The sequence below is a fragment of the Embiotoca jacksoni genome, unplaced genomic scaffold, assembly GCF_022577435.1.
Source record: "Embiotoca jacksoni isolate LCO1_2020_lvr unplaced genomic scaffold, fEmbJac1.0.p SCAF_15, whole genome shotgun sequence".
NCBI lineage: Eukaryota > Metazoa > Chordata > Actinopteri > Embiotocidae > Embiotoca > Embiotoca jacksoni.
In genome coordinates this window covers 4,066,096-4,203,886 of record NW_027185285.1, presented here as the reverse complement: position 1 = coordinate 4,203,886, position 137,791 = coordinate 4,066,096, and the positions used below count along the sequence as shown (strand labels likewise).

The 137,791-nt window shown below is 42.1% G+C and overlaps 15 protein-coding genes across 25 annotated transcripts in view; 9 read left to right on the top strand and 6 right to left on the bottom strand.

The window, feature by feature from the left end:
- Positions 1 to 6,345, bottom strand: part of metrnla (meteorin like, glial cell differentiation regulator a) — a 6,999-nt gene extending 654 nt beyond the window's left edge. Inside the window, exons 1-4 of the mRNA XM_069148985.1 lie at positions 5,913 to 6,345; positions 3,760 to 4,148; positions 404 to 463; positions 1 to 247 (exon numbers count right to left, since the gene is read on the bottom strand). The exon at positions 1 to 247 is cut by the window's left edge and continues 654 nt beyond it. Of these exons, the coding sequence (XP_069005086.1) occupies positions 1 to 247; positions 404 to 463; positions 3,760 to 4,148; positions 5,913 to 6,010 (794 nt within the window). The 5' untranslated portion in view covers positions 6,011 to 6,345. The remainder of the gene's footprint in view (positions 248 to 403; positions 464 to 3,759; positions 4,149 to 5,912) is intronic.
- Positions 6,346 to 33,922: 27,577 nt separating this feature from the next.
- On the bottom strand, positions 33,923 to 59,627 carry tbcd (tubulin folding cofactor D). The gene is made up of 39 exons (XM_069148983.1): positions 59,142 to 59,627; positions 58,987 to 59,037; positions 58,760 to 58,857; positions 58,496 to 58,597; positions 58,246 to 58,392; positions 57,810 to 57,865; positions 57,356 to 57,488; positions 56,570 to 56,615; positions 55,961 to 56,093; positions 55,467 to 55,609; positions 55,319 to 55,379; positions 55,093 to 55,167; positions 54,811 to 54,905; positions 49,735 to 49,891; positions 46,372 to 46,429; positions 46,252 to 46,281; positions 45,823 to 45,908; positions 44,902 to 44,982; positions 44,712 to 44,785; positions 44,439 to 44,556; positions 44,075 to 44,135; positions 43,944 to 43,966; positions 43,823 to 43,854; positions 43,613 to 43,675; positions 43,454 to 43,530; positions 43,060 to 43,141; positions 42,825 to 42,943; positions 42,646 to 42,737; positions 42,167 to 42,307; positions 41,525 to 41,608; positions 40,907 to 41,065; positions 40,671 to 40,809; positions 38,828 to 38,949; positions 38,376 to 38,453; positions 38,214 to 38,300; positions 38,033 to 38,120; positions 37,224 to 37,333; positions 37,043 to 37,127; positions 33,923 to 36,472 (listed from the first exon to the last, which is right to left on the bottom strand). Exons 1-39 carry the CDS (start codon positions 59,323 to 59,325, stop codon positions 36,449 to 36,451), a joined length of 3,594 nt encoding a protein of 1,197 aa, XP_069005084.1. The 5' UTR covers positions 59,326 to 59,627; the 3' UTR covers positions 33,923 to 36,448.
- Positions 50,888 to 54,764, top strand: znf750 (zinc finger protein 750). The gene is made up of 3 exons (XM_069148984.1): positions 50,888 to 51,025; positions 52,513 to 53,777; positions 53,882 to 54,764. Exons 2-3 carry the CDS (start codon positions 52,534 to 52,536, stop codon positions 54,468 to 54,470), a joined length of 1,833 nt encoding a protein of 610 aa, XP_069005085.1. The 5' UTR covers positions 50,888 to 51,025; positions 52,513 to 52,533; the 3' UTR covers positions 54,471 to 54,764.
- Positions 59,628 to 59,738: 111 nt separating the features above from the next.
- Positions 59,739 to 62,079, bottom strand: fn3krp (fructosamine 3 kinase related protein). Its single transcript, XM_069148982.1, has 6 exons — positions 61,845 to 62,079; positions 61,432 to 61,583; positions 61,238 to 61,329; positions 61,004 to 61,086; positions 60,717 to 60,839; positions 59,739 to 60,605 (listed from the first exon to the last, which is right to left on the bottom strand). The coding sequence occupies exons 1-6, from the start codon at positions 61,983 to 61,985 to the stop codon at positions 60,267 to 60,269; spliced, it is 930 nt and encodes a 309-aa protein (XP_069005083.1). The 5' UTR covers positions 61,986 to 62,079; the 3' UTR covers positions 59,739 to 60,266.
- A 145-nt stretch (positions 62,080 to 62,224) lies between these two features.
- Positions 62,225 to 64,408, top strand: arl16 (ADP-ribosylation factor-like 16). The gene is made up of 5 exons (XM_069148981.1): positions 62,225 to 62,363; positions 62,893 to 62,947; positions 63,047 to 63,163; positions 63,264 to 63,379; positions 63,484 to 64,408. Exons 1-5 carry the CDS (start codon positions 62,266 to 62,268, stop codon positions 63,647 to 63,649), a joined length of 552 nt encoding a protein of 183 aa, XP_069005082.1. The 5' UTR covers positions 62,225 to 62,265; the 3' UTR covers positions 63,650 to 64,408.
- A 241-nt stretch (positions 64,409 to 64,649) lies between these two features.
- Positions 64,650 to 78,807, bottom strand: epn3a (epsin 3a). Of its 6 annotated transcripts, none has more exons than XM_069148975.1 (12): positions 78,576 to 78,807; positions 73,806 to 73,894; positions 71,376 to 72,123; positions 69,193 to 69,311; positions 68,423 to 68,500; positions 67,870 to 67,962; positions 67,031 to 67,114; positions 66,667 to 66,796; positions 66,382 to 66,549; positions 66,175 to 66,270; positions 65,844 to 66,080; positions 64,650 to 65,312 (listed from the first exon to the last, which is right to left on the bottom strand). In XM_069148975.1, the coding sequence occupies exons 3-12, from the start codon at positions 71,965 to 71,967 to the stop codon at positions 65,017 to 65,019; spliced, it is 1,893 nt and encodes a 630-aa protein (XP_069005076.1). In that variant the 5' UTR covers positions 71,968 to 72,123; positions 73,806 to 73,894; positions 78,576 to 78,807; the 3' UTR covers positions 64,650 to 65,016. The 6 variants fall into 6 exon arrangements, with proteins under 6 accessions (XP_069005076.1, XP_069005077.1, XP_069005079.1 ...); XM_069148976.1 differs by having other exon boundaries at positions 78,617 to 78,807; XM_069148978.1 differs by lacking the exon at positions 78,576 to 78,807 and having other exon boundaries at positions 66,175 to 66,234; positions 73,806 to 74,269.
- On the top strand, positions 78,476 to 79,898 carry rasd2a (RASD family member 2a). Its single transcript, XM_069148980.1, has 2 exons — positions 78,476 to 79,062; positions 79,211 to 79,898. The coding sequence occupies exons 1-2, from the start codon at positions 78,552 to 78,554 to the stop codon at positions 79,726 to 79,728; spliced, it is 1,029 nt and encodes a 342-aa protein (XP_069005081.1). The 5' UTR covers positions 78,476 to 78,551; the 3' UTR covers positions 79,729 to 79,898.
- A 1,064-nt stretch (positions 79,899 to 80,962) lies between these two features.
- On the bottom strand, positions 80,963 to 85,328 carry rsad1 (radical S-adenosyl methionine domain containing 1). 2 transcript variants are annotated; one of them, XM_069148971.1, is made up of 9 exons: positions 85,004 to 85,328; positions 84,742 to 84,875; positions 84,420 to 84,624; positions 83,973 to 84,338; positions 83,301 to 83,364; positions 83,079 to 83,226; positions 82,739 to 82,793; positions 82,533 to 82,636; positions 80,963 to 82,123 (listed from the first exon to the last, which is right to left on the bottom strand). In XM_069148971.1, exons 1-9 carry the CDS (start codon positions 85,157 to 85,159, stop codon positions 81,979 to 81,981), a joined length of 1,377 nt encoding a protein of 458 aa, XP_069005072.1. In that variant the 5' UTR covers positions 85,160 to 85,328; the 3' UTR covers positions 80,963 to 81,978. The 2 variants fall into 2 exon arrangements, with proteins under 2 accessions (XP_069005072.1, XP_069005073.1); XM_069148972.1 differs by having other exon boundaries at positions 80,964 to 82,123; positions 84,742 to 84,815; positions 84,930 to 85,093.
- A 1,482-nt stretch (positions 85,329 to 86,810) lies between these two features.
- Positions 86,811 to 88,694, top strand: LOC138197711 (GTPase IMAP family member 9). The gene is made up of 2 exons (XM_069148570.1): positions 86,811 to 86,832; positions 87,664 to 88,694. The coding sequence occupies exons 1-2, from the start codon at positions 86,811 to 86,813 to the stop codon at positions 88,692 to 88,694; spliced, it is 1,053 nt and encodes a 350-aa protein (XP_069004671.1).
- A 1,963-nt stretch (positions 88,695 to 90,657) lies between these two features.
- Positions 90,658 to 92,830, top strand: btr02 (bloodthirsty-related gene family, member 2). Its single transcript, XM_069148969.1, has 6 exons — positions 90,658 to 90,927; positions 91,034 to 91,111; positions 91,206 to 91,445; positions 91,531 to 91,660; positions 91,756 to 91,782; positions 92,004 to 92,830. The coding sequence occupies exons 1-6, from the start codon at positions 90,658 to 90,660 to the stop codon at positions 92,546 to 92,548; spliced, it is 1,290 nt and encodes a 429-aa protein (XP_069005070.1). The 3' UTR covers positions 92,549 to 92,830.
- Positions 92,831 to 94,393: 1,563 nt separating this feature from the next.
- On the top strand, positions 94,394 to 95,302 carry cldnk (claudin k). Its single transcript, XM_069148970.1, has one exon. The coding sequence runs from the start codon at positions 94,394 to 94,396 to the stop codon at positions 95,039 to 95,041; it is 648 nt and encodes a 215-aa protein (XP_069005071.1). The 3' UTR covers positions 95,042 to 95,302.
- Positions 95,303 to 97,391: 2,089 nt separating this feature from the next.
- On the top strand, positions 97,392 to 107,768 carry hgs (hepatocyte growth factor-regulated tyrosine kinase substrate). 5 transcript variants are annotated; one of them, XM_069148964.1, is made up of 20 exons: positions 97,392 to 97,564; positions 99,358 to 99,442; positions 99,548 to 99,623; positions 99,837 to 99,929; positions 100,814 to 100,931; positions 101,193 to 101,245; positions 101,423 to 101,491; positions 101,640 to 101,764; positions 102,953 to 103,082; positions 103,205 to 103,303; positions 103,411 to 103,506; positions 103,644 to 103,682; positions 103,763 to 103,927; positions 104,055 to 104,268; positions 104,384 to 104,556; positions 104,644 to 104,784; positions 105,281 to 105,464; positions 105,637 to 105,773; positions 105,870 to 106,052; positions 106,233 to 107,768. In XM_069148964.1, exons 1-20 carry the CDS (start codon positions 97,528 to 97,530, stop codon positions 106,353 to 106,355), a joined length of 2,340 nt encoding a protein of 779 aa, XP_069005065.1. In that variant the 5' UTR covers positions 97,392 to 97,527; the 3' UTR covers positions 106,356 to 107,768. The 5 variants fall into 5 exon arrangements, with proteins under 5 accessions (XP_069005065.1, XP_069005068.1, XP_069005067.1 ...); XM_069148966.1 differs by having other exon boundaries at positions 97,394 to 97,564; positions 102,953 to 103,064; XM_069148963.1 differs by having other exon boundaries at positions 97,394 to 97,564; positions 102,950 to 103,082.
- Positions 107,769 to 107,831: 63 nt separating this feature from the next.
- Positions 107,832 to 109,651, bottom strand: LOC138197924 (methyltransferase-like 26 B). Its single transcript, XM_069148968.1, has 7 exons — positions 109,459 to 109,651; positions 109,163 to 109,365; positions 108,866 to 109,028; positions 108,682 to 108,741; positions 108,482 to 108,549; positions 108,141 to 108,219; positions 107,832 to 108,053 (listed from the first exon to the last, which is right to left on the bottom strand). Exons 2-7 carry the CDS (start codon positions 109,360 to 109,362, stop codon positions 108,006 to 108,008), a joined length of 618 nt encoding a protein of 205 aa, XP_069005069.1. The 5' UTR covers positions 109,363 to 109,365; positions 109,459 to 109,651; the 3' UTR covers positions 107,832 to 108,005.
- Positions 109,652 to 110,591: 940 nt separating this feature from the next.
- mrpl12 (mitochondrial ribosomal protein L12) lies at positions 110,592 to 114,481 on the top strand. Its single transcript, XM_069148962.1, has 5 exons — positions 110,592 to 110,788; positions 112,440 to 112,638; positions 112,750 to 112,821; positions 113,091 to 113,228; positions 113,820 to 114,481. The coding sequence occupies exons 1-5, from the start codon at positions 110,730 to 110,732 to the stop codon at positions 113,934 to 113,936; spliced, it is 585 nt and encodes a 194-aa protein (XP_069005063.1). The 5' UTR covers positions 110,592 to 110,729; the 3' UTR covers positions 113,937 to 114,481.
- Positions 114,482 to 118,302: 3,821 nt separating this feature from the next.
- slc25a10a (solute carrier family 25 member 10a) lies at positions 118,303 to 122,762 on the top strand. Its single transcript, XM_069148509.1, has 11 exons — positions 118,303 to 118,431; positions 118,990 to 119,109; positions 119,195 to 119,309; positions 119,399 to 119,447; positions 119,899 to 119,940; positions 120,048 to 120,091; positions 120,282 to 120,352; positions 121,362 to 121,454; positions 121,543 to 121,620; positions 121,792 to 121,848; positions 122,005 to 122,762. Exons 1-11 carry the CDS (start codon positions 118,342 to 118,344, stop codon positions 122,104 to 122,106), a joined length of 861 nt encoding a protein of 286 aa, XP_069004610.1. The 5' UTR covers positions 118,303 to 118,341; the 3' UTR covers positions 122,107 to 122,762.
- The last annotated feature ends 15,029 nt before the right edge of the window (positions 122,763 to 137,791 follow it).

Sequence of the window (137,791 nt, the reverse complement as noted above, 5' to 3'; positions counted from 1 at the left end):
TCCTTGTAGCGCGGGGCGCAGCCCATCCAGGCCTCCCCGAACCTCACCGCCCCAGTGAATAGGAACTCTCCCTCACCGAACCTCACCCCACACTGGAGAGGCATCTTGATGTGGCCAGTCCACCTCCGTACCCTCACACCCCCAGATGCAAAGACCTGGGTCTTCTGCCTGTAGAGACGACTGATCTCCACAGTGACAGACGAGTGCTCCTCTTCCTGCTCCACCTTTGTGATGCTACCTCGTGCCACTGGAAAGAAAAGAAAGAAAGAAAAAAAAAAAAAGCAGAAAATGAGATTCAGAGACGGGTAGCAGCTATTTTTCATGCAACACAGACGGGTGTTTCCATTGGACGTTTCTGCCCACCACACAGCAGGAGGAAGCCTATAATTCTTCTGTAACTTACCAAAGTCGTTGGTGCAGACTGCTAGAAGCATCTCGGCATCACTGCAGGGCTGACAGGGCGCTAAGAGGAAATAAAGAAAGAGGTCCAACGAGTTTAGAGAAGGAAATTGACAGAGAACTACAAACAGAAACAGATTTATTTGGCAGTCCTGATCATATAGCACGATACAAATCTTGTTGACAGGTCCACAACTTTCCAGCTAAGTACCTCTTTACACAAATACACAACTGAGGCAGGGCCAGCAATGTTTGAGTGTGTGTGTTCTTTACACATAAACACAGACAATTAGGCTGACAGTAATTTCCATCCCAATAAATGATGATTTATTTACAAACAGCAGAGCGGGACTCGGCAGCCATGAGCTGGGATTTTCAGCAGAGGTGAGCAGGCATGCTGCTGATAGTAAAAAGTAGTCAATCTTTATGGCATTAAATGAATGTGCATGCCTGGGTGTGTGCTTAATTCTCGCGGGGGCTGTTAGGTCAGCTTCACCGCCACAACGGGAACCCTTTTGACGCTCCATGACAAACAGGCACCAGATGAAAAGGATGAAGGAGAGCAGCGAGACGAGGAGAGGCTACGTCTCTGACCTGAGCCCTGCTCGCACTCCAGCAGCCTTGCTGCGACTCAAACTCAAACTATTACATCGAGTAAAGTTCTTAAAAGCCTTAAAAGTGAAGTCATTTTAGAGAGAAGGCAAATAAAGTTCAATATTTCATGCACATCCCACAGTGCGCTCTAATAACTAGAGAGGAAATCATTAAGGGTAAAAAAAAAAAAAGAAAAAAAAGTGATGTAAATGAAACGGCCTGGACAAAGTGCCCGAGGCAACGTTTCAACTCTGACTGCAGAGCAGCTACTCAGCCTGCCCACCTCCAGACAGCTTTATAGCAGGAGAAAGGGCCCCAAATGAGAGCAGTCAAGTCAATAATTAGTTGACTCAGGTGGTCCTATGCCTGGCCTGACCAGAAAGCCTTTATTAGCCCTCGACCTGCTGCGGTTTTTACTCAGCGGCAGAGTGGCACTCAGGAGCAGGTGGGGAGAGGAGGAAGAGGAAGAAGAGGAGGAGGAGGAGGAGTGGGGGCAGAGGGAGGAGGAGTGTCCAGTCAGCAGTGGGTTGAGGGTGGAGGAGGATTGGTTGTCTGTCCAGAGGAGGAATGGTTAAAAGTGTTAACTCAGGTGCATCGGCTGCACCGGAAACCACCCTGCTTTACATGACTTGTCATAAATCTTAAGCATGATAATTGTTCCTGTAAAGAAATGATGCATTTCCAGGGGGAAAATGTGCCGACTGTCAGCCCGAATTAAATCGAACAACACTTGTTGCTTAAAAAAAAAAAAAAAAAAAAAAAAAAAAAAAAAGGAGCTATGTGCCTTCCATCATCTTTAGGATCACAGCTTCTTTTTTTTTTAGCCGGCTTGTCTAAAGTTAAAGGTACAGGGGTAAGGGCTGTTTAAGGTCAGCTCGTGTAGCAACACCAGTCGCAGCTACATCGCTAAAGAGAGATCAGGGGTCAAACAGCCACAAGCTCGGATGGCTTCGGAACAGCTGGAGCGCCAGGAGACTTCAGAGAGGCCGACCTCGCCCGGAGCCCGGAGCAGAGTGCAAGCTCACTTTGAAGTGAGCCCGCGTGCTGCCACAGCATCAGGCGGCGCAGCGAGCCGAGGCCTAAACCCGGGAGGCTTTTCTTTTTCTTTTTTCCCCCCCCCGTACTTTCTTCCAAAGCAAAGCCGAGCAGAAGGCTCACATGTAAGACATGAAACAGAACCACAGGAATGGGCCGAGAGCCGAGTCAGCATCTCTCCGGCCCCGTGCACATGCAGCGCCACTCTGATCAGAACCACTTCACAGGAGCAGCGAGGGATGAGGGATGGGAGGAGCGATGAAGGAGTCTTCCCTGCAACATCTGGGCCCAGATGCATTCCACGGTAATGGAGCACAACTTTGCTAATGCCGCTCAGCGCAGACGAAAACCACTTCAAACAACCAGGAAGAGAGAGGGAAAATATATGAAGGGGAGAGGAAGGAAAAAGGATAAATACTCAAATGATAAATAGACAAGAAAGAAATTAAGAGGTAGGAAATAGTTAAGACTGAGGTCTAGGAGAGGGGGAAATAATTTAAGTGAGCTGAAAGGGAGGCCGAGGGAGTGACAGCAAGAAACGAAGGAGTGGAGGAAGGAGGGGGGTGGGGGGAGAAGAGGGGGGGGGGGGGGGGGGGGGAGAATAAGCCTATATGCTCCTAGAAGTTCCTCCCAACATCTGGTTGGAGATACATTCCAGCTTGATGGTGAGCAACTCAATCCCAGCACAGCGGGTCAGAGAGAAGAGGAAGGGAGAGGAAAGAAGCAAGACAGAAAAAATAAAAAAAATAAAAGAAGATGAAAAGAAGCAAAAGGAGCAATCAATCCACCATTGCAGCCTTCAGATGACACGAGACCAATGTCTTTGTGAATCATCCCAGTGCTATCTCAGGCCACATTACAGCACCAGATTATACTGCAGGGCTGAGCCGAGCACACTCATGTGGTCAAAACAGCTTCACCCCTCTACGTTTAACCCTCTCTCTCTCTCTCCCCCTCTCTCTCTCTGCTGTGCCAGATAGTGACGCAGGATGTGGATATGCGAGCCCAGAGAGCCATAAAAACAGACCTGGGCCTGATACTGCTCATATTTTGCTTTCGGTGGAAAAAAAACACAACAAAAAAACCCCACAGTCGCTTGCACAGTTGCACAGCTTGAAAATGTTTCAGGTTTGGCAGGTACGCAGTGTGAAAATAGATGGCTGTTTTTCAGTGGAGGCCCTCTGCTTGGCGGTGCCCCTCCACACACAAGCCATCCAAAAAAAGAAAAACAATTAAAGCCTGCAGCTCAGTATTCTCTGGTCCAGTTAAGCGTGAACGGTTGTGAAATGAGCTGAGAGGCGATATCAACATTTCATCCTAAAAAACACACCGTTTCACAAAGGCTTCACATTTTGATGTTTTAATACTCGGAGTGAGAATTTGACGAGGAATATATTTTTCCAAAACCGTAATGTAGAGACAATGCTGCTAGAAAAATAGACTTTGGCTTTAGTATTTGCAGTGTGCTGGAGCAAATGCTGACTTTCCTACTATTAAAGTCCAACTTAATAAAAGTTTCCACCAGTAGATGGCTGCATTTAGTGTGCAGCACACACCACAGAGACAAAGCACAAAGGAACTCAGTTCTGGGGGGAATCAATCAAAGGCAAGTCTGCAGACCTTCACCAGGGACACCAAGATAAAAAAAAAAAAAAAAAATACAAGACAACTATCTGCAGGTTTATCGCTAATATTGTGACACAGATTCACAGAAGCAGAGATGCACCTTACCGCTAAGAGAGCGTGCCTCTGCTACGAGCCTGTCGCTGACCAGCTCGTACTGGAACGCCGTAATCCGCCGGCTGATGTCCAAGTGCGGGATGGCCTCGATGAAGAGCGCCCCCTCCTGAATGCTGAAGCAGTGCACCTTGCCCTGAGCCTGGTCCTGCTCGCGCAGCAATAACCGCAGCTTGCCATTGCGGTCCAGGTAGATGTTCGTGCCACTGGAGTCAGTGGAGGTTTTGATGCAAACCGAGAGCCGAGCGGCAGCGGGGGAGACCGTGTTGGGTCGGAGGTTGACGATGATGGCCCCCGTGGGATAGAGCCACTCCAGAGAGCCTTGTGAGCAACGTAGGTACACCTGCTCCACATCCCTGGCGTGGCCTTCGTGGGTCAGACCACTAGAAGAAAAGAGAAGGTGAGAAGTCAGAAAACATGAACCATGATACAATAAAAGTGGTAAAAGTGTACAACTACAGAGGCTAATAATGTGAACGCTTTTATATGGAAGAGGTGTTTTTTCAAAACTCATGATGAACCTTTTTTTTTTGTCCCGATACAGCATTAAGATTATTAGTTTCTGGTCATTTATAGACTGAATTAACTGACCAAGGTGAGGACCTCTGGCAGACTTGCGAGAACATTGGACCACATTCCTCCTAAAGCATTAAGGCCGTGCGCAAGACTGGCTGCATGACCAGTCACGAGCCGGAGCAGCCAAACTGACCTCAGCTCCAACACACACTCCCCATACCACATTGTTCCACCCAGAGCTTTGGCAAAACGCACCGCTGGCAGCCTGCCTTTGGGAAGAGTTTGGAGGCAGAAATGGATGAATGGAGGGACACAGGGGCTTCTGGGCAGACAACAGCGGCAACAGTAGCCGGGCCTGCTGCATGCAAGTGCAAATGCAGGTCACGCACCGAACCTCCCCTTGCTTTCAAGCCACCAAAGAGACTGGAAGAGACTTGTCCGGGCAGCACTTCGGACTCTGGCGCCAGCGTGACCAAACGACTCCCTCCAAAACTTAATGCCTGGTCAGGGTTTGAAAACTCCAGTATGTCAGTCATTCTGTGGCAAAGCCAGAGGCAGGAAGCCATCAGCAGTCTACCAGCGTGCGCATGCCAAGCTAGTGGTTTGACTCTGAAGGAGGAGGAGGAACGCCCAGTTTCCTGAAAATGAGATGCTGAAATTCAAATTTGCCGTAGATCTAAAGTAAGCCGTGGCACATGCTGAGCATATGCAGCAGAAGCCCCATAACCAGACTCCCCTCAACACGCCTCTAATTAAGTCCTTTCTAACTTCATCACTTCTGCATGCAATTAAAGGAGATTAGTAAAGAGTCTCACTAATGAACAACAGATTACTTGGTGGAAAGCTCAAAGTATTGCCTCCTGAGTGGAGGATGAAAATCAAAACCACACTATTGGGAGGCACAGATCTCAAGTGCAAAACAGAATTTCAGCAGATGTTTGATGGGAGGTGAAACCTCCCAGTATAGAAAATATTTCAAAAAAACATAAACCTGAGGGTCAAAAATGTAAGGCTGTGAGATCTGCACACACAGTGAGGATTATTTTTTTTATTTTATGTATAACGTTAATTTTGAGACGAAAGCAAGAACTAATGTCAAGTTTACAACATCTGAAAAATAAAAGATTGGATGTAATCAGTAATGATTCAATGTCGGTTATAACGTTATACTTAAAAGTTCATACTTTTTTTTTTTTTTTTAAAACAATAGGCAAGACTTTTATGTTTTTCTCCTTAGCAGCCGAAGTCACATCTCAAAATTATTTAACCAGTCATTCATAAATCCAACACAACCCCAATCACACGTGTCTCCGAAACAACTTAAACTCGTCACGAATTTAACGCAGCTTAAAATTTACGTCGGACAGTTTTTGTTGTTGTTGTTGTTGTTGTTTAATTGCGGCCAAAACTTTGTGATAATTTGCGTCTTTTTGCCGTTTGACTGCGCTAACTTGGCACACATCAGCGCGGCGGCGTCTTGAGTTTCGGTCCCAGTCATTCCAGGTCGCCGCCAGGCTGCAGCTCAATTTACGTTCACATTTACTCGCATTACGGTGGATTTCTTTTTTTTCTTTTTTTTTTTGCATTTTAAATCTGGCATTTAATAAAAAAAACAAATCCGTGAGTCTTACCTGCCCTTCCAGCTGCACTGGTCGCTTGAGTACTGGCAGAAAGAAATCCGGCAGAGAAGGAGAAGAGGCAGCAGGGAGGCCAGCATCGGGGTGAGCATGTTTATCTCGCCTCACTTTGCCTCCTTTCGAGCGAAACTGTGATCGAGTCCACCGCCGTCTCTCCAGCTACATGGCGTTTCCATGTGCCCCGGGTCCGCTCCGTGTGCTTCCCCCCCGGGGTTTCTGCTTTTATTTTGTCGGGAGGTTCAGATGAATATGGGCGCTTTTTTTTTCTTCTTCTTCTTCTTCTTCTTCTTTTTTCCCACCTCTCAGAATTGGTCCAAGCGCTCGGAGCTTGACAAGCCCTGCGTAAAATGTGGAGCGAGTTCAGCTCCGACTCCGCTTCAACAGCCCTGATTGCTCTCCACGTCACACCCGATACGCAGCAGTTCAACGCGTATGCTGCGTTCAGGTACTCTGCTGCGGCTCCGATCCGACAGCTTCGCAGTATAACGTTCTCCTCGTGTAGCGTCACAGTGCTTTTGGAGTACAGAAAATTGATTGGAGTACTTTGTTGTACGCGAGTAAAGTGGCACAACTTAAAAGAATACCAAATAACAGCAATGTTGTAGTTGCGTGATAGCAAACGGAATGCATATCAGCTAATTAATAGAGTATTAATAAATACATCAAACATCGATTTACATAGTGACAAGGGATGAAAATTACCAGTTGACCCATGATACGCAAATATAGCAATACCTAAGTCACAATAAATAAATTATTGCTATTTTAAACATTTTGCAATATGCTGTGTAATGTTATAACTTATATTACGATATGTTGTAATGTATTGTGCTTTTTAAAAGCCAATTATTGTCCCCAATGGAGACTTTGTCCACATCTGTTTTAGCTAATATAATAAAGTTTTTAAGTTTGTTGATCTCACTTCAGTCATTTTTGATCAAGCAGACAGACTAACCAACGCTGTCATAAATAAATGACAAATATAAATGATAAATATTGCATGCACCTGACAAATTTGTTTATTTATGTATGTAATACAATTTGGTGTCCATTGATTTATACAGTGTTACCATGAATAATAAGAACTTTTCTGTGTTGATTTTCCCCACCCCTTTCTAATCATAGAAAGTGAGAATATTAGGCCACTATGCATTTTAAATCATCATCACGTAGCTGAGTTAAGTAAGTTGAGTTTTTACATTTGAGTAATTTGATCATGTCAGGAAATCCCCATCTTCCACATCATTGTTTTTGAAATGTTTTGAGATTGGTAGCTCAACTCATCTGACATTAGGCAGAAAAGTTCTGACAGCACTTGAAGGCAGCATGAAAGTTTTCTGGAAAGGACAACAACAACCATTCATGCTCAGCTTGTGTATCTTTCAGGAAAATATGTACTTTTAGTAATAATGCTTTAATTAATATTTGCCACATAGTTTAACAGGATAACCTTTTTTATTCTAAAGCCTGTCAAAGAATATAATGTTATACAATAATCAATACAGTAATCATGTTAATTGATTATGATTTGAAAACTGCCACCACAATGATTTGGAGATCAAAGGAGCTTGAACATAATGAATCAGCCCTTCCTCTGAAGTAACATTAAGTTTAACTGCGACTTAACAACATTCCAGCAGTATTCAGCAGAGCTGGAAAGGGCTAAGCATCGGCGGCATCTGGTCAGAGCCTTTCAGACATCTGCAAATATTGGTCACATGAAGGTATAAACGAATCAAAGTCACAAGTATTGGCCAAGTAAATATAAATGCACATGCTGTTTTGTGAAATAGTAATGTTATTTTGTTTAGTGTCACAGGGGCTCTGTGATTCAAATGTATTCTGCATTAGTTTATCTGCTGATGAATCTAGAAAACCACATGCCAGAAAACCAAACACTGTGTTCCTGACACCTCTCTGGTCAAACAATCATTTTGAAATATCCAGTGAAAATAAATCAGGATTCATTGATTTACAACTTGATGAGACACAAGTCCCATCCAAAGTTTCAAGATAACCCACGTGACGCTCCGTCTTTATTGTTTCCGAGAGCTGCAGGGACTTGTAGAGCGGCAGGGTCCGTTACTACAGGGTGCATCTGTAAACATAAACTACTCATCACTCAAGGGAAGGATCCTGGGCAATGACAGCTTATGAACAAGATGTTTTTGTGCGCGGATGGCATGGGAAAGAAACCCGTCTGACGAGGAAAACCAGAGCAGTTTGTAACTGCTACTTCTCCTCTCTGGTTTCTTGGAACCTGAAGGTGGTTGTGGCTGCTTAATGATCGTCGTGTCAGTGTTACTGACCCGACATGCAGGGTACATGTCCGGACTTGGGCCACATGCCACCAAAGGGCCCCACAAACCCCAGATGCATGTGGTGAGAGGTTTTTAATTTGACCATAGAGTTGACTGTAAAGTTCACTCTGTAATAACGTTGCATAAAACCCTCAGCCATCTCCCAAACATTGAGCAACTCTTTAGTATTGTTTGTGTAATCTGTATGAGCAGTTTGGCTGGTGAGCGTGGTTTCTGTGTTGAAGTATTGCAGGTTGTCTGGGACAAGTTATACATCTTGATGAGGTAACAGAAACACAAGTCGTGTTCAGGCAAGCTATCTGAGCCTCTATCACAATGACACCTGCGCTGCAACACCGGCGCTACACATGTCAGAGGTTCCCTGTTCATTACTATGTTCAAATTTTACAAGATCAAAGTCCAATGAAAATCAAATATCGGGAGGTATGGAGTTAGAGGGGAGGTCACCAGACAACTAGTCCTTAAGCTCGAGCTCAAGCGACATACTGCTTCTAGCATGACGTCAAAATATCCAACTGAACATGTTCGCAGGCACGTTGCATTGTGGGTACACCAGGTGTAGTATGCATTACAATTGAGTAAGCTTACAGCATACTTAAAACTTGAGAGGTCAACAGCAGAATAATAAATAATCAGCAACATTCAATTGTGAACATTCAGTGCTTTTCTCTACTGAATAACATCTAAAAAAGGGAGCATTTGGAGTTTTAGACTGTCGGCCAGACAAAACAAGCCTTTTTAAAACGTCACCCTCGGCCCTGGAGAACTGTGCTGAACATTTTCACATTCTTGGACATTTGACAGGCAAAACAACTGACCAAAAAAATGTGATTAACAAATCAATCTGTTGTGAAAATAATATGGAGTTGCAGCAAAAGTGGCCTGGTTAGAATGACAACTGGGATGTCCTTTCTCTTCCTAAAAAATATTGCACTGCCCTTGTCTTGTTATTGCAGTTGCTTGATTACTTGCTGCCAGTGTTTTTGTTATTTTCGCTCTCATTACAGCTTCAAGGAAGTAGGTTGAGCTCTCACTCTCCACCTGTCAGAAGTCTTGCTGGTGGTTGGGGTCTGTGGGGGACAAATCAACGACATATTCCAGGAGGCTGAAAAACAGGCGGTTAATCATATGGTGCGCTCATAATGTTGGTTTGTAGATTGGCACAGGAGCCCTGGTGTTCGACGGAGAGGCGGTGAGGTGCAGCTTAAATTAGAGGATTAAGTGCGTTTGGTAAATATGTGTTATATAGCCTGGCATAGTGAGGTGGAGAAGCGGGGGAGTTTGAGTAGTTGAGGCGCGCGGGGTGGGGGGTGGGGGTGGGGGGTGCTTGCGTTTTTGGGGGATGGTAGGATTGTTTTTTTTGTAAGGCCTGTTGTCCCGAAGTCCTGCTGAGTGTGACTCATTTTTTCGCCTGGAGCTTGCCTCCAGGTGAAAAAGCAGTCATAAAGTAGATTGGGCTGCTGACAGGATGTGATTTTTATGTGTTTGCATGTGTGTTTTTGCGTGTGTACCACTGGTAGTCCTCACTTCGCCCTTTGTCTTCTACTGCTGTTTTTTCCTTAATTGTTTCACAATGGTAAAGCAAGAAACCAGGCTTGTCGATGATTAAACAAATTCAAACTGTTCCTGGAGTACTACAAAAACAGATCTGAACAAACCTATTGTTCACTGTGGCATTTTCTCCTCTGGGTTTATTTATCCATTTGGCTGCAGTTAATTTTCAACAACCTTCCCCTCAAGTTTAAACCTCCTGCTTAGAAAACCAGTTTGATGACCAAACTGCTGCTCTCTCTCAGCCAGTCTCAGCCTGTTTTATTAAGCCTACTATCTTGGGCAGATAAACAGTAAACTGCAGTCACACAAGCATGTCCGATATCTTGTGGTATGTTGGAGCAGATTGAAAGGCGCTGATACCATCGAGAGGCCGTCTGCCTGTCATCATCCCTCTCTGGCTCCTTTCCAGACTGTCAGAAATGCAGCTGAGCTCAAACCTGCATCACATTCCTCTCAGTAAACAGGAACCCTGTCATTTTGAAGTGCTAACTGAAGACAGACGTGGTGTTTGTATCTCCGCTGACACCTTGCATGGCTTTGTGGGTAATTTTCTCTTTGCTCAAACAACAAGGTGATGAACATGGTGTTCATCCCAGCCATGCAGCCTCTGTTTCTCAATCATCAGCGCCGGTCACTGGCTGTGCTGCTGGTAGTAAAGTCCATACTTCCAGCAAGTGTGAAAGTATGTGGGAGGAAAGTGACATATTTGAAGTATGCAGCAACTGGAGCATCTCACTCAAAATTCCCTGAAGTTTTTGCAAGCCAGCGAAGACAAAGCCTGTCTTTTGTTTCTGCCCCGGTGATGATGTATAGCTCATGTGCTTGTGGGAGAGTAAAAAAAACAACATACGGAAATACTGAGAGAAGAGAAGCCAAAGTGGGGAAAGATGGAAAATGTCACGTTGTGTTCCTTGTGGTATATCTATAGAAGGACAAGTGAAGGGTGGCAGAGGAGATTAGAAGTTGCCAAGGCATTAGCACAGTCACGTTGTCAAGTCCTTGCCGACTTAGCCACTGATGCCGCCGAGCTGTTCTCATCACTATGCTATCAGCACTTTCACGTCCCGCTCTTAACAGCACACACAAACCTAAGGAACTACGGCACCGTGGGCTCATCAAAGGAATTTGGGTCACAGGTCGGTCTGATGGGGCACTCCTCCTGGCAGGTGTGCAATGCTCATCAAAGCAGCAAAGCGCAATAAAAGTGAATTTAACTCTGCTCTGCCTTCAGATTTCACAGAGATCAGATATGGGTTAGGCCCGCCTGCGGGTCCAGGTGGTTCTGAGGATTCAGGATTAGTCAATCAGCAGCCAAACTGGCAACTGGCAATAAAAACCCAGCGACCAGTACTGTAGGCAAAAATCTGACTCGCTCTGAGGAAAGCAGCTCCGTGTGTTTAAAGTGCTCTTTCTCCGAGGTAGACAGGACGACTTCCGCTCCCCAGATTAGCCGCGGTGATCTGATTCTCATGGCTTCCTCTGGCCCACATCCCTCCTTCTCCTTCATGGCCCTGCGACATGAGAGTTTCCTTGATGGGTACGCTCATTCTTCGATTTGCTCGATCAGTCCAGGATGCTGCACACAAAAAGCTTCAGCCATTAGGCCGGCTGATGCTAGGTGACAGCCATGATAGACTCAGAGACTGTGGGGGTGGGAGGGGAGAGGCAGGAGCGCTTTCCTTTGTTAATACCCAAGTTCTTTGGCTCACACAAGTAGATCGGCTCGTTCTATCGGCCCAGAGACCCTGGCATCTTTCCTGTGCATTACTTAAGCTTTAGGTCTCTACATCAATTTCAGCAGGACACTTAAACATTTGATTACGCAAATACAATGTATTTCATACGGGCTGGTTGTGCTTTTCATTAGCTAAGTTTCAAATTCTTGTTACAAAAAAAAATGAAAACAGATTCTTATAGAATATTAACATTGCGGGGGATGTCATCTGTGTTCAGTCAGAGATGTAGTGATCTGACGGTGCAGATGAGGCTTCATCAGACTCCCGGGACATTTTCGGTTGATGGTTGGGGTTATGTTTCTGGTTTTGGCTTCTTTATACTTCGAGGAAGAGATCTTTGAGGAGATACCTCCCGGCTTTCCCCATGTGGTTTGGGGTGAAAACTAAACAGAGAAAACTTAACCATAGACACACTTGTTGAAGCCATCTACAAACAAAAGAAAAACAGCTGCAGTGGTGGAAACAACTGAGTACATTTAATCAAGTACTGTAAACTACTTCATAACTTTTCAGAGAAATAATATATATTTTTTTTTATGCAATACATTTACCTATCAACTGGAGTTACTTTGAAAATACTGCACCAACTGTAAACGTTTTCTTTTTTTTATTTCTTAAAAGAAATATTTCTTTTTTTTTTATTAACTACTGATCTTGTTAAAGTCTTATTTTGTATAACTACGTGGAAAATGTCAACCAGTCTTTACAAGAGTCAGCTGTAAGAAGGGAAGATGTGCCTTGATTCTGGAGCAGTTGTTATTTTCATTTTCTTTCAGGATTTTTACTCTAATTTCTAAAATGTCATAGACGTCATAGGTGGAGGGAGGACATTTGGGGTGCTTATATGGACCAAAATCACGGGACTTAAACCTGAACAAGTCTGTGAAAAGCAAGAGTCGAAGTGGATTTCTTTTAAGTAACGCAGGTAACTTGCGTCCATAACATATGTAAGGTTACTTACGGAAATTGACATATTTTAACACAATCCATGGTCATTTTTTTAACCTTTACTAAGTCGTTTTTGTGACGTGTCACATTTAACCCAGACTATGATCTTTTTCGACACCTAACCACATGGTTTTTTGTGTCCAAACCAAAGGCAACTTACTTTCACAAAACATGACACTGACATGGTATCCTCTAGCAGATGAGGGCCATTACTCGTTTCAGCACGATACCTCGTTGAAAAGTTACTTAGTAACATGGGGATTTTTTTTGGTAACAGACATGATCATCATAATACAACATAAATGGTTCAAATTAAAAGAACCTTTACAAGGATTAATATTGAAATGTATAGGGTATCATGCTCTAACATTAAACACGCTGAAAGGAATGATTCTATCTCATTAACAGTTGTAAATAGTTTAATGTGCTTTCTTTTATATAAATGTTATTTTCCACCATACACTTTGGATAGATTTTTGATGTAGTCCCAGCTACAGTCATCTGTCTTAAAAAAAACAAAAACATTTCTTCTCAAAAAAAAAGTTACTTATTTGAGTCAGAGAGCGTATTTGAACTTCTATAACTCCGTGTCAGTAGCACCTACAGTGATTGTGACTGTTGGGGATAAAATGCAATAATCAGGTTGTTCCTTTTTAAAAGAGACCAAACTCATGCATGCTTTCACTTTACTTTGGGTATGTCTTGATCGGGCATTTTCCAGGAATGTTAAGATTTTAATTTGATCTAATTTAACATTTATTCTATCTGATGCAACCATCCAACTGGCAGCACTCGTTCAGTACAATTCTGTTCACAATAACAAGCTTACACAAGGAGAGAGAACCAGGAGAGGAAATGCAGGAGAGGAGAACAGTTGCTCTATTGTGTTTATCCACATGCAAAGGTTTGCATTAGTACAAGGTTTGCAGGGAGAAACAGACATCAAACCATTGAGAACAAAACAATGAGTCAAATCCTGGTGTAAACCAAGGATGATGGCTTTTTATGGAAATTCTGACCCAGTAGGTCAGATTCTTGGATCAGTGATACAGAGGGGTCTTTAAGATACTCTGGCACCCTCCTGAATGGATTCATTTTGCACGTAACGAGAGCTGGATTTCGGAAACCCAGAGTTCTGACATTGGCGTGGTCTGTTCCGAAGGTGATACTCGCCTCATTTGCTGATTCACACACTGACGACAGCTGTGTTCACTGGTGGGGAGAGGTAAGAGTCAGGGAATACAGAGATAAGAACCACTTGAAGGTCAGAAAGAAGACAAAGAGTTCTTCTTGAGGCTTTCAGATTCCAGAGCAGACATATAACCAGCAATTGCATGTCATCCTACCCTTCAGCACTAAACATGGAGAAGCAGCATTCAGTTTTTATGCTCCACATATCTCGAACAAACTCCTAGAAACCTGCAGGTCTGCTGCAACTCTCAGCTCCTTTAAATCAAGGCTGAAAACGTTTCAGTTTGTCTGTTGAAATGTGCTGTACAAATAAACTTGCCTTGCCTTTATAGTACGAGTTACAATGAGTGGTTCCTCTTTTTAACACATTCTTCCTGTAGTGCAATTATGAAGTCTTAAGTATATCATAGCATAGATCCTTTTGCTGCTTGTGTTGCACCACTGTCTCCGAGATAAGACTGTTGCAAATATCGTTTATCTACTTTATCTGTGATGGTTGATGAGAAACTCTGAATCTGATTAATCCCAAATTTTTAATGCATTTTACTCCACGGACCTCCCTAAAACACAAACCTTTTTAGTTAACCCTCGTGTTGTCCTTGGGTCAAAATGACCCGCAGCTGTGTTCAACCAAGTTCTATTTTATTTCTATATTTTCAAATTTTTTTTGGGATCATTGGTGACAAGGATGCTGTGAGGGTTTCTTTAAACCAAAAAATAAAATCCCCAAAAATATAGAAATAAAACAGAACTTGGTTGAACACAGCTGCGGGTCATTTTGACCCAAGGACAACACAAGGGTTAAGCTATTGGCATATTAGGTTTTATACTTTTGTACCTCTTGTGAGCAATAAGAAAGTATACATCTCAAAATATGAGGAAATTCTTTCAGAGCTGCAGCAGGAAGTCCACTGATCTTTTCATATTACTGTTCACCCTTGTTACATGGCATTGATACATTTTAATCTAGACTTTCTTGCCCAAAACTAACAACAACACAGGCTGTCAGAGCTGTTTCCTTACAAGGTCATATAAAGTCTATCCTCTATCACCTAAAATGGTCGTTTCTCAGCTTTGAGCAGACCATTATGCAGAATATAATATTATGCCTTAGTTCTTCTTTTTCTTTTTAGGGCCTCTTGAATTGTACGTTTCATCACTACCCCACGCCTGCAAAACTGAAACTGTTTTAAAGGAAATGCCACTTACTAAAATCAAGAATGTGAAAAGGTTACACAAACTCAGCAAACATGCTGGGAAATATTTTTGTCAGACTACTTTACATTTTAAGTAGCGAGCATGCTGCTTTTACCAGTAAAATGACCACATTTCATAATCATGTTCCTTGGTGTGCTCTTACAAGATCCGTTTTCTGAAGAACTTGGAAGAAACTAAAACATGCCGGTGCTCCAAATCACTGCTAAATACTCTATTCTCTCATTTGTTTCATTGCGTCACATTAAAAAAACAACACAGACATGCCAAGGCACGAGGCAATTAATAAAGAGTTTAACACACAAATAACCTGTTAGGTGTGTATCCTGCATTCACCCTGAGGTCAGTCTGCCAAAAGGGCATGGAGTGAAATGACGAACCATTTTGAGCTGAACAGGTATCCAGTAAGCACGGATGGAAATGGCCTCATTAATTTCTGACGTGCATTAAGACACCTAGTCACTGTTTAGTTTGATATTCTTTTCTACATGTATATCATAAGCAGCTATATTAAAAGCCTGAAAATAATCATCTGCAAGAATGCAACACAGCAGATAGATGGGCTGTGGATAAAAAAAAAAACACCTGCAAGGGCACCAACTTTATTACACTCACTCTGAGGTAGTCGGAGACAATGTGCTGAAAGGCCACAGCACGATATTATTTTAGGGTTTAAGCAGGTGGCTCTGAATGTAGAGAGAGTATTAATCCCCCTGTCTTTAGTAACCTGGACGAAGTTGAAAGTGGCTGATGTGCTGACTGAGTGGAACAAGGAGGCTGTCGCTGCCAGATCAGCTGCAGGATCAGCTGAGGGATCATGGGAGCTGAGCATGGAGGCTGTGCTGTGTGATCTTATTATTGTGCTTTGTGGTAGTCTGCACTCTACTCCACTCTTTGCCCGCCTGGCTTAGCCGTGCTAAGCAGCTCACCGTTTGACACACACACACACACACACACACACACACACACACACACACACACACACACACACACACACACACACACACACAAACACAAACACTCCTTAGCACTGCAGGGCTGAATCAGCAAGTTGTCTGGCCGGTTTGTGCATCTGACCCACACACGTACACACCTAGAGCCGTGCAAGGCTGGCACACTCCACACACACTCCACGGAGTCACATGCTCCGGTACGCAGACACGCTTCAGCAGGTCATGAGTCATGTGGAGCCACATGTGGTAACATATCAGATATGTTCAGAGCAGAGGACAGGGGGTCCACAATGTGAGAACAAATATATGATAGAAACTACATCAGTAGCAAACATACTGTGGTATCAGACAAAATATCAAGCATAGTATCGTTAAAGGCTTATTGCAGATTTCTGAAAATATCTGCACCTTAAACAGACACATCGCTGTATTTGTAGTCCTCGGCTGAATGTGTCCTTGTGTGAATAAGTCCATGTTATTGTAGCAGCAGACACCTGTTGAAACACAGGAGTCTCCGTCATGATGAGACATGCGTCTACGCAGGTGAATCACAACCAGCTGAAAGAGCAGCAGGTGACCCAGCCACGAGCATGAACACACACACACACACACACACACACACACACACACACGTCACTCTGACGCACACAATCACAAAGGAGCCCTGAGCTGAGTGCAGAGAGTGGACTGTACTGAAGATCACCTGATCAATGTGTCCAATGTAGAGCTGCAAATGATGCCTGGATCTAAACCAATTACCATCCTCGACATCTTTTTGAAATCAAATAACAAACATTTAAATAACATCTGTATTGTAATTAGCACTGCTTTTTAACTACCTTTTGTGTTTCTGAAACTAAATACAGATTGTTTCCCTGAAGTGAGATGAGATCCACATTATTCAAAGCAAGATAAAACATGCTTTCACACATGTCTGACTCCGTGTGCAGCCCAGACTGCAAGCGAAGCTAAGTGGCTTTGAGCCCCTCATCCTTTCCAACCATATGATCAAAATACCAGGATATGTCTGCGAACAAAGCCAGCGATTCAGCAGTGGGCTCGCTCCGCACCTCAACCCCTGTCCCACTCTCATCTTGCCAAGCCTCAGATCCACCAGCAGCCCGGGAAGTTATACTACACACAATGGGCCCATTGGAGGAGCTGCGGTAACACCATAATTGTTACAATCTTTCCATTCAGGTGAAAGGCACACCCCCTCTTTTGACTCGCAGTGACATTTTGAGAGGTTTGTAGGCTTTCAGTGATATTGCTTTAATCAGATAGAATGAAGGAAAACATGGGTGGCTCAGGCTGTGGCTGGAGCCTAACTAAGCTGCTGTTTGTATTTTCATGTGTGTCTGCAGGAGCCGAGGACGGGGCCACAAGCTCAGCTGAGCTGGAGTGACAGATTTAATAACATCCTAGTATTTTCACGAGGTGGTTCAGTGATCTGTGATGAAGGACCAGTCTATCGGAGAAGTTTAATAATTATTTGCTGCCAATCTTTTAGACCTCAAATGAGAAATTATATTTCTACTTGGATGATATTGCTAAAAAGCAGGTCAGTGTAATGATGTATCAATAAACATGCTGAAAATCTTACATCCACAGCTTCTTCTGGGTCTAGTTCACTTACTTTAATCTTTCCCTCCACTTTCTCTTATCATGGGTTTTATTTTTAACGACAGGGATGTCAGCCCCTTCGTCCTCCCCACGAGCCTGACACTTCCTGGGGATATAAATCACAACTACGGGCCCTGGACTGGGAGGGGCCACTGAGAAGGAAACAGTATGGAGACCTGGGTGGTTCCAGCTGGTCGGCTTCCAGCTCTTAGTTGAGTCTAATGCATGGTCTGCGAGGAGCTTCCCTGCCTTTCATCCGTTTAGGAAACATCTGGAATCATCAGCCGGTTGAATGAAAGCATGCACGCGTGTACGTCTTCCTATGTGTGTGTCTTCCAGGAGGTTTGCCAAGAATGTTATCATTGTGTAAAGATTAACCTCACTGTCCAGAAAATAAATCAAGGAAACTCGCTGGTGGATTGCCAATAGATGTTTGGGCTTTGACATCATCTCCAGTGAGCAAATTCCTGCTGAACATCATCGAGTAGTTTACAATCAGTCTCCTCCTCATTACTCATGGGAGGGCGGTCCGCTACATAACTGCCATATCTACTGCACTGAGAAGAAAATGGAATATCTCCTGTCAGAGAATACACATTTTCTATTCAATCATCCTATTTTTAGTGGCTTTTAAGAAAAAGACTAAAGAATACATACAAAGAGCTGGATAGTGAGCAGCAGTTACAAGTGAACGGAGTGAATATTGTATCCACGTGAGCAGGTAAGCAGACAAAGCCCGTGGTGGTGCGACATGTCTCTCCGTGCCCGAGCTGAGACATCAGGCCTGGATGTGTTGACAGACGTAGACACAGAAAGGGTCAAGAGGCACACCTGTCGATAAAACACCTCTTTCTCTGGCGCACAAGGAGCTGTCACCGTAAACACTGAGCACATCCTCACGGCAGCCCCAACCTGACGGGCAATACCTGCCGTCTGCACACAGAAATGTCACATAATTCTTGTCAAAACTGTAAACAACAGCTTAAAAAAAACCGTGTTACAGTGTTTGCTATGTAACCGTGTGGTGAAAACCGCATACGTCTAAGATGTCATTTCAAAGAAAAACAAACAAAAGTAGCCTTTTTTTCAGTTTGGGTTGCCATTTATTTTTGAACACTACTTAAGTATTCTCTCCAATAAACACGAGAATATGCAATCTTTTCTTTTGAAGTTAAACTCGAAAACCATCAAGTGGTTAAGTGGCTTTTAGACTGCCACAACAACAACAGAATATAAAAAAAATAAAAAAAACCTCATGCAAACATCTCTTCCTCCCTTTTCCCCCTAGTTTTCATGTATTCAGCGTGTAAATACCCCCAAAAGAAACAGGCTCATCGACATAACACTCCAAAACATGTTCACAGCTGAATTTTCCATGGCATGTTGTTAGTTACAGACTAGGTGTATGGGGAAGAGAGCTGCTGTGTTTGGAGCGAGGAGAGGATGTTCAGGTCTGGCTGCAACGACACCAGGGGATGTGATTTTTGGGAGCACTGGAGAGGATGTTTTGCCTCCTGTATGGTGACTCCTGACCCCCACCATCCTCTCCCAACCTGCTTCACCTCTGTGCTATTGTAGCTCTTATCAACTAGCTGAATGCTGTGCATACATTCAGTTCAGTGGTTTGTAGAGGAAATAACACCGGCTCTGATCACATCAGAGCAGCTTGGCTCAACTGTTTATTAAGTCCTTTCACCCCCGCATGCACATGATCCATATGTCGTCTATGTATACATATGTAATGTCTTTGCTTCAAAGCTGTCCAGCATCCAAAACTTTCTATCCGTCCCTTTCTCCATGCTAATCCTTACCTATTTGTCCGGCCGGTTTCTTGTCCTGTACACCTTTGTTTTTGACTCATCTCAGCTCCCGTGTATGTATGTTCTGTCAGTGCTGCGTGACTACCCTGCCTGCTAACACAACATGGTGTCGTCCTGAGGGGGCACCGTGGCCCCTACTGATCACACTCTGCTGAGTCGTGCTTGTACCGCTTCTCATCTTTGCTAACACACACTGACATGGCCCTTTGATGTCATGAGGAGCAGCGTGGACCTGGGACGGGCCCAACAAAAGCTATCTGATCCTCGGCTGATGTGTCCGAGCACGCCTGCGGCCCCCCGACAATGAAGCGGGACAACGGGGCCCCGCTTTGCAACTTCTGTGTACCTTTGAATGGACCCGCACGTTGTCCGTGCCGAACTTGACATGTGAAAGATCTGATGAGAGAAGGTGCTCTTTAGTGAATAACAGGCAGCATGACAATTCAGCCTAATTTCTGGTATCAACATATAAATATGATTCCCTTTGAAACATAAAGATCAAATTCTAACTTTGACAGACAACTTTGAGACCCATTTATATCTTTTACCTCACAAAGTGATTCACCTTTTGTTTTTTGGGGGTTTTCAAATTTCTCTTCCAACACCAAACCTTTGTGGCTCTCACTAGCGGAGTCCAGCGGGAGCAAGAATGTAGTGAATAAGTACTCAGAAACAAGATGACTCCCAGTAAAGGACTGAAGAAGAGGGGATAAGGTTTAGGATGCGGAGAGAAATGAAGGTGGGATGCAAAGTGTGATTTGAACCAAACAAAATATGAATCAGTTCATCCTTGAGTCCAAGTGAATGTTTGTGCCACATGTGAAGAAATTCTGTCAAGGCGTTCCTGAAATTAACATTAACAATAAATAACATTAGATGTGCAAATCTCACCTCAAACAGTATTCGCATGCACAGAAGGAAGAACCATAAGACATACGGTTTGTTCACTTGACAATCCAGTTCAGTGTGTTCTGCAATTTTACGTTCACCGATATGTATTCATTAGGCAAGTTGGAACAGCTCAGACCTCGCTGAATGTCTGTTTTCCCTCCTTGAGAAGGTGAGGGAATGAAGCCTTAGCTGCTACTCTCACCAGGTCCTGTGATCTGTGTCTGGGATAATTTGAGTTCAAGGACATGCAAGACCTCATCCATCCAACGAGCGAGGAAACAGGGATTTGCTGATAATCTGACTCATAAAAGACTCTTATAGCTTCTTCTCCGAGAAAATTTCCAAATCAATCACTTGTGCTAAACGTTTGATATAGATCCATATTCCAAAAATGATTGCTGACCACTGGATGGGGAAATTTGGTTATTATAAAGGTGGAAAGAAAAGAAAATTGGCGAAAAACGACCCCTAAAGGACACTATCACAGTCCAGCCTGGGTTTACGCCAAAGTGTGTAATACACCCGTCAGTCCACCAGGGGATACAGTGTCAGGGTCACACGTGTTTCGCCTAAGCGTGAAAAGTACACGCATGTATAACCAGGATCGAAGGAGGAGGTCATAGGACGAAGTACAAAGGGTGTAATAGTACACTTAGGCATAAGGTTGGGGGCGATTGGATGGAACAATCACAGGCATTAATGGTAGTAAGTTACTTACATAACGTAATGCATTTACCTTATATAATAGATTGTTACAGTTCTACAGGAACTGGGACCCGAACACACAACACTGTAACATGAGGATTAGGCAAACAAAAGAAATTTACTGGGGATACAAAGTCAATGTAGTGAAACGGAGCACAACAGCAAATCAAAGTCCAGAGTCTAAACCGGGTTCCAAGAAAATAAAAGAAACACTCAAACAAAGCTCCACAATAAGACACGCAGACTTGACACGAGGTACACACAATAGTACTTGATACATGGGGGAGACTTACAATCCAGCAGCTCCAAGTTTCAGGCCGGCAGTATATACAGTACACTGGCTGTGTGATGGGCAAGTGACTGCAGCTAGGGCTGATTGGGAAACTGGGACCAGGTGAGGTGGGTGTGTCAAGATGGAGACCACGCATGGAAAGAGACACAGGAATAGGGACTGGCATGGTGAGGAGAGGGGTAGCGACGGGCCGAAAGGAAAAACAGGCAGGCAGGCAGGCAAACCATGACGTGTGCATTAAATAACTCACTTGACATACATACCGATACGTACAAAAAATGATTTACCTTGAACTTTTTGTAAACTTAACCATGTGGTTTTCAGTGCCTAAACCTTTAAGTGAACTTACTTTTCATGCTGAAGCGAGGCAAAACGTGAACCTGATATGTATCCCCTAGTGGACTGACGAGTGTATTACACATGACATTGGGTTACAGTCTCATTCTGCAGTAAATCACCACCACCATCCTTTTTGGAATGAGTGACATCACATCCTTCAACATCTTATTACATGTAATTTATAAATAGGCTATTTATATTCCCTTTACATGCAGTAAACCGGTGGTTTTTGATTGGCAGGTTTAGAGAAGGGAAGCCTCTGGCTGGGAGGACTGTACTCAATTCGACCATGAATTATTCTTCCGGATAGGAACCTCATCCTGCTTTTTATATCTCCACCTCAAATGTGCCAGTAACTAAGCCAAAAGACTATATAGGGGAAACACAGATTCCAATACATAAATGTTTTTCTTGTGCTCTTTCTTTGCCATTTTTTTGTTCCTTTGCGATGATTCAAAACACAAAGAGGAAGGGAAACTTCTTCAACGCCTACACAAAACACTTCCTTGTTTGTCGTCAAAGTTTACACCAACGTGACTGTGCAAATCGTATACTATCACAAAACAGAACCAAAGAATTACCTCAGCGCAGAGCAACGCACCATGTCCCATCCAATACATCTGGTTCATTTTAGCTGCAGCATCAACAAGTGCTTCCACTACCACACCGCTGCTGCATGCTTCTCCCTCTCACAGACATATGAATCATGGAGGATGATGAGCTACAAAGCTTTGCAGGTCACTCTGAAACATAGCAACTAATGCATATTTCATGAGGCATTTGTATTATTCATGATGCTCTCTGCTGTTTTTGTTTGGGAGACAGAGAGTTGAACAATAGATTCATGGCATACTAGTGAAAGATTAGAATACAGCGAGTTCACAAAAGCCCACAAGCGCCCTTTAATCCCAAGAGGAGTCCATTCATAATTGTATTAAGTGATTTTCTGTAGAAGAATTCATGTTAATCATTCTGCTGGAATTTCTCCACATAAAAAAAAAAAAAAATGACAGGTTTTAGAAGGAAGGCAGAGCAGAGGGGAGCAGAGAGAATACTGGAAACAGTGGGTGTAGTTGTGCACAATGGAAGATACTGAAGCCTGATAAAACTTTTTTATGGGGTTGCTCCATGTGGTGGAAAGAAATCAAACTTCCTCCAGAGGCCATGATGTGTTGGATAATTATCTTTCAACATCAAAAACTGAGTCTGGAACTCAACACTGACAAATGTTACACAGGCTGTGTATGTTCAGAAGAAACGAACACATTCACTGAACCACCTTAACGTTGACCTAACCCCATCTATAAACCTGCTTTCTACTACGGTCTTCACGTCCTGAACAACGCTCCCTTTGTTCCCCGCGTGAAGAGTGGAAAATGAAGGAGACCGTGGTCCCATGCTGTAAATCATTTGAAACAGACAAGGTCACAGGTTTTAGTTGTAGTTTATAACAGCTACGCCTACTGAGAATCAGCCCCGTGAGCAATCTCTTCTATAGGCGAGCTGCAGCTTTCTGCAGAGCTGAATGCAGATAGGTTGGCTACACGAGCACACGCTCACCCCTGTGACATGTCAAAGGTATTTATTTGAGCGCACAGAATATTTCTCTGTTGAGGATTCAGAGCAAACCATGCTGTCATGCATTATCTGATCCATCCAGGTGGATGTGGGACTGAAGACAAATTGTGCTTGGGGAAGCTATTTTTTTGCCTTCAAATGTATATTCCACCAATCTTTTTTTTAACACTTAACTGTCCTTAAAATCAATATTTTTATATTTACATCATCACTGGACTGTAGTTACACATAGTATTAAAGCATATTTTCTGATTAGTTTACTATTTTTTGGAACACAACTTTACAGTTTTGGTTGAGTATCACCGTTCTCACATTGCTGTTTCTGCCTGCAGTAGGCAGATCTTTCCCTCTGGAAGTAGAGGAGAACAAAAACAGCTCTAAAAGGGGAGTGAATAACTTGCACTTATCAGGTGACCAGATCAATGCCAAATTAAATGAATTCTATCATGTTGGTGTGATGCCAGTTGATTAAATACATTATTTACCTAAATTCATTGCGATGTAAAAAGTTGCAGGTAAAGCACAAACTCTAATCATGAAGCGAAAATTATTGTAAAAGAGTAAATAAAAAGACAAATAAATCAAACGTTTCCTCATGCAGTAAAGACCATAAAACTTTTACCTTTATCGGGAACACGTGTGCTAATGCAAACATTCAAGCCTGTAACAGACATATCCATACACATGTACTTACACATCGACCAGTCTAAATGTATTTATACCTGCACACATTCATTTAATGAATTACCTACATAATTTCACTTCATATAACACAGCCATTCCACATATACAACAGTTTCTTAGATTTAAGTGCTTCTATGCTTTTTAATTTGCGACCCCGGTTCTGTCGACTGTACTAGACTGTGCTTCCCTTCGCCTGCAATTTATGGTAACTAATTTTTAATATAAATACTCATTCTGTTTCATCCAATATGTAAGGAGGCGTTACAAGTATGGAGGATTCACTACAGATACAATGATACAGCCCAGCTCATGAGAGGTAGGTGTAAAGAAAGGCTTTTTTTTGGACCCTCAGAAATAAATACGGTCTTTGTAACTCATGGCAGGTGTTTGCAACCCATCTTTGTGACACCTGAGAGAAATAAACGAGATCCACAGGAGAGCAGAGAGTGAAAAAGTAACATTAAAGCCAGAGACAGAGTGGGAAATAATAAAAGTGAGCGGGGGAGACAAAGTGAGCAAATCCAATTTAGCCATATGTGATCCTATCTCCACAGCAACTCTTTGTGTTTGCAGCGAGCGGTTTGTGAGCTTTGGCAGCGATCGACTCGTCTCCGCATGTTAGCCCCTTTCCTAACGACCATGCCCTGAAAGAGACGAGCAGACAGATCGAGGGACATCAGGAGGGGAGAGAGATAAAATGGGGGGGCGATGTGGGGAGAAGAGGAGAACGGAGAGAAAAATAAAGGGTGAGTGGGGGATAGGGGGGTGATGAAGTGAGTGGAGACTTGAGAGGGGAGTTGGAGGACATTCCTGAGCCAGCTGTGGGTTGGAGGGGGAATTCTCACTGAATGCCTGACAAATAAAACAAGACACAGGCTATTTCAGTATTCCAAAAACCCACTGGCACATCGCAGCGCAATGAAGGGGAAAGAGAGATTTTGGAAGGAAAAAGAGGGAGGCTAATGAGAGAACCAGCAGGCTGCACGGTCCGGTAAGGCAGGCCTGAAACCGCAGCAGTCCAGCGGTTAACCTTTCGCTGCCTCTCCCTCTCCTGTCTCCTCCTCGCTGGCAGCAGCAGTAGTGGTTGCTGGGCCCTGACAACACTCACATTCCTCCTGCACAGACAGGTGGTGGGGTTGTTTAATAAATACAGGATTTGGTGGAGGGGTCAGCAGAGGAGGGGAGGAGTCAAAGGCCATCAGAGACTGTAAACAGCAGAGCTGAGCAGCCATAATGCTGCTACTGCTTTCCAGGGGATACAAAACTTGGGACTCTACTCATAACTCCTTGTTAATGACTCACCCATTCAGCACCAGTGCAGCTGACTTTCTAAACACTATTGTTTCTTTGGAATGACTGACTACAAACGAGTCACTCTATTAAGTGGTGCTCAATGATACCTATAGGTTCTAGGGTTTAGACAGTGAAGTTCAATGACTCCGGCTGAGTGGTTGAAAAGCCCCCCAAAAAAATGTTTCTGAACTCACAGCTGCTGTGCTCCTGCAGCCACAGCAGATGAGCTCAACCCGTCATCAATACACCCTGTTTAAAATGTGTTCATTTCATTTTATTTTAAGGTGGATTTTCAGACTGTTACTGTTCTTTCATACTGTCGATTTTGTCGGTTTGTTCAAATTTCCACTCGTACTTCTAAGATGGACTGTTGTAAGTCAGACATTAACCATTTAGCCATTAGTTTTTGTAATTTTTAATTAAAAGGTTAGCGGTTAGATCCCCAGCTGCTGTAGTGTCCTTGGCCAAGAGTAAACCCCGAATTGCTCCTGATGGCAAGCGAACACCTTGTAGGGCAGCTCAATTGGTGAATGGGTGAATGGAAACATTGTAAAGCACTTTGAGACCGCCAAGGTGCCTTAGAGCAATGTTTTTTTTTTACGCTTCTTGCAAGTTTCACGGACACTGTAGATTCTCCTACACACTTGGAAGGGGAGGATGAGGCACATCATTGTCCTTTATACAGTAGTGTTCCTCCTTTCATGTAACACTTCATATTACCTACACCCCATGTTGACTTTGACACTTATGCCCTTTGAGAATCAGTTGGCGCTGTTTTCCATCCATTAATACGTCACTGTGTAATACTTGACCCGTTGTGATGCCATTTGATGCACCTGTTTTCAGGAACCGAGTGATCTTCAGTTCCTGAATGTAGTTAAAAGTCAAACTCAGCTTGTCAGTTGGCGTACTTGAATGTCAGAGTATCGTCAAGATACTGTAGGTGATAAATAACAAACAAAAAAAGAGCATGAGAAGCGAGAATAAAAGAGAAGGAAGGACAACACGGTAAAACAAATGTTTGTTCATGATTTTTTTTGCCATTGTGATAAACGCTGTAACACGCACATGCAGAGACTTGCCTTTTAAATCCAGCTCACACAGAGTGAGTCAGTGTTTGTGTTGGTAAGAGGCATTGAGCTTACGGACAGTAAGAAGACAAGAAAGCCACAACAACAGGTGATGGGGCTGACTGCACCTGTATGACAACGATGACTTCATTTGCATGAATAAGAGTTTAATTTGCGGTTACAGTAATCCCTGCTTCACCCTGAATCACAACAAAGCATGTAATACACCTGCTAGTCCACTAGAGGACAGCGAGTCAAGTTACAGCTTTGTCTTGTAACTGCGTGGATACTTTGGGGAAAACAAAACTACTTGTTTCGGAAAATATTTCTTTAAAGAAATCAAAGTCGATTTTTTTTTTTTTTTTGTGTGTGTGTTTAACCGTCATACTGACACGCTGTCCACTAGCGGACTGGCTGGTGTATTACACGCTTTGTTACATGCGTTATTTGTGTCTTCTGTCTTTTTGGTTTTGCAGACACCAGCAATAATGACATGTCAATTCTACTGTATCCCCTAAACTTAACGCAAAGAGGTTTAGTCTGTTGCATCACCTCTAGTCTGCTGCTTTGTACTTTGCCAGGGCCCCGCAGGGCAGTCGCAGCTCCTGAGGTGGAGAGAGGACACTACACGGCCACAACAGTCTGCACAACACTTTTCGTGTCATGGAGCAGAAGGTTTGGGTTTTTTCGATGAACTCTGCTCCACTGTTACCACCCAGGGACAGAATGGTGGCCATGTACATCAGAGGGGCCGCCACATCACAGCCACTCTCCCGCCACAGTCTTTGTGATCTTCCCAACATGCGGCCTCTGCTCCTGCACAGCTTTTTCCTTCCTTAGCTCCACCCCCTCCCCCTCCTGCCCCCCGCTTCCCCCCCCCCCCTCTCCTCCCTCCTTTTAACCACATAGATGAGAGGACAAGCAGAAAGAGGGATGATTATTTCTTAAGGGGAATCCCACATCCTGTCATTTTATCAGCTTGTCTTTTTGAGGACCACCGGAAAAATATGACGACATCACTGAAGGGGGTCAAGAAAAAAAGAACTGGGATAAAGAAGACATAAGTCACAACACTGCTTTGACACCAGACACATGCAGTTCAGTGTGGAGACTACAAATTAACAAGCTGATAAACAGTTAATCAGTCCAGAGCAGAGTGTACGCACTTCCTTTGCTCTCGACTGTGTGTCAAAAGTCACTTCCTAGAGTTAAGTCACTCATTTAGGATGACAGCTGCTGGTAGACCGCTGCAACCACATCCACTGTTCTTCCTTTCTGCATCTACTCATCCCAAATCTCTCTCTCTCTCTCTCTCTCTCTCTCTCTCTCTCTTTCTCCTCCTCTGCATTAGAATTAGCCGGAGCAAGCTGCACCCCTCTGAGGCACATCAATGACACATTGAAAGGCTTTTCTACAAATGGTAGCTGTGTAGTGATCTCTGCTAAAACTGTTTGAGAACATTAATGTGGATAAGCGAATGTGGCTCATGGAAAGAGCCCCGGAGCAGCGGAGGAGTTCAGTTCCTGCAGCTCTGAATCCCACATCACTGATGGAAATGATTAAGTATATTGGAGTGTAATTCCACCCCCCTTGGTCTGGCTCTTAAAATAGAGGAATAGAGAGGAAAGGCGGCTGGCCCGGGCGTACGTCTGAATTCCTCTGATTGGAGCAGAGCAGCAATTTCTCATTAAACTGATGTCGGCCTGCGACTACAGTACCAGGCCTGCCATGTGGTGGAGAGGAGCATGGCATCACCGGCTCAAGAGGCCCCTCTCCCCCGGCTAAAACTCTCTTTGCCTCTTTCATTGACAGCCTGTGGTTTTTAACTGCATTATTGATTTCAAAGACATTCCTTGAACTGATATGTAAACACAAACATGCATAAACGTGCTTTCAAACTCACACAGCGTACCCTGATCACATGGCGAATCCAACAACAGAGGAGGTTTTAGGAGTCTATTTCATGGTGCTGGTTTATGTAAAACGTGCTCTATTCACAACTGTAAGTGACTGGCAGCGCTGCAACTACTGTGATATTTATCATGTTAATAACCCGCACACGTCTGGCACCGTGTAACTGCTCTGGTCATTGTGTTGACTGCAGGCTGGGAGGAAATGAGGCATGAACAGCTGAAACATTTCAAAGGAAGCGGAGGTTGTCGCTGAGTACATACACCGAACTCATCGCTTCCAGTCCGGTAATTTGGAGTGCTACAGAAAGAATGATGAAAGGTGATTGCAGCAGAAGCAGCAGAAACGGTTACAAAAAAAATATAAAGAACTAGTGCTCTGGCCTTTTTAGATAGCGGAAGCTTTTAACAAAGAGAGACAGGCAGCATTTCAACACAAGACACTGATCTGCCTCACTGAGGTTAACCAGACAAGACAAAACAGTGGCCACAACCACATTTCAAATATGTTAAAACTCCTGTTTTAGACACAAACAGAAAAGATTTGAACTGAATGAAGGTGGTGAAAATATATATATACATATAAAAAAAAAAATCGAATCAGACCAACAGATGTAGAATCCAGATCTTTACAGAGGTCAGCTGTTGAGTTTTGATGCTCGCTCTAATGGTATGGTGCAGCAGATGCACCAAACCACAGGAGCAATTTGTTTTTGAAGTGGCTTGGATCTGCCCCTTGAAGTCCATGAAGATGAGTAATAATTCTTGCAGCCCTGTTCTTACCAAACATATGTCACTGATTCCGAAATAATCCTCGACTTGACCTCTACTGAACACCCACTACAAACCAATGAAAACAAATACATCAGAGTATACATTCTTACTTAAACAAAGATCACAGGATGCAGCTATAAATGAAAAAAAAAAAAAGGCCCATATTCACAGTGAAAAACGAAAGCCCAACAGAAATAGCCTGGTTCTGCATAGGTTTCTTCCTGTTGCGTCACATGACATAGAATCTGACTGTGAAAAAAGCTGTCAGGAAAACGAAAAAGACTTTATCAACCACCATATCTGATTTGAGAGTCCTGTGATGATCTTCGGGCCCAGCAGCTGTGAAATGTCGGTCTAGTTGCATGTCACAAGTTCAAGACCAGCCGAAGTTAACACACAATACCCCCTGGCGAGACCAACTCTGGTTGCAGTGTCATCAGATACACTCAGCGCTGCAGCCTTATCACATGCTCCAACGGCAAACAAGTGGCTGCCTATGAGCCGGTTCACACTGCTAATTGATAACTCCTCAAATTTGCCTGGAATAAATTGTGCAAACTCTGCATCGCTCCACGCATTCAAAACAGTAATCTGAGACGACATGGTCGAGTCCAGCAGATGTTCACAGATACAGAGGATCTATGATTGGAAAATTACTCATATCACCTGAAACTTGTAAATGACGCAGTTCCTGTGAGCTGATGTTATCGGATATGATTCATTTGTTTTTCAAATAATACAAAAGAAACATCTCTATTTCCCAACTGCATTGTAATACATTGCTCTTGCGTCAGATCAGTTCCTCTCTTTTCCACTTAGTTTGAAATGTTTTATGAATTCATTTCACTGAATAAATGTGTTTGGACAGGAGTTTCATGTTAATGCTGGCTGCCATCAGAGATTTTTATTCTCGTACAAAATGGATAGTGCAATAATGGGTGAAATTTTCATCCACTGTCAAACACAAAATGGAACGCAAATACCCGTTTAAGCCAAGAACTACGGACAAAAAAAAGTCAACACTGTCAAAGACAATTTCAGAGATGTGGGATGAACTCAATCTGACCAGGTGCACTTTTGGTAGGCGTTTTGATGAATCTGTAGCAGCGGGCTACAATCAACAAGTATTTCTGACTTTGCAGCAGATTCAATTTGATCCAGAGCTGGCCCACAAGCCCAGAATAAGATCTCCACTATGTGACAGATGTTTTTGATAGCTTTCCTTTACAAACCACAGCCCTAACCTACTCCAAGTCCCAGATGAACACCTATCCTCCAGCCAGTGCTTTGACAAAATCCCCCTGAAGATCCTCCCTGAATCCCTGACTTAAGACAACACATGGAGTTCGCCCACCGCAGTATAGCAGGCCGCATGCTTCCAACCCTGGAGTCTCCAGAGCACCCATCTCCCTGCTGTGTTTGCCCGCCCACCGGCTGAGCCCAGAGAACAGCCGTTAATCTGCGAGGGAACGTGGAGAACGTCTCCTTTTAATGATCAGAAAACTCTGACTGCAATAGATAATGAATTCCAAATGCCGAGCGCAGGCAGGAGCGGGAGAAGCGTTGGAGGAGGTGGCCATGGATAGAGCACGAGATGGAGGAGGAGGAGGAGGAGGAGGAGGAGAGGAGGGGGAGCGAAGACATATGACTCCTTCTCAGGTTCTGACCTTTGGCTGCCCTCACGCTTGTGTGCCTTGCCACAGATTGGGACCAGATTGACTCTGTTAGCCCCGGAGATGACTGAGTGACAGAGTCCAGCACACAGCCCGGGTGGAGCTAGCTTCCCCCCAGGGGCTATCGCTCTGGGCTGTTGATACCTTATATGCTCCAGAGATCTTTAACTCATGGTGGTATTACTGGTAGTGCAGCACCCCTCCACTCCAAGTGGCGAGGCAGCACGAGCAGCAGCGAGCTGCACTGACGAAGCCTTCCTTCAGGACCCCATCAGCATTTATCTTCACAGAAATAGCTGAATGAGTTCGAACCGTAATCCTCTGTGCGTTGTCCTCCTCTCTATTCCCAGAACACACTGACGGCTCGACAAAGACAGAGAGATCTTACAGCCCCGAATGCTTAACACTGAAGCAAAAATAACAGAATCACACGAAAACAAAACACAAGCTAATCATCCTGGCTCCAAACACATCACACATACATTCGCACGCACGGACCACAGGACCACCCCTGAGAGCTGACCCGGCCGTGCCCCCTACCGCTCAGTGCTGGCGTGTGTCCAGAACAAACTGGGCCTCTCCGTAGGGAACAGCGGAGGCCCGAGGCCGTGCTGCTTAGCAGGCGCCGAGGGGGCGGCGGGCTGCCAGTGGTCAGTCCCTGGCGGAGCTTCTGGGAACAGTGTCACACTCACACTAACTCCCATCCTCACACCAGCCAACCTCACGGACTCGGGGTCGGGGGGAGAGGTCGAGAAAGAACAGCACTCCTACGGCCGAGCAGCTGGACGCACTGTCATGGATTAGCTCATCCTGGCCGACGTCCAAACGAGAGGCGAGCCAGACCCCTGACGTCTGAGCTGTCTCCATGAAGTCACTCCCCGAGCAAAGAGCAGCAGCAGCAGCAGCAGCAGCAGCAACAGCAGCAGCACAACCTCTGTAGACAGACCCATAAACACAGTCTTGAGAATTTCTGAAGTTCATCCAAGGCTGCAGTGATGACAGGAAGAGGACGTGCATTTTAACTGGACTGAGACTAAAGCTGCTCACGCCAAGTCCAAAGGTGTCGAAAGATGGCATTGGTGTGAACGATAGATTGGCAAAAGAAGAAAGAAACAAATTTGATTAAAATAAAGTGCAAGGGCACATAGAAAAAAAAAAAAAAAAAAACATTTTCAATGCTAAATTTGGTCTTATCTCATCCATAACCAGACTACTGGGAAAAAAACAGCAAATGTTATTTGAAAGCAAGACCTTGACTATTCTAAGTGATGCTAAGTAAGCAGCCCTGAACTGCTTTCATCAAACAGACATATGTAAAGGAGGACGTTACCCAGAAGGCAACAAGGAGCTCTCAGCAGGCCTCTCGATATGAATTGAACCCAAACAGCCCAACTGCAAGACAACCTCCAGTCCTGCTCCATTAAAATAGAGGATCATTTGTCCGTCATGACTCGCAGGTCAGACAGCTATTGTACAAATGTTACAAACATCGGGCATGTTATCTGCATACAAATGAATATGGAATCCGGGAGGTGCTGGAGCTGATAACGGCTGTCTGATAACGGCTGTCTGACTCCTCCAGGACAACAGCGATAAGGGAGGAAGGCTAATTGGATGCTGCATGCTCTCTAACAAGGGCGATCGCTCTTCAGAAAGCATAAGCATAAGACAATCAAACTTTTCAACAGGCCCGGGTCACATTTTCTTTTGGTCAGCGGTCAGACATGGGCAGCGATGCCCAATCTATAGTTTTAACAAACAATAAAGGCGTCCAAAGGAGATTAAAAAAAAAAGAAAAAAAAAAAAGACATTTCCATTCAATTAGCCAAATTATCTATAAGCATGTGTGAGGGCTGTTGATATAAAAAAAAAAAACAAAAAAAAAAACACTGCCCATTAACCTGTGGTCTATAAAAGGACACAGGCTCAGCAATTAACCCACATTCCCAAACTTCTCCAGCTGCCTGCATGTCCAAATGACTATAATTCCAAACAACGTGGTAATTTCCTAGGCAGAGAGCGCATGCCTGGTGTGCTGCTGATTATGGCTTTTTGGAAACTTATAAAGACCGTGGTTTCCTGAAGGGAGACCGCATCAGCTGTCATATTCATAATTATAGCATTTCTGCTATTTCTATCAATCATATAATTATCGTATCTCTGCTATTTCTATCAGTCATATAATTATCATTTACAGTCGTTCCTACCTAAACTTTGTTTCGGCAGTTTCCTCAAGTTTTCTTAAAGTTCAAGATCCATGACTTGCAGGACATTTAGTGACAGTATGGTACTTTTCTTTCCCCATCTTATTTTCAGCGTAAAATTTGCTTATGCACAACAGACACGACTGAGCACATAAAGTGTGTGTGTTGCCGTCTTTACTTAAAACATTACTGCCGGAGCAGCTTCTACTGAACACACACACACACACACACACACACACACACAATCACACTCGAGGAAGATGAGCAACGTCGCCTTTCAATTGACGAGGAAATAACAGCTACCGTCACTCAGAATTACACCAGATCAATAAGTGAAAACAGTTTCTAACATGTACACGGTCCATCTTGGAGGGCTGTAAGAAGTCTTGTACTTAAAGCCAGTCTAGTAGTAACAGCTGCTCCACAGCACCTCCACTCCATAAATGTAGGGCAATTAAGGCCCGAACTCCACTAATGAAGCTGGCTAACAAGCAGGAGGAGGGTTGTTGCTCCGACACCAGGTGTCCAGGCCATACACAGGAAGGCCCAGCAGGAGTAACACCTCGGAATAATAAAGTGCATGTACAGACAATAGCTCCATCTCAGGGCGGGGAGACATCGAATTTATAGTGAAAGCCTCATACATAGAACACACAGTGATTAAGACACAACGAGCTCAGTCTGAACACAATTGGGTACAAAAGCGGGAACAACAGGCTCGTAATGATGTATTCGTTCTGTTGTGCATGAATCCCAAAATTATTGCCAACTATTGCGAGACTAATCAGCTGCTGCACCATTGTGGTTATGCAGTTTTTAGACCACTTGAGGCAATGCCACAAATCAATAAGCAGAACTGATTCACGACATTATTGGATTTACTAGGTTTTTGAACAAATGTGTTGGAAGCACCTTGATTCGCCATACATTAAAATTCCACAAATCTGATTTTGTCCACGTTGTCCCCATCTAGATGTTCTTCAGCTTACTAACCCAGAACAGTATTCAGAGGAAAGAGGAAAAAGAATGAATAAACAAAAGTTTAACCTGAGGGCATTTAGTGTAACGTTTGCCTCCGTGTTCGCCACGGTTGAGTCATTGATTGCGAGAGGGGAAGTGATTTTGATTATATACGCTTCTGTGATGTTGATAGTAATCACTGGATCATGAGAGAAAATTAGAAACACACTCTTTTCTCTGAAGAAAAAAAAACAACTGCAAGTCTTCCAACAGCACCTGACTTTATTTACAGTAAAACAGGACAGGCACTCTCACATGTCCTCCTGCAGGCATGACGCACAAAAGGATGAACTGTAATCAAAATCATTTGCACTGCGAGTTCTATAATCTGCCGTATGTTAAGGAAATGATCTGAGAAAGATCCTGTGAACACAGTTTACAACGTGGGTAACAACCTCGTCAGTGTGTGTATTATTTATACATTTCTTAATCAGAGGGAAGACTAAATATGTACACATAAAACAATATTCATTTAATGTGAATACAATCAGGCCTTGTTCTATGTGGACTATTACCTGATCCACTCCGTAATCATTAACTTGGGCAAATTGCTATTGGTACCACTTAATCTCATAATAACCAGAACAGTGGAAAGTGCAAGAAGGTCTTTCCTAATATCACACCAAACCGAGTCAATGAGGGAGCAGCCCCCTCCCCTCTCCACTCCTCTAAGAAGGCCACCATTGTATGTGAAGAATTGCCATGGATACTGCCGGCGAACTGTAAGCCTTTTAGAATTATTAGCATTCCTCTCTGCCCTGAGCACTGTAGCAAAGCTGCTCGCTTTACCATCAATCCGCCTTGAGAGAAACACACCATTTCTTTCATTAGCGACTGCAGGAATTTCCATCTGGCTGGGAATTAATTAAAGTCGAATTATGGGCTGCGGCAATATTGGACTACCCAGACAAATTCAACAACACCCATGGAGGGTACGAGTGAATGTGGCCTTGTTAATGAGCATGGGAAGAGGCTCGGCCGCTTGTCAGAGACACCAGCTCAGCAGTTGTTAGGCAAGATCGTGATAAGACAAATAATGCAGTAATATACATTGCGGTGGCCGGAATTATTGAGTGAACACACTATCCCGAAGACATCGTGAACATTTTTTTTACATCCCTGCGACAGGTTTCTGTCCCATGGACGCGATATCTCAGGAACGCCTCGAGGACATCTCTTCAAATTTGTCACAGATATTCACTCGGATTCGAGGATGAACTAATTTTGTTTGATGGTCATGGGTCAAAGGTCAAGGTCACTCCGACCTCATGTCCAACCCAATCAAGTGAAATCGATGTCTCAGGAAGGCCAGGAGGGAATTTCTCCAAATTTGGCACAAATGTTTACTTGGGACTCCAGGAACATATTGGCTATTAGCCAGGAGGTGATATGCTTACATAATTTCACACAAATGTGTAATAACATCAAAATGTTCTGATGAAAAGGCATTCTAGTTACATTTTAGAGAAAATGTATGCTAATGCGTACATTTATATAAAAGTAATGAAAACCAGTAAAACATGGGAAACTATGGATTTTGTATTAAATAACCTCAAACTTGACGTCACGTTTTCTGATCCTGTTGAGACAATTACAATATCATGTTAAATTTTTAATTCTATCGACCAACACAACAAAAATAAATCACCAGAGTTTGTTGATATACTGCCATGACTGTGTGTCATGGTGCTGCTGTTTGGAATAAAGTTAATGGCTTTATGATTATCAACTGTTAAACAATTACTGGCTACAAATGTATCAACGAATGTTACTAATGATTTGTCAGGACACACAAAAACTCTGCCGAAATACAGAAAGCCATACACATGGAACAAAAACAACACCAACGTTTTTCCCATTTTCATAAGGGTAAGAATGTATTTCAGTTTCCATGCGAGAGGACAAATCTAGTTATATTAATCATATTATACTCTGCAAAAAAAAAAAATGTAATGCAATATAGTGATTACCAGCTTAGGGAGTTTCTGCAATGTACGACTAGCGATCAGAACCACCTAACTCTAAAATAATGCCACAATTGTATCTTTGTCGGGGAAACTGCCTGAGACAATGTGGCCACTATCAGCCTCGAATGAGAAAGGCCGAACCAATGGTGACACAACAAGCTCTGTTCTACAGGCAACCAGGGAGGCTCCGCTATCAGGCCTGAGACTCCTCCGGCCGCTGGCACCTCCACCGATGCAGAAAAAGTAGGTCTGCATGGGACCCGAGGGGAAGCAGGGCCTCAGTGACATTCCACGCTGTGTGCCAAAATGGCTAAATAGCAGCCATTTCCCCGCAGCGTACGCAAACGATAGTTTGAGTTTCACCTATCTGCGTCGTTCAGGTTACAAGCAAACAGCTCTACTGAAACCGCCTCCAAAGTGTCACTAGACTGTGATCCGAATGGGGGCATGTAAGGAACGTCTTCAGCACCAGAAGTCGCGATAAAAGCTTTGTGCAGGTGTGTTTAATGTTGCTTAGTGTTTACAAGTTGTAATCACAAAATTTGTAGTGATAAATAATAACAAAACAAGTGAAGTAACGGATGTTTTCATGCATTTATTTTTCTTTGAACTGACAGATCTGGATGGTTTCCATGTGTTTTTTGGGAGACGGACAGACTACGTGGTGCAGGACAGCTTGAAAAGAGAAGACGTCACAGCTCCATTCTTAATTCGTACAGGACAATATCTACCTTTCTCATTTCCTACGAGTTTCCACAGCCGCCAGTGATCAGGAAACCTGGACAGGGCCCGGCTGATGAGAGAGAGTAGTTAGGGTCAAGTCAACAAGGTGATAAAACACAAACTATTTGCTTTGGATGTCTACCTGCAGAACCCTATGAAGAACTTAAAAAGAACAATTCACCCATTTTGGTGCAGTTTTTCTAATCACATTATGTTGTTTGTGTTTAAAACAGCTGCTAATGCTACAGTATGTGATCAGGACCAGACGCATCGGGATGAAAAACAAACCCCGCAGTCTTTCCAGTATTTTGTTTACTCTGCAGACAATATTGACCGGGTTCCTATCGTTTTTAATGAGTGGGTGCTACAAGGGGAGAAATTTGGCAAAGGGAAAGGAAGGATTTTGGGGTCGGGCACACAATGCATCCTGGTACATGTAGGTACCGACAACACGGATCTGGAAGCAGGAAGATTCAGACAAGCTCTATTTTCTCAGTCGGTACAGCAGCGCTGAGAAATGTTATAGCTTCAGTTGACAACAATAACCATCAACACTGAGAGGACATCCACATTAAAAAAAAAAAAAGAAAAAGCTGTGCATTTGTCTTTAACTCTTAACTAATATCACTTAAACGGTTACCTTCCCAATCAGCTGTGGCTTGGGGAATCCCAACCAATCGCAGAGCTGATTCCTGTGTGTCCGCACTGTGGCGAGGCTGCTCTCCCTGGAACAGACATCAAGCACGGCAACACTTCATGGACTGTGCATGGCCTGAACAATTAGAAAATATTTCATCACCGCAACCGATGTGACCACTAACCAGTTAGTATCACTCAGCAGAGTCATGACATCGTCCAACACCTCAGGATCAATGACATCATCGTAAGTCAGAAGCATCTCGTACATCTGGCTGGCTGTCGTCTTTCTTATCTACAGTTGGAAGAAGGGGACAGTTCATGTCTTTCTGTTGTAGCTGTTGTTTCACAAAGCACCGTAAAAAGACACACAAAATAAAAGAGACAACAGCCATTCGTAAGGCCGTACTTCAGGCAACTACTAACGACAGCATGGTAACATGTTGATATTAAACAAGTTGACCCATCTTAGTAATTAAACAAAAAAAAGACAGCTATGACTGACAGGAAGGCCATTTTGCAGGTAGAAGCACGGGACTGCACAAATTATGACCTGATAACTGCTAAGAGAAAAAAGTCAGGGGATTACCAAAATTCATTTATTCTATCTAGTAGTAGTAAAGCCATTTCACTCTAAACTAACAATGCCAACCTGATGGTGGCGCCAGAGTAAAAGTCAGGGGATCACCAATGACTGGAGGTTTTATCCTCAGGGGACCATGAAAGATTGCAAAAATTTCAGCGCGATCCATCAAACAGTTTTTTCAGATATTACCATCTGGATAAAAATGCTGGTCTGACGAACCATCCTATCATGGCCTAAAACAACTCTAGATTGCAGGACTTATTAGTGGTAAACATAGCAGGCTAAAGACAAATTCCATTGTCATTTAGAGACGGTGAATTTTTGTTGTTGTTGAATAAACCAGTGGTTGTCGATGGGTTTTAGACATCTGTTAAGGACAGGGGGTATTCTCCTGTGTTGTGAACTCACCACAGGGAATGAATGGCAGAGTAGCATCAGCAGCTGGAACAAAACCTTCTGCCTCACCTCACCCTGGAACTGGATCAGCCCACAGAAACTGGGAAACACCAGTCAGCAGTCAACACAGATGTCTTGGTTTGCTTGGGTGCTGTATATCGTGCATACATGTATCGATGAGATGGAGACTTACACAGTTATACAGGCGCACAGCTTGGAAACATCTTTAGACTTCTTGAAGTCTTTGCAAAGAGCCAAAATGTCCACACAGAATGGATGACTTAGAAAACATAGAAAAAGAAAGTTTAGCTCTCAGATATCCACATTGTATAAACAAAGCTTTCACAACACTCACTCCTCTTGTGTGGTGAAGATTTCGAAGCAGCTGTTGGCGAGCATCTGATTGAGCATCTTAAGAAAAGGAACAGACACCCTAAAGAAAGAAACATGTTATGAGTATATGAAAATAAATTCCGTGGTTTTTAAGTGTGTTTGTGAAGAATCAATCACTCGATGCACAAATATCACCACAAATAAATAAATATAGCACCTTCTGTTAAAACATCGAAAAGTAACTAAATATTTCCATAAACAGCACCAGTAAACACAATCATAGGCAAGCACAACATGACAGCAAAATGAAAACATTGCGACACACAAAACCGAAAGCAATGAACAGACAAACAAAAATATAAATAATCAAAAGACACATTTTAAGCAGTGATAATAAACAGACAAAGCTGACACATCGTTCTGTAGTGTCGAATGGAAATAGCCTGAAGTAATACATCTAGCGTGGTCATGTACCTGTCATTGCAGAGATTGTCTCTGAGGATGCTCAGCAACGTATCTCCAAACTGTCCCAGAGCCACGCTGTCGCACTGAATCCCTCTCAGATAGTCAAACAGTGACTGGGAGGAAAAACGCACCTGAGGGGAAGCAGAGGAGAGCAGCAGTTAATGTGGAGCCACAGGTTGAAGCAACGAAACACAAATTCACGCTCACTGCGGGGAGGTTGGGTGCTCGCTACAATTGCTTATTGTAAAAAGGTCGAGAGTTTGAATTCAAATAGCTGACGAAGCGAGAATACGGTAACGACAATATTACTGTGTTGCTTGTTACTGAATGAGTTTGAACCTGATGGGCCTCGGAAAGAGAAGCTGTGAAACTGATAATATCTTCAGACTGCAGCACGGAAAGAGTCCAACCGTGACTTTTGCAACATAACAACACAACATAGTAGAGATAGATCAGTTTACATGGAAACCTTGTGACTCGTTTCCGTTTTCACATTTGAATATAGAATCATGTATATATTTGGGTTTTAATTTATTCAAAGTTACTTCAAAAATCTAGTCAACCGTAAGGCATTTAGGAACTGTGAAACGCTGAAAATACTTGTTAGAAAAGTAGAAAAGTTAATTTTCTCTTTCTTGGAAACCAACAGTTTCTGCTGTTGAGCTTGTGCAGGGTCATGTGGTCTACCTATGATTTCCTAAAAAGTCAGCGGCCATCTCTCTCTGGCCTCTGTGAATGTGTGCCTGTGGTGTGAGAATTGTAATCTTGGCCCGTGAATCGCTGCAGTCTTGGCTCAGCTTCCTACATGCAACATTACGCAAACATGTCAGTACTTTTCATCTCTGAGGATGTATCTGTCGCAATGACATGCTAGAAGACCGGTAGATTAAAAACAAGACGAAAGCTAAGTCGTCTTCAAGGGAATATGTTTAAAGCCTCCATGAGTTAAACTTTACTGGTCTCACTGCTGCTATTACAGGCTTTGAACGTATTTTCTTTATTACATCAACAAACACTAAAAGTTCAAAATGATCTCAGCAGCTCAAGTCTTTGTGGGCAGAACCTCTTCTGAATGACTGGTTTTTTATCAGTTTGGTGATACTGGAGGAGCAGAGAGAACTTGATCATCCCCAGTTTGGGGCCTCAGCCGAGCCTCCTGAGTGATGTTGAGCAAAGAGTCAGAAGAGGAAAAGTAGCAGGCAAACTTCTCATTTTCCAGCACCACAGTGACCCGTGGATCACTTTGGATCAGTGCTTCCTGCTCAGGTGACAGGGTAGAGATGAGTTACACAACCTGATATCTGGGATTTTTAAGAAGTCACTAAAAAGACAGGTGTTCTGCTGAGAGTGAGAGAATATAGTGCAGACTACATCAGACACACGGCTCCCCCTGCTGGTCAACAATCCACTGAAATAACAAACAAGAGCTGACTTTGCTTTACTTTGCTGGCACACAGGGGCCTCCCTCCCCCCCAAAAAATAGTATGACGAAACTGATCAGTTGTGTGTGTACAACCATCACAGCTTGCACCATTAAATATCTCTATTACATGCTGTTTTTTGCAGCTCTGTCTTTTTATTACAGTAACAAAACTTGAAACAACATTCTTAAGGATAATAAAAATCGAGTATATTGCTCACTAAACTCCACACACAATGATCTCATTATTACATTTTATTTTGTTAAAATTTCTAATGTTTCTAAATGTTTGTTTATGTACTTGAGATGCGAATAGAATTATTGCCTGCTAAGTTAATGCTGTAGGTGAACGGTACGTTTTATAAAATTCAAATGGGAGACGAAATAAAGGAAAAACCAGTTGATTTGACAATATCCTGCTCCTCCACCTACTGTGGACTCGGTGATCCCTCCTACAGACACAGTGAGCCCCAGCAGGGTGTGGTACTGATACTCAGGCAATCCCAGCAGCTTGGCGATATACTGGAAAGCTTGGGATGGAGCGTTCCAGTTCAGACTGGTTGTGGTCTCACTGGAAGACACAACAAATGCAACCACAGATCAACACATAAAATCAGTGCAATTATTGGAGCTCCAGATGCTACCGGTTGAGGGCAGGAGTGACTCACACAGGTAAAATGATCAACAGCTCCTCTCTGTGGGGTATGTGAGGCACTGTAGGCTCTGTGCTGTGAAGGAGGCGCAGGAAGATGTTGCCAGCGTGGGCTCGGCACCGGTCAATCTTCTCTGCCGACTGCTGGGCCAAGCAGCACATCATACACTTCACCCTGCGTACAGAGCGGCGGGACATGAAGATGATGAGTGCTGTTGTCTTGTTTTACAAAATCAGAAATCCATTTAGGCTGTCTCGCCACTAAATCCTGCTAAGTTAAATCATCCTATTACTGTTTTCCCAATCAATTTCACTGCTTTGAACAGCTAGGGTTGGGGAGAAAAAGATAAAAGAATGAATCAATCTTATATTATAAAAAGTCCAAAGGCAACACTGGGTATGAATTCTAACATATTTTTCACAGATCAGCTAGTATCCAATCAGGATTTTTAAAAAAAATAGAGCTAGCTGGATTGAAAGGTAAAGGGAAGTCAGATGTATTTATGAAGTACATTTAAACACAACAAAGGGTGACCGAAGTGCTGCACATGATCAAACAGCTAGACTTAAAAATAAAGGGTGAATAAAAGGAAGGAAGAATAGATATAAATCAGAGTTTCAGATTCCTACTTACAGGCCTGGAGAAAGGATCTCTGGAGCATCGCTGGCCACCAGCATAGTCAGTTCCATCAGACTGGTCATTGCTGCTTCTCTCACCCTGGACAAAGTTGACAGCGAGAGTAGATGCTATATGCTCACGATGGCATGGGCTTGAATCAACCTTATACTAAATGACTGGGGTCATCATGCTCAAACAAAAACAAAAACAAAGCCAAAACATGTTTGACGGTAAATGACAAAATGCACACATGCACAAGTTGGTACAAGCATACAATTTGATGACTGTGTTTCCATGTCGGAGGGTTTTGCAGTTTTAGAGTCAAATTAGCTTCATGTCTGCAGGACACAATTTGTTTATGTAAAATACTGATCAGTACATTCATTCAAAAGTCACACGAGAAAAAGATTACTAGACAACGCGAAAGAGACGGCCCATCCCATGTTGCGAGGACAGGTGACAAGCCTGGTGACATTCCTGGCGAGGCGGTAAGCATGGCCTCAAGCTACTAGTGAGACAGGCATGCGTGTCATGTCCCTATGTGGAGGGACAAAAAAACACCAGTGGCCTCGGGCAGGTGAGCATTCCTAAACCCTGAGGCAAATTAAAAGAGCATTTTGTGTAGTTCCATCTGTGTTGATGAGCAAGTTCACTCACCAGGACCCTACGTCGCCTCTGCTGTCTGTCGTGTAGTCATTCATGCTGCGGAGCAGGGCGCCGTACACCTCGGCTACATTCTCCGAGCACAGAGCGGAGTCCGGGGAACCGTTGGCACGAACACCTGCCTTCACACACACTCTGACAAAGAGTGAAAAAGTTCACAAGGTAAAACATTATTCGAGGGGACAACAAGGAAGAAACATGAACTGCTGCATTCAGATCAAATTTGAATTTCGAGAAAAGATACAAAATAGCATCAGACAAATGGACACGCATGCCATCCAGGTCCTGCAGGTAAAGTCAGTCAACTGTTTATTTTAAGCATTACTGCCTACACGGCTACGTGTTTAAACTAGCAGACAGACGGTACAAAGAACAGGAGGTGAGACACAGAGGGACCTTTGCAACATCAGCCTGCACCATTAGACGACGGTAAAATAAGAGTATAGGAAAAAGAAATGTTTCTGAATACTTACTGAGCAATTGATCTGATTGCCTCTTTCCTGGCCTCGGTGAAACTCCCTTCCTTCTGGCTGACAGCGCACATCCGCTGGAGGCCATCAACAATCTAGCACAGACAAACTTCATACCTAAGCACTGAGGAAGTGAGGTGTAAAATAGCTTGGAAATGTACACAACCACTTCAATAACACACCTGCTCCAATTTGCCGTGGACCATAAATCTTGGTAGACAGCCGATGGCCAGAGCAGAACCGCAGCGAGTGAACATCTGTGGACTCTCCAGCCACTCAATGTACTGAGATACCAGGACATCTGAACACAGACGGACATAGACAATAGACATAAACCACACTGGACGGACCTTCAAATTCATTCATGCATACATGGGGCACGCAGAATAACGACGCAGTAGACCATCATCAACCTGCCTTGCATTTGTGAGTCAGCCTGGCCCGCCTCGGCCTGGTAGTACTCCTCACTCAACGCAGACAGCGCTGACACGACAGCGGCCTGCAGACACAGGATGAGGAAGATCGGTGAGTCGTAAACAACAACTGGTCTTTCTAAATGAACATCAATTGTGTAAAAAGAAAATAGTGGCAGTTTTTCAATCCCAGTTTCGAAAAGTATCAAATTATCACACACTTCAACGGTGTATCTGCTAATATGAATTTTGTAAGAGCAGCCACTTTGTATAACTACTGCCACTGGTTCGTATTTCTTTGTGGGTGCATAATACTTAACAAGGATGTATTTGGCATGCAAACAGGAAAATCAGTATTCTCTATTATCTCAGTGTTTTTAGGAAAATATTCCGCTTACCACAATGGCATCCCGCACTCCACTTGAAACAAGATGGAGAGACTTTATGGTGTCGTCGATAACCCACTGCCAGCCAGCTGAAACACAAGAGACACCGTCAGCATTGATGCTGAATGAAAAGAAAAACAGAACAGGTACCGTTTGAAAGAATTTGCTTACTGATAACGGGGCCGTTCTTAAAAGGCATTTTGGACAGGGACAGCTTTTCTATAAGACCGCAAACTGTAAAAAAAAAAATTAATAAATACATTTATTATAATGTTCTGTATAATGAAAAAAAACAAAAACAGCAATGCCTTCTTTACCTTCCATCGTGTTTCTTTCAACAGTATTAAAAACCATAAAGACTGAGTTTGTTTTTCATCTTACCTGCTGGTCTCATTAGCTCTCCACCAAAACCCCTACACAAAATAAGAGGCATTTTAGTATGAATAATATTTTGTTGTTTTATCATACTGCCAACAAAGTTAAACTGATCACTTCTGCCTACCTGTACCGTTTTCTTTCGTGGATCTGAAAATGTGTCAACAAATGCAAATCAGCAAGATGACACTGACCATAGTTTTGTTTTAAATTTGAAGCAATGTTTTTTTTTGTATTAACACCTTAGGGTGCACTTACCGTGTCGTGAATGTTCTTTAACGCATCCACACACTCTGGAGAAATGATGTCCATCACAGTCCTGTGAGACAAATCATGCATGTTCAAAGTAATAATTCATAGAACTTCTTATCACTGAATTGTATTTGTTGTTACAAATTTCTTTCATTTTGTCTATAGTAGCTGCTTCATTCCTAGAAAGGTTCTGCGTTTTTTTACGAGCCATGCAAACAGTTCCCAAAGCTGCTGTTGGCGTTGAAAAATTTGTCGTCGTGCCAAAGTCTTTAAAGTCATCTTCTCAGTATACTACCGCTGTTTGAGTAAAGACAATATGGAACGAGTTTAGACTGGGATTCACTACTTTAACTATGTACTAAGTGTCTACCTGTTGGTCTGGAGGCCCACTTTGTACAGAGCATGCGTGATCTCTCCACAGGCCAGGATGGCTCCATGGCGACCGTGGAGGTCAACACCTACTGCCACGGGCAACAGCTGAGGCAAAACTGAAACGTACAAGAAAGAAAGAAAGAGCACGGTATATCAAATAGTAACCATTAATTATAGGTTTCAGTCTGTTTTAAAAACAGGCATTTCTCACGAGCATTTTAATTTGAGAGCTCAACATCGGCTGGCGAACAGGTCTGGTGACATTGTTTACCTGTTGTGGCCATATAATCAGGCGCTTCAGGCGTCAGGTTGTGGAGTGCTTTAGTAGCAAGCTCACGAATGACACTGCAAAACACATGAAGAAACATATGTATCAGTAGAACTAAAGACTAAAGAACTAAAAACTCTACAATGTTTATTTATTGATGATGAGTGCAATATCAGACAACACAAGGACTTACACATCCCAGTGGTTGATCTTCATGGCTATCAAATGGTCAATCATGGATTTGGTGTACTCTGGAAAACCAGCTATATAGACACTTTGAGGGGAAAAAAAAGGAAATATATTTAGCTAAACAGAGAATAAATACCAGATTTTGACATGTCTCCGTAACCACTCAAATGTAGAAATGAAAATCTATTTCAACCAGCTTTCTACATCTTTATTCTGTTTTCTTTGCTATGTGCAGTTCTGACTTCGGTCATACCCTAAGGCTAACATCTTTCCGCATTTCTGTTGCTTAAATGTTTGCTTCGTTAGTCGTGACACATTTCTGACAAGTGATAATTTCTGAAATGTTTAGCTATTCTTTAAATGTACACATTTCAGATGTGCATGCCCAGAGAGAAATTCTGCAGTAAATTTAATAATAATAATTTAAAAAAAAAAATCAGAAACGTACAAGCTAAACGGCACATACATATAACAGATAATGTCTATGTTTTAGGAGGTAATTTGAAGCTTAAAGCTGCAGAACTGGGTCGAATATCAACACCAGATTTTGACAGCTTTGCTTTAGTGCCGCAATGACTAAATTAACAATATTTACAATATGCAACGTTTAAAAACGTTGCCAATTTTGGGGTATTTTAATAACCAGAAATCCTGACCGCTCAATCAGCCAGAAGTTCAGCCATGAGGTTGAACTTGTTTCTGTTTGTCATTTACTGTGACCAAAAACATTTTTCTACCAGCGGTAACACACATAACCACAGATTACACTAAAACTGAGGCAAAGGCTAAAAATCTGTGCTGTCAGTGAGAAAAGATAGCGCACTATCTGATGCAACCCCAACCTTTATTATTTAAGCTGCAACCGAGTTTTGTGATTTAAGGACAAGCCCTTCAGAACTGACAGTGTAAATAGATTGATTCGTACCTAATGTTCAGATAGCAGTGGCTGAGATTTCCAACAGCATAGTAGTCTGCTGCTGTTACAATGTCAATACCGTGAGGAAACGTCCCCTATTGAGACAAAAGCAAGCAAAAAAACAACAACTGATGAGATGTTTTATGGTCTATATTGGGAAAGACAGAGCAAATTATTGCGAGATAAAAGATATGTGATTTGGATCCAAGTTCAAGCAACGATCTCCGATCTGAAGAGCGTTATGACTCAAGGTCTACTGGCAAGTCAGGTCTTTGCTGGTGCCCTGTGGCCGAACTGGGAGGCTACTTCTTAGCATCAGAAGGCTTCACCAAAAAGGCAAGTTTGAGCACGACCTGGATATTTGGCAACAAATAAGCTTCAAATCACAGTAATTCTGTTAGTCACAGTGCTCAAGTAGGCAATACTTCAGTCACAAACCTGTCTGCCGACATTCTCCTGGAAGGCAGCCTGGGACAAAATGAGACATAAAATTAACTTGTGTCATTAAGCTGTATATTTTTTGTGAAGCAAGCATTAGATGTTGACCATAAAACTTACAGAAGCAGCTCTGCGGCAATTGACATTTCGATCAAACACAACTGTGATCAGCAAAGCACTGCAGGGGGGAACAAAAATATGGATTAGAGAAATTAAATTACCTGACAAAAGACTTGTATCTAGAATTATCGACTGAATGCAATAGAGAGGGCGCTGCTTTAACAAATGTTACGTTTTTAACATTCTTTATTGTGCTGTCACTTTGCTGTTTGACAATTAAGTATTTCAATATTCATTTAAAATTTTAAAAGACATTTAATGTCAAGTATTTACTCACATTATTTCCACAACATTTTCTTTACTGTGATAATAACCCTGTATATGTCTTCCCTGTTATAGTGCACCAACAGTGTATGAACGTCATACATTTTTCAGAAATAATGACTCCGGTAAAAATGATGTCAAAGCTTTCATTACATCATTCCCACAAAAGTAATTTTGGCTGCCACTCACAGGTTCCCAGCACGCAAGGTGAACGCAACCACAATATGATTAACCATTCTTCACCTGCAATATTGGAAGTTGTGACCTCAACATCCCTCCACTCTACGAGTTTCAGGAGGGGTGGATGTGAGAATGCCAGTCGTTTAAGGGGGTGGTGGGCTACGATATCTAGACATCACAGTGACAGCCTGAGACTAAATGCTGCTGGCCTTGTTTGCTCTCCTCCTGTGCACTTTGCCTCCAAACAGCAAGATCCGAAACTATGGAGATTTACCAGCTGCCCCAGTTTGGCTTCACAAACTGCCCTTGCCCTGAGGGCTAGGAAACAAAAACAGTCCTGATTGCAGTCTAGACAAAGGTGTGAAGGAACTGTGAATTATGTCTACGACAATTAATAGGTACACTATTTATTTATATAACTTTGCAAAAGCACAGCTCTATGCATGTGTACGTGCCCCCAAGTCACACAGTCACACTTTTACAAAAGTGAGTTTTTTTTAATATGCAAATGTCATCAAGCTGTGATGAGCAGAGCAGAGCAGGAACCAGCTTGTCTCAGTATTGCTGCCAAATGGCGACCGAAACCTACAACAGCAGGCGAAACCCGGCAATCCTGTAGGCAAGAGAAAGGGAGGGTGTTGTCGCGACTGCCGATGATAATTTGAAGGGGTTCAAACTGACACTGCAGAGCTGGTCTGCACAGTCACAGTCCACAGGTCCGTACATGCAGGCCAGGTGAAAAGAGATCAAGGATGATGCAAACCGTTACTATTGAAAAAGACTGAGCGCACGTCACTGTATGATGTTGCACTTCTTTGCACTAAGTGCTGACTGGACGTGCAGGTTTTAAGATGTTGCTTCTACTTTTAAGGCGATGTCCAGCCTCTGATCCCGGAACAATTCCCTCTCAGTCTTTTTCCATTCTAGCATGAAGACCAAAAGAAACAAATATTTCCAGTCCCTACTCCTTACAGCTTTAAAAACCATCTGAAAAAAGTCAAACTGTTTTGACCCAAAACAACAACAAAAAAAAGGCATTTCAATCACCTAAATCATAAGCACTGGACATGCACCACTTTGAGGTAATATATTGGCAATTCAAAATGTCAGTCTCCTGGCGTAACATTTCCATAACAAATGCAACACTACACAAGTCTAAACTGAACAGTATCAGTTTAACATAAAGGCTGCAGCAACACAAGGGCAAACAGAAAAATTAAAACAGAGAAAAGCATGTCGTTACCAACTTCATTATAAATGTATCTTTTTGATCTACAAAAATAAAGTTGGAAAAACTGTGAAAGAGCTACATTTAGGTTGTTCTTACATCATCGGTCTAAAACCATTTCCCCTTTGATGTGCAACTGGGACATATGAGATTGAAAAGGTCCTGTCATTTAACACTCCTGCACTGTCAAGTATTATAAAACAGGAAGCAAAATTCCCTTTTGAGATACGATAAATGATGAAACTGATGCAAATCTCTCCCTCTCTCCTTCTGCTCTAGAAGCTGTTTCTGTAGATCATTACTGAAAAGCCAAAAGGAGCATGAATATAAAAAGTCTTATGTCTAAATATTAAGAAGCATTGCTTTAACAGAAAAATCAAGCCAGCAATTGTTACATGTGTCTAAAAAAGGACTATACATTTGACCTTATAGTATAAATGATTTTAATAATTATTAATTTACCCACTAATATTGTTTTTCATTTGTTAGTACGCCTATGCCTGTAAATCATGTTTTCATCCTGGCTCTTCTCCCCACTCCACTATCTGTCCCCATGGAAGCACAAGGGTTAAGTGGCTATTTCTAGCTCAAGCCTAAAATTCACTTGTGAGGGTATATACAGTAATTACCTATAAATATCATCAGCTCACTGAAAATTATTTTTCAATTATGCAGTCAATTTGTTACAAGCTTTGCATACATGTATACAACAGAACTAGTTTCCCCATCCAACACCAGAGATGATCAGGTCATCTATTGGAGATCTCGGGTGATGAAAATGTGAAAATGCAGACAATTGCAGGGACCAACAGCCTTTTTTCAATACTGTATGCATGCATGCACAAAAACAGCACACGAGGGTGAGTACAGGTTACAGTACGTGGAGACGTGAAAGACTAATGTGGCACAGAAAAACTGGTTTGAGGCAATAAATTATAGCTCAAAGGAAAACTGTTCAGCTTCGATGCAAATTGTAATGATAACATCATTTACAATGGGCTTCAATCAAAAAAACCTTTCTGATTACCTCGGTTGTGTATTATGTGGTGGCATTATGGTTGAACTGTTGTTGACGCAGCTAAGGAATATGCATTCATCAGCCGGCTTTCAAAGCTACATTTACTACATTTGCAACGGTATTTCATTACACAGAGAGGCGTTTCTGTTGTATCGCCATTAGTTTTATCCAGGTGTTCAAAATTCCAATGCAGGGGCTGATATCATTAGCTGGTAGAGGGCTTCTCACAGATATATCGGAGACCGAATATAATGGAAGAAGACAAGCTGTCGATTTACTCATCTTTGACCTGTAATGGATTAAAAGGGAGCATGACAATACATGCTCGGGGTGGAAATGTTGAGTTTACTTTAACAACCAACAACACCAAGAGTAAATGGGAATTGAAGCAGATCAAAAAAGGTACAGTTACTATTTTGTAGCTAACCAGCATGTTTCCATTTTTCAAACGCAAGACAGGGAAAACATTTGTCTTTTGTGGAAGGGTAATGTATTATTGCATGCATAAGTGAAATTAATCATTTGTGACACAAATGAACACAAGATTCAGATTACGTTTCTGAAAGCAAACTTAACAGAACAATCTACATACATATATACATATATATATATACACACACACATATATCTCTATATAAGTGTTAGTATGGGAAGGGAAGGAAAAAAGGGTTACCTGGCAATCTGAGTGACAAAAGGCTTCAGCTCCTTGGGTTCATAAGCTCTAGCAAAAGACCAGCACACATAGCAGGCAGCATCGCGCACATTAGAACCAACACTGCATGCGCCCCTCTTTTCCTCGTAGGTCAGGGCCTTGATGATGACCGGCACGACTGCAAACAGACAATATGAATCGATGAGAGCTTTTACCTCAAGAACACTAAGATTAAACAATGAAAGCTATGTCATGTATATGTAAAACAAATGTTACATATACTGTATACAATCAATATGAAAAGGTGAATGCAAATATCACTACTTTAGTTACATACTTGATACCCAAAATACTAACTGAATACAAGTTCATTATTAGTATAATAGTATTTCCATAGTATAGTATTTGGGCCTCCAAGTTGTGTTAACCATTTCAGACTGTATTATTGTTATGGTTTAGATCCATTTAAACCAAGTCTTTTTCAGCACATTAAGAAAAAAAAGCAGAAAAGTGCGATATACTGTTTTGTTTTAAAATGTGAAGCTATCATGTACTGGAAAAACTTGAGTGCCTTTGAGTGTGCAGTGCAACAGCTTATTAACAATTTCTAGTATAAGACAATTGCAATTAAACCTCAGTGCAAGCTAGTGCCTGCCTACGAACCGCTTCACCGTGAGAACAACAGTGATACTCTTGTCCCGATACAGTCATTCAGTAAGTGGCATTTGTGTGTAATATCAGTGAATAAAGCACAATATGATGTGTAATGGGTATAATTCTAAAGACAGGTGGATAACAATAAGGTCAGTTCATTTACTAACTTATATTACTAACTATGAAATTGGTGCTGAAACTATTTCAGATTTATAACTTTACTCACAAGTGTGCAAATATTATGCAAAACTTAACTTGAAACTTTGAAGTACATAAACTGTAGAATGAGTCATGTGTGCCCATTTCCACTGAAGAGAGAGATGGAGTCAAAAAAGAGGAAGAAAGTGAGAGGGCCCTCCCCCCCCCCTCATGTAAATCATTGCTTGAGGCTTGACTAATATCAGGTACATCAATGCTGCCTGAGGGCCCTGCTGTTTGGGCTGAAGCCACACCCACTAGTTGAGACAACACCTCAGAGAGGAACTCGCCACACAACTAACATCACACATTCAACCATCACACACTTTCACAAACACACTCTGAACTCTGAGCAGGTACTGAAGCGGGCGCCCTGATCAAGAACTGACGCCGGCTGTGAACGCTGCAGCGGTTCTCTGCAGGCCGATCGGAGAAGACGCTGTTGCTTCAACTTGAACAGGTAATTCTTTTTCTATTTGTGTTGTCTTTTCATGAACGGGACAGTGGCATTAAGTTGTATTAACTTATTTACAGCACTCCATCCAAGGCTTTCTGTGTTTTTAGATGAGACTGCTAGTGATGTGTGCTGTTAAATAGTTTGTAGGGTGTATTTAGGGGAAGGTAGAAGCTAAGCGCGCACCTGTTACCAATGGATCTTAGTTCGCCCTGCTTAGACTGCCATGTGTGATACATTGTTAAATACCTGGCCTGTGCAGAAGACCTTCTAAAAAAAAAAAGTTTAGGATACTTAATTAGATAACATAGCCTTCTTTAAGAATTGTTTTAATCACATAGTGATAAATTTAAAAAAAACAAAAAAAAACATCACCTGAGCTCAAAGTATTCAAGTTGATTTCTTAATTAAATAAATAAGGAACATGTTTAGACTGGATTATATTTTTTTTTTTAAAAAGAAGAGGATTTTCAAATTAATTTTAGTTCTTAAGAAGGGAGTGGCTTCGAAAGCGACTACAGTTGGACAGAAACTTGAGTGACAACTTCTTGCGACAGCACATGACAAGCAGGTTCCTCCATTCACGCCCAGTTCTGCTGAACTTGCTGCTTTAGGTGATGTTTCATTTCAAAAGGTGGGGTGCTCCAGATCCCGCCCACCTCACAGTTTCACTGGAATGGCTGGTTTCAACTATTACGACCAGCTAACATGAGCGTGGTATCAGAAGAAAAAATTATTAAAAATTACTTCCAGTATCCATGTATCGGTATCTGCGGAGCCGGTGAGTTCATCAAATGATGAATGCATCCCACAGGTGTAGTCATGGGAAGCAGGTGGCTGGTGGTTCCCACGCCGACAGCGCAGTTTAGTAAGGTTCAGAGAGAAAGCAAGTCTCTGCATGCCCTCCAGGTCTGCGCTAGTGAGTGTGCAGTCTGCCTGCCGTAGCGGTTCTGTTACTTTTTAGGACAGATGAGTGAAGCGATATCAAAAACGGACAGACGGGTGAACAGGCAGAGCGAGTGAAGGAGTCTGTAGGCAGCTGTCAATCAGCCAAAAACCAAACTAAGACACAACTACACCCACGCAAACATTGTGGGTACATTTTTGCATACAGTCGACAGGTTTTCATATTCAACTATTTCTCTTGTTTGGTATCCGACCAAGTGTGAAGTAACAGTTGCAGAAATACATTAGCCTGAGGGTACAGTGTTTTGTGCAGCTTGGGATTGTTTTTTTGGGGGGGGCGAGCAGGTAAAGAAACAACTAGCAAAAACCTTCCAATGACAACTGCTCTCCACCTAAACCAGTCAAACAACTCTCTTTTAGTCTTGTTATTTGAGTCATTTCGGTGAGAATCTGCTACAATTCCTGCAACGACTCACTAGTTGCTTTTATATCCTTTACCATCACGTTGTCTAACCGCAGCTTCAGCAAAAGGAAAATCTAAACTGTGAGTAATTCCTCAAATGTAATGTGCAACATTCTTCCTTCAGAGAACGTGCATTAAAATCAAGATGGAAACTGCTCAGGAGCGCAAGCCCAAAAGACCCCACTATATTCCCCGACCGCCAGGCAAGCCTTTTAAGTACCAGTGTTTCCAGTGTCCTTTCACCTGCAACGAAAAGTCCCATCTCTTCAACCACATGAAATACAACCTGTGTAAAAACTCAATTTCCCTGATGTCACAGAAAAATGGGCAAACAGCCCGACAGATCAAAGCCGTAGCGAAGGGAGTCCTTGTCAAACCGAAGGATTCTACAAACGTCCTCTCGGCAGTTCAGAACAACAGTTCTGAGAAACAGGGAGCTGAAGAGAACAAAGTTGAGAGCAGAGATGAAGCAGAAGAACTGGATGTTGGCTGTGACAGTCCAGTCACTAAAGACAGTCAGAATGTGACAAAACCAAATACAGTCACAGAGCAAGAGAACGGGGAAAGTAACGAGACCAAGGATCTGCCACGCCCTTCTGCTTTCTCCCCTGTCACACCCAACCGCGACGGAGCAGAAGCCTTCAAGTCATCTGTGCAGCAAACAGAGGATTCACCAGCACCTGTTCCCACTTTCAACAACCCAGGCTTCCCTTGGGACACGATTTCATCATCCATTCCCTTAAAGCCATTCTCTCCTCTCATAGTTCCTGAGTACTCTCCTTATCTGTTGCCAGACCGGCCCTTATATCCACCATACTACCTCCAGGGAAATCACCATGTGAATGAGCCAAACTCTTCTTCTTTCCAGCCAGAGTTTCTGGATTCTCACAGGCCTTTGGTGCAACAACCCATTGCCACTGCTCACACTTCCCCATTTCCCCCTTACCCATACAGATACTGTCACACTCTTCACCCAGGGGCCCCTCTGCACTACACCCTGTACAGACCCCACGAGCTTTCCATGTCAATCACAGGACCCAGATATCTTCCTTTGGATTTGTACAGCCCTACTCTTGGCCCAAAGGATTATGACTTATACATACATTCACGTCCCAGTCACAATAGTCCACACACTTCCACACAAGAGGAGAGCCGCCAGGGGCAGAGTGGAGACAAGGCAACGAGGCTGAGTCCTAAAGAGGGCTCTTCGGCTTTGGGGTCCCCCGACAGACCCAGTCAAGCACACGTCATCCAGAGAGACACAGAGGCCCCGCAGTACACCAACATGGGCGAGCCACAGACAACACCCCAACTAGGACACACAGCTACAGCTGTGCAGCCCATCAAAAATGACTTAAGACAAGAGGAGTGTGCAGAAACCTTGCTGCAGTAAGTAAATCCCCCAATTACTATTTTTTTCATCGACCTAGACTGTTTTGTATTAGCGGTGATGGTTATATTTTTAACTTTCTGTTTTGGCCTGCCTCTTTCAGATCAGTTGAAAGCAGTCGATATTCCTCAATGTCTGTTTCTCAGCCATGTCCCGAAACTACGTCAGAACAAGACGATGAGGACAACACGGAGGATCTGGCTCCCCTCAACCTCTCAACAAGAAACAAGGACAAAGAAAATAGTCAATCTGAACACAGACTGAGCTGCTCAGACACAGTGAAAGAGAAGGAGAACGAGTTGCCTCTGAACCTTAGCCTTCGAGCTTCTCACGGCAGCCCCGTACACAGCTCTGCCCTGAGCACTTCAGATCATCTTCAGCAGCGACCTGAAGAAAAGCTGCATGAAGAACCTTGTGACCAGAGGCAGACTGCAGCCCTGGCACTCTGTCAACTGGCCATTGCGACCTCTGCAGCATCTTCATGTGACTTCAGTGCTGTAGACAGGCCCTCAAAAGATTCAACGGATGGTACAGGTCCTGTCTCTCCAGAGAAAACCAAGCAAACAAGCAGGGCTAAGGCAACAGGTGTGAAAAGAGCAAACAGTGGCCATGTCGAAAGCAAATGCCACAAACCAAACAAGAGAGTAAAAACACCGGGGCAGGCTCTGAGGAGGAGGCCTCGTTGCTGCTAACAACTTACCTGACTGATTAAATATCTATTCTAATCTATCTAATGTACACTGCTACAATGTAAAAAAAACGAATTGTACAGACCCGTTATCACAGTTATGTGCTTATAGAGTATGTCCTATTCACACGGTCGATTGGTCAAGGTGAAACCCGAATTTTATAAGGGTTCTCAATATTTAAAACAGGACATGTTTGTAATGTATAAAGTTGACAATGGAAGATGTGGTAATGTACTGTAAATACATGTATGATATTAAATAAAGAAATAACAAAAAACCGCTCGCTTACAATAGTCCATGTATCTCACAATAACTACTCAAATGTGCACATGAATTCACATACCATCTGTTAATCTGGAAGGCAGCAGCAGTCCTCTCCGACCCAGCTCTGCCAGCGCCAGGCAGCCTCCATGCCAAGCATTGTCTGTTTCCTGGAAGCTTGAAAAAGAACCCACAGACAACAGACAGGTCAAAACACAGAACATACAGGTGGATGGGGCTGCTTGAGAAATTGTCCCTTCCTGAGCAGTATTTTTTTTTTTTTTTTTTTTTTTTAAATAAAGACATGATAAATGGCATGATGTGACTGCTAGAGAGTGCCAATATGCCCCAAGCATGAACCTACCTGAAGCAGTCCAGCACCGATCCAACCACCTCATCTGCCAGCTCCTTGGGAAGCCTCCCAGTCACTCTCCCAATGCTGAAGGGTTGAACAACATGAATTATTGTAACCCGCAAACCCTTTCAGAGGAGTTGTTTTTGACATAAAGAATGCCAAAGACAAGTAATAACAAGGATGCCCTGTTATCAACTGTCAGGTTTTATAGCTGTTATACAAACAAATTAGTTACCCCTTTGCTGTAGACCAGCGCACAATTGTTTCCTTATCTTTCAGTCCCACAAGCAGACTCTCTGTAAAATAACATTTCAATCAGATTTATTTTCAGCAGGACCATCATAATAACAAATGTTTGAAATTGAGTTGAGGCAGAAACTGACCGATAACCGTCTCCACCTCCTCAGGAATGTCATAGTCCTCTTCCTCGTCTTGTGTCTCCATTTCTGGTGTCACAGCATCACTGTCTGCAGTAGATTGGGACATGGAGAGGTTTTCTGCGAGAGAGCGGTTGCCTCTCTGGTATCTGAAAAACATGCACATTAACGTTTCAACACACTTAGTTCTGTCTGATCCAGTCATGTCTCACTCAGGACAATAAAATGTACTGTGACACATATGACATTAGTCACCAAGAAAACCAACCTGGAAATAAACCTGATGCTACACTTTCCACAACTGAACAGTTAGACACAACTAGTTACGGGAATCATTTTGTTTCAGTATTAATACCACTATTCACGTGGAAGATACTAATGTTTTTTCGATGTAACAAGTCAAGTTTTAATGCAAACACACAATAAATCTATTTTTGCATTTGTGCCTATTGTTTTTCTGGTAAGACATGTGGTGTATTTAATTGGTTGTTTTGTCTGACCTCCATGCAGCCAATCGCGGCTTCAGAAAGTTGAGTCCAAGCCTCTGGATGAGTTTGACGTTGAGCTTCCTCAACATGGCCTCGCTGCTCTCTGACAGATGATTCTGCTCCAGACACTGCAGAACTGTAGGAGCTGGGAAAACACCATACAAAACACATAGAGACATAATTATTATTATTAGAACGATTACAATCACGCTGTGATGAACAAGATTTACATGCCAGCTATGACTTGACTGTCTTTTACACAAACTATAAAACATGTATCCCTAATTGTGCATTGGAGAGCATTTCAAAGACATGTGTATCATTTTCATACACGGGAAGGCTCTGTTATTATATGGAAATACAAAAACATCACCCGATATGTGAATTAAGGTATCTTCCTTCTGGCAAAGTACATTTAGATAAAGATTTGTGAACACAAATACCGGTAATTGCATTACCACAGGGAACTGCAACTGAACAAAGACTACAAATGTGACAATCACACGCTCGAGTGACTTTTGTTGATGAAATATTTTGTTTTTATTTGATCTGCAAATAGAGAGGAAAATCTTGATTCATGACTTGAATGCAGATTAACACAACAGGGAAGAGGGAACCTACCATACTGTAGGAGGTCATCTCTTTTTCCATGTTTGAAAAGCTTGGCCTGTAAAATCATTTTGAAAGTGTTATTATTTTTCTCACAAACAAAGGAATCATTACCCTCAAAAACCACATACATAGTGGCAAATTTCTTGCCATTTCTTTTCTTTGAATCTTGATTCTTTACAGAACTTTACCCTCAATTTAGACATGCACGTATGGGTACTGAAGCCTTGGTGACAGAACACACAGAGCCCGTTTTGAATGCCTTAAGCAACACCTGGGCTCCAGTTTTAGCTCCCTGACATGAAGGGCAACGCAACGCTTTCCAAACATGCTGTGCAAGTTTATAAGCCAAGGATACAAATGTAATGTTCTTGCTTGAGGGCTGCATTAGATTACCTTAGGTTACACAAAGGTGATTTGAAAATACAGTCCATCACTAATAAACATTTGCAATAAGGTGTAATTGAGAGCATTATGTAGTAAAAGAGGATTTCATGGAAAAGAAGTACCCTCAGTGCCATTTGCTGAAAAACCGTTTAGTTTAAAGCAGTGGATTAAACTGACAAAAGTCACTTAAAGCAACAGAGCCCACACACGCAGCAGATTCATTATACACCTGCTAAAACCGCATTCGGTGTTGTGTGAAACATACCAGTCATGTCAGCTCTTGTAAATTACCCTCTGCAGGTCTGAATACGAGCACACAGATTAAACTCTCTTCAATCACACACACACACACACAAACAGGTGTTTACGCAACACCGCAGGCTTGTGTCACCAGCAAGTATGTGTGTTTACCAGAGACTGCAGAGCACCATCCAGCACCATAATGCTTCTCATTGACTGGTCATTGGTCTGGGATATAGTGGTGAGATTCCAGTCCAGGAATTCTCCGAGGCACTTCTGTTTCACATCAGGGCGTGTCATAAATCTGTACAGGCATGTACATTCAGACATGAAAACAATAAGTTCAAGTTTTTTGCAGACATTCAAATAGCAATCCCGCCCTCTATTGGCTAAATAACTAGTTGCAGATCAGTAACTGTATTTGTATTTATTTACAAGAAGTTAAATAGATGTTTATAGATTATATTCAATCTTTGACTTTCACAAATGAAAAATAGGTACTTAAAGACATACAGTGCACATTTGGCCTTGAAAATATTTACTAAGGCTAAATACATTAGCGATAATGTTGATTTGTTTGGTTTTCCTTTAAAGAAAAAAACCTGTTTGCCGTTTGTGTACTTACTTTGATACTAGTACCGATGCAGCATCCCTGGGACTGTCACTCACAACTAGATAAGACTGGAAAAAAAATATTATTCATAATGTATAAAAACAAGGCTGAAGGATACCATCACACACCTAAAAGTTGACATCTTTTTCATCTTTCACAAATCCAAAAACATTACAAGGACTAAATAAAACTTTGTTCAGATATTATACTGCTGGATTCTCTTCTTAAAGGTTTCTCCTTGATCATTCAGTTTGGATCGGGAGACAGATTGAGGAGTTGTCCCTTTTTATAGTGTTAAAAGAGGGTACTTTATTTTAGGTTGTTATAGTTTAGTCTGTATCATGAGGCTCCACAAACAGAACAGATTAATGTCATTCAAAATCTCGAAAACAGATCAGTCTCTCTAAAACAAAACCGCATAATACAATTACATCATACATACACTTACCTTTGCAATGGCTAGAATACGCTCCATGATGGTCTCTCTAGCCTTCCCGCTGTCTGTCTCCAGATGCCCATCCAGACGAGAAAGGTCAAAGGGTATGAGGCAGGTCATGGACAGCCACAACAATAACATGTAGCGAGTTTCCCAAGTCTGGAATGAGTAAGACAGCGCCACATACCACCATTATATGTTTGACTAATATAATATAGACCAAACCTGTAGGAGGCGAATGCAAAGAGGCAAAGAAGTAAACCTCAGAGTCCTTCGGATCCTGTCTGGACATCAGATCCAGAACTGGATGGAGGTCGGCCACCTCATGAGGAAAAAGCTGCACAAAGCATTTATAGCCTCTGACCTAGCCAGGAAGACAGAAAAGAAATACAAAATATGTGGCAGGATTAATGAATTAGCTGGATAAGTGTGTAATAAACAGAGTGCAGCGCAGTCAAGTGGGTTTTCACTGACATAGCAGATAAGAAACATGCAAACTTAAACAAGGGTATAGTTTTTGACTGACCTTACAGATGATGTAGAGAAACTTGAAGCCCAAATGAACCAGTGACGGCGGAGACTTTTCACTCCTTACAAAGTCCAATATCATGTTCAGCATCCATTCTAATAGAAATTTGAAATAATAGTGAATATGTGCATCTGTATTATAGAAGGAGCTTCCGTTTGATTCTACATAACGTTAAAGTTTTTATTGTTGTTGTTGTTGTTTTTTTTGACATTTTCTAAGTGTACCTAGATGTGGGTCCAGCAGATGAGGCTGCTCCTGGTATCTGTTCATTATCACTGTGGGAGGAAACGAGCGAGACAGCTGTAAGTCGTGAATCCAAAACAGTAACATAAAACGGTTTATTCAGGGGTTTCGTGCACTCTGTGGATGACCGCCTCACCCAAGAACCTCTGTGTCGCAGATTCGCTTTTCGCCGCGTCGGCATGGACCTCCGGCAGGCTGGAGATGAGAGCTCTGGCCTCGCCGCTCTCGCTGAAGCCGCCCAAGACGCACGTTTTGACAAGAGCGTCCGTCTGTCCTCCTTCACCACCGGAGCACCCATTGTCCGCGTCCGACAAGGCCATTCTGCCAAAACCTTTACCCACGAGGAGTGTTTATTTTTTTTATTTTTTTTTTTGCTGCCGTTAACGTCAGTAATGGACCGGCGAGCTAACTACTATTAGCAGTTGTGCTACCTAGTAAACAAGGCGATTTAAAAAGATCAGCTACGACGCACAGTTGGTTTAGAGAGTATTAACATTAAAAAAAATTAAAAAATACATGACTACGTTTAAAAACAGAGTTACTCCACTTTGCAAAACCGTATTCATCACTATTTACCTCAGGATGTCAAGCGAATGTATGATGTAGTTTTACTCCTGTACGCTCACCCCGCCCAGCTACGGGAAGCGAGACGGTCCAGACTTGTCGCAGGTCACGTAGCACGCCCGGGCTCTTTCTCAAAATACGGAAAATTCATCGAAAGTTAACATTTTTTTAAATGCTGCGTATGTTTATTGACAACTGACGAACAAGTTCAAATCAAGTACATTGAATATTGTGATTCTAAACCTAAAAAAAAACAAAAACGGATGAACATACATCTTGCTTGCTCATGACCAGAGAATAAAGCCTGGTTAAAATCTTGGGGAAAATAATAAAGCATAAAGACAAAAACATTAAAGATTTAAACTCTAAGGGAGCTTTGAATACAATTCTAAGTGGTGTTAAGTTCTAGTAAAATGCAAATCAGTGGGGTATAAAATAAATTACACACATAAACACAACCCAGAGAAATGTAAGATGTTATGACTAAGTTGTATCTGATAAATAAGCATATAATTGGAGCAGGCAGAGCAGAACTGTTTTTGTATTTTTGATTATCTATTTTCTGCGCAATACAGCAGACATTAAAATACTAGAATGTTATTTTAGCCACACTGTTTTGGTCAATTTAACAATATATACAGATTACTTGGCTTAATTTAAGACTGTTAAAAGTTTCTACATGTGACTGGGAGTGCAGTTATTTCAGTAGGTTCTTCATAATCCTTATTGAGGAGCCTCTGTAGCCACAGCCAAAGTGGTTCCAATGATTCAGATAGTGGAAGAGTTGGTAAAGCTGGTTCCTCTTTTCAAATCCTGGTGCTTGGGGAATCTTTTCATGGTATGCAGAGTAAAAAGAGCTGTTGAAACCACCAAACATCCCGGCAATACCCAGCTCGTACTCCGAATGGCCATAGAAGGAAGCAGGGTCAAAGATGACTGGGCCCTGTGCACACTCTGCCACATTGCCTCCCCACAAGTCTCCATGGAGGAGAGCAGGAACGATCTCCACATCTGTGAAAAACTGAGGGAGCTTCAGCTGTAAATAACAGATACAATATGTATCAATGCACCGTCAAATAGCTGATACAATCATAGCGACTTGTGTCAAGTATATTTAATTTCTGATGGGGTCAAAGGGAAGGTGCACCTGTAGATTGGCCCACAGTTCTCTGGCTTCTCTGTCTCCATATGATTTCTCCACCATGTTAAGTTGGTGCTGCAGCCTCTGCTGTGCGTAAAATGTCACCCAGTCTTTCTGCCACTCATTTTCCTGTGCAGGTATACAGTTATATTGCTAAGGGTGACAACATCTCAAAGACTTGGAGACCACAAATATGTGCAACACCTTAGGTACAACAGTACAGTCCAGTTATGCAGAGTGCAGGCTTATACTGTATATATATATATATATGTATATATATATTTTTTTTTTACCTGTGGAAGATATCCACAGCATGTAGGTACGCTGAAGCCAAATTTTTCCACAACAGTCACCTCTGACTGAGCAGCTCCTTTTCCTGTATAAAGTCACATACATTGATGAATTAATCAGCAGTGTCAAAATTTGAGCGGTAACTGTTATAGTGTAGTAATTACAAGATTCATTTGTGTTTGTGTGTGCGCGCGAAAGTATTTGTCGACATTTTATGTGACGTTAAGGTGAATTACCCATTGTCTGCTGCTCTTTATTTCGTTTTTCCAACTGTCTCTTGTTGTGAAGATGCAGATCTGCCAGCTGCTCTCCGAGGTGCTTCGAATATCTGATAATTGATTTGAAAATAAAATATTTTATTAAAAAAAACAAAAAGGCCACAACATATGTTATATTTCACTAAAGTGAAATTGAATGAGAGAGCTCTTACTTGCTGAGACCTTTCATGTCCAGATGTTCCATTACAAATACACATCCTCTTGTGTCAAGCTCAATCACCTTCATGGGCTTTGGGACTTTAACAGTTTCTGTCTTCAGGATGGCTTCCAAACTGGCCTGCTCCCCATCAAACATCAATTTGGCCTGCATAAAACAACAAAAAAAAGAATCGTCATAGCATATGACTATGCAAGTTTCCATGCTCACAGTATGGTAAAATAAATAATAGCAATGTTCTCCATTTCACAATATCTGCACAAAGTCCACTGACATGGCATTTAGAGGGTTTAGCTTCTGGAACAAATCCTACTCACTGATGTCTGACTTTGGCACAGATGGATAAAATGAACCAACCGAGAGTCACTACAGTCAGTTAAAACAAAAAATAAATAAATGCAAAAGTACCTCGCTCTTGTGATTTATCTTCACAAACACTCTGCCAGTGTCAATGTCATAACTCTGGCCCTCGCTAATACATCCACCTCCCGAGTGACCGGTTGATTTCAGCATGGATGTCCCCAACTCTTTCTTTAACTTGTCCTCCATTGTTACTTCTCAAAGACGAGTCCAGTAGAATTATCGTGGGACTAATACCGACATCGCTTTAGAAATGCAGCTCCACACGTTCAGTGGGTGTTTCTGTTAGTTTACGTCTTGTTTTGCTTCCGTTGTGGTTACCTCGAGTGTGAACCAATCAAAAACAAGTCTGAGGCGATTGATTTTTTTACGTTGTCCTATCGCTGCGATGTGTCGTGCATCACGTGAGCGTCGCCATGGTGAAAAGAGAGGCTACATCGGCTACAAAGTGGCTATATGCTCTGCTGCTATGCTCTGCTGGAAAAAAGCAATGAGCCGCAAAGAAATGTGTTTACTTCTCGGAGCGACTAGTGTCGGGAAGACGTTGCTGCTCAAACGTTTACAAAATATCCTTTGTGGTCATCGGAATTTTTTTTTTTTTGAACTACAACCAGAAGAAGTAAACAATGCCAGCTAATTTAGTCCGATGAGCTATTCTCGTGATCGTAGCGAACTAGTCAATTACCGGTTAGCGTTACGTATAATGTAAAGGTTGTTTTTTTTTTGTAAAAGTTGTGTTTGTTGTATATGTTTAGGAACTTTGTATTTGTGTCTATTGAATCCCATTAGAAGCTATATCTCAACGGGCTATTCATTCAATAAATTCAAATGTATAGTCTGACCTTTTTTTTCAACTAATAGCTGTTGACAACTTCATGTAATTTCTCAGAAAATCTGTTAAAAAAAAAAAATGCCTGCAAAACATCAGAGATGATTATTTTTTTTAATATTATTTCACACTGTGTTAGGAATTGCATACCATTAGAAAAAAAAACAGTGAACGCTACAAATACTATATACACATTTGATCTCAAGTTAAACGTCACAGCACTTGCTCCCGTGGATATTTTTTTTCCCCTAACGGATCATATCCACAGCTCAGTTTTCATGGTTTCGGTGAACTGGAGTCACCTCCTTCAACTCTGCCCACAGTAAGTACAAATTAAAGATGGGAATTTTTTTTTTGTGCCCTTGGTTTTGATGGAACACCGGATGCCTGTAAAGTCTCCAATCTCTTCAAATCTACGCAGGTAGGAACCAATCTGACAGACCTGAGACTGAAAAAGAAGAAGATCACAGTGAGAGAGCTGGGAGGCTGTATGGGTCCTATATGGCCCTGTTACTACAAAGACTGCTCATCTGTCATTGTATGCACTCAGCATTTATTTAAAATATTTGATAGAGGTTAATAAATCAGCATTTGGAATTATTTGACTGGATCTTTATTTTCCTTTGTCTCTTTAACAGTTCATGGTGGATTCAGCCAACATAGCGCAGATATCCTCTTCCTGTATCCAGTTGCTCTCAGTTCTCTCTGCTGAGCCCCTGCGCAATGCCTCAGTGCTTATTCTCTTCAACAAGAGGTGACACGCCGGATGTATCCGCTATCATCGTTTTGTGTCTTTGGGAGAAGCTCTTCATGACACTGTATTTTCTGATCTTTGTTTTTAATTCCAATCTTTTCCAGGGACATGCCTTGCATTATGAGCCTTATGGAGATAAAGTCACTGTTCAGGATGGATGACATTGTTGCATCTGCTACTCAGCCAATCACAACACTGGAACTCAGCGCCCGCTCTGGAGAGGGACTTCAAGAGGTGTTGAGCTGGCTGGAGTCCATCATGATCAAGTGATGTTCCCCCACAACACCCTAAAAAAAAAAACACGTTGAAGCCTTTCGGCCGCCGACATCAGTATTCTCAGTTGTCAAAGACATTTTACACACTATCTTTAGAGGATTTGATGATGTGTTTAGTGCTGGACTGTATAAAACTGGTAAGCCATATGTCAGGAAAAAAACCATCTTTGGTAGTGTGTAAATATAGTGACATATATTAAGGAGATGGATGTAATAGCATGGATGGGCATTTTAACATTTGTTAAAATCATACAACTGTAGGTTTTACCTGCAGTTACTAAGTCACTTTTACTTATAAATGCTAGACAGATGAACAGAAAATTAAGTTTCATGACTGACTGTAGCGTGATCACAGGACTTGCATGGCTTCATATACAGCTGGAGGAAACCTCATGCAACTCTATACAAGTGTCTGTCTCATATAAAACATCTCCTGCATTTCAGTTTTAACCACTTATAAAATGTGAGGAATGAATGTGAGAGGAGCTTGGCTTGTCAGCATGATTATTGCAAGTGATGATGGTGATTTATTACCAGCAGGGGGCATAAAATGCCCAACAAATACTGAGACTGGTACTGGGTGTGTTCCTGTGAGTTGAGATGATTTCATATCAAATGTATTAATACAAAGGGAAATGAGAAAATGCAACAGCCCATCTGAATACTGAAACAGTATTATAATTATACCCCTGTATTTGATGAGAGTCAGTGGTTCACAAGCAAGGAATAAAATTCAGATTCATACATTTTCTAATGCTGTCTCGCTTATCATGAATTCTGAAGCACTTACAGTCCTCCCAAACTATAATTTCATCCAGCAATTCATTTCACAATAGTAAAAGGATGTATACACTGATATTTCTCAGCAGTTCTGGTTCAACAGAAGCTCCACTTACTGTAGTTATCTGTGGACATGTGTTGCCACTTATCTGAAATCTGCCTGTTCAGGAGCCAGAGTAAATATCCACAGCAACAGCCAGCTATATTCATCACAGTCTGGTACTTACAGCTAAGTTTATTGACAACAAAATATTATCAAACTGTGCTTTTGTGTAGTTTGTAGTCCGTTAGCAACGGGTTATGGCCTCAAAGAAGTTTAACATGACATTATGAGTTTCTGATAAAAATGTGTTATCTGTTTAAAAGAGGAGTAGGATATACTGTTGCAGTGAGGAGCAGAACCAACTTGAGTCAATCTAAGGGTTATTGTACTATACAACAATATAAAAATAACTAAGGATAGGTTTTTCATACAAGTCCTTGGGCTGCAGTTTAGTCTGCAGTAAGAGTGATGTTTTAACAGCGTAACCGCATGGTATTCCCCTTTTACTAAGATGTTTTTTTTTCCAGCTTAGTTGGTCCTCATAAGAAAGGGTTCTGACTGTTCTGTGCATCCTGTGATCCCTGAGTACTGCCTGAAGAGAAGGGCAGCAAGGGCTCGGGGAGGTTCCCTGGCAGGTCCAGAACGGGCTGGGTGGGGTGCGTGAGTGACGAAGGGAGGCTGGCACCCTGATGGCTCATAGGCAGGGGCAAGGAGGCACTGTATGGGAGAGAAGTGGTGTGGGGAGCCGCAGAGGTGGAGCTGGAGCTCATTTGATTCAGACTTAGCTTTGGCTGCTCACTTTGGAATGGATTGGTGGGTGAAGGAGCACTCAGGCCTAGACCAAAAGAGGCAAAAGAAAAGAGGAGTGTTCGATATCTTTTAACCACTCATTAAAATTTGATTTGATTTGGCATTTCAAAGACTGGGTCCAGAACTGGATGAATGACTTATTTTTGTCTCTTGTTGGAAGCACGGTCAGTTCCTAAAACTCGTTAAAACTCTCAGCTTTCTGAGAAATTCACGTTAACACGCTACATCATCAAAAAGTAACCAAAAGTTTAAAAAGAACGTTGGTTACCAGGAAGAAGAGTTTAATGGTAAAATGGAAAGTCTGTTCTTGCAATTGTATTACCATTCTAGTTTCTCCAAGTAGAGCTTTATGTCTGACACAAATACAGTGTTTACATGGAATCAAGTAAGTAATCTATAGCCTATAGTACACATTTGACATGCCCTGGTTAACAATAATACACACAGCATCTGTGCAATCAGTACCAGGCTGATTTGAATATGGAGTTGCAGCAATCAAAGCACCGTCTATTCTGCAGAATGACTTGCATCTGCAGTCAAAAATTAAAATGAATACCTGATAAAAAGGGGTTCTTGGTCTTGGCCTGGGGGTTCACTGGGATCAGGCTTTCCAAGTTTACCAAGGAAGCTGCTGTGGGCCCCAGGAAGGATTCGGGTGTCCGGCACGTACGAGGGCTGGGGGCGGCTAGGCTTTCTCCGAGACGGGACAGGTCAAAGAGCTCAGGGCTGCCCTCCCCTCGCCCGTTAAGGTTTACCTGACCACCATCCATGGCCTCGTCAAACAGATCCCCATCTAACAGCAGAAAAAGAGAAAGAGAGAGACAACATTGTAAGCATGTGGACAGCACAAAACTAGAGTAATAATAGTAAGGCACCATATTGTTAACCTGAGGGGCTTCCTGTTCTTGGAGAATGTTCCTTGACAGCCCCCATGGTTGCTGTTCTTTCTGATGGGACGGAGAATGGATCAATTCCTGCGGCGGCTATAAATGCAACATAACTTAATTATTGTGAAATATTGTATTACAAATATCTATGTGGCTTCTATTATTTTCAGCTGAGCTGTGTGAGTGCGTGTAAGCACACACACTCACCCGAGTTTGCAGGGAAGGACCATACTCGGCCTGCAGGGATGACATTTGGGACATTATTCTGCGGTGCATCCCAGGGGTTGACTGGGGGCTCCCACGGTGGGGGTGGGCTGCTGGAAGGTGGAGGTGCCATCCAGGGAGAGTCAGCTCTTGAGATGTTGGTGCTGCTTTCTTTAATTACAGAGCGATGAATTAAAGAGAGAACCGTCTGACAGCATGCGAGCAGTTTAAATGACACTGTAGAAATCAGTGCCGAGTATCCGCTAACTCAGCTAACTCGAGGCTCACCGAGGGAGTCCCAGGGGTCTGTGCCCCCAGCACCAGCAGCTGCCTGCTGTGGGGCATTATTCCAGCGTTGGTCACTCGGACGTGAATCTGAGGGCACCGCAAAAACATCTACCAAGTCCATAAAGGCCGTCTGACCACATAAACAAGAAAAAAGTCAGAGTTAGTTCAGCATATTGTTTCAGTTTACTGTAATTATTTATGAGTATTATACTCAAAAAGGTTTGAGAATTTCACAGTATAATTGATGGTTGATAGTTATATAGTAATAGTTGATTTTGGATTTGGTCCATAAATGCATATTTCCACATCTATAATTTTATCTCACTACCCCCATTCAGATATCTCATACCCCAATAGTTCATACCCCGCCTTTAGTCTCCATTTCCCGTTTGCTCTCTTCCAGAGCTTTCTGGAGCAGCGACTCATCTCCTTGGCGACTAAGTTGCTCCTGTCAACAGATACAGACACATGGACCGCTTTGGGCATGACAGCTTCTGGCAAAATTCACATATTGTCACATGATACTATATTTATGACTCAGCGACAGCACAGAGGAACAACAGCAAGCTTGTATTTCTCCTATAGGCGACATATGCATGCAGTTGGCACGGACCAGAAAATTCTCTGGTCAAAGAGGGGAGAGAGCAGAAGCATCACTGTGATCTCTAACAGAGCAGTTCTATTGTGCTACAGTAACGCTGGCATAGAGAGAGGGAAACACAGGGAGGGAAGAGACAAAGACAGAGTGAGACAGGAAGAGGGGGTGAGGGGGGGGGCAAAGGTTGCAGAGATAATACAACAAAGTGAAAGTTATGCAACTTTTAATGAAGGCGAAGCAAAAGAAACAGAAGGTGTTGAAATAAGTTTTATAATGAAAATAATGATCAGGAATAAGTAAAAGGGAAAAAATAAAGAGGATCATACCCACTACAATTAAACATCAGTTAGGTTAAGCAGTCCTAACTCTTGTGTGTCATTTCAGATTAAAAGACGGGTGATTTATTTTCAAGTTGTTTAAATCAAACAAGTAAAATTCTGACCGGACGGCTCAGGCAAGTGATTAAAATTGACCAGTGTGCTTATCTGCAGCTGTGATTTTTATTTGTTAGTCTACATCATTGTAAGTTATGCTTTCAAAACTTGTCTTCCCCACATTACACCGCAGCAGCTCCACGTGAACTGTGACCCCCAGGGGGACTCTACCTGCTGGTGTTCCTCCTTGCTCAGGCTCAGGGCTAGCTGGAGCTGGCTGTCCTCATCCACATCCACGTTGGCAGGCGGCGCAACTTGGACTGGCTGTGAGAGTGTTAACCAGGGAGAGAATTATAATGAGTATTTTTGGCCAATGAAATAATAAAAAGGGAAATAATGCTTGGACATCCTCACAGTACAAGGCATGCAGTTCTACAGGGGTCGGCCCCTTTCCTTCCCTGACACCACATCAGTGGGTCAGAGGGTCTGAATCTCATGCTAGACTAGGAGGAGAAATCTAATGGTTAGTAAAACAGAAGGATGAAGCCACAAGTGGTTATCTGTGGAGAAAAGTTACATGTCCTTCTGCTGTTCAAAAGTGAGTAAGTGATGGAGGCCATGGGTCAATCTAGGGAGGAGAGAAAGTGAATAATGCATGCAATTGTCTCTCAGGAGAAGAAAAAAAACAAAAACGGGTTGTGAGGTTGGTTTTAGTGCACGGGAGATGTGCTATAAGGCAGAAGATGCAAAGGAAGGGTCATCCCTGGTACCAGCATACTTGTACCTTCTGGGCCTCCTCCTTGCTGAGACTCATAGCGATCTGGAGCTGGGTCTGTTCATCAATATCCACAGGTGGAGGAGGCTAAGGTCAAGCAGGAAGTATAAGGAGGAATCAAAAGGAAAAGCACACTTGATTTTGAAATTGATTCATTAGGAAAAAATTCAGAGAATACAACAATTACAGGTGATTCAAAAGAGAAGAGTAACACATGGATCTCAATTTCTCATGAAAATCACAGTTGATTTGTTTGTTTGCAGAGGAGGAAACAGTGATGCACTTCTATAGTATATATATTCCTACAGTGGCTGAGCTGTGTCAGAGGGCGACAGCTGTCCTTGCCGTGGAGGCTGGGGCGTGCTTTGGAAGCTTAGGAGTGGATCAATGCACACATCCTGTCTGGCTTCTCACTCTTTCACTCACAGCTTCCTCACTGTTCAGCATCGCTCACACTGATTGGTCAAAGTGCCGTTATTGATGACACAGAAGATAGGAGTTGATGATATCCCTTTCTGCTAGCAGTTCTGGGAAATGGTGGCCCAGAAGATGCAGACAGTAGCAGCACTTTACCACCATGACAGAGTGTTTGAGTGTGTGTGGGAGCCATTTAAGGTTTTACAACCACGTAACATGTCAGCAGCAGCGCAGCTAAGAAGCCTTTTTCTGTCGGGCGCATGTGCTGGAAGGTTGAGAGGTTTGTGCTCAATGGAAGAGTGTTGTTTGTGTGTGTGTGTGTGTGTGTGTGTGTGTGTGTGTTTTAGCTTCATTAGAGGTACCTTTTCACTTTCTTCTCGGCTCATAGCCAGAGCCAGGGCCAGCTGCAGCTCCTCTTCTCCGCTGGTCGTTGGTCGTGCTTGTTCCATGTCTGGAGCTAGTTGAGGAGAGGAAGAGGAGGCTACAGGGACACAGAGAGAGCAGTGGGGAGTGAGTTTTATGGAGGAATGGGGAATCATGGGACGGTGGGGGGGGACACATTAACAGATGGAGGGAGGGGAAGGAGATGGAAAACAAAGAAAGCAACACTTTAGGCTGATTTTGAAGGTCAGGAAGGAGCTGGCACTGTTTTTGCATGTTAATTTTCCATTGCCTGTTGTTTAGGGCCTTTGCTGGCATGGCTTGCCACAGTCTGCCTAACTCTGCCCGCACTGAGAACAATGGTCCGGCTGTGTGGAGACTTAGGTTGGTGGTGGGGCAGAGGAATGGACGGATTGGAGTGAGGCCCACCTTATTACTCCGAATCCAATGGGTGGGGTGCAGGTCCAGATTTTGCAGAGGGAATGGAATTGGGGGGGGGCTGGCAGTGTACCAGTCTGAATGCCTGGTTCTGGGTCACAGGGCTAAAAGAGGGAAGCAGGCCGCACGTTGGCAGAGTCAGGTCTCAGAAACCAATCATTTCCACTGTGCTGCCCCTCAGTATCCCCTGTCTGAGATGGAATACTTGCCGGCAATTAGCCGCTGCCAATCTCCGAAACCCCACCCACACCATCCATCAGCATTTTTGTCTCAACCATCCACATGCTCCAGTGTCCTGGAATCCCAGAGAGAAACCACTATCCTTTTTATCTTCCAAATCACACAGAAACTGTGCTGCTCCTGTGCACATAATGGAATTACTTCATTTACACATGCCAACACACACACACACACACACACACACACACACACAAACACACACACACACACACACACACACACACACACACACACACACACACACACACACACACACACACACACACATGTTTCAGTTATTTAAACACCTGCTGCACACCTGTAGAGACCTTTGTGGTGCTTTTTAAAGCATTACTGTCCAGATGAAGTTGTGTTTTCTGGAGTGTAATATTGTTAGGGTTATCCAGCATAAAGCAATCCTCTGTCTAATAAAGAATATTCCTGTTGTAGCATTACTGAATCACAGATTTTGGTGTTATGTTTCCACTCGCACTCACTCAGTCCAACAAAAGTATGCAAGTAATGTCTATTAAGTATAAAATGCACAGGATGAAGATGATTCTTGACTGATTAATGGCAATAAAATATGTTTCTGTTCCTGTCTCTGTTAAAAATACAACTGGTGACGGTATGAAATCACAGCTATGCTACTGACTAATACCCTTCATAAACACCACAAAAATGCCTAAGTATGTCGCACACACACTTCTAGAAATGATGCACACATCTATTTGATGCTTTAGCACAACGTATTTTCCATTTTGAGCTGTAGCTGACAAGTCAGTGACATCATTTATCCCATCCCCGCACACTCACAGAGCTCAGTTCACTCTTTTATCATAAAGTCTCCTAACCAGGACAGATATCAACACAAGTAAATGTGGTATCCAGTTGTGGTTTCATATTAGAGTGAGACGAGCACAAACAGGGCCTCCTCTCTTTTGTAAATCCAGTTTGGCTGACGTGACTGTAAAGGAGAAAGAAAGGAATGCAGATGTCCAACTGTCAGTAGCTCGAGAGCAAAAACTGAAGCATTTCCTATTATAACACAACGTGCAAGCAATTCATTTATACCTATCAAGGCTTAAATGTCGGAGTGTGCAGCCGGTATTAAAATAGCATCTGCGTCAGTGAAAAATCACAGGTGAGAAATAAATGATCTACTATTTTCAGAAACTGGGCAGAAAGTCTTGATAAATTGCCACTTTTTCCCGTTTTCTGTCATCAAGTGGAGAAAGTTATTCATGTTTTTATTTGATTACCTTCATCACCTTTACCAGTTCATTTGAATTTATCTGATAAACTTGTAGCCAAATAAACTCATGACCTGCCATGTGAGCAGTCCAGAGGAATGACAGGTCACATGCCCCAGAATTTGTTTTTCAGGTATCACTCAGCTCACTGTGTGCTTTCAGGAATCAAAGTTATTCCGATATCAAGATAACAGTGCTTGTGTTTCGTAAAGGGTTACATCACAGAGTGTAAATTAGAGGTTCCTGCTACTCACAGTGGAATGAGGAAGGTGAGCCTCTGCACCTGCTTAACTCGTCCCCATAGATCCCTGCTGAGCTGGCAGAGTGGCGTCCCGGGTACGGAGGAGGCATGGATCCAGAGCCTAAGCTACTGGTGACCCCCGCCATGCGAATTTTGGTCTTCATTGCCTGGCTCCTCTCCTTCTTCAGCCTCTCCTCGTCCCTCAATAGAGACACCAGTTGCTTAGCCTTCTCTCGGACATTGACGCCCTGGTCCCGTCCGTCTCTGTCTATGTACTGGAAGTCTCTCAGTGTCTGGATGGTGTATATGTTCTCCCGGCACTCCTGGGCCACACGATCCGAGCCTGTTTTGATCAAGTAGTCCAGCAGGGTGAGCGCCTTGTAAACATGCCGCCAGTTTTTACCGTGATCGTTGAGCCTCTTCCAGATCATCCCCATAACCTCGGTGAAAGCCACCACGTTGAAGGTCAGGTCTGCAATTTCAGACATGAGCGAGCTGGAGGGTCCCCAGTGGTCATTGGAGGTGGCCTCTCGGACCTTGATCTCAGCCTCTGTGTAGTTGTTGACCATGTTTTTCATCTGGCGGCGCAGCGATGAGGTCTGCATGATGGCAGTAGTGTTTCACAGGTGGTACAAGAAATTCTAACAGCAGGCCAGCCCACTGTGTGGCCTCAGGCAAAGTGGCTCGATCAGTTCAGTGGAAAAATGCAGTAAAGTGAAGCCGTCTCTGCAACTTCAGTGGCGTCCACAGGTGTGTTCCTGCTAGAGACACATAAAAGAGCATTTGAGCTTGTACAAGGTATAATATTCTCTATTAATAGAGATAACTTTTTTCCCATAAAACAAACACACCACATCCTCACCACTGTTTTTTTGCATTAGAGACGACAGCTCAACTGTCACACATCTTTTCACTTATTGTGTGAAGGAGAGAGTAACAACTCAGCACCTCCAAGTGACGTGAAACAAAACACCTGGGCTCAGTTTTCCCTCAAACAACATGAAGAGATCTGTGTGAGTGTTTACAGTGCTTTGTTCCTAAGTAAGCATAGACCAGCTTGACGCCGATTTCCTAAATGTTATTTCGCAAAATAATTCTTCCCTCACTTAAAAGTTAAATGTTTCTTTCAGCTCCAACTTAACTGCAGGGACGACTACCGAGACTGCTGGTGGAGAAATCTGTTTTTTACCCTTGAGTGTTATCAGAAACGGGAGGGGCTCCTCCACCTCTCCTGTTTTTCTGACCTGATTACATCACCACAGCAAAGGTAGGGCTTCAAAGCATTCGAAGTCTCACGAAACTGTGCCGAAATAGCTACACAAACACACACATGACGCCACCAGAACAGCTACCTGTTTTTAACATTTACTTCTGTAATTACAGAAAATTTTATTGTTACCAAACAGCATTTAATACTTTGGCCTGAACCTTGGACAGCTTTGTCTAAAAACTGATAACTGTCTCCTCTACTTAACTAAACACTGATATGCACGAACACAAAGGACCAATCCCTTCACTTTACAGTAAATAGGCTTTCTCATGAGTAGGGATTTCTAAAATGTTAAAAAGGGGAATAAGATGAGACACGGGCTTTTAAAGGCATCATATCGACCACTCGAGTCAGTGAAACATTGAATCAGACAAATCTGTTTTAAAATGGCTGTAAAAACTTCTGTAACTTTTAACTCTTAAAAAACCCTCAGGTTTACCTGTGGGCATACAGGCTCTTTGATCTGCTCTGTCACTAGCTGTATTACAAAAGCCGTTCTCTACTTTACATATGCAGGAAGTTACAGGAATAAAGGCACATTATGAAACCAGTTTGCAGGTATTCCTCACATGGTGTCCAGCTGAGTAATCTCAGGAAGCAGGGCATAATGTTACTGAACTGTGAGGTGGACCTGCATTGCAAGAAATTCAACCTGTGAATATCTGTATGTTGTAATGTAATACGTCACATATTACATCTTATATTCATCGTAAAACAGCTTTCTCACAGAGTTTAACTTGTGACCTTGACCAGACAGAGATCTCTAAATTCTTAAAATACTCTTATCTCATTGGATGAACCAGCCTTGCTTGGATATACAGATCATCCCCTAACACTCATTATCTATACTTACAGGAAGGAAACCAAATCTGCTCCCAGATCAGGCCTACATGCTCGCCCAGGTATGCTTTTAATGTGTTACACATGTACGCAAAAACCCTGGATGAAAGCACCGGGTGTCGATTCAAGTTCTCTTACATATCCTCTCCGTCCCAAACTAGGACGAGTAGGGCCATTATTGCGTCAAATGGGATGATCGGCTCGGTGAAAGTATGTGACCGTGACTCAGCTGCGTTTCTGAGTTTAAAAGTTAGCAACCTCCACAAAACGATAAAAACAGCACGAAACAAATCGCAAACGAGCCGAATGAGTCCATCCATTTCCCCCTCTTACCTTCATGTCATAGCGCGTCAGTGGGGTCCCAACTTGGGGAGGCTTTGGGTGGAATAAGAAACGCCTTCGCCTGTCGACATATCCTGTAGCTTTCGGACAGAGAAGAACTAGTGTAGAAAGATTATTCAAAGCGCAAAAAAGGAAAGCATCCGCTGAGAAGCGCTCAGAAATAATACAAAAACTAAAGCGCAGCGGGGCTGTTTGGGTATCAAACTAAGTTGTGTGCGCATATCACAAATCCAGGCAGAGCCTGCAGATGGCACAGCCCCCCCTAAAAAGCACACACACACACTCTCTCTCAGTAAAAATGGATGGAGAGGGGAAAAAAAGAGAAGAGGGAGGGAGGGAGGGAGGACTGCACGGTGCATGCAGAGTCAGACTTAACCTTTTCACTGCCTGATGCAGGAAAAAAAAACGCATCTGTGCTGAATGGAGCAGGTGATATACTGAGGAATCACAGGACTATACAGTAAAGGCACGACACATGATAAATACAAACCACGTGGTTGTGAGAGGCGATGCACTGGTAGGACTACAGCTTGCGTCTGTTCAGATAAACCTGCCAATGTCTCGTCTCATCCTAAAGAACAACACTGATCCTATATTCAATTTCAGGACATCTGTGCAGAAATCACTGCAAGTAATACAATATTTAAATATTGCAGAGCATAAGCAGACAACACAATGATATTACAGCTTTTGCACTGTAAGGTAAAATAAATGTGCCACCATAAAATGTAATAAGGTAAGCCTCCTACAGACCTTTTAATTTCCCACCGAGACATAAAAGAATGACTGTGCTGTAACACTGGGTGAGTGAACAAATGTTGTCCCAGGGGGAGGCTACAAAAAAAAACACACACTTCCTTTTTAAGCGGCTTCATCCTTGTATTTTTGCTCTTTACTTATTTATTACCACTAATGGGACGTTGTCTGAAGTCACATCTTCATGCATTATACAGGATGAGGCCTAAATCTTTTGGATTCAATCAGATATGCTAAAGTAATCTCAAATTGTCTGTCAGAAAGTAAAGAAGGATCCTGTAATTTTTTTTATTTTTTTTTTAATTTTTTTTTAATGATTACCTACTGTGACTGAGTGAGAAGCAGCAGGCTACAACCGTGAGTTGTGTGGGTTGACTAAGCAGGATATACAGGAAATACCAGCTCCACCTTGAAACAACAAACATACTCTTGGAGATGACAAAAGGGCAAAGTGCAGATATCAAAAGTTCATCAGGGCAGAATGATATATAGGCTCCTGTGACTTTGGTGAGATGCTTCTAGTCCATAAAAATGGCTGAAATAAGTTTGTAGTGGGAGTGTACATTAACTTGTTGTAGCTCCCTGTTTCATGTTCACGTGACTCTCACTGATCAGGTCAGTTGAGCTCAACTTCATATACCTCCTGCAGCCCTCCTCCTCCTCCTGCTCTCTGTCTTGGCACCTTATGTCTTTATTTCTCCTGAAAACAGATGCCTGAACACTCTTTGTTTCCCAACAAAGGCGATGAGGTCAGTGCAGGGTGGGTGGGGGGGGGGGGGGTGGTGTTAGGGATGGGGGGCGGGAGGGGGGGAGGGGTGTACATGCAGACTGGTCTGGGAAAACTGAGGGGGAGGAGAGAGAGAGAGAGGACAGTGACATCACAGATGAAATCTGACTTCATGGGTGTGTGTACTTGTATTGCTCATGTTGATCTGTTTACACAGTCACGTTGTGGGGACCCGCCTCCCTTTTTTGTCACCACAACATAAATCATTAAATTCAAACGGTAAAAGATGTGACAAGTTTAGGGTTTGGCAAACATTGATTATGGTGTCAGGCTTCTGTGAATTGATTTATAATAAGTAAATATAATGTCCTCTAAAGGGATGGAAAACACTCCTGTGTTTCTAAAATGGAGACAAACAAACAATACGTTCCTTAAAATATTTTAAGTTAATAGTTAATGATGTGAAATCACTGATCAATTTTATTCCACTCAAAGATCCATAACTTCACTGTCTCTGCTTTTCTTTGCTGCCCTCCAGTGGCAGTACCCTGAATGCTGTTTTGCAGCTGTTTCTGTGTTTTTGTAAAATAACCAATTCTCAGACCACACTGGTGTTAATTTCTCCTCTAAAATCAGCATGTAAAAAGATGTCTTAAGATTTCTGTTATATAAAAATGTACAGGACTCTAGGGTGAGGTCTGGAAAGAACATGGGAAGGATAAGACCTCTAATTTCACGATTTAGAAACATAAAAAAAAAACACGTGACAATGAAGTCAAAAGTTTCTGCATTATTTCTGGGAAGTGCAAATTTGCGGGATTGATCCATGTCAACTACTTTGTACAAAAGGTATCTTTAAGTTGTATTTCAGATGACACTATAGACGGTATGACAGCCAGGTGGATTTGATCGACTCATGTTGTTCAAGTGAATCTGCTTGCAGCCATTGTTCACCTGTTATAAATATGAGTTGTGCCAAGTTTCGAGGAGAACATTGCTGACTAAGTCACATTTTGATAGTGGGAAATTTTGGCATCAGAACTAAGTGAAGGTGTCAGTAGTCAGATTGTTATTTAAGCAAAGAGGGGGCTGGACTGGAGGTTTCTAAGGGGGCAGAGCACGGAGCTCTAAAACACTCTGAGCAAACTGAATCAGTTGCAACCAACGCACGACCAGGAAGATCGAAAGTTACCGCACCATCACACCATCAACTTAATCACAGATGCAGATTTTCTAAATAAAGAAAGCAAGACTCCGATCAGAAAAAAGTCCTATCAAAATATGTCTAGTTGTAGTGTCACTGGACGAGTAGTGGCCTCTTAAGCACTTACAAGGAGGGGAAACAAGGCGATAACACTTAAGGGGCAAAGACAAACCAGCATTTCACAGAAAAATGAAGAAGAGTGGATGTAAGGAGACGACCAGGAGGGACAATGATACTGCAGTGTGAATATTCAAGTCTAGGGGTGTTTTTCCTTCTCTTGAGTTGTATAACTATCCCAAAACAACTCCATCCGAGTTCACTCTTCAGAGACTTACTTCACCCTCTGGTGAGCATCTCTAGATCCATACTGCAGCAAAATAATAAGCCCTGACACCTCCGAGCTTTGCAGAACTACTTGAACACCCACTGAACACTTGGGGCACTTGAGGTTTGAGAAAGTCAGACGTTCCTGACATCACAGGTAGCTATTTGCAACATTGGGGATAACGGGTTATCAAGGCTTCTAAAAACCTGTGCGGTCCATGCAGCTCAAGTGCATCTGTCACTAAAGCAAAAGGGAAGCAAGAAATATAATGAAGATATTCTGAAATCCATGTACATACTTCAGATTCAAGTTTAATTTGTCTTCAATTCTAAACAAATCCAAATTAGAAGTATTTTTGTGAACGGTGTCTGGGCACCTACAGTATATTAACAGAGATATTTATCATTTAGAAAGTATGTCAGTGTCCCAATATGTGTGTCTACTGCAATAACAATTTGTTACATAATCCACACACCATCAGTACATCACCAGATATTTCAAGACAAAGAAAACGGAGCTAACTTCTGTTACATTTTCCATCACAACATGGTGTTTCGACTGCAGCACTAAACTGCACTTCTTGAAATGGCAATCAGCCAGACCTTTCTGTACGACTGCATACCCAACCAATTCTTCAGTTTCCAAGAAGCAACCGTTATGTGGGCTGTCTATTCACAGTGCCCTTGGGCTTTTTGAGAAGGATGGTTTGATGGAGAAAAGCCACAATTTTCTAGCATTTTCTTGCTTCGGCAATAAACCGACAAAGTACTGTTCAATAGACGACATGTCCTTCTGCTTTCACTGTGTTCCCTTTCTACACCTTCACTTTAAAATATCTGCATATCTCTTGGTCCAAATGAATGCCTACATGTTATTTTCCATTATGGCCTCAAAGTAATGTTCCCAGCAATTTCAGATGCGTCTTGTGGAAAATAAAACGAAGCTGCTGAAGCCGGTGATGCCACAGAGGACTCATCATTATCATCCGGCTCTTTGAATCATAGAGCAGAGAGGGAGCCGTGTTCTTACACCGCAACACAGCAAGTCGTGATCACTGCAGAAAATATAGGGGCTTGTCTGCAAGCACTGTTCATACGGGCCTCATGAATAATAAAATCCCTAATGCACAGTTGTGTCAGACTGCGCAGAGGTGTGCTTTTAAAGTGGCATTTGTTTTGAAAACTCTGCGTCATTGTTAAAATGAACATAAAACCTAACAACACAGACATTGTCACCATGACAGCATTGCAAGAGAGGAAATGAATAGAGTTAATTGGTGTTTGCACTTCACACCTCCAGTGGCCATGACGACAGGGATTTGGGAAATTATCTGCACTCTCTGTCCATCAGTTCATAATTAATCCATTTATCTATAATAAGACAGGAAACATTGGAATATGAGCTACTAAAAATAGACTAAATGGATTAAACAGATCAGGGTCATTTGTCTTTGTTAAAAGCCTGATTTGGATCATTTGGATTTGGAAAACTGCAGCGTATCAACTTAAAATCTATTTCCAGACTTTCTCAGGTGATGAGTGGAGGGAGGGATTCATGCTTCTATAAAAGGAGATATATTCGAAGGGAGACTAGTGACGCAGAGACGGTGCCGAGTGTGGGTGTATAAGAGAGGAGATTCTGCTGTGCCACTGCGGACACATGGGGAAGCAAGCGGGTTGGTAAGACTTCGACAGACACTCGGGGACGCTTGAAAGGAACATAGAGATGAACACAACAGAGAAGTTTTACCTTCCCGTTGATGGCATCCTAGAAATGTTCACCTCTCTTACCGAGCATCACCAGTCAGGCATTATGCACCCAGTTCTTCAGAGCACCCCGCTGGCGCAGCACCCCAAAGTCTCAGCCATCGTCAAAACCGTCAAAGGGTGCTGGAGACAACAGGATAAGAGAGTGGTTGCGAGTAGATCCTCGAGTTCTGGCATTCGGCAGGTATCAACTGATCGGCTCCCAAAAATGTCCGTGGATCTGCTGGAGTTGGGTCTGACCAAGCCCAGGAACTGTCACAGAGTAGTGGTGCTTGGGGCGCCCAAAGTAGGTAAAACCAACATAGTCCGGCGGTTCTTAGGAAATGAATTCGAAGAGAACTACGAACCCACAACCGAGGACTTCCACAGAAAGCTGTTCCACATAGGAGGGGAGGCGTACCAGGTTGATTTCCTGGACGCAGCGGGTGAGAGGGACTTCCCTGCAAAACGGAGGTTATCCATACTGACAGGTGAGCAATCAGCTTTGATGTACTGAATGTTATGAGGTACAGGATGTTTTAGATGGGATTTGAAACAAGTCCTAAATGTTTAAAGGAACTGTGATTGTGTCCTTAAAATTTGACTCAGTAATCAAAGTGATGCTCTCTTGCTCCGCAGGTGATATTTTTCTGCTCATCTTCAGTTTGGACGACAGAGAATCTTTGAGTGAAGTCTGTGAGCTGCTCAACGAGATCAAGGCTGCGAAGGCAAAGCTAGTTAAATTAAAACACCCACCGAGAGTGCCAGCCGTGATATGCGGCAATAAAGCGGACCTGGACTCGCAGAGAGTCGTCAGACGGTCGGAGGTGGGAAAAATCCTCGGTGAGGACATCCCATTCTTCGAAACCTCTGCCAAAAATGGCACCGGGCTGGAAGGTATGTTCAGAGCCCTCGCCAACCTGGGAGGACTGCCTGACGAGACGAGTCCGTCGCGACACCAGATCATACCCATCCTCACCTACCAGTCGCTGTGCATCGGCCAGCGAGGCAGGAGAGGGAGCCGCGTGCCGGGACTCGGTGCCCCATGTGCCGCCTTGGACCCTCTGGCGTGCCGCCCGAGCTTCACCAGCGACCTGCGGCTGGTGCTTGGATCAAGCACCAAACACAATAAACCCGAGAAATGTCAGATTCAATGAATTGTGAGGCTTCTCGACAAACAAATTGTAGTAGTATGCTGCAATATCACATATGTAAGGAGTTATACTCTGTATAGCACCTGGCTGGACCAGTGCATTCTTATTTCTGTTTTGTATGTAACTGTATCATATCATCCCAGAATAAAAATGGAATATTTGTAATTGTCAAATGTCTCACTTTTTGTCGTCATCTATTCTGTTAATTCCAGATATTTAAAGTAACACTTGAAGGAGAAAGAAAGAGATGTCTTTCGAATACACACACGAACGTAAGCAATCAATTGTTCTCAAGTGATGATGCAAAAAGTGTGTGGGACGGAGGGAGGGTGACTCAAACATTGACCTTACACGTCTTATAAAGTCAGTTGCCAGCAGACGTGAGAGATTGTTCATATTTCACAGTGAATGGCATCAAGGACCGAGGTGTAACAATGCCTCTTGAGCAGCCCTGGCAGTCGTTCGTCACACTGTCGTATCACCATGCCACTTTGAGGAAACAAAGAGTCAGAGCAGACAAAGAGGGGGAGGCAGGCGAGAAGAGAGACGAGCGGAAATCAGCACCATGGAGAGAGCCCACTGATTATTTCTCTCAGCCTTTCCTGTTGCTCTGACACTCAAATGAATGCTCAGCATACAGTGTGTTTTTAGTCTTCTATTTGGATTTGTTTAATGGTACTTCCAGTACATAGACAGAGTTTAATGGAAGATGGGTCAGTAAATCTTTTTGAATTTGAATGCTGCTACATCATACAAGTCTTTCATTATAATACATGATTTGACTCATAGTCAAACAGTTCTGTTTTTTGAGTTTATAAGCAAGGGTTAATTTTCTTCACAGATCTACTCCTTTAAAACCAAATAAATGTTCATTCATTCAAGTGAAACTTTTAATTCATATTATATGTTTAATTTTAGCACACCTGTTTATTGACCACACAACTCAAATATCTCTGTTTTCTCTGGAATAAATAGCGCATTTCATACATCTTTCAAAGAAAGGTCTATTTAAAGAAAGCTCAACATTTTCTTTTGTAAGAATACAGACTGCAGTCAGAGCTGGCCAGGAAATTAATATTCATTCAGCTGGTATCATATAAATCCTATGTGAAAAGTCATCCAGCTACAGTAAATGCAGTCCAATTGATCAAGTCCGAGATTTGAATGAACTTGTCTGCAGTACTTTTCTCAATTAAATGTAATTTCTTTGTCAGTATGCTGACCGTGGAGGACACGTAATGAAATTGATTAAGGTAGGATAGGTAGGTAGGTAGGTAGTTACTTTATTAATCCCCAAGGGGAAATTATTTTGCTACAGCAGCATTTATACATACAGGAAAGCAATAAAATAACAGTAAAAACTATTAAATATAAAAATGCACAGTATATACAGTACTATATATATATATATATATAAATATAGAAAGCTCAACATTTTTTATATATATATATATTATATTTAAACAAGCAAGAAACACAGACAACAGTGTTATTGTTGTGTGATGGATTTTGCCAGAGGTGAGTTATTGTACAGTCTTATTGCAGTGGGCAGGAATGATCTCCTGTATCTGTCCTTGTGACAGCGGAGCTGGAGGAGTCTTAAAGAGACACATTAATTATGTGTGTTTACAAAAGCAGCAGAAATTATCAGTATTCTCAATCGACGTACGGTTTACTTAGAAGGCTCGCATATCTGTTCAAACAATGTCCTGTGTACTGGTGAGTCATAATCCTGTTTAAACGACAATAAAGACTTAATGAAAATAAATTCGGTCTTAGTAATAATTGTATGACAGCACCTTGAAGGTTTTAAAAATATTTGAACATGTAATATTCCAGTTCTCATCCCAACAAGTGTGAAGGACAACACAGGGACATTACAATATAAAGGAGCGTTATTTCATTTCTATTATAACTGCGGTAAGATGACAGACTGTTACTGGCTAAATTGTGGTGGTTTAAGTTGTTATGAAAGATAAACAGCAAGGTAACACTGGATTAGAAAAATCTCATTTAATGGAGGCAGCAAAGAGCGGAAAAAGGCACAGCTTTAAATAAGGAATTTAAATAAAAGTAACTAGTACTGAAATAAGACCTGTGAGACTGATCTGCAGTCAGTATCTGCCTGTTTTTCAGGATAGAGGGAGGAGAATCTACATTAAGTCCTGTTCAAGTGTAGATGCGATTTGTTTTTATCTTATGTCAGCCACAAACAGGCTTTCTATGAAAATATGTGCTCTGTTAACATTACTGTCATCGCGGGTTGGAGGTCGTCTTCGTTTGTCCATCAGCAAACTGAGTGTGTGGCATTTGAAGAGTTTGTCTCTCCAGCTCCACCAGCAGAGCTGGAAGTATGCTGTCCAGTAGAGCCAGTCCATCCCAGGAGCAGCGAAGACCCCTGAGAGGAGATTCAGACACAAGAGTAGAGATCCAACAGTTAGTTTATTAGAAGATATATTGACAAAGAACAAATCTGTAGATTAATCATTATTCAAACAAAAATGGGCCAAACATCCCCTTGTTCCAGCCTGTAAAAGTCAAGGATCTAATGCTTGTTTGCCATTTATTTTAGTTACCTGTATATATTTGGATTTTGGACCACAAACCGCTGTTTTGGCTTTGGGCTGTGAGAAATTTCCCCTTATTTTTTGACATTTTATAAATGATTTAATCAGGTAATAGTAATAAAATATCAATCAATAAAGTAAGTCATTGTTACATTCAGCCCTACAAAGGTGAAAAATCAGTTTTTTTGCCAGTAAAAATGTCAATCTTTGCAGAGGTATAAAATAATAATCATGAGTCACCTGTCATCGAGAATCAGTTGCCCGCTCTGTAGCAACTCTTGGACATCGACAGATGCCCCAAAGACTTTATGGAGGCCCTGCTTAGGGCTAAACAACTCCCAGTGCTTTTGAATACAAGAAAATAACCACAAACAAACATGATTATGTCTCACATCTCACAAAACTTCATAGAGGTGTGAAGGGTTCATTGTGAGTGTGTGCTTCACCTTGTGACTAATGCCCTTAGTCATCCTCAGTCCCATCACCAATACTTCCTCCAATCTGTCAAACAAACGTGTCAGAGCTAAGCCTCACATTGATGAGACACAAACAAGGACAGAGAGGGTAAATGAGCTTAACACAAGTCTGATAATAGTGTTTTACTGGGACAGAATGTCTCATATAAGGAGCACATGTACACAACCTCTACACACTGTTACTCGCACTCTGTTGATTGGCCGATACTTAATCGTTACATTTCACATGTGCAGAGTATTTCTGGAAGTTGCAGCTGTCTTCTTGTGTAATATTTTTGGTACAAGACAGCCTGTAAGTGCAACAACTCACAGTTCAAGATGGCCGAGTTGAATCCGCCTCCGCGTGCCATGCCCCCTCTGTTGCACTTCACGGATCCACACGTCAGGCTCCAGAGTCTGGGTCCGGGCCTCCCGAACAACACCTCCCTCCCCCAGGGGAACAAACCGCCCGTGTGCTCCTGTTAACATACGCACATCAAAAATGACGACTACAATCAACATAATTCACTGCTTTTAATCTGGATATTATTACCTGGGCCAACGCCGATGTATTGTTTGCCTCTCCAGTAGCTCATATTGTGGTGACTCACCGAATTCTGCATACCAAAAAGAAAATGCATTAGTGCCGTCGTAATTGTTGCTCTCCGATGTGTTTATGGGGCAATATGGAGCAATTTAGAGGACACAGCTGCCTTGATAATGGAGTGTTGATGAACACAACACAACGAAAACAAAAAAAAGCTCAATAACACTCAATTATATCCGGAAATAAAAACAAAAAGCAGTACGCCTCTATGGTTTAATTTTGGTGACCTAAGCACTGTTAATTATACAGTGAGGATACAGATGCCTACAAAGCAGAACAACTACACAATCTACAATTACTGTATATTTCTCTGTTTTTTTAAGGTCAAAAGTGGATTCACGTTTGAAAAAAAGGTTTATTCGTAATGTGTGTTTGTTCATTACATTTTGATTGGTCAACAACAGAGAAGGACAACATCTGCAGACCTTTAAAGGGACCGCAAATCAGTCAGTCACTGAATTACGTAAAGCTTCAAATATCTTTGCCTTCAGTACTCGAATAAACTATTAAACTTGCCTTTCTTCTCATCTTTGTGAGGGAATTAATGCCTCATAATGTGGGGAGAGAAGAGATCCTGAGGTTGATCATCAGTGAAATGTCGTTCTGCTGAGGACTTACGCGTCTTGCGAAGTTGGACACCTCGTACTGATGGAAGCCACGCCGGTGGAGCGTCTTCCTGGCACACTGGTACATCTCTGCCGTCACATCTTCGGCGGGCACGGTCACACATCCGCTCTGCACCTGTTTAAATAGCTGAGTGCCTCGCTCCAGGGTAAGCTGGTACAGAGACACGTGGTCGTCACAAACCCTCAACAGCTCCGACAACTCCGTTCCCCAGGATTCAACTGTCTGCTTGGGCCGTCCGAACATGACATCCACCGACACCCTGCCGGGGCACAGCCTCATGGCTTCCCCGATAGTTTGCAGAGCCTCATGAGAAGTGTGGTCTCTTCCCAGACTTTTCAAGTGCTCATCCTGCAAAGACTGAACGACTGAAAATGTGAGATAAAAGTGTAAGCAACACCATCATTTCCGTGATGAGAAAAATCCATGTATGATGTTTACCTGGACCCCTATGGAAAATCGATTCACCCCGGCACGGCAGTAGTCCTCCAGCTTTGACATTCCCACGGGAGTGGGGTTGACCTCGAGTGTGACCTCAGCGTCATGTGAGAGATTCACCTGCCTGGAAACAGACTCGAGGACCGCAGCGATGGTCGAGGGGTGAGCCAGGCTCGGAGTCCCACCACCAAAAAACACTGACGTGATGCTGCATATGGAAAAAAAAAAAAAAAAAAAAGAAGAAAAAAAAAGAAGGGTGATGAAGAGGAAGCTGCAGGGTAGAGCTACTAGCTGATTTCACATGGAAGGACAAACGAATCAGTACCAGGAGACTTGACTGAGCTGCAGCAGAGTCTCAGTCTCCCTCTGAAGGCACTTCGTCATGATGTGGTCGTTGTTCTGTTTGGGGATGTACTTGTTAAAGTTGCAGTAGGAGCACCTTCTGAGACAGTATGGCCACTGCGGAGGGACGGAAGAGGATGGTATGACTGGGGAGGGGGTGGGGGAACTTACGGAGGACTGAAACACGCATACGCAAGTTCAGATATGTGCTCGTATCTCTGCATAGTTGACCAAAGCCAGCTCACGTGCACATAGAGAGACGCCTCCTCTGCGAGGTGTGGAGAGCCCGCAGACCATTCAGGCACATCCTCAGTCACTTCCCCGCCAGAGAAGCAGCGCAGGCCGGGAGAGAGGGCTCGCCTGGCCGCGCGAAGCGAGTGTTTAATCTGTGTGCTGTTCATGTGTAACTACCGCAGACTCACGTGCCGCAGCGTCCGTCTCCCTCAGTTTGTATGACAACGATGTAACCAGCCGACAAATGTGTGTTAAATCATTTTTGATTTCATGTATATGTATACATATATAAGTATATACGTCTACGGTTTCCAATGTTTCTGGTAGCTCTGTCGTCCCTCCTCCAAACAGGAAATGCATTATGTGATTTCCTCTTTGTGTGTTTCACAGTTTGTCCACACAGAGACGCTGTTTTACTGGAGAAGAATTACTTGTTGGTCTACAATCGGCTGCTGTGGACACTAAGTTTACTGCAAAAAAAATACTTCTTTTTTTTTTACACTTCAGTGCCAGATAATTTGTCCTAATTGCAGCAATAAGAGTATGAGCGAGTTAATAGGTTTATTTGTTTAACCCTTTCTACCGTTTTGAGCCTACTTCCTACCATGTAAACACAGAAGAACCAGGGATAATACAGTTTAAATTGAAGAAGGTACCAGTAATCTAAAACAAAACAAAATTATACATAGGGCTACATGAAAATATAGAGCAGTAAAGACTCTTTTTTTCAACTGGAAAAATCACTTAAAAAAAGTAAATGGTGGACTTGGCAATCCTTTCAGGGCCAAACCTTCCCAACACCACTCCAAAATAGCTAAGATATGCTTTTTAATATTTCAAGAAAATTATGTTTTTTAATTCAAGAATACAGCATCTTTGTTTGCCACCTGCATACTGGACTTTAATCATCACTTATTTCCAGCTATTGTATTATCACAGTTTATAATTTACTTAGGCTATATCAAACTTTAGATGTAGCATATATGTGAGAAAAATGTGTGGACAGCTGCATACTGGATTTATATATAGCCTATCTGTGTGCCTATCTTTTTGAATGAGGCTGAATGAAGTATCATCAGCTCCTTGTAAACATGATATTTGTTGTCGCAGTAACAATACAGAAAGACCCATAGTCTATACTTGGAATATAAATTTGTGCTGCACTCAGATAGAATCAAAGTAATTTAATGAGCTATTGATTTCCCTGACCCGGGAAAAAAAAACAGTCCAGTGCACTAAAAATAACCTTGCAGGGTCACAGAGCTTTTGTCTTAATACAGACAAAAAATACTTACAAATATGTACAAAAAGAAAAAAAAATGCCCTTGCTGGGGTTACAGTTAATTAAATGTCTTTATCATTTTGAGGTTAAGAGCCAAAAATGATCTGTTGGTGGACAAACATCTCTGATTAAGTGCTTCTCATCGTTATATGAGCACCTCTGATCAGCACTAACACATCAGAGTCTGTGGCGATGTTCGATATACAAAACACATGATATGATTCTCTATGTAAGTGAGCCAATGGACTGGGCCAAATCCAAATCAACTACTCCCACCCTTCGCCATATTATTTCAAAGTGACAATTCGCAGTAATTTATTCAGTAATGTCACCAGAGTTGTCAATAAATGTGGTCACTGCCAGCTCTCAACCCCGAGGACATTTTCCACTTGATATTAAATGTGGTACCCAATAATCAGCTGAGACAGAGAGGCAGAGGTGGAACAGACAGGGATATGTTTTCACTGAATACAAGCAAGTGTGTTGAGTGAGAAGCTGCTGGACTGAAATAATTAATCTGGTGTAAATCTGCCAAAATGGATAAGAAAAAGAAGAAAGGTAAGCTTTCGGATTTAAAATATATACAAGTGGGGCTAACAAAACCATGTGGACATGAGATGACCTCTTGTTTTGTTTATTCTTTACTTATGTTATAAAAGTACAAAGGTGGAATATCAAGTTGCATGTAACAGGGGGGCTGTATGAAAGTTACTTGGATCAGGAAGGGGGACAGAGACTTGTGACTTGTGTTTTACTTCACTTCCCCAGGGTTACTTATATTTTCATTGGACCCTGTCATTAACCAACAAACAAGCAAAATAAAATGCAACACTCCCCCAATATTTCAAAAATAATGCAAATGTGATATAAAGCTGCAAGCTGTTTAGAAATTCATAACCAAATGAGGTAAAATTGAAATGTTGCACTACCATTTTTAATCTCTAGAGAAAATGTAAACTGAGTGTATCAACTGAGCACATGCATGCACTGAAATACAACATAAGAAAAGAGAACGTATGACACCCTCCACGATGATCCTCCATAATAATTTATATAATATGTCTTTCCAGCATTCTTTAGAAAAAAAAAAAGAGTTTGACCATCAGCTCAGTTGACCTGCAAGAGGTAAAAAAAAAAAAAATCTGTAATACAGGCTTTGCATTTAAAGGGCTTAGCATTAAAACCAGCAAAATAAAAAAAATAGTACTAAAAAGCAAAAACTATTACTGTAAAGTGGTAATTCGTGGTATTTCTACCTTATATGCAACCTCAACCTCGTCTATACCTTATTAGACTGGCGGAAGGCTCTATGGTGTGTTAAAGCACATTATTGTTTTGTGTTCAAGTGAGTTATTTCTCAAACTGAACTAAACTACCTTCTTTTCACAGGATGTCCTGTAGAACTGAGGCTTATGGTGGTCGGTAGCAGTGGACCCTCTCAGTTCCTCCTCACTAACGCCATACTTGGCAGACAGGTGTTTTCTAAGGATGTCACCAGCATTTCTGACAGCATGAAGAACAGTGGAGAGCTGGCCGGGCGACGAGTGGCTGTGATCAACGGACCAAACATCTATGACAAGGATATGTCTCAGGCCAAGACGAAGATGGAGCTCAGAAGGTCTAAGTGCTTATGTATACCTGGTCCGCATGCCTTTCTTGTTGCCTTTGACTTGGAGAACATCTCCCTGAATGACATGTCAACTTCCAGACTAATGAAGAAACGCTTCGGGAGACACTGTCTGAAACACTGCATGGTCCTGCTGGCTTATGAAGGAAATGTGGATGGGCCTGCTTTGGAAAACAGGGTGAAGAAGACAGACTGGTTCCTGAAAGAGCTGATTGAGAAGTATGGTGGACGCTTTCACATTTTCAACAAGAACTGGAGAGACCAGAGCAAAGACAGGGAGCTGCTGAGGAATATCGAGATGATAGTGGCCTCGGTGGGAGGGGGCTTCTTCTCCAGCAGAACTTTCCAGAAGGCAGAGGACTGCGTGAAGAAGGAGGAAAAGAAGCTCAGGAAGCAGATGACGGCAGATATCGAGAAGACGTGGACTGAGCTGGAGAAGCAGTACATAGAAGAGGAGCTGTTTTGCCAGAAGGATGTTTACACTGCCAATGTGAGCGCAGACATTAGAGCCAAAGCAGAGATGGACAATAGCTGGCTCAGAACTTCTCTGGCCAGAGGACTCGGTACGGGGGTTGTTGTCGGGGCCGTGATGGGCGCCCTGTTTGGGTCTATAGAGGGACCAGGGGGGATGGTTCTTTACGGTATCATCGGCGGTGCAGTCGGTGGATCAGCAGGCGGAACTGCACAGGTGGCAATAGAGAACATGGAGGACAGAGTATTCCCACCTGTCAGACAGAACTTCAACTCAATCTTCATCAATCGCTTCTTTGCAGCTCCTCGAGCAGCAGCGTGATCTGACTGATGACCTGCTTTTCAGGATGAAAAACTTGACATCACACGTTCTTTGTATCTAATTGTAACAACAACAAAAAAGCCTTCTGGCTTTCCTGATACCAAACTATATGTTAATGTTTAACTACCTTTAGGCTGAACCATTCTCCTTTTTTACAATATGCACTTATATCATACGTCAAGTGATGTATAGTATTCCATTGTTTTGGCACAGACTTTTAAGGGGGTTTCTGATGGCTAAAGTCACAACAAAATCTTATAGCTAAATAAAATTGTAAATGAATAAATTTAAAATAAAGGCAATTGTAGTTTTAGTTAGTCGTGGTTGTTCTGTGTGCACTCTTACCACTTTATTCAAACTCCAACATTCCCTGTTGTCTTGTCGTTGGGTTAGTCAATGTGTAGCTCAAATAACATCGAGGGTGGAGTCTCACCTTAGCATGCCATTGTCTGAACCACTGCCCTTTTCCTAGATAACAGGCATACCTTTGTGCACCTGCTGAGGGTGAAACAAGTGTCGTCTCTACATACTATTACCTAAAACTTTGAGTAGAAGCAGTGCAGACTGACAGCAGTGGGGAAGATCAGCTGGGATAGGTAAGACCACATTTCCCTTTCTAACTGGTTTCATATTGATTTCTTTTTATACACAATTTCAGATTTTTCTCTCAGTCCTCTTAATCATTTACGAGCATATTACATAACCGATGGTTGTTTCCTATGCGAGTCAGAACAGAGGAATTATACATTAGATGAAAATCAATGTTAAGTTGAAAGTAGTTACTGCTTTGTGTTGTGTTATAGCTCCCCATTGATGTCATACACAGCTTGGTTGCTACCAGTTTGACAACATATTTACCTGCTTCCGTTAATCACAAAGAACTAAAATGTCGTGACAGTCAGAAGTCTGAAAGGTAGAGTCCAATGTTAATCAGTAAAATAATTGCACTCTTCTGCTGAAGAACACAATGTCTTACTTGTCCTGAAGTGCTGCATAGCTGCAGTGAAGATGTTTGGGTTTTCCCATTTCTTTGTAAATTCACCTATGTTTGGATGATTGAACTGATATCACTGTACATTTATCAAAAGCAATGTAGATTTCCAATTTCTTCTTTTTTTTAATCAAATTTGTAGTAAGCTATGTGGCTTCAGAAGACAACCATGTAACAACATACAGTGGTGGAAAGTAATAGAGTGCATTTACTGAAGTACAACTTTGAGGTACTTGTGCTTCACTTTTCATTTTCGACCGTGTTAGAATTTGGTTCCACCACATTTAAGCAGAATATTAGATTTTCAGCTAATATCATCTGTCAAAACTCTTTCTATATCTGTCAGAAAAATTACTCAGAGGCTAGGTTCAAAATCAAACATATCGGACATTTATTCTTGCAAGAAGGAGCAAATACATGTACACTCAAAGAAGGATGTCCAGCATTGCTCAACGTCACTCCTCCGTAGGGCAGCTTTTATACAGTGTGACAAACAGTTGACAGTCACCCCCATTCCCTTTGTATCTGCTTTCGGTGATACTGAGTTGGTCGCAGGTCACAAGATAAGGACACAGGGGAGTCGTCAATTAAATGCGGAGAGTAAAACAAAAGAAACCTTTCAGAGCCACTTGATGAGAAACTTTCCGGAGTCACTTGCAAATAAGATGACCACATAGAAACTTTCCAGAGCCACATGCAGACAAGAAGAAACTATCTTTTTTCTTTCCATCAATATCATAAATTTGTTTTCCTAAAACAGAGGAATCCACTTGAGATGTCCATGACAGCGATGCACTCACAAATGATTTACACAATTCTCACATGAACGATAAGCTTCCATTGTGTTACCTTATTTACCATTCAAACACAACTCCCTTAACTCCAAACATGGAGGACTTTGAATTAAAAAAACAACCAGGAAAAGCTTTGCTTTGTACTTTGTTGACATCATGTCATGGTCTTTTTCAGAGTATGGCCTCGACCATCAGCCTCCTCCCGGAGAAGCCATTTTTGTGCTCTCTGTGTCGAGACATCTTCACCAGCCCTGTGACCATCCCATGTGGACACAGCTTCTGCTTGTCCTGTCTGTGCCACTACTGGACGCGACATCAGTCCAAATACTGTCCCCACTGTAAGAGACCGTTCACTGACAGGCCCGACCTCAGTGTCAACTGCATTCTGGCAGATGTCTCCGATAACTACAGGAAGTCTCGACCACAAAAAACACCTGATGAGGAAATGGTACCTTTTTGATTTTGTCTGTCATTAAATCACAGGTGATTCAATCTGAAAAAAAAAAAAATCAAGTATATTTGTGAGTGCTTATGTCAGTGTTGCACATTGGCAGGTTATAGATGCTGAGCAAATGATTCAGGAAAGGTTGCAGAAGATAGAAAGACTGAAATATTCTCTTGTGCTTCAAAAGGTGAGTTGAAACCTTTTTAAACAATTAAAATAATTGTAATCTTTGTTGACTCTTCAAAACATACTATTAAATGATGATGATAATGTCCACTCAGACCTCTTATCTCAGAGAGGTGCGAGAGAGTCAGAAGGTCTTCTCTGTCCTTGTAAAGACCATGGAGAAGAATCACAAGGCGGTCGTTGCTGCAATTGAGGAGAAACAGAAAGAGGAGGAGCAGAAAGTAGAAACGCTGGTGAAAGAGATCGAGCAGGAAGTGCGTGAGCTGAAGAGGGATACCAACAACCCTGATCCTCGGATGTCTGATGAGAGTGATGATTCGAAGCAAGTTGCCACGGTAAGCATCTTGTTCCACTCCAGACAACATGATGACAATGGTGAAGCTGTATTGTTATGTTGTGCTGAACATTGTCTTCCCTTAGTCGCCCTATGAGATGAAGGACTGGTCCAAGGTTACCATAGAAACTGATCCTTGTGTCGGGGCCACCAGAAAAGCATTGTCAGACATACTGGAAAAAATAAAGGTAGAAGTCAACAGACTCTCCAAAGCAGGTGAGAAGGTTAACGTTTATCTTACTGTATTTAATCTGCATTTTACAATAAATTCAATGATAGTGATGTTTGGTTTTCTTGTGTATTTTCCTCAGAACTTAGAAGAATAGAGAAATACACAGGTAATGTGCTCTAAATTTACAAGTATATTTTTGCATTCCTTTTTGGGATTTATAAAAAAAAAAAATCAAATGCTTTTTTTTTCTTAGTCAAGGATTTACAGGGTTTGCAGTTTTGAAACCTAAAATATAAGACTGAATCCCTCCGACCCAGTCTCTTATGTTATTTAAGATATCACTACTGTTTGATTCATTCTTGACTTTTTCTCCTCCATTCTTCTTAGTGGATGTCAACCTCTGTGTGAAGACAGCCCACCCCTTCCTTTCTGTCTCAAATGACAGAAAACAGATGAGGCACATGGACAAGCTTCAGGAGGTTCCCGATCACCCCAAACGGTTTGACCGGGTGGCGAACGTGCTGGCCAAAGAAAGCTTCAGCAGCGGGAGGTACCACTGGGAGGTGGAGGTTGGCGAGAAGATCGAATGGCACCTGGGTGTCGCCAGACAGTCCATAAACAGGAAGGGAAAGTTCACCATCTGCCCTGCAAATGGTTTCTGGACTCTAAGCCTGAAGGCTGGAGGCCAATACATCGCCAACACCTCGCCTGTCACCTCGGTGGCTCTGGAGCAGAGACCCCGGAAGGTGGCCGTGTTTCTGGATTACACAGAAGGCCATGTGTCTTTCTACTGTGCAGAATCTGGGGTCCACATTCACACCTTCACAGATAACTTCACAGACAGGCTTCATCCGTTCTTCAATCCAGGTCGCCTGCACGGTGGCAAAAATGAGGCTCCTCTGATCATCTGTTCTAGTATTTGCAGCATCTGAGCCTCATTCCAGTATAAACTCTATCTTTTCAGAATCTATCCAGTCTGGTTAATATATTTGTTAATTTAAAAATCCATTTATAATCTACAATGAACCACTTTTTCCCTGTCAGAACAGTGAACAAGAGGGTGCATAAGGACAAACTCCTCACACTCAAAAACTTCAATGAAACCCATAAACAGACTGAAAAGTGAAAAAGCAGGGTAGAAGAGAAGAGAAGGCTCTCATAAATGAACAAGTGAGACCAAGTTCAATAAGAGGAGAAAAAGGGGATTGCTGAGTTAGATGGATGTGTGGGGCTGCAGGGCTGGGACAGAGGTTGACAAGGAGCAGGGAGGGAGGGCACAGCAGAACAGCAGGGCATTGTGCCCGTACACCAGGCACTGGGAGACACACTCTAACACATTCACGCATTCACACACCAACAGAGTCGTGCACACAAGCGCATGCTTCGGCCCACTGCCACACAGACTCACGCTGGCATCTCAGAGGGCAGCCCCATCTCCAGTCCAGTCTTGGGTGTTGAAGCTGATCGCCCGTCTCCACTGCAGTTCACCCGACCTCTGAGACCGAGCCGCCGTTGCTCTCCGGCCTTCCTGCTGACTGAACTGAACTCTCAGGGCATCCACAACTGATCTACACAAGCAAAGGACCCAAAGACAAACACTAGCCTGTGGATCATCTCCAGGGGGAGCAGTGAAAGCCCAGAATACTTCATTTGAGGTAAATATCCATGATAACACCCAGTGTATCAGTGCATCGGTGACATTTTCAATAATTTCACTAATGCTTTGGCCTTGACTGAAAAACTAATAATAGGAAACATGTTTGCTGTGATTTGTTTTGAATATATCTCAGTGTAAAGGATGCTTGAGGCAATTGTTCTTGTTTAATTGCAATGTTAGAGGCAGGTTTCAATGGAGAGGTCCAGGGAAATCCAGAGGCCTTTTGGGAATTTTGGGCTGGTCAAAAGGAAAATTAGGAATTGTTTATTTCTTTGACTGCAAATACAAAATGTTGTAACAACAGGAGAATATTCCTTCTGGTGTCTAAGATTCATATCATCCATTGTTATCTGCCCTGGTACAGTACAGAGTGTAACTTTTTGTATCAAATAACCTCTCATTAAAGTTTTTTTAGAGATTATTGAGTACATTCTTATCCAGTAGGGAGTAAAACGTATCCCCTCGATGATCAGTGTCATGAGGCAATCTCTGCATTGATCTCATTCTCAGTGGCTTTGATTCATAGTATTGGTAAACTGTGAAAGCTTTGACAAATAGATGATACAGGTCCTCCTGGCCCACTCTACAAAGCTTGCATGAAAGCTGCTTGTGTTCAGAGTCTCCTCATGTTTTTCTGAGATAATCCACTCACCCGGCAAGGCGTAGTTCGACACCCACAGACGTTTCAAAGAAGGCTATTCTCTGTGCTTCTCACTGGAATCCACTAAACATGGGCCTCCCAATCTGTTTCCAAATATTTATGATAAATATATGCTCCATTAGACTTTTCATACTTTGCTAATGTAATGCTAATAAATAACAAGATATGATGTTATATAGGAGTTTTTTTTGTCAGTGTTTTGCTTCACTGTTCATTCCGAGAAAATAACTAAAACTGGTTCTGCTTTTTTTTGTCACTGTCTGAATTTCAGGGTACTCGTCCTTGTCTAACCATAGCTGACCTTATCAACGTCATCCCACACAGACTGAGGATCTAGGAGTGGACCACTGGTGCCTCAGACTGTCACATTTCTCTGTGGGACTATAAGTCGGCCCTGTGCAGCAGAGACTGGTATAAAACCAAGACCAAATCCATCTGATTCTAACAACACCTTTTGCCATGGCAACCACGGGCATGCAGTTGCTGGGCCTCATCATGTCCCTTGTGGGCTGGGTAGGTGGGTTAGTAGTCTGTGCCATCCCCCTGTGGAGGGTCACAGCCTTCATCGGTAACAACATAGTAACGGCTCAGATCATCTGGGAAGGCCTTTGGATGACTTGCATCGTGCAGAGCACAGGTCAGATCCAGTGTAAGGTGTATGATAGCTTGCTGGCTCTGCCCAGTGACATGCAGGCTGCCCGCGGCCTCACCGTCTTCTCCATCCTGCTCTGTGGCCTGGCTCTGGCTCTGGGGATCCTGGGAGTCAAGTGCACCAAATGCGTCGGCGTTAACAGCCTTAAGGCCCGCATTGCTCGCATTTCTGGCGCCCTTTTTGCAATTGCAGGGTTCCTTTACCTTGTGCCCGTCTGCTGGACTGCCCACTCCATCATCAGGGATTTCTATGACCCACATGTGGCGGCTCCACACAAGCGTGAGCTCGGTCCTGCCCTGTACATCGGCTGGGGGGCGTCAGCTTTGCTCCTCATCGGGGGATCTCTGCTCTATGCCGGGTCAAGTCCCCCTGGCTTGGCCGGCTCTCCCACCTTCAGCAGTGGAGAAAGCAGTCCTCGTAGGGCTCCTGCCACACAGGTCAAAGGTTATGTCTAAAATGTCTGAACACCTTCAAGTTCCACAAATCCACCCCAAATGATGACAAACCTATTTTTTCTCCTCTTGAATTTTCTTCTTGTAATTATTTTTTATTTAATGTGTTTCTCTGGTTACCTTTTTTTCTTTGAAAAGCCACAGGAGGCTGTTAAGGGAACATTTAATTTATTTTATCATTTCGTGCCTGATGTCCTTCAATAACCCTTTTTCTCTGTCTGTCAGTAAAATTAAATAAAAGTTGTATCCTGTACTGAGAGGAAACAGTGTGTGTTCACATTTTTACGATTACAAACATAAAAGCTCTTTTAAAAAAAAAACTTGTCAACTGTATGTGTTTACTGAATACAGTAGTTTTTAAGGACAAATCTTTGTTTGAGGCATTTATGTAAACACTACGAGGACTTCTGCTGAATGGAGAAGAACAATAGAACAAAGGGGATGAGTGTACATTTGCTTGTGGTACCATATTGTTGAGAAGTGTGTATGTGTGTGTGTTTTGTCCTGTCTTCCCTCGCCTCTTCCCAGTCTCAGCTGCTCTGTACCAGGGACAAAGACAAATACATGATCTTTCGTTCACCACATAAAAATCCTAATGTTCCATCAAAAAACATTAAGTAAATTAAATAGAGTCGATCTCAAAGCACTGCCTTCATTTTCTAAGAATCACAACAGTTTTTTAAGGCTTTAGTGTCAGTCTCGTTAAGTATCTTGGGTCCTACAACCAATAACAGCGTGTGTGCATGTTTATCTGTTAGTGTCTTTGTGTGTGCATGTCATGTGTGATGTTACAATCTTCTGAGACATTATAATGAAACATTGTTCAGGTCCTTCAGATCTACTTTGAACTCTTTGATCATCCACTGAGTGATACTGAAAATAATTTTGGAGATTTCTGACTTTCTGAAACAATATCTTCTTACCGTGTTAGATTTCTCTCTCTGGATTAGTCACATCATAAATATACCCGGTAAACTATAAATTTGATCATAGTTGCGGAGGCATGCATTGCTCTATTGGTTTCCGGCCGCTCTGTCCGTGGCAGCAGAAGACAGAGCAGCACAATGCCACTTTATAGAGCATTACAGCACCACAATCACAATGGCCACCAGTGTTCCAAGTGCCAGGTAGTGACTCATATATGACCTAATTAGGCCTATACAAATGCTGGTAAAGTAATGCTGTGAATACTGTAAGTCTGTGCTTTTTTTACTGTACAATTGTAGTGGGAAAAACATCGAGGGAGACAAGTGCACTATTTACATTGGAAATAATCAGTGCAGTATTTTAAAAGGGCTTTAACAATGATGATGAGTGTACTAATGATTTATCAATAATATCGTTGACAAGGACCTAAACCATCTACATGAGATATGATGAGTTAAAGACACTTTGATAGACTCTTATGGACATAGCCACTCCGTGTCCAGCTTTTCTACTGTATGATTGGTCTCAATTTACACCTTGTCTCAAGACAGCTCTGTATAAAAACAAACACTAGTGTCTGCAGGTGAAACTTAGTGGCTACAGAGAATGGTTTAAGAAAGAATTTGGGATTCAGTGTTATAAGATAGACATGGATATTGAGTGTGACTGTCTGTCTCTTTCATTAAGTTAAAGAAAACAGAGATACACCCAGAGAAAATTGAAAATGAAATGAATGAAAGAATAAAAGTCACGTGTTTCATGAGGGATTGTAGTGTTGCAATGAAATGAGAGAAAGTTGCAATTTCCCTTGATCCAAGAAGTACGTTTTTACAAAGTTTAACCTGAAACAAACCCTCACAAAGTTAAGCCTCTTATTAAAAAACACAATATCAGCAAAATTGCAAGTACTCATTATTTGGCCCTTGCCAGTGTTAAACTATATATAACTGGAATATACTGCTGCATAAAAAAAATACGCAGCGTTTTAAAGAGAAATCAAACAGTAGGCTGGACAGCATGTGTCAGCCTCTGTGACGTCTCTTCTGTTTCAGCTCTGATCACAATGGTTGCGTATGCACAGAAGAATAAATCTAATGGTGCCAGCAGGACCGTGGAATACATCACTGCAGAAAGGTGATACATTAAGGTCAGGAAAAACAAGATTTTCAAGGGTGTTAAGTTACTCTTTATTGTTGTAGCTGTTTAAAGTACAGTTAACATAACTACATTGTTTGGTAGTTTAATTTACTATATAACAATACATAATATTTTATATGGTCGTTATAGATTTGTAACACTTTTATCTGCAATTTTGGTTTCTCTTTAAAAAAAAAACAAACAAACAAAAAAAAAAAAGCACTTGTCGTTTTACTCATTTGTCGCTAGATGGCGATGTTCCCTCTGTGACGCTGTTCGTGCGGGGCGGAAGTGGGAAGTCAGGAAGAGTTGCACAGCTGGCTGCCAGACGAGCTAACAGGCTAACCCGAGCGGTGAAAAATACCAAGGACCCGTTGAACAAACAAGTCGCCTCGACCGCCGCTTTGAGACTCTTCAAATCCAACATGGGGAAAGGCGGAGGCACATTTGAGAGGCTTCTCGGTGAGTTACCAGCAACGTTCGTCAAGTTAGTAGGTGATGAGCCAACTGTAAGCGAGAGTGCGATGTTTTGACAGCCGCTCTCGGGCGAGCTAGCCTGCTAACAAATCTTGCCGCTATTGTTCGAAGGCCCAGACGGGCTCACGACATTTAACAACCCGACCGAGAAGTTCAGCCGATACAGTCTCGTTTGTCCGTTTTAAGTCGAATCGAAGCGACCTTATCTCAGTCTTAAGGTCGTCTACGTGTTTTTTTTAATTTTTTTTTTTAGTAAAGCTAAAACCTGGTCGCTTTGATGGCGTTCAGACGAGTTCATATCAGTTTCGTACTCGTTATTATATAAACGTTTAACAAGCAGCGATGTAACTATGAACACGTCCAAACATGACGCTGTCGTTTGGGAAGGACTTTCAGTGTTGACTTAAGTTTTGTTTTTAAAAAAAAAACAACAAAAAAAAAAAAACACAACAGGTTGATTAGCGACCTGTCAGACGGATATAATTAGCTACTGACGTAATCTGTATATTATAAAGATCAATCTTATAATGACGCGTTCACTTTACAGCACGTATGCGAAGTCCACGTCAGATGGCTGATAGTTAAGTCTTTTCCAGCTCTAAACTATCCCTGGAAAATCACACACACAAAAAAAAAATCTGTCATACCATGTAGGTACTGCATTAATCACATTAAACCAGTCTGTATGTACATTTTATTATTACTACTAGAAGGGGCCTGGATTAAAACAAGCTGCAGATACCTTATTAATTAATAAATCAGTTTATTTTTATCTGGTGTTTGCTGTGCGGTACTTTGTGCTGTGGTGCGGGGATTTTTAAACAGACTGGACAGGAAATGTTCACAACATGTAAAGCGCAACATCATCTTTGTGTAATGAAGTTCCTGAAAGCAAAACGCACCTCAGGGCCCTCGTTGTGTATTTTGGAGATCGTGCCATATCTTGTGTTTATTTCCATATTGCACAGTTAGTGAGATTACCATAAACCAATTGTGAGGTAATGCTTTGGGATCTCCAGCAGCTTTTCCTCGCTTGGGGGGAAAAAAAATCAAATGTCATATTTAATGTGTAATCGGTAAGACGGTAACGTTTGAGAAATGAGGTTTGATAGTCTTGCATGATAATTATGACCGGGAGTCCACGTCGATAGGATTTTCAAATATTTTATTGGCTGGATCGATGGGAAGATTCTTGTGCTGCGGCAGCAAGTTATCCAGGCTTAGTACGGAAGCATTAAACATAATACATATACATATCAACACTATAGAGCAGAAATATGGATCAATAGAAAATCGACATAGCAAATAACAAAATGTAATGGCTCAATGTAGAGTATAAAAAAAACCTACATAGCTACAGCCTAACTTATTAAAACACTTAAATGCATTCTGATAAAAGGGTATTATCTAGTCGTCATGATGATATACAGGATCATTATGGTCTTATGATGTACAAAGTCAAAGTTGATGTCTGCAGTGTCACAAGGTTCAACAGGTCAAACTTGTTTCTTCATACAGAACCTGAGGCTCTACTGTCATAATAACAGTCGTCACAAAAGACGTATCTGTATGACAAGTAAAAGACATAAGATGGATACAGCGGATATTTATTAATGCCACACCAGCGAACAATGTTTTCATGAAGCCCATAACGTGTAATTAAGGAAGTAGGAAGCTGGCCATCCATCATACTGTGGCAGTTTTCTCGAGCAGAGATAGCGTGTTAGCTGTTTGACAGTCATTGTAAATATTGAACTTTTAATCTGTGTAAATTGCAGATAAAGCCACCAGTCAGTTGCTCCTGGAGACCGACTGGGAGTCCATCCTGCAGATCTGTGATCTCATTCGACAAGGAGACACACAGTGAGTGATTCTGCCTGCTCCCCCCTACGTTCATGGGGAAAGTCCACTTCACTGAATGCATCACTCCGATTGTTCATTGAGCAATATTTGTTTTGTTCCCTGCAGAGCTAAATATGCTATCGGGGCCATTAAGAAGAAGCTGAATGACAAAAATCCACATGTGGCCCTTTATGCACTTGAGGTAAGACATATGTATAATTAAAAAAAAAAAGTAAAGTTGGAGGTAAATGATCATGTAATAATACAAAGAAAAGCCTTGCAAAACTTACATTGTATTATATGTAATTAACTGGAAATGTGTTGGGTCAGTTGTTTTTGTTTTTTTGTGTTTTGCTGCAATGTGTGCGACATGCTGTAATGGCATATAGAAAAATGATGTGGCCTCAATCCTCAGGTCCTGGAGTCAGTGGTGAAGAACTGTGGCCAGACAGTGCACGATGAGGTGGCAAGTAAACAAACAATGGAGGAACTGAAGGATCTAATTAAGGTGACATTCATTTTTATTAGTTAGCTAACCCCCCCCCCCCCCCCCCTCTGTTTATTTTCTAATATACTATCGTCAGTGCCATTCTTTTCAATTTGCTGCAATCTGTCTCCATGTTTTACCTGCATTTTGTTTGTGAAGCTGGATTTAATGATAAAGGTGGTCTGGAGCTGTTGCATTTGAGAAATCAGTGTTTAGGCTATGAAAAGTCAATAAATAGTGAAAAATACCCACCAGCGCTTTTCAGCGCTTCGGCTGACCTTTTCAAATGTCCCCTTTTGTGTGACCAAAAGTCCTGAAATCCAAAGATATTGCGTTCATAATGGTGTTAAACAGAGTAAAACTGCTCATTGTCTTATTATCCTCATATTTTGGTAGCACAAACCAGCCAAATTCTTTTCACTCGAATTAAATCAAGTAATATCTGTGCGAGTATACATTAGATCTCTACCCTCCTTCATGAAAGTAGTAATGAGTGGTAGCAATTTGGAGAGAGTGCTGTCACCCTTTTACACACAAACAGGGGGAGTTGTGAGACCATATTTTGGCTGGAAGCCTTACCACCTTTCCCACCCTCTCTCTTGACTCGATTACTGCTCACTGTTGTGTGGCAACCGGCTACATTACAGCATGAGCCAGCAATATTTGATTGGGTCCTCGCTGGATCATGTGACACAGGCTTTGCAGCCCATGCTGGTTTCATCTTTCTGGTGATGTCAATGCCTTGTGACCGGGGTGTTTTCTCAAAGCAAAGGACTTCCCACCTCACTGCTTGTCATCAAACACAGCCTTGTTTAATTCAGAGATGTAGAAGGTAAAAAACAGGGAGGACTTTTAGCGATGAAGAATTTGTTTTTAATGTGTGGATCCTTTCCCATGAGAAACAGACGGAACCAAATGTCAGAAACAAGATCCTATACCTGATCCAGGCCTGGTCTCACGCTTTCCGCAACGAACCCAAATACAAGGTGGTTCAAGACACTTATCAGATCATGAAAGTGGAAGGTAAGTGTGAATAAGCTGTGTTTGTTCTATTTTTATTGTTACTCACTACTACCTGAAAGTTTAATGACCTAGATAAATGTGTCAACCCCGCCCCCCTCACCCTTGACCTACCATGAATTGAGTTCATGACAAACTTTAAACGTTAAAACTTGTATTTTAATGTGATGTTTTCACAGTTCAGACCATCTGTAATGACTGCCACTGCTTTTTTTTTTTATTTCCCCCCCCCCCCCCCCCCCCCTGTTAATCTTTTCTCAACAGGTCATGTATTCCCCGAGTTTAAGGAGAGTGATGCGATGTTTGCTGCTGAGAGAGTGAGATATTTCGTTTTTCTTGTTTCACTGGCTGATTAAGTTAAAATGATCTGTTTTGTGCTGTAAACATGCAAATGATGACTCCGAGCTGCTTAGAGGAGAGAATGTACATGCACTGATCTGCGGTGGTTTTGTTGTGTCATGTCTGTGGTAACTTGTGACGTCGGCTTCGTTCAGGCCCCAGACTGGGTTGATGCCGAGGAATGCCACCGGTGCAGAGTCCAGTTTGGCGTTATGACCAGAAAGGTAGGCTGGGCTTCCTGTAACTAGGGCACATGGGAGATTTTTATGGTTTCCTTCATTCAGTTAAGAGCAGCGTGAGTGTGCGGAGCGTATGCTCAACAGCGCACGTGTGGAAATTGACCTCGATTGTTTTCGTTCTGTGCTTCTCCAGCACCACTGTCGAGCCTGTGGCCAGATTTTCTGCGGCAAGTGTTCGTCCAAGTACTCCACCATTCCCAAGTTTGGCATCGAGAAGGAAGTGCGTGTGTGCGAGCCCTGCTTTGAGCTGCTAAACAAGTGAGTGGAAACGCCCGAATTAGAGTGACAATGAAGCTCTTAACTGTGAACTTTATTAGTCGACAGCAATAATAGAAAACTACTTTATTAGCTCGGGGCTCCAGACTTCAACGGATTTGTCGCATTTTTCCACCAAAGAAGGGACGCGGGGTTTTTTTTTCTCGAAATATTGCACTTGTGCACCTGCTAAAAGTAAACTATAGGCAAATTGTCTCTGCAACGCCGTAACATTCTTATATCATAGTGTCAAGCACAGGTGCATGAATGCATGAATAATAGCAGCTCGTGTTGGAAGACTACAGGGAACATTTGTTAAAGTGGGTAGTTATAAAATATACATTCCGGTCTCACTCGGAACAAACTGAGCACATCTAAAAGTGTTTTGGCCACAGCTGAGACGTCAGAAAATGATGCAAAGAAGGAAGGGGAAACACAGGAGTCGGGTAAAACAAAGAAATATGTATTTTGGACATGAGCGGTTAGCCGCGTTTCCTGGGCTGAGATATATGAACAGAAGACCAAGACTAAACTGTAAATTGTGCAGAATATGGAAGCTTTCAAATTTCACAACGACCTCATGCAGCACAAGCTACACAGGGACTCCTGTATTGCATTAAAAGCAGCTAAGTTTCCCACAGTTTTTACCCAGTCCAGTTTTACCCAGTTGGTTATCCAGCCTTGATAATATGTCCGTCTCCTTCTTAATACCATCATTATTTTTTGCCAATCTCTGAGAGTAAAGGAATTTAAAACTTGTCTCGGAAAATATACTTTTTTTGTATGTTACCAAAACAGAATCGTCTCCCAAATCTACCACCTGCTCACGATGAGCTGTATGTGCTTTTGGTATGATGTGGCAAGATTGTTTCACTGAACACTGTTTTCTAATAATTTTATGGCACTTTTCTGTTGTGAATGGCTCTATAACAATACAAAAATGGAAATGATGATCTCTGTGGTCATGACTCACTTGAACTTTTGCACAAATAACTCGAAGCGAACTTAGCATAACCTTCTGCCATGATGTGTGTTTTATGTGTTTAGATCCAAATGTTGATTGATATCTTGTACACATTTCCGCCGGATGCATTCTTGTACTGTTTACGGAGAGTTCTTGGTGTTTCAAACCGCTTGGTCTCCTCTGATTTACAAGGTTCTTTTTCTTCCCTGATCCCTTTTCCTTAGCAGCCACCCCTCCCTCTCTCCTCCACTTAGGAAAGCTGAAGCGAAAGTCCCGCCCCCAGGCACTGCTGAACTTCCACCCGAGTACCTGACCAGCCCGCTGTCCCAACAGTCGCAGGTGATGGGCAGAAATATGGCGAGAAGTTTATTTCTTCATCTTTTCATCTAGCCATTTAGTTTATAGACTCTCATCAGTGGATCTATTTACCTTGTTTCCGCTGCGTGGATCTCACCATCGGTCTTCCTCTGTCTCACCAGATGCCCCCAAAGAGAGATGAGGCAGCTCTGCAGGAGGAGGAGGAGCTGCAGCTGGCCATTGCCCTTTCACAAAGTGAGGCTGAGGAGAAGGAGCGGATGGTGGGTGGCACAGCGGAAATTTTTATTTTAGTTTTCACAGCCTGGTTTTAGAAAAGGGAAGAAAAAAAAACGAAAAACGTGACACCTGGTTTTATGTTTACTTACAGCGACAAAAGAACTCGTACTCGATGTATCCCAAAACTGATCCCACCCCAGTGACTTCCTCAGCACCTCCTGTCAGCACCCTCTACACCTCCCCAGTGGTAAGACTCCTCTGCAGGAAAATGTATTCTTTACTCTTCCAAATATTAATAAAATCAGTTTTACGGGTTTGTTTGTTATTTAGCAAATTATTGGAGTGTGTTTCGTTACTGACCAGTGTGAAACCTGCTCGTTGCAGAACTCCTCCGCTCCATCGGCTGAAGAAGTAGACCCTGAGGTAACTGTGCTACATTCATCCTATTAATGTCTGCAATTCGGGAGCAATTCAGTACTTAAGAATATGTCCCATAATTCCAGCTGGCCCGCTACCTGAACAGAACGTACTGGGAGAAGAAACAGGAAGAGGCTCGTAAGAGTCCCACCCCCTCAGCTCCTGCCCCCGTGCCATTGGCTGAGCCCCTTCCATCAATCAGTCAGCCTGTAGAAACTCATGTCCCTGTTCAGCCTGTCAGCATAGTGGAGGTATGTTGAACCCGCTGCACCGATGGCAGATATTAGAATGAATATTTTCATGTCGAGATCAACTTGCACGGGCGAAACGCAAATGACTCTCCCGCTCTTTGTTTCTTTGTGCCATCCGCACTTTCAGCAGCAGTACCAGAACGGTGAGTCCGAGGAGAACCACGAGCAGTTCCTGAAAGCTCTGCAGAACTCCGTCACCACCTTCCTTAACCGCATGAAGAGCAACCACATGCGCGGGCGCAGCATCACCAACGACAGCGCCGTGCTCTCGCTCTTCCAGTCCATCAACAACATGCATCCACAGCTGCTGGACATCCTCAACCAGCTAGACGAGAAGCGATGTGAGTGTTCGCTTTACACTGTGTGTGTGTGTGTGTGTGTGTGTGTGCGTGCGCGTGTGTGCGCGCGTATTTCTGCATTTCCGTCTCTGAACACCGGCTTTCTGTATCTTGTCAGTGTACTACGAGGGGCTGCAGGACAAGCTGGCTCAGGTGCGTGATGCTCGAGCAGCTCTCAACGCGCTCCGGGACGAACACCGAGAGAAGGTGCGCCGTGCTGCCGAGGAAGCAGAGCGGCAGAGGCAGATCCAGCTGGCGCAAAAACTGGAGATCATGCGGCAGAAGAAACAGGTGATCGAATGAATCTCCCCAATGAGAATGCAGATATCGGGACAAGGGCCCATTACAATGCTCACAAGTGTTTCTTCTGAACTGCAGGAGTACCTGGAGATGCAGAGACAGCTGGCCATTCAGCGCCTCCAGGAGCAGGAGAAAGAGAGGCAGATGCGTTTGGAGCAGCAGAAGCACACAATCCAGATGAGAGCCCAGATGCCGGCTTTCTCTCTGCCGTACGCCCAGGTACGCACTGCTCACTCCATCGGCCCTCGGGATGAAACAAATCCCAAGGATGATCTAGTCAGGAAATTCACTTGATATGACAGAAATTGAACATTTCCTTAACAGCAGAAATATAATATCAGAAACAGCAAAACTAAATTGAACTCCTGAAACTGAAAGCAGTGGTCCCAGTCATGCACGTTTGAGGTCTGTACGTGTAGCATTTTTTTTTTTTTTTTATCTCAGTCAAGACTGTAATTGGGATTCATGATGACTGAGAAGGTAGCACATTTAATAAAATCTCCCAGCGTGAATGGTTGTCAGGAAAAGTTGTAGCTGTAATGTTGCATGATTTTAAAAATGCCGGCAGTCCTGTTCTAACTGCTCTGTAATTATAGTCAGACTAATATATATATATTTTTTTTTTCATTTAAAAAAACTCATTTAGGGACCATATTAGCTCTCCTAAAGTCCTTTGAATACATGCTTTATAATATCGGTATGTGCTGTTACGCAGATGCAGTCTTTGCCCCCCAATGTTGCGGGAGGGGTGGTGTATCAGCCCGGTGCTCCACCCAGCTACCCAGGCACCTTCAGCCCCGCTGGCTCTGTGGAGGGTTCGCCTATGCACAACATCTATATGAACCAGCCTGGTCAGACTGCACCACCACAGTACCAGGCCATGCCCGGCCCGGCCACAGGTGAGGAGCTCAACAAGAAGAATACCCTGAAATACTTTCCAGAGCTCCAGAACTAAAACATCCACCATTTTTGGTTTTCGTCACTGCATTTCAATCAGTCATGAAACACTAATGATATGATGCCTTAAATGTATATGATTCGAGTGTGTGTGACTGTCTTTTCTTTTACCAGATCCCAATATGGTTAATGCATACATGTACCAGGCTGCAGGTACCAACGGGCAGCCTGCTCCTCCTCCTGGCCAGGCTCCACCCACTACCAGTCCACCTTACTCCAACTATCAGCCCACACCCACACAGGCCTACCAGGTGTGACCCACCGCCACTTTAATTTTCTGATCATCGCATAAACTACAGGCAAGATAAATGATCATCCCACTGACTGTTGCCTGTGTTTGTGTGCAGAACGTGGTTTCTCAGGCACAGAGCATGCCCCCCATGTCGCAGGCAGCCCCCACCAACGGTATGGGTTACATGGGTTATCAGCCATACAACATGCAGAACATGATTTCAGCATTGCCAGGACAGGACCCCAATATGCCCCCCCAACAGGCGTACATGCCAGGCCAGCAGCCCATGTACCAGCAGGTCAGTCATGTATTATTCACCCCTTCGTTGACCAGAATTTCCGACATACTGCAAGCTGACACAAATGTTCCACTTTCATTATTTCTATTGTTATTTTTACTTCACAAAGCATCCAAGTTAATTCAATCTCCATCCTCACTAAATCTTCCTATTTTTGCACGGGCATTCCTTTCTTGTTAGGTTGCTCCCCCTGGTGGCCCCCAGCAGCAGCAGCAGCAGCAGCAGCAGCAGCAGCAGGCACAGCAGCAGGCACCTCAGGCTGTGCCGGGCAGCGCAGAGGCACAGCTCATCTGCTTCGACTGAAAGCCCACACGCCGCAGGGTCTAACACACTACACCTTCTCTCCTCCTCCGGTCTCTCCCCTCCCTCTCTGGACTCTTGAGGACACACACACACACACACACACACACACATGCGCACACACACACGCGCGCACACACACACACACACATCCACCCCCTCCCCTCTGGAAACACACACACACACACACACTCCACCTCCCACCTTGCTGTGATGTTGTGGCAATGTGAAATATTGTGATGATGTTGCAGAACTGTTGCTCTCCTTGCCCCCTCCCCCACTGAAGTATGGGAGTCAGGGGTCAAAGCTGCAATGGAGGGCACCATAACCGAGACCCTCCACCCTCTTCCTCCTCCTTTCCAGCTGATATGTATGTAGTATTTCCTTATTAAATGAGTAACTGAAGCGCAGAAATAGTCAGCGGTATTGAAGTTAAAATGAATAAGAAAATATGATCATAATTTAGGTGATAAAAAAAGAAAAAAAAAGAAGACACAACCATTCTTTGTCTCATATTTTTCTAAAGCAAAATTTGCATGTTAAATTTCACTTATTTTCTGGAACGAAGGTGAATTGTTGCAGCCTGTTGGGCAGTGATTGAGAAACATCCGTACACGTGCCGTGTAAGAGGTTGTGGGTGTGTCGGTCGGTCGAGAGAGTGACGCGTCCGGAGAGAAAGCACAGTTCAAGGCCTGGAATAAAAGGCACTAACTCGCATCGTCGTCAGGTTCACAGTTTAACATTCCAGCTGTAGTTTTCAGATCATCACTTCCAATACACACAAATTTAGCATCATCTTGTTTTGGGATTTATTTGTTGTGCGCTGCTTGGAATAGTGCGTCTCTTATTGTAGTTTTCTAACATGACAAGACGCATTACGGGGATTGTGCTTTGTGGGAGGAGTGTTAGAGAATTAGCTGCCGGGTTGTTTAATCCTCACCGAATATACTTTCACAGATGGAATCATTTGAATTTTACAGCTATTTACTGTCAAATATGAATACTAAAAGCAGTCCAGTAACTAATAGCATCATGCCTCTCTTTTATTAAACAGACTTGTGTTGCCAAGCATTAAGAAGACATTAAGAAAACTGGAAGATGCATTTAATTAACATCAAATTGCCTCCAGGGGCCCCCCCAGCCTGCTTCCGGTGGGTTGTAATTGTCACGTATAAAGGTATCTGCAGAGTGAGTACAGGTGAGCACTCTTTCTGAAGTCTACTTGACCGTCCAGACTTTTGGAAATGCTTGCAGAGAGATATTGAAGTGCTGCATGCTTGTATCAAACACCTGATCAGTGATTTCTGTAACCCTTCAGTTGCCATCTGTGAACTTCTTTACTCCATCATATACTGATCTGTCTGATTTTAAAGTCATTTTAAAATTATATTTAATAAATATCTCGTTCTTATTGTCCACTCGCTTCAGCTGGTGTTTTATACCCCCCACCCCCAAAAAAAAAGAAAACGTTTGTGACGCGAAAACCTTTATTCATGTAAAGGTCCACATCACATTCATACATATTTCTGTGTAAATCAGAGGGGCTGAAATGATCTTCTACGAGTATGAAGGTCATACCTTTACAGCGACGATTGACATGAATTTGAAATTCTACATGGGTACGTGAGGTTTTCAAATCTCCTTTTGGCTTCTTCAAAGTTTTCTGAAGATGAGGCATTTGTAGAATTCTTCCATCTCGATCTGGAAATGAAACATTACAGGTATAAAAGGAATGTCGTCGGTTGTAGTTAATTTCTGTACCTTTCAGTGTTGCAGTGTGTGACTCACCATCCTCTCCATACGCAGCCCGTTCCCATAGGCCAGCTGTCTGAGCACATCAACATCTGGAAGACCCCACTCTGGATTCCTGTGTATCACAATTTAACATTGCTCACTTTATATACACCCCACCAGCAGAGCCAGACAAAAGGCGCCTGTTGTTATGTAGCAGCTCGGCTGGTTGATTTCGGGATAGCCTTTTTAAATTTAGTATCACACTTCAAAATAATGTGAAATAAACTTGTTACTCATAACGTTAAGCTGTGTTTGGCTCTAAACACGAATGCAGTAAAAAAAATATCAGAAATATTGATTGTATTGTGTGATATTAACTGTTGATGCCCTCTCACGTTTTCCGAAGCTCTTCATCCAGGTGTTCATTACAACTTGGTGTAATGATGCCGTTCACAGCATACACCTGGAAACATTTCAGATTTTGAAAGGTGTCCGTTTTTAAAGTCTGTTGTATCATGTTTTTGTACTTCATGCTTGTGTGACGACACCATAGACTTTATAAAAAATATATCTTGAATGTCCTGCTAGCACGCACCCCATATGTCATCAAAAGGCCATTTTGTTTGAGGATCTGACCGGCTCCACCGAAAACACCCTGGAGAGATTGCAGACACACGGTGTTATTTAGCAAATTCTGCATTTTATGACCCCGGAGTGTCTCGATCACTCGAGCAATTTAGCTCGACACCCTTGGATATTTTGGAGGTGACGAGGCCTACCTGTGCTGTTTTAAAGGAGCTGTACTGCAGTAGGTTAATGGCAATAATGACGTCACAGGAGCTGCGAGGAAGACCTGCCCACTTCTCCCACGGTTCGCTGGCATCCAGGTGGACAGGGTGCAGCACAGTCTTTGCATGGGTTGCAGCAATGTACGCCTTGATACTGTAAACAAGGTGTGTCGACTGAATTTCACGTTTTCTATTTAAAATTCTCAGATTCCCACAAGTGACATCCTGTATCGTTCATTTGAGCTGCGTTCACAGATTCTGAATGAGTCGGACGCACAGGACACAAACCTTTCCCGAGACTCCTCCTTGATGTCTGACGGCTGCCAGGTGACAAAGGGCATCTTCTGGGCGAAGCGTACGACATGCTGCCCGGTCCCAGAGCCCAGCTCCAGGGCAAACAACTGCCTGTGTGACTCTTCCTCCAACACATCCTCAAGCACTGAACAGAGACTTTCCCAGTTCCTCTCGGCCTGAGGAGACAGCAGCATGTTCTGGAAGGAGGAGAGTAACAATCATGTCACCCCATCTTCAAGAATCACTTAAATCTGCGCAGTGGTTTTTCTCTCCCAGCCGATCCTACTTACCTTCGCTTGTGCTGGGCGACAGAGACTTGTTGGGAAATAGCATATTGTTGGAGAATGGATGTGGTGGGTGACTGTGACAGCAGATGGATGCACAGATTACCTGGTTAAGAGGATTCCCTCTGTGCTCCTTCCAAGTGTCCAGCACTGGTACAGCACAGGTGACACACGCACACACACACACACACAGAAGTCACCTATCAAACAAAAAAAAATGTGTCGAAATATTACTGGGCACCTAATGCCACATAAAGTTCATAATGAAGTCCACAATAATGACAGAAATACTAATCAACATGATTGTAAAATGTGATATTATATTGCATGAGATTACAGTAATATATGGATAGCTGATATTTGATTTTGCATTATTGGTAAAAAAGAAAAAAAAAAGAATAAAACTACAAACATCTTGTTTCTTGAAAACACTCAATCACAAGTTTAATTAGCTAATAAGGAAAAATGGGTCATTTTCTACTGTGTCCTGTAATATTCCTGTGTCACGGGGAAACATCAAACTTAGCCGCATCGCCTTGGATGTACTATATACTATATACTATATACTAATAATAATGAATCTTCGGTCACGCCACACTGGATATTTTGGATGACTTTTTTTTTTTTATTTATTTTTTTTATCACTTTTTGGAGTATGACCTTTTTCTGAATTGACATGCAAGTTATTTCTCACCGTGAGTGAAAAAAGTGAAGAAAAAAAAGAAAAAGGCTCTTCGACATTTTTTTGTTTAGGGTGCGAGCCATTTGGCCACGCCCACTCACGACTCCCACTAAAATACGACATTTTTCGCCGGGAGAGACGCGTGTACCAACTTTCATGAGTTTTGGAATATGATAAAGCCTCCAAAAATGCAGTTGTTTTACGCAGAATAATAATAATAATAATAATAATAATGCAAAATAATAATTCCTTGAAGAGCAATAAGGCTTTCGCACGGGCTCGTGCTCAAAACCCTATATATATTTTGTAAGTTTTATTTATATATTCTGTGTGTTTCTTTCCTTCTTTTTTGTGTGTTTTTATTTTTTTTTAAGTTATCTTTCCAACGTATGTATTTGTACTGTCCCTCACGGGCCTCCGTTAGGTTTCCTAACAGTTCACGCGGTGCATTGTGGGTAGGTCAGCTGCAGAGAGGACGCCATGTGCTTTTAAGAGACAGAGGGACGGGAAGGAGACCTGGCTGCGACAAACTCGGTGTGTTTTGTGTTTTTTTTAAGAGGGACGCCGGGACAAACCTTTCCAGTTACCGTCCACCATGTACTGCACCAGTCGCTGCCTCCGCACCGCGCTGCGGGTCGCGGCGGGGACTCGCCGGTACGTAAACGCGCGCAGTCGGGTCAACGTTACACCGGAGCCGGTGGTTCCCTCCGAGCCGGGACGTCTCGGGTGTGTTCAAGGGCAGACGGCCGCCGACCGCTGCCGGTTATCGAGGGTGTAAAAATGATCCTTTAGACCGGCTGTATAATCCAGGTGTAGCAGCTGTTTTTTTGCCGTTTGCAGGTATTTCTTCTGACGACTTGAGGTCAAAACAGGAACTGGAAATTCGTGCAGGTCAAATAGACGCGAGCCTTTTCGTCTCTTTTGTCTGATCCTGCAGCGCTGCACACCGAGCAAAGCTTTTGGGTGCAAATATGTCCTCCAGCTAAATTGTTAAAAAAAAAAAAAAAAAAAAAAGCAACCACATGTAAGTGGAGCAGTCACACGTGACAGTAATAAGCTGGTTTCTTCACATTGTATTCAATCCTGGTGTACAAGGGCTGAGGGGGTCACTGAGGTGGTTAGCAATTTAGGACAACTGGAAACACATCATATTATTATTTTATTTTTTTTTGAATTTTTTTCTTGTTATATTCGCTTTAACCAACAGTTAGTACTGCACGGGCTGCTAATACGAGTCTTTAATTAACTGATCGATTTAGGGATCTACAACACATTTGGTGGTCAGATGTTGAACAAGGAAGTCTGAACTAAAAGCAAGGTGCACCACATGTGCACTGTAAATCTCTTGTCTAGCTGCTGGTCATTGTTTTAGAAAGCACCATTAAAAAAAAAACCCGTCAAAACAGAGCAGCAGAAGAAAATGTGATCAAGTAAAGACACACTGATGCCAGCTGTGAAAATATAACTACACTGTATATATATATATATATATATCTGGGTTCACAGTGGTGTCCTGTAGCCTGCCCTCTGACGACCTCAGTTAAAGGTGCAATATGGAAGATTTAAGTCCCGTCTTGTAATACCGCTTCGTACAATAAGAGAGGCGATCGTGAGTCACTGTAGTCTCCAGACAGTCTGTCATCGGCACCGTTCAGAGTCTCTTGAAGTTTGCGTATTCTTTTCTTGCTGTTAGTTAGTCGTTGGCTTTCTCTGTTTGTTAACTGATTCGTGTAAAGTTGGATTGTACGGACAGTGGATCGTCAGAGACGACGGAGATCGGCCCTGGAGTTTACCTTTTATAACCCGCTTATATCCATTTTTTTTAATATTTTTTTTTTAAGAAAGACCAGAGTAGCAAGAAAACAACCCCAGGCAAAACCACACATCAATTATATTTTGAATGATCTGTGACGAGTTTGCGTTGTCGTTCGATGCACTGCGGCGGTCAGTCCACCCGGCTGAAGGCCGACTTGGACGCTACAGCGACTCACTGTTGCCTCTTGAGGTGCGAGGTGGTATTACGAGACTGGACGGGTCGGGGATAGTTGAAATGCACTTATCGTAAGTCGCTTTGGATAAAAGCGTCCGCCAAATGAAATGTAATGTAATGGATAGCTGGTTAGCACGTAAACGGCAGACGACACGACACATAGACGTCTTTTGACTTAGTGTCAACTATTTCTTCGCATCCTGTCGATCATTCGAGTTCATTTTTGTTTGGTTTAAACTGGAAATCGTACACGTTGCACTTTGAATGCCCAGAAACCAATTTTTTTTTTTTTTTTGTTCTTTTCCAATTTTCCAGGCAACAGCTGCAGCGGCAGACGCCGGCCGTGTGTGCCCTCAGACTACTTAAAACCAGTTCAGCCACCCACTCAGATGCCATCGCCGCCCCTGCTCTGGACGGAGCGCCCAAACGGTATTCTCCCAAAATCCAACAGCTTGTCGGCGACATAGCCAGCCTCACCTTGTTAGAGGTGTCGGACCTCAATGAGCTCCTCAAGGTTTGCGTCCTTAAATCCTGAATCTAATCCACCGCACGTCTCGTCAGATAGACGTTTGTGATCCAGGCGTTCTGTTATGTTGACTGATATTCTTGTTCTTCCGAATCACAGAAAACTCTGAATATCCAGGATGTTGGAATGATGCCTATGGGGACGATGGCCGCATCAGCGCTACCTGCTCAGGTACAAATGCTTTTGCTCACTGAAAAGGAACTTCTGAAGACAATATAACTGGAGCATCTTCTAATATAACATCATCTGCTACAGCACCACCACAGACCACAACCGTATAAACCCAGTTTCTGCATATTCCATCACTGCAGCTTTCACCGGTGTTTTACCTCACGAATGTCAAAGTGTTGTTCAGGCCCACCTCACGAGTAGCAGCGAGTTGTCATCGCGGCTGTCGTGGATCTATGTGCGCGACTCAATTTGCTGGTCTTTGTTCCTAGGACGCAGAGGAAGAAGAGGCTCCCGTAAAGAAAGAGAAGACTCACTTCACAGTCAAATTGACAGAGTCAAAGGCAGCTGACAAAGTAAAGCTTATAAAGGAAGTGAAGAACTGCATCCAAGGCTTGAATCTGGTGCAGGTAGGTGTGATCATTAGAGACGTTTAAAGGTACCCTGTGGAGCTTTAGACCAGTGGCAACTTTGCTGAATGACAGTTGGTGGTGGTCACATGACAGCAGAAATGCAGGGTTTTTTTTTTTACACTAGCAGCACGTTATAGGGCATCTGTCAACTTCAAAATATTACTAAAATAAAAAGAAATTAGAACCCCAAACTGTTGGCTTTGTATGCAGTATTGCACACTGTTGTGTGTGTGTGTGTGTATATATATATATATATATATATATATATATATATATATGCACTGAACCATTCTACTGTTGCTCTTGATGTTTTTTGTGCTGCTTCATAGTTGAGTCACTGTGATTTAGAAGATTACACCAGGTTTCATTGTTTTTATACGAGTGTAACATGGTGTTAATTATGGCTGCCACACTGAATCTAAAGCATCACAGTCTATAATAGGAAAAAGATTTGAGATTCAGCAGAGTCACTGAAGCTATTATTGGCAGTAGTTCAAGTGCAGGCAAGTGCAAGACCGCTTCAAGTGTAAACACAGTTTTGGTAACCTCATTACATCTTTCTTTTTGTCTCTGTCCCTCCTAAACCAGTCTAAGAAACTAGTGGAGTCTCTGCCACAGGAAATCCGGGCCAACGTATCTAAAGAAGAGGCGGAGAAACTTAAAGCAGCCCTGGAGGCAGCAGGCGGCACCGTGGTGTTGGAGTAGATCCATGCGCTCACACGCCCCACCTGTTCTCCACCATTTTGCTGCTCATGCACTTCGTCCGTCATTCTGCATTTTTTTTTTTTTTTTTTTTGGTTTTGTTTTTTTTACACAACAAAGAGGGAGCATCCCAAGAGAAGAGAGAAGGAAACAAAGAAATGCCTTCTGACAATAATACCGTCTCCTAGCAGCGTCAGGCGGGGCGGTCCGACTCGGACTGAACTTTCCAGGCACGCAGCCTGCACAAACGGCTGCCCCGCTGTTTGCTCGTTCATTTGTTTGCTCGTGTGTTTGTCCGATACTGGTGTAGCAAACAAGCTGCAGAAATACTGACCTGAGTGCCAAGTATGTCAGTTGGTAATGCCGAGTGTATGTTCAACCTTTAACAGAAGGAAAACATGCGCTGTAGGAGCGCAGTGACCAGGCAGATACCGATTACATTTGCCGAGGAACACCAGATACTGTATCTTGTTCGGAGGATGGCAGGGCTGAGTCCTTATATTGCTCATAGAATTGTTCAAAATGTGATTAAACTTGAAATATCCATATTTCCCCCTTCTACGTGTTCTTCTTTATCTTGCGGGTGATTTAATGAAATATTTTGGATAAACAAAGTTTAAAACTTGATAAGAGTCTCATAGAAGGCTTCATTTAATGTGTGTGTGTGTTGCTTTAAACATATAATGCTGTACTGAGACTGAAAAACTGCAGTATATTGTAACATAAGGAAGATGCGAATAATTTTGCCTCGTAGATGATGTCGTGCTGTACTGCTGCGCCCCATAGAGGTCCTGTTGTCTCTGGAGGACGGTGGTTTCATGAACCCCTTTTTGTTTCTGGGTAAACTTTTGAAATGTGTTTTAATTATGCCGATTTATTGTTGACATGAACAGCAATTTTTACTGTCCTGGAAGAGAGGAAAGCAAACTCCAAATATAACCTGAGACGATAGTTTTAAAAACATGCAATACACTTTAATACTAATTTGCAGGTAACCAATGTTTATCTCAAACCTCCCAAATATTCATGTGAAGCTAGTTCGGATCATGTTTTAAAGACTGGATGGCTCTACATTAAGCTCCAATGGTTTGACCAGCTGGTCCTCTTGAGGTCGAATACCCCCTGAAATATAAATATATCGCCTGGCAAAAAACTACAATCGGAGACGAGAGGTTATAAGCTACAACTGAGAGAGTCATTTAACAGCTGGCCTGGCACCTGCTTGTTGGAAAAACACAGGTTTTTATTGTTAAAAGTGTCCCAACGAAGCCACAGTACCAGAATCCTGAAGCTGAAGCCGCTGAATAGGTATCGGCTGCAATTTATTTGGTTTATTTACACCCATGTTTAATGTGTTGTCACAATGTCCTCGTGTGACGGAAAGGCCCTCTGGTCATCAATAGAAAGAACAAAATGAATGTACACCCAGGGTGACTGTAAACACCTCAAATTCCTGTCTCACAACTTGCACCTTTATCCTTTGGATTTGTACACGTCCAATAGTTCTGATACATCCAGTGAAGCTCCGCCCATCTTTAACTAAACCAGAAGTCTGACAAGGCCAGCCTTTATGTTGGGTAATTGAACATGTTGCATGATTCATGTTCAGTGTGATATAGAATTGGTACAGATAGATTTGATGCCTCTAAGTGGTCACTCTTTGTAGATTGCCACCAGGTGGTGCTTGTAGTCTATTTTCAGGGCTGTTTTTAACTTGTTTAAAAAAAAAAAAAAAAAAAAAAAATGCCTTGAAAAGACAAAAATGAGGTTGAAATGATCAAATCCTTCATCTCTTCAAAATATGTCAAGACCTGGATCCTTTTTGTGGTATCTCATCCGGATGAGTTTATCAGTACGACGTTTTAATTTTTTAAAGTAGTACATGGGTTTTAAATATACATCAATTGTACCAGGATGGGCAGATGGACCTGCATTCATTGACAATGGTGCAATTACCTTACCTTTGGTACCACACAATGTCCCCATAGCGCTTTTCAGAAGATTACATCAGAGTAAAACAGCATCCACTGAAATAATCCGGATATTAAGAGTCCTAATGTGTATATATCCTATACTGTATCTATTGTGCTTTGATAAATTGGCATTTTTAATTTATGTTTTGTCATGTGTAATGTAAATATTAACCTCAACCTGACCCTGAGGATCTTACCGAAGCCAAAAAAAAAAAAAGTACACTTTTAGTTAGAGGTTGTAAAAATGTTAGAAGATCACTAAAGGCAGCAGGCAGCTTCGAGCTCCCCTCTGGCTCCACTGCAGGTTTTTACATAAAGTGTAAGAAAAAGAGTATAATGGATATATAGGAGCAAAGAGGAAATTACATAAAGCAGCCCATTTCAGTCAACTCCCTCAAGAGACAGTGAGAGCTGAAACCAAGAAAAATTTCAGGTGGACGGTGGATTGTTTTCCTCTTTGAGAGTGTATTTAAGTGTTTGGTCAAAAACTATCCAATCAGGAAGGTAGGTTGCCCAGAAAAAAAACATCAATGGAGAATAGTGCATACATTTGCTTGGCCCTCAAGGACATTAAGTTTGGATATTGACATAACAAAACATAACATGAACTGCAAGATTGAAAATGGAAATTGTAATTAAAAAGTAATCACTTGAAAAATGGTCAACAAAAGTGTGTTTTGGCATATTAGCAAAATGGCACAAAAATGCAAATGGGAGAAAAAAGTATGGAAGAGCATAAATGGAAAAGCTCAAAATTAGTTGTAAAAAGAACAAAATGTAGCCAAGCTTAAACCAGTCTTTGATCGCCACAAAGTTCAATTATTAGACTGAATTAGATTAATATTTGTCCTCTTCCTCTAAATGTTGCTTTGTTAACCGTGTGCAAATAAGGGCACTGAACTCAGTGGGGATTTGCTCTGAGCATGAACACCAGGGGGCGTGTGGACATTAACCATCGGAGGAAACGTAAACTCACCACCAACCATAATGTTGGTTGGTTGGTATTGAACATTTGTTCAATATAAACACAGTATGGAAGATCTGTGAAATGAGAATCAAGTAGAACTGACTGTGGTGGATTCTTATCATTTGCATACTCATTTTAATGTACCTTTAAAGAAGTGGATTTATGTGCCTTGGAATAATGTGAAATATCTGATAGGATTGTTAAATGTAAATTTTTCTACACTCATGTGCCAGTTTATTGGGTACACCTGGCTGAAACTAAAGTAACAGACCTGCGATAAAACCGAAAAAATCAACCTGCAGCTGATTCAACTTTATAGTCGTTTCGGAGCCTGCAGTTTGTGGTGATGTTGAATTTTATTTTTTACACTGACAGGTGTTTCTGTTATTTTGACCAGTCCATTTATATCAATGGCATTATGCCAAATAACAGAAACACCACGCTGTATGTTTAGATACAGTTCAACAGCAACACGAACTATCTCCTTCAAACTAATCATACACTCACCTCCCCGAAACAGACCAAACAAAAACTCTATATTGCAGGACTGCATCAGTTAAAGCCCAGTGTCCCTAATAAACTGGTACCTCCAAGTACTTTATTTCTTGAACTAATGAGAGGAAATGGTCCTACAGACCAACTTCTGAATACTATCATTAGCTGTCCTTACTTGTGTCTGCCTGTGCCAGATCCTGCGTATCTTGAAGTGTTTGCTCATGTACTGCCTCTGCTCTGACTCGCAGCAGGTGTCCAGTTACTGTTTCTGTTTCTGCCATGAGTCCCCTCCCTCTCTGAATCAGCACACACTGCAGGCCACCAGGCTGCCCATTCATACCACTGCTGCGCGACTCATTTCAAATCATGTCACCCTTACAAACCGTAGCAAACACTTGGGCTTTACAGGCTTCGAGAAAATTATCATTATAATCTATAAACAGCGGTACATGCTGTGGATACGTGTCCTTAATGTTAAGAGTGTTGACCTTTTGACCCCTTTGTGTGACCCTGACTCTGAATGTTGTAGCCTGATGTCTATTCTTGACAAATATCTGTGAACTTTGAGACCTTTCACTTGTTTTAGGGGAATCCTGGGATGCCGGCATTCCACAGTCACAAAACTAATGCAGCAGTCAAGCTGACTTACTATTTTTATATTAGTCACGTACACTTCCTCCCACAAACCAGCTGCACCCCCTCTCTTGGCACAGAAACATGCAGTGAGTACGGAGGCACATTTGTCAGGACAAGCTCAGCCACATGGTTTCCCTGAGTGTCCCGGTCTTAGTAAGAAACAAATAAATAAATCAAAAACATGTAGATTTGACATGAAGGTCACTTCTTTATTTTTTTTTATTTTTTTTTTTACACCAGCAGCGTTGAGAGAAGATGAGAAGAGTGCTTTCGGACAAAGTTTTCCCAGCAGCCTTTGAGAAGCCTTTATTCTTTCGGAGTTTGTTTCACTGACAACATGCACGAGAGTCGCGTTTCTCGTTGGTACTTTGGTGGAATCTCCTCCAGCGCAGCAGCCTGTTTTACACACCCACTGGATTTAATCAAGGTAAAAGATAAAGCCACTCCATATTAAATGAATTAAACACATTTATAACACATTTTGTGTAACACATTTTTTCCATTTAGAGGTTAAGAATTTGATCCAGGTAAACCTCAGTGATCTGTCTGGGGTTCGTGCCTCTGGATTGTTGTGTGGAAAATGCTACTAAAACTGTATTCCTGAAGGGTTTGTTATCTTCTTTTCCTGGAGAAACCAACATTTGGAATATCTTGCATTGGCAATCATTCAGCTTCATTATGATAATTATTAGGCTTGTTTGGACGCTTTAAAGTACGTGAAATGATCTTTAGCACATGTTTGTTGGCTCAGTTTTCTGTCTTGCAGCCATTATGCAGTTATTCAATAGATTTTCTTTGATTCAGTATGCTCATTGCACTCAGTCCGCACATCATCTCAGGTGAGCTTTCATTTTAGACTCATTTTTGAACCAGTATTGTTTTCTTGATGCACTCTGGCCCCTGTTGATGCCCTCTGTCTCTCTACACATGTGCCGATAGCTCTCACTCCAAAGTGTGACTGACCCTCTTTGCTGGTGATTTGCAGGTGCACTTACAAACGCAGCAGGAAGTGAGGGTGAGGATGATCGGGATGACTATTAACGTAGTGCGGAGAGACGGTTATCTGGGTCTCTACAGTGGCCTCAGCGCTTCCCTCTGCCGGCAGGTGGATAAATACTTACACATTAAAACATGTACTCACTTAACATGTTGCACTTTTCCTGATTTATTTTTGTCTCTGTCTTACCCAGATGACATATTCCCTCTCACGGTTTGCCATTTATGAGACGGTCAGGGACAAGATGAAAAGAAAAAACAAAGGTTTCATGCCTTTCTATCAGAAAGTCCTGCTGGGTGCCTTCGGAGGTGAGTGGGATGGTGTTACACATCTAGGCAGTATGTTATATTCTAGTCTTAAACTGTTGTTTCATTATGTATTGTGTTTTCTTTAACAGGGTTTACAGGAGGTTTCATTGGGACTCCAGCTGACCTGGTGAATGTCCGGTGAGTTTAGAGGATAGATTGATTAATATCACAAAGGAAATTGTCCTGTGCATTATTACAACCTGTTCTAATGTGTTTTAGTTGGTAGGAGTCACAACTTACAGTTTCACTTTTATAAGGTTTTACAAAGCAGTGCTATCATTGTACTGCATGTTTCTGTGAAAGCCTAAATCTACTGTTTGTTCATCACAGAGACAATAAAAATAATTACAAAAAAAGTGATATAACCCTGCTGAAAATGTTTATGCCAACCACATTTTGCTTCCAAGTTGTTCTGCAATTTGAAATTTAGGAACGGCTCAGAGTCTCACGAACAAACCGAAGCATAAAACAGCTATAACTTTTTGCGTGTACCATTCCAATTTGAATGGCCAATTTTCATTGAATATATATAATTGCTGTGAGGGTTACTCGTCCTATCAGGGATCTTTTCAATCTCTCATCTATGCAGAATGCAGAATGATGTCAAGTTGCCGGCAGAGCTCAGAAGAAAGTAAGTGCAGGTGAAAACGGGAACACATCCTGTGTAATAATTACCCACCATTACAGCTCTTTTCATGCCAATAGTCACATTGTGAAATGTGTGTTTCTTTCTCCCAGTTATGCTCATGTACTTGATGGACTATTTCGTGTTTGGAAGGAAGGTAAGATTCATAAAAGCTATTTTTTTTTATTACTCGTCATCAAAGCTGACATGTGTTCCCTTTATTGCGTTTCATCACAAAAGGAAATATTATAAGGCAAAAGATCATTTTTAAAAGCTGCTTCAAGCTTCAAGTTCATTTGCCTTTTTATTCGTTTATAAAGTTCTCTATTCTGAAATTTCCTTTCAAGAGGGGATGAGGAAACTGTTCTCTGGTACGACAATGGCTTCTACCAGAGGTGCACTGGTCTCTGTCGGACAGGTAAAGTTCTGCCCTACAAAGCAAGAGGACTGTTACTGTAGAAGCAGTGAAATTGAGAAAAAGGTGTTGAAAGTTTTCAGGTCGGATGGCAAACTTTAAAGCATTGAGGAAGGTTGTATGTTTTTATTTGTATGTTTCCTTTTTAAGAAGATTATTTTACCCTCCAAAAATAATTACCATAAAATCCACAAAACATTTACAAAATGTAAATACTTCCCCGGATAATCTTCAGATAAGGCTAAGAGAAACTGTGGCATATACTAACAAACTGATCTATCAGCTTTCACTTTATAATTTGTTTGACACATATACTTTAGTTTCTTGTTTACAGCCCATAAAAAAACAACCAAGTGTCTGTTTTTGTCTAAATATCGGAGTACTATTAATATTTGTATTAAATTAATATAATACATTAATTTAATACTTTTGAATTTGCGATTCACGATTAGCGTAACCACCAAACTCCATGGAATTTAACTTTTTTCTTTCCATCCATATCATTTACCTGTAGCCAACACATGTTCAGTTCATTAGAAAGGACACTTTCCAACTACAGAAAACAACTAGGAAAAACAAATAATTAAACCTAGCTGTGGTTTTCACTGAGGCTAGTCCTGCTTATCTCAATAACTAGCAGCTGATAGCCTATGGACTGAGCTGTATGTAAAGATATGTGTACTCTATATATATGTATATTTTTATATGCAGTTTCTAGCCTCATAAATACAGCATATACAACCGCCTATATCAACATTATTTTGGGGTTTCTAGGTCTGTTTTGTAGTTACTTCAAATTTGAAAAAGCCATTTTATAGGACATTACATTTCTATGGAATAATATTTTTCCATAAACAGAAGCAGGAATCAGAAAGTCAAAGGTTCTAAATCTATTTTGAGCAGCTGCATCATTTCTTTATTTTGCCTGTAGGGCAGCATTTTTAATTTACAGTTGCGGCACATGGTGATTCGGTACTATTGAGCAGCATGTGTGTATTTTATGCCCCTACAGCTTTCCTGTTATGATCAGTCCAAACAGTTGGTTCTGACCAGTGGTTACCTAACTGACAACATCCTCACTCACTTCCTGGCCAGTGTGTTTGCAGTAAGTGTCTCATCTCACTGTATATAAAAAACCCCCAAAAAACACCCCATTGTCTAAGATAAACGTTCTTTTTTTCTTCGCTACGCAGGGTGGCTGCGCCACGATCCTGTGCCAACCACTCGACGTTGTCAAAACAAGATTAATGAACTCAAAAGTGGATTATGGGGTGAGTGTTTTGTACAAGACATGCTGTCATGTGATTCGTCTAACTGGTTCTGCCTTGCTAGGCAGGAGGAAGACTCTCTGGGTTTTCCTTCATCACTCTGACATTGTATGTTTTATCCAGTGCCTGAATAAGCTTGGTGTGTCTCCTGTGTTTTTTGTCTCCTTGTTGCAGAGTGTGTTTCACTGTCTAACAGAGACAGCAAAGCTGGGCCCGAAGGCATTCTACAAGGTGGATGTCCCCTTTACCAATTACACCACAAAGACATGTTTTACCCTGCTTCTTCCGATCAAATACACGACTCCTTAACCATCTTTGATGTAACTGTTACTGTATTTCAAACCTCTTAAGACTTTCCTCTGAAATAATGATATGATTTGTCTCCAGGGTCTTGTTCCTGCAGCTATCCGCCTCATCCCTCACACAGTCCTCACCTTCACACTCCTTGAGCAGCTGAGGCAGCATTTTGGTGTGGTGGTCATCGCTTGAGAGTGTCGTAGGAAAGTCATCCTTCAAGGGAGCCCGTGACTATAGTGATCCTCCATGTTGGACATCTTGATCATGATACTGTTTTTCAAACTTCACGGGGTCCAGTGGAACCAACAGAGGATGACACGTCTGTCTGAGAAAATCCCTTTTCATGTTGCACTTCCCTTTATAACACAAAAAGGAAGTGACTGATGCATTAACACTCAAAGATCCACATATGGCAGTGGAATCAAGTGAACTGTAAAGTGTATTTTTTTTTTCTGTCTCTCAAAGCTTTGTAAGCAAAGGCAACTTAAATTATTCACATTCATCATCGTCTCACATTACCTGTCATGAACTGTGCAGGTATGTGACCTAAATATTGTTGGCAAAAAGGAAGGTAAACAAACTTGTGACTGAAGTGCTTTTAAAATGAGAATTGTCTTATTAATAAAATAATAATAACATCAAATGATGCACCATGCCAAGTCCTGCACCAAGCCATTAAACATCTTTTTACAAGGCTTTCTTTGCCCTCTGGGGGACAGTGTTACACTGAAAAATAGTGCACCTGTGTTTGTACGTAACGTGTATTTGTAGTGATGCTGAATTCAAACTTATGTGTGCACAAACTATATATTTTTATATTGTAGAAAGGGTCATTTCTACATTTTAAGTAAAGCCATAATATGTTTTATGTCCCTTTCTGAAACATATAGTGTGAATAAAATGCTGCACCTTACAGCAAAGAATAGGAGACTGATTCAATTAAGACAGCATTCATCCTTTACCTGCCTGTGAGCCACAGTTTTGTAAATATTTTCTCTCTTTAATACTCAGTCTCAGTCTCTTTTAAACAGGAATACCTGACCTGATTGGTTCAGCCAGAGCAAGACCGAACAAAACACGACCGTTGCCTTTATGAGGACAATCTGCAGCTTTTGAAACCAGAGGGCTTGTGGATTTATGAAGATACAATGTTTTATTTCTCGGATGCTGAGAAAATAGTTGTGTCTTGGTTCGGCGGCTGTATGTGGGTTTGTGGTTTCATGTTACTTGATATTTTTCCAGTTATTATCTTCCCTAAGTTGTACAGTGAAGTACAATCCATCATGATCAGGTTTAAAAGACACCCGGATATTTTTTCCAAGTCCCACGCTTTACTTCCTGCCTGTATCGGTGTCAGTATTTGACTGATAATTGTTGTCTTCAGAGCATGACAGTTCCACGTTTGATGCTCATTCTTGAGGTAAAAGTCAAGAAAACGACATATAAACTTTCTTAATGTGGTCCAATTTCATAACTGACATATCACCAAGAGATGAATGTTTATGGGCAAGAATATATCTAAATCAGCTCTTTTGATATATAATTCAACTTTGTTGGTTACAGCAGTGCTGTTAGGTGCTTAATGGACGGGTTACATAAGCCTCTGAAAGTTGTGCAAAAAGTAATCTAAAGGTGAAACCATTATAATCTGTGGTTGTCATGGAGCCTGCGGAAAGAGCAGTATGACGACACAGGCTGGTAATGACAGATAATGCACCGTACATCTGAGTCTCACTCCTTTTTTTTTTAGTGTACATCCTGATTTACTTTGTAGTGAAGCTACAGACGCTGGTTGATGCTTGTAGTTTCCTCCTTATCAGGCACTCTATTGCTGGTAGACTACAGACGGACCACAGTGAATGAAAGCGTCCTTTGGGGATGCAGTTATTGATGTTATTGATGCACGTGCACACACAGCCCCTGCCTCTCTCTGAAGAAAGAGACCTCAAACTTTGTTTTGAAGCTGAGAACTGGATTTCTCTGAAATTTCTTGACAACAGAAACAGAATTTGAGATTTTAAAATGAAGTTCATGGCTTTCCCAGATGTGGCGGGCTCTTTTCGAAACACAACGGGCAATAATAAAATGTTTTAACCTGATAGGATGCAGCATGCTTTTTAAATTTTAAATCAGACACTTGCTTAAAATAGTCTGAAAACATAGCACATTTCTTTCCCAGAGAAACATGGCCTGAAAAGAATTATGAGAATGCTGACAACTGTTTGAAGAAAACATGTAAAGGACCAGCATTCAGTTTCGTGCTTTTGAGACACTGATTGAAACACCGTCGCTTAATGTAAAATCAACACCAAAACAGGATTTAAAGAGTGACTGGATTAAAGGAGTAAACATGTACTTTCATATTTTAGTTTATCTAGCATTTGGTTTTGAAATTAATCTAAAATATAGCAACAGTTACCCTCCAGCTTTTGATGTAAATGATCATGTGGATCAAATGTTATTCTCAAACATTTTTTTTTTTCATTCAAGAGAAGCCTTTCATTTTTTAGACCTTATTTTTCTTTGAAATTATCCACTTTTGAAGCCCTAAAAGGAAAACATGGACCTTGACCTTATCCTTCTGTAGTTGTTCATTCATAATCATAATGAGAGTCATTTGTATCACAGATTTGGGTCACAGAATTTGTTGAAAACTTAATGAGCATGTTGAAGCTCTTATCTCAGCTCGGTTTTTAATAAATCCGTATCCCATCCTTGGCAAGCAGCTGGTTACAATTTGAGGACCAAGAAAAGCCATGATATGAAGATGAGGAGGAAGAGGACCAGCCTGCTGTTGTTGCTAAGCCTGCTAGCATTGCTGTATATATTTGCAGTTGTTTACAAAAGGCCCCAGGACAGACAGTTCTCTAAAAAAAATACGTTGCATTGCCTTTTGGGAATCAGCAGAGAAGTTTTAACAAAAGCCGGAGAAGTTGGATTAATATGCAAGGAGGGGATACAGTGCGTCTGAAGAAGCAGCTTTTTGAAAAAAAAAAAAAAAAAAAAAAAAAAAAAAAAAAAAAAAAAAACTAGCTGAGGAGCTGTGGGGACTCAGAAACAGTAACATGGACTGTTGGCTGGGAACGCTGAGAGGACAGCGGCAAAAATCATTGGAGACGCATTATTTTGTCTTATAAATGTAATGCATTTGGTGTTTGAGGCACAAATTCTGACTCTATTGAATTCATTTAACATCAGGTCTATGTGGAGGAATACTGTTGACTGATTAGTCCAGGTGTTTGTAATGAGCAGCATGAGTAAATTATCTCACAATCTGAGGCTGAAATGTGAACACACCTGTGTGAGGTCCTTGCTGCTTGTGTGCCTTCCCTGCCTGTGGCATTACTGTGAAAAATTATTCAGAGGTGTTATCACTGTAAACTGCATATCAACACCGAGGACAGAAAGTTCAGTGAATCAGGTAATTCAATTGACTCTCATTGCTGCCCCCAGAGGCCAGGACTTTGTGAGTTTCCGTCGTGAACTCTCTTTCTTATCAGCGCTGTTAAATTGTCTGGAGAAGATTATACCATCATCTCCATGTCCTGTGTAGTGTCGTGGTAATTTGTTGCCAGTTCCTCACTGGGTGGTAACAGCGCTGATCTCCTCGTTTTGGAATGACGACAGAGTTGAGAGAATGAGCGATGGTTTCACATTATGGAAAACGTTTTTGTGGGATGGAAAGTGGGAGCCAGGCTTTTCTCTTGAGGTCTGCCTTTGGATCTAAACCTACAGTACGTGCCTCCCTTCTCTGCTCCGCCCTGCAGCCCTTTGCAGTCAGCCAGAACAGTGAGCTTCACATAAACAGCAACTAAAGCCAAGGGAAAGGACGTCACAAAATCCTTATGTAAGGATGATAGTGAGTCTTGTGACTGGCAGACCAGAGCATCAGCCTTACTTAACCTTTTGGCCCCAAAGCTAGCAAGCAATAAAAATGTGAGAAATACCACAGATTTTTTTTTATTTTTATGTTGTGCTGCTGAAGATCAGTCATATACAAATCAGAGCATCAAGCGTGTTAAGTATTGTATATGTAAATGTATACAATAGCCATATAGCTTATTTTTATATGTGCCTTTATTTAATCCTTCAATTGTTTGCCCCAAATAAGTTTAAGCTCTGCCTTTGAATCCCATTTCCTGTAATTGTGAGCCAGAGCTAAGGTCTTTTCAATCTGACAGCAAAAAGTATAGTGGACACTCAGAAAAAGAGGACAAAACAAGGCTGCTGCTCGCTACTAATGATAACGATGAAGATGGAAAAAAGCAGAGCACTGCAAGTCGTGTTCTCAGTGAAAATTCGGTATTAAACAGATTGTAAGAGAGAAATTAGTCTAGGTCATCATAAATTAACAGTTTTGTAAAAATGTTTGTTTTTATGTCCTGAAGACTTTGTGCTAACAAAGGTTATTAGCCGACTACAGTTCTGTCATCCAGCCTCCTTTTAAAAAGGGCAGATATGACTCCTACATCCGACATAAAGACAGCTTCAGTGAAGCAAATGCTTTTTTGTGTTCTCTCCAAATGTTCAAGGTTGATTTTGCCCTGTCAGAGCGATTTAGCGTTCGCTTTAATTTCAGTTCGTTTTGTCTTGTGCAGCAAGAAGTTACAAAACCGAAATGATGACTGAACTGTGGTTGTTGTCATTTAGCAAACTTAACACCATCAGTGGGATGTTCAGAAGCCATTAGCAGAGCAGGGTAATTATATGGTGGCAATGAACCCTTCGGCTTTCCTGTAAAAGAAGCATAGACTACAGAGAGGAGGAAGACCTTATTGGAAAGTTCAGCAAAAAACTACCCTTAAGTATAATGTTTTAATCTGCTGGTATTGCTCTGAATTTCCCTTGAGATCATATGAAAAACACTATTCACTCATGCAGACCTGCACTTTCTCTGAAGGGGGTTTATTTCCTGCTATTTGTTCCCTCTTTGTTTTTCCTGAGTGCACGCCATTACATAAAAATTCTAATTAAAGTTACAACAAATCACATACATTTCCTCAGCAGTCTTGAAAAGGCAATATGCATAAAAACAACCTGAAAAATTGGGGATATTCTATGAGCATTGTTGAACTGCTGTGCAATCTGGAGATACCTTTTACTTTATGGAAGAATAATAAAACATACATTGACAAATGTAGAATAACTTTTACTATTATGGCATGCCATTCCTTATCCTCATAACTATCAGTGGTGCAAGTTGAGACTAAACAGGTCGTCTGCTTCAGCTGAACTCATAGATTACTGACATGTTTTTTTTTATTAGAGGCAGAACCTTTACATTACTTATTAACTGTTTTTCAGTCATTTTCCAAAGAGCACTACACAATTTGTAACTGATCAGGGCTTCCTCCCTTTTATACAGTGATTATTTCACTTGCATTGACATGCAATGTGAACATAACCTTTCACAGACTCAAATGCTGAAAGGCCTTCTATCATAGTGAACGTTTGTTTATCTTATTTTATTTATTGTGTGTATTTTCAGGCAAAGCTAGACTGTCCTTTTTTTGATATTGAATGTAAAAGCACAGATTGTTTGAAGAAGTCTTCAGGTTCATGCATCTGGATGGATCATTATCTCCTGAAACAGACTGTCCTCCCCTTAACCACGGCCATGTAGGTAAATCTGTGCAAGCAGTTTAAGATGACCCATATCAGATCTGTTACGGCCTCTAGTGGCCGTAGTAATTCTGATGGGAGCAAAGGTGGAAGTCAGGTGACATATGCTGTGTTGCAAATTACATACTTCCCGTTGTACCCTAACAAATAGTGCTCTTCCATGTTGGGACTCTTACTTGTGTAGAGCAGGAATTTTGACAGAGTGGTGTTCTTTCAAATCACACACTGCCGTTGACTGACTGGAAATCACCTCAGTATGTGAACACATCACCTACCAAAATATCTGCAGCTTTAATTATTTTACTCGGAAATTAACGTGTTTTTGTTTCCTCTGTTTAACACACTCTATAAACACACCGATTCTTTTTTTTCCAGCAGCAGTAGTGGAATAAACAACAACTTTTGTGTGGTGTTCAGGAACAGCTGCAGCTTCCTGAGAGCCTTAATTTGAAAATTATTGACGCCGGGGGCCCGCCCCTTCCTCTACGGAGCCAAGATGGCGACCATTCAGGGTAGAAAGTGTCCAGCATTTCATACTTCTTTTTTGGGGTGTTTTGAGTGCATCATCCTGGTACTTGTGCACTGCATGTTTCTGTACTTGACAGTGTCAACGCACTTATGCACTGAAAATAGTGAGCGTCAGTGCACAAGTACGTCATTTGGAACACAGCAATAGTGTCTAGAGTGACAAAGTGCACTTAGGGAGGGGGTCGGGGTAATTGGTTTCACAATGTTAACCATGTGTTTGTTGTTACCGTGACAATGACGTTTCGGTACTTCTGTCACTGGTATTCTCAACGGTTATGTATTGTATGTCATTTTGGTAAATGAAATATTCTGTTTAGGTATGAGGACGTGTGGGCTCTATAGAGGATGCAGAAAAGACTTGTATACTCTATGTCCTTTTGAGACTCATTGTTGTTTCAGTGTGAAGATATGTTGGCTGAACAGCAACTTTGTAAATAGAAAAAGATACAATATTGACAAAATCTTGTTTTTTACACTGTCATCTGAGTTTATGTGATGGAGTCTGTAAAACAGCGGCTTCAACTGAAGCAAGTATCAAAAAGTACCATGACTAATCTAAAACCCTACGGCATGCTTTGGAAAATCTCTTGTCAGTAACGTGAAGTATGTACAATTTACATTAAATTGGCCTCTTGGATGCAAAACATAATCCTTTGTTTTTAGTCTGTGAAGAGCTGAGAACTTCTTATCCAGGGAGTCCTAATAGACTGCGCATGGCAGACAATGTTCTACATGTACAAAGGTGGATCTCAAACATGCAAATGTATTGCACTATTAAGTGAGGATGAAACAACAGACTACCAAAACAAATTTCTGTTAAATTCCCACAGAGATGATTCAGAATTTATTAAATCTGGACAGCTTTTATTTTTATGGTAATATTTTTCTGGCCTTTTGAAATTCCTAATGTATCTTTGAGACATGCTATGAGTTAAATGAAAATAAACAAAGCCATGTTCCCCTTCATTTAAACCTCATTTGGCCACCAAAATATAAACTGGTGGAACATTTAGTCCAAATAGATTAAAAAAAAAAAAAAAAAAAAAAAATGTTTCACAGTCTCTGCCTGCCAATAACTAAGTTTTATGTCTTGCATAAATGTGCCTGGATGCGGTCCTTTATTCATTACCACATAAGAACAGTCAAATATTGTTGTGTTGCCACATTATAAAACAATTGCTTTCATTTCCTTTCCTTCCATGTGTCCCTGTGGCCAAATTGACTTGATTTAAAATAAATGGCAGGTTCCCCTATAAATGCACATTTCAGATAATGGAAATAACACCTGACATTAAAGCTGAAACGTTCTTTTGGGCACTCGCTGGAGCATCTTGTTGCTGATGTCTTTAAGCTTATCATTGCAAACCTAATATACCTTTTCTATTAAACAGCGGAAGAACAGAGTTAGTGGAATATTGTATTGCTCGCACTTTGGCCTCAGACAAAGACGTAATCCAGAGGGAGGCGGATGTTCGTCATTAGTAGAGCCGTGTGTCATTGATGGGGGACTGAATATTTTCTGCTGAAAATGTGACAGGTCAATAGGTGAGTGACTCACTGTGTTGCAACAGGCCACATGCAGGTGGCAGCTAATTCAAGTGTAGCATTATTCTGCATCCATTTTGACTTGTTTTCACACAACAGTGAAACACGGTCTCTGTAGCAACACACATACTCAAACCACATATTCATTTCAAACCTACAGTGTGGGACTTTTGTCTCCCTCTTCTGCCAGTAATTACAAAAGCACTATTGACATGTGTCTACATCATACACTCTGCCTTGGCCGATACCATCGCTACTGTTGCGGCTGTAAAACGGTGGATGAATTGGTTTGAGCGTCACAACATATAGGGCTGTCACAATTGGGAAATTTTAGTTGACAAGTAATCGTCATATGAAAAATTGTGACTACCAATTGAACTGTCTTTCTTCGTTATTTCAATTTGACTGACACCTTTTTGCCTCCGCTTACGTGCTATTAAACCAAAGCAGAAGGCGGCACAATGAACAACGTCACTAAAAAATAAAAAAAATAAAAAAACTACAGTCAAATCTCAAATGGTGGAAATATGACATTTATTTTAGTTTCATCCAGTTCATAATCACCACTTGATCCATTTGGTCAAATAATATTTGGAAACTCTTAAAGAAATACACTATAGAATTATTTTATCCACTTTCAAGTTTGCGTTTACAGCTAAACCAGAAGTTAGCTGGTTCGGCTGATGGAAGTCTCTGATGCACATCATCTGCCCATAAAGCATACCCAGTATGCAATTATCTGGTCAGCATGGGGATGTCTCATCAGAGACCGCATTTACAAACTCTTTGTCCTGTGAACACGTTTGGAAAAGGCCTGAATGTAACAGAGGTTGTTTTATATGCATAAGTCCCACATGGTAGTTTTAAATTACAATCAGCTATAAACCTGACCCACCTAGGTCTCATTCACCGGTGATACATGACAACACATGTGCATAATCTTCTTATTCAGAGATAATAGACCATGAATGAGAACTGGGATTTAGTAAGACCATCTGATCAAGTGTGATGGCACTGAGAGGCACTTGTAATATTCTGTCCTCCTCATGTATATTTGATGAATGGTCGAAGTGTAACTAATTGGTAACTCAGCATAAGAGTCAAAACTACTGAACTCGAGTATCATTTGAGGTACTTTACCAGAGTATTTTATACCTCTGCTAAACTACATTGCAGAGCTAAATATGGTACTAAAATCATAATCTCACAACGCTTTGTCTAACCTGTGGAGGAGGCTGACCAACCCCTCATTTGGGAAACACAAGACTAAACTACCTAACTTCATATAACGTAGTTGAAACTGTCGCCACTATCACCAGCTACAATAATAAAATACTGCATTGATGCAACAGTATTAACAACCTAAAAATGTAATAGGTTTCAGTCACAGGTCAAATTTTACATTTTTTAATCACATTTCTGTAACTGTGACCTTTTTACTTTTAAGTAGGTTTTTAAATTCAGGACTTTATCTTTTTAAAGAATAATATATTTTTATTGTAGTATTAAAAAAATGATTTATTCCTTCTTTCACGACTGTTAGTTTTATCCTCTTTGATGATTTACACTTATGTGTATATTTTTGAGTAAAATAAGCTAAATATATTTTATGTATTTAAATGTTGTAATCGGACTGATTTATTGCTGTGTTTGGTTTAAAATTCAGCACCAGCGCCTCGTGATAGTTTAACTAATGAAGTGTACTTTGTGTTGCGTTGCAGCCAGATGTGGCCAAAAAAGGCAAAGGAATGTGGTGTACTGTGTGCGCACGTTTCCTACCATGGGCTCTTGTTGACAGTCATTCAGATACACGAGTGGCTCGAATGCAGGACACGTATGATTGCCTTTGCTCTCTCATTTCTGGGGTTACATGCATTTTCTATCCAGTGGTTCTCGGATGAAAAAGTCTCAGGTATGGGATGGGTAAATGATTCAGAGAAATGGCACTGGTGAGGTATGACAGAGCCTGAATGGGAATACTGCCGGTGATTATCAGGTACAGCCAGTGCAACATGATTACTATCGACTCGCAGTCTTAACAAGGTGATAAAAACACTGCAACCCGGACATAATCTCACCATGATTCTGTCTGCATCCAGCTTCAGAGCCCCCGGTGAAACCACTTCCTCGTCATCACTTAAATGAGCAGAGGACAACAAGCCTTTTAAATCTCTAATTGATTAATTATCCCTGTTGAGATTCGCTCTCACAAAGGACATTCAGTGATGAGTGAATATGTCAAAAACATAAACAGGAGTCTGTTTGCATGTGTCTGTAAGTGTGTGTGAGTGGCTGCTTGTGGTTGTGAATGTGACACTTTGGCTTCCTAATATCCTGCCAAAGCAAGAGCAAATCTATCCACTGAGTGTGTGTGAAGGGGTGGCAGGATTTTAACATTTGGCAGCCAGTTTCCAGCTTCGAGCTCTGGATAATAATTTCCAGCAGGAACCACAAGAGTTGTGTAATTTGTGCAGTTATATTAAGCAGAGACCTGGCCAGGAGCTCTCACCTTTCACTGCCTGAACACGGCATGTGTTTGTCAGGAAGGTAGCAGAAATAAGTTTCCTCTCAAATTCACTAACATGCCGATGGATCATGCAAATTCACCTTAACATGTGCTGCTTTGCGTTCTGTTCTGACTGACATTTTCAGGCCAATTGCCTCATATCATGTTTGCAATTTGACTCATTTCCTACCATAATTGTTTGTCATGAACCTTTTATTATTGGAATAAACTTGAACATCTCAATCAGGATTAAATTTTTAGAGAGAAATAGACACCTTGCTGGATCTTTGGAAAGATATTGTTAAGAGTTGTCTGTACAGTCATTTAGAAGCTGCTGCTACCGGCTGGATAACTTAACTTAGCTTAACCCTCGTGTTGTCCTTGGGTCAAAATGAACCGCAGCTGTGTTCAACCAAGTTCTATTTTATTTTCATATTTTTTGGTGATCATTGGTGACAAGGAGGCTGCAAGGATTTCTTTAAAGAATGATGACCAATGATCCCAAAAAATATAAAAATATAGAAATAAAATAGAACTTGGTTGAACACAGCTGCAGGTCATTTTGACCCGAGGACAACAGGAGGGTTAATGGCAGGAAACATTCTTTCTGAAGGTCACAAAATCCATCTGCATGCTCCTCTAACCAGCTAACCTGCTGCTGGCAGTTGCTCCATATTTATCACACTGCACAAAAGGCTCCAGATTCACTTTAATTTCATTTAATATATATATAGTATTGTATATTAATTGCGTTATCAATTGAGTTGTACCAGCCTCTCCGTCGTGTCATTTCAGTATTTGGAATCCACCTGTGCTTGGGCCTCAAGTAGTGTTCTGGCTGATATTCTAAATTGAGTGTTGATAGAAATCAACAGCTTTTTACAGTCCTGCCATATCAGTTTTCCTTACACACCGTCACATTTAACACAGAGATCAATCTCCTCATCAAACTCTCTTAAGAAAATGGAAAACCTCAAAATTCCAAACTGTTCCTTTCACTACAATATGATCATTAGCTGTAAGCTTTTGCAATTAATTGTGTAATTACTCAGTCGGCACAAAAGTCTGCCAAGTAAATGAGCTTTGCTGTTTTCATTATAGATGGCCAAATGTGCCTCCATATGAGAATCCTCATGTATCCTTTTCAATCCCATTTGCATTTGGGGCAACAGGAAGAAGCCAATCAGCTCTCCACTAATCATTCTGCTCTTGTTCCCTTGATGCTGTTTTCATCACTGCTTCTAGTGTGCCCCTGCTGTTTTTTTAATGGGCGCTGGGCGCAGCACCTCATGCTGACGACCGCAGCAGTGCAAAAAGATTAATTACACAGCAGCACCGTTCTCACCTCCACATTCCCCCATAGCCAGTTAGCGAGCATGGTGTTGAATGAAAACAAAGTGAAAACATGCATAATCAAACTGAGCCCGTAGCTGACAGGGCAATCATCTTGTCAGGGATAAACAACCGGCAGTAGCGCACATAAGAGAAAACAGCCTAGAGAAAACAGCACGTGAACATTCTTGTAACCCATAAAGTTGAAAGGGGATTCTTAAGGTTTTAAGTGGCGGTAGGGGAATGATTGCAGAAAGCCCTGCAGTTGACCTTTCCATAATGCAATGCAGATGAGAAAACAGGTCTACAAATAGCCATGAAAAAATAAATGGTCAGTTACTGTCCTCATATGGGCATATTTACAATACAAAGGGATGTTGAAGATGGTAAATTACAATGTAGGATATGCAGCCAAAATATGTGTGCTGTAAACTGGGCATAATTGTGAAAAATAATGTTCCCAAGATGAGATAAGATCTGCTCCTGCTCTCATCAAGATGAACCCAGTCTTTATCATATTGGTGATCTGACATCTTATGTCTTTAATTAAATGATTATGATGGAAACTTCCTACTCATAAAATTACATTTTGCGATAAAATGTTAATGTCAGAGGCTTTACATAACTTTATATAACTTGAAGCACATGCCTGAATGGCCTTTCACAAAGGACATGGACAGCGAGGTCACTCGTAAAGGCTTCATGGAGGAGGATCGAGTTATCTCCTGTTGCCGAGTTAGTGTGGGAAAAGATAAACTAGTGGAAGCGTGAACTTCATGACCCTGTTGTCCTCTTATCTCTTATATAAAACCTTGAGACCGTGTTGACACCTTTGGGTAATTTGACTGCCATTTTAGAGATTGTTAACACTTTGCATCCTGGCACGAGAATAGAGAAAATATTCAATAAGACAACAGTGACTGAGGAGGGATTATTTCATTTATTCATCAGAGATGCAACCAGACTCCCGAGTCACTTTATTTGCTGTAGCTTCTGGTACGTTTGCACTCACAGATGCACTCTGGGGTGTAGTTATGAGGTATTATGTGCAGCCTGTTGTCATTACTGATATTGACAGAAAAAAGACACTGATCTGGTTCGGCCTGTTTTCATTCTATTGACGAGACAGCTCCCAGGATGTGCTTGTTTCGTGTCTGCCAGGTGATTTGTGTGCAGCTTTCGACACTGTCCTGTCAAAACCAAAGACATTTTTGTTTTGTTTCGCTTTTAAGAAGAACTTTGTGTGTGTATATTGTCTGGCTGTATCGATGTCCAAATGTAACTTAATTATTATGTCACTGTAAAGCACAGATTGTGCTCTACATATAAACTTGACTTGATGTATTTCTAGCTCTATAGACCACTTACACACGCACGCTGACACACAGATGCACAGCTGTTATCAGAAGAGCCCAGATGGCAACTAGACAATAAATGTTGAAGCAGTGGTTTGGCAGAGTCAGACCTTAAACCATGACAGAAACTGTTCACACTCCATCCTCTTCTCCTCTCGCTGCACATGTTTGATCAGCTGGCTGACACGATCCTGCCCTCCCTATTCCACTCCGTACTTCTTGGACTGCTCACTTCTTTCCACTCAATCTGCAGTGAGATGTGAAACTGCACCATTTCCTGCACCAGCCCTGAATTATTTCAACCTCCTTCCAAAGATAATTCTTCCTGCCTCCTTTCTCTCCTCACGTCTAGCTCCCATCGCCACAATGCACCAGCGTGCCTCAGGATTCAAGCTGGAGAGCCAAACTGTCACAGCTGTGAAGTCTTTTGACATCAGCTTGATGTTGAATATGAAAACCACAGAGTCTGAGGAAATGGCTGTTTTTTCAAAGTGAGGATTCCTGAAACTGACACTGTCGACCGGATTAGGACAAGTGAGAAAAGATGCAGACACTTGGACAGAAATGGGAACTTGTTGATTTTTTTGTTGTTGATTTTTTTTATTTGTACAGTGTCAACATGACTCTACACATAAGTGACTTTGGTTATTTTTACTCACATTTTCTAGTTAGCACCTGAGTATTGTTTATATTAAATTAAGAGGCTGTTCACACCTGGTATTATGCGTCTTGAGTGACTATTTGTGATCGAATTTCATCTCTCCGCTCTACATGCAAATGATCATGAACATCATGTATATCAAGTAAATAAGCACAATGAAGATGTATAGAAATGGTAGGAGTAGAGTTGGAGCAACAGGCATTTAACACAATAGGAAATCCTTGTTCCTTGCAGCCTCATTTTAATGCACCATCTATTAGAAATGTATTTCGTATTTCACGTTTATGTCTGAACACTCAAATTTATAATTCACAACCTGAACTTTTGATTATTTAATTATTCCAGCAACTTTAAGGGGGTCGGGCTCTACGCTGTGGTGGATAAATGAACTGTTTAAGGGGTGGCGACTTCTCCACGGCTGTGGGACTGATGTGTGTCAGAGATTACAGATGAGGAGGCTTTGGTAAAACAAGTGTCCCGTGAACAGTTGCCTTGTAGCTGCGAGTTTGCAGGTAAATCTCTCCTGCTTTCTGTACAGGTCGGCTGCGCTTGACAAAAAAATAAATAAAAGAGGAGCTGGCAGATATTTTCAGGTGAAAAAGACATCCAAAACAAAGAAATCTGCTGTAACGTGACAGTAACATGTGGAAGTATGGGGACAGTTGAAAATTGGAAAAAACACAAAAGGTCAATAACAAATAAGAAAACACCTCTACATGAGAGGGAGTCCCCAATAACAAGAAGCAAGACACAGGAACGTGGCACCGGGAGCTGAATTCCGTATTTATATCGGATGACATCAGTTGAGTAAGTTGTGCTTCAGTGTGGTCCAGGATGTATTTGCAATTACACTGTTAAAAGAATGTGGCCACATGCATCATGGACCACCTTCTAATGTGGTCGGAGCAGATTGGATCTCAGTTTGTCTTGTGTGTGTTCACACTTGTATTTTTAGCCGACTGCGATCTAATCACCCCGGACAGATGTTAATGCGGCTATGAACAAGGCCCAGAAATCTGAGCAACTATAGTGGAGTATTTTGTTGCCAAATGCAGCCGTTGATCCAAGAACAACTTTTAGAGTTGGAAGTTGAAACTGTATATAGCAAACCATCTGTACAATCTTTGAGTCTCTTATTTAGTTATTTTGCTGATCAAAGCAGACAAACAGCGCAGTGGCAAACCTGAGGCCTGTACTACGAAGTAGGATTTGCGGTTAGCGAGGTAACTTCAGGTTAAACTCAGGGTTTTTTATATTCTTATTTGCCCCTCAGTTCGGTCTGAAATGATAAGTCTAAAACTGTCATACACGTCATGAATATACATTTAAGAATACATTAATTAAATAAAATGCACACGTGTAATTATTGTCAGATCTTCCCGTGCACTTTATGGTAAAGGGATATTAAGCCTTTTAACTTCGGCTTCACATTCATACAGTCTGTAAATTTTGTAATTTATTTATTTAAAACACATTTTTTACCAGCAGATCCTTCCATCATTCAGCAGCTTAAACTGTGCTGCTTTCAGCCTGGATTATGTTTCACTTCCTTATATTTTCAAAAAATTAAGAATGAAACATGTCACTCAGGACACTTGCCCATGTTTGTGCTTGGTCAGATGCTGCAAACACCTCCTCTTTTACGTGAATGCTCTTAGAGCTGGATTGAGAAACCCTGGGTTGAAATAGCAAATTCGTGTGACTGCTTAGCGTGACCTCATTTGTCAGGGTTTGTTAAGCGAGATAATGGAAACAGATCCTGGGCATGCTGAACCTGCTTCGTAGTACGGGCCTGTGCTAAGACTCCTGGTTTTACCGAGTTTCTTCTGTATTTCAAGGCCATCATACTTGCCAACATTTAGTTTAGGATTCTGGAAAGAATTCACCAAGAGCATCGTAGCAGAAGAGGAGGCGGGTACCCTGAGCACTGCAGTGGATAAAACTGAAGATCCACAGAGAGAACAACCGGAAGAAATTATGTTATTGTGGATTCATGTCAGAGTAACACAACTGCAGAAGAGTGTTTGGGGTAAAATTGTGAATCTCTCTAGCCGATATGCAGGAAACTCTTAAATCCTTACATACCCCAGGGTCCTCTGACATGTGAGCGTCATAAATAGCCATTTCAGGACAGAATCTATTTAAAAGATATCAAGCTGTACCACTCTTAATTGGACAGGGAATACTTTACCATCTGTTTTCTGCGCTTGATGGATATAAATGAAAGTTTGTAATAACCCATTAAATCAGAAAGTCAGACCTTGTTGCCGGGGAATGCAAGCAGGGAGAAAAAGGCATATATTTAAGGGAACAGATTTTCAGACATTA

What these genes read in the sequence shown, in the direction of transcription:
- mrpl12 (XM_069148962.1), top strand. Translation starts at nt 110,730, where the DNA reads ATGTACTGCACCAGTCGCTGCCTCCGCACCGCGCTGCGGGTCGCGGCG. An exon ending in GTCGCGGCGGGGACTCGCCG is followed by an intron (nt 110,789 to 112,439) that starts GTACGTAAACGC and finishes CCAATTTTCCAG; the next exon opens with GCAACAGCTGCAGCGGCAGA. An exon ending in AAGGCTTGAATCTGGTGCAG is followed by an intron (nt 113,229 to 113,819) that starts GTAGGTGTGATC and finishes CTCCTAAACCAG; the next exon opens with TCTAAGAAACTAGTGGAGTC.
- znf750 (XM_069148984.1), top strand. Translation starts at nt 52,534, where the DNA reads ATGGAAACTGCTCAGGAGCGCAAGCCCAAAAGACCCCACTATATTCCC. An exon ending in TGTGCAGAAACCTTGCTGCA is followed by an intron (nt 53,778 to 53,881) that starts GTAAGTAAATCC and finishes TGCCTCTTTCAG; the next exon opens with ATCAGTTGAAAGCAGTCGAT.
- btr02 (XM_069148969.1), top strand. Translation starts at nt 90,658, where the DNA reads ATGGCCTCGACCATCAGCCTCCTCCCGGAGAAGCCATTTTTGTGCTCT. An exon ending in CAACAGACTCTCCAAAGCAG is followed by an intron (nt 91,661 to 91,755) that starts GTGAGAAGGTTA and finishes TATTTTCCTCAG; the next exon opens with AACTTAGAAGAATAGAGAAA. An exon ending in AAGAATAGAGAAATACACAG is followed by an intron (nt 91,783 to 92,003) that starts GTAATGTGCTCT and finishes CATTCTTCTTAG; the next exon opens with TGGATGTCAACCTCTGTGTG.
- LOC138197711 (XM_069148570.1), top strand. Translation starts at nt 86,811, where the DNA reads ATGGATAAGAAAAAGAAGAAAG. An exon ending in GGATAAGAAAAAGAAGAAAG is followed by an intron (nt 86,833 to 87,663) that starts GTAAGCTTTCGG and finishes TTCTTTTCACAG; the next exon opens with GATGTCCTGTAGAACTGAGG.
- tbcd (XM_069148983.1), bottom strand. Translation starts at nt 59,325, where the DNA reads ATGGCCTTGTCGGACGCGGACAATGGGTGCTCCGGTGGTGAAGGAGGA. An exon ending in GAGGGATCACCGAGTCCACA is followed by an intron (nt 38,950 to 40,670) that starts GTAGGTGGAGGA and finishes GCTTCCCCTCAG; the next exon opens with GTGCGTTTTTCCTCCCAGTC. An exon ending in CTGCTGAGTGATACTAACTG is followed by an intron (nt 37,128 to 37,223) that starts GTTAGTGGTCAC and finishes TGTCTGTTCCAG; the next exon opens with GGAGAGCAGCCTCGCCACAG.
- LOC138197924 (XM_069148968.1), bottom strand. Translation starts at nt 109,362, where the DNA reads ATGCTGCTGTCTCCTCAGGCCGAGAGGAACTGGGAAAGTCTCTGTTCA. An exon ending in GCCTTTTGATGACATATGGG is followed by an intron (nt 108,550 to 108,681) that starts GTGCGTGCTAGC and finishes AAATGTTTCCAG; the next exon opens with GTGTATGCTGTGAACGGCAT. An exon ending in GATGAAGAGCTTCGGAAAAC is followed by an intron (nt 108,220 to 108,481) that starts GTGAGAGGGCAT and finishes TGTGATACACAG; the next exon opens with GAATCCAGAGTGGGGTCTTC.
- arl16 (XM_069148981.1), top strand. Translation starts at nt 62,266, where the DNA reads ATGCTCTGCTGGAAAAAAGCAATGAGCCGCAAAGAAATGTGTTTACTT. An exon ending in AAGACTGCTCATCTGTCATT is followed by an intron (nt 63,164 to 63,263) that starts GTATGCACTCAG and finishes TCTCTTTAACAG; the next exon opens with TTCATGGTGGATTCAGCCAA. An exon ending in CTTATTCTCTTCAACAAGAG is followed by an intron (nt 63,380 to 63,483) that starts GTGACACGCCGG and finishes AATCTTTTCCAG; the next exon opens with GGACATGCCTTGCATTATGA.
- fn3krp (XM_069148982.1), bottom strand. Translation starts at nt 61,985, where the DNA reads ATGGAGGACAAGTTAAAGAAAGAGTTGGGGACATCCATGCTGAAATCA. An exon ending in GACATGAAAGGTCTCAGCAA is followed by an intron (nt 61,330 to 61,431) that starts GTAAGAGCTCTC and finishes ATCAATTATCAG; the next exon opens with ATATTCGAAGCACCTCGGAG. An exon ending in GCTGTGGATATCTTCCACAG is followed by an intron (nt 60,840 to 61,003) that starts GTAAAAAAAAAA and finishes ATACCTGCACAG; the next exon opens with GAAAATGAGTGGCAGAAAGA.
- epn3a (XM_069148975.1), bottom strand. Translation starts at nt 71,967, where the DNA reads ATGCAGACCTCATCGCTGCGCCGCCAGATGAAAAACATGGTCAACAAC. An exon ending in GCAAGGAGGAACACCAGCAG is followed by an intron (nt 67,115 to 67,869) that starts GTAGAGTCCCCC and finishes ATCTGTTGACAG; the next exon opens with GAGCAACTTAGTCGCCAAGG. An exon ending in AAATGGAGACTAAAGGCGGG is followed by an intron (nt 66,797 to 67,030) that starts GTATGAACTATT and finishes TTATGTGGTCAG; the next exon opens with ACGGCCTTTATGGACTTGGT.
- cldnk (XM_069148970.1), top strand. Translation starts at nt 94,394, where the DNA reads ATGGCAACCACGGGCATGCAGTTGCTGGGCCTCATCATGTCCCTTGTG.
- rsad1 (XM_069148971.1), bottom strand. Translation starts at nt 85,159, where the DNA reads ATGAACAGCACACAGATTAAACACTCGCTTCGCGCGGCCAGGCGAGCC. An exon ending in ATACATCGGCGTTGGCCCAG is followed by an intron (nt 83,227 to 83,300) that starts GTAATAATATCC and finishes GTATGTTAACAG; the next exon opens with GAGCACACGGGCGGTTTGTT. An exon ending in CAACTGATTCTCGATGACAG is followed by an intron (nt 82,124 to 82,532) that starts GTGACTCATGAT and finishes ATCTCCTCTCAG; the next exon opens with GGGTCTTCGCTGCTCCTGGG.
- slc25a10a (XM_069148509.1), top strand. Translation starts at nt 118,342, where the DNA reads ATGCACGAGAGTCGCGTTTCTCGTTGGTACTTTGGTGGAATCTCCTCC. An exon ending in ACCCACTGGATTTAATCAAG is followed by an intron (nt 118,432 to 118,989) that starts GTAAAAGATAAA and finishes GGTGATTTGCAG; the next exon opens with GTGCACTTACAAACGCAGCA. An exon ending in ATTTCGTGTTTGGAAGGAAG is followed by an intron (nt 120,092 to 120,281) that starts GTAAGATTCATA and finishes TTTCCTTTCAAG; the next exon opens with AGGGGATGAGGAAACTGTTC.
- rasd2a (XM_069148980.1), top strand. Translation starts at nt 78,552, where the DNA reads ATGAACACAACAGAGAAGTTTTACCTTCCCGTTGATGGCATCCTAGAA. An exon ending in GAGGTTATCCATACTGACAG is followed by an intron (nt 79,063 to 79,210) that starts GTGAGCAATCAG and finishes CTTGCTCCGCAG; the next exon opens with GTGATATTTTTCTGCTCATC.
- hgs (XM_069148963.1), top strand. Translation starts at nt 97,528, where the DNA reads ATGGGGAAAGGCGGAGGCACATTTGAGAGGCTTCTCG. An exon ending in TGCTTTGAGCTGCTAAACAA is followed by an intron (nt 101,765 to 102,949) that starts GTGAGTGGAAAC and finishes CCTTTTCCTTAG; the next exon opens with CAGCCACCCCTCCCTCTCTC. An exon ending in CATGCCCGGCCCGGCCACAG is followed by an intron (nt 105,465 to 105,636) that starts GTGAGGAGCTCA and finishes TTCTTTTACCAG; the next exon opens with ATCCCAATATGGTTAATGCA.